This window comes from Eschrichtius robustus, chromosome 7, assembly GCF_028021215.1.
Source record: "Eschrichtius robustus isolate mEscRob2 chromosome 7, mEscRob2.pri, whole genome shotgun sequence".
Classification (NCBI taxonomy): domain Eukaryota; kingdom Metazoa; phylum Chordata; class Mammalia; order Artiodactyla; family Eschrichtiidae; genus Eschrichtius; species Eschrichtius robustus.
Window position 1 is genome coordinate 122,909,191 of NC_090830.1, and position 144,179 is coordinate 123,053,369.

At 38.1% G+C, this 144,179-nt stretch overlaps 2 protein-coding genes across 2 annotated transcripts; one reads left to right on the forward strand and one right to left on the reverse strand.

The window, feature by feature from the left end:
* Nucleotides 1-13,247: 13,247 nt before the first annotated feature.
* On the reverse strand, nt 13,248-34,075 carry DCLRE1A (DNA cross-link repair 1A). The gene is made up of 10 exons (XM_068548605.1): nt 33,435-34,075; nt 31,794-32,913; nt 28,153-29,853; nt 26,566-26,699; nt 25,358-25,476; nt 22,349-22,489; nt 20,703-20,848; nt 19,765-19,919; nt 14,853-14,994; nt 13,248-13,842 (listed from the first exon to the last, which is right to left on the reverse strand). The coding sequence occupies exons 2-10, from the start codon at nt 32,257-32,259 to the stop codon at nt 13,682-13,684; spliced, it is 3,165 nt and encodes a 1,054-aa protein (XP_068404706.1). The 5' UTR covers nt 32,260-32,913; nt 33,435-34,075; the 3' UTR covers nt 13,248-13,681.
* NHLRC2 (NHL repeat containing 2) lies at nt 33,682-84,173 on the forward strand. The gene is made up of 11 exons (XM_068548606.1): nt 33,682-34,108; nt 37,046-37,198; nt 49,620-50,075; nt 52,549-52,670; nt 58,710-58,839; nt 71,408-71,507; nt 74,664-74,895; nt 75,465-75,587; nt 76,503-76,712; nt 77,926-78,145; nt 82,528-84,173. The coding sequence occupies exons 1-11, from the start codon at nt 33,931-33,933 to the stop codon at nt 82,782-82,784; spliced, it is 2,181 nt and encodes a 726-aa protein (XP_068404707.1). The 5' UTR covers nt 33,682-33,930; the 3' UTR covers nt 82,785-84,173.
* Nucleotides 84,174-144,179: the final 60,006 nt, after the last annotated feature.

The following is a 144,179-nucleotide window of genomic DNA, read 5'->3' on the forward strand; positions in this document are numbered from 1 at the left end:
GTTCGGAGAACTGAGATCCCATATGCTGCCTGGTGAGGCCAAAAAAAAGAGAAAAATATTCATGTGCTGAGAATATCCTTAGTCAAGAAAATTTGGAAAAATACACAATCCAATTGTCAAACAATAATCAAAAATATGACAGCAGCATAATTTGTACAGTTACAAAATCTATTATCTTTTTCTGGATATTGAGTGTGTGTGTGCGTGCATGTGTGTGTGTGTATCGTTATTCTAGGAAAGGTGAAAAAGACACATAGGAACTGTGGATGTAATCATAGAGCGGGAAAAGCCAAGCGTTTGGAGGACTGGTTTTGTAGGGCCACATTCTGAAACAGCACAAACAAAGTGCTGTCAGCTCACTGATAGTGCACTGATTACAAATGTGACCAAGTGGAAAAACCTTCCTGCTGCCAAATTAGTCACTGGAAACTTGATAAGAAAGCGACAATGTAGCAGTGGTTACAAGTTCAGAGAAGCATTAAAATTAAAAGGGGAAAACCCTAAAAAGGAGGAAAAGGTGGTAGCTCACTCAGTCAGTCTCCTTAATACAATAAAATGGTCCCCAGTCCCTATATCCTCATATATTCTAAGCTCCCCAAGTGATCATCACTTACGACCTCTTTGTTCTAAATACTACGGGCATTTTTCAGAACTGATCTTAATGTTCTATTGGCAGCATTCCTCATTGAATGCTGGTGACTCTCAAACCTATTTCTAGCCAAGATCTTCTAGCCCTGGAGATCCAAATGTTCCCCGACTGCCTTTGTGTCAACAGGTACCAGGAATCTGTAAGCCAACAAGTTCAAGCTACTCGCTGGTCTCCCTCTCTCCATGCTGCCCCTCATGTCACTGCTGAGCGAACAGCCCAACAGTCACCCAGGTAACCTAGTCAGACTTCTGAGCTCACCCTTGGTTCTTTCCTCTTCTTTAGATCACAAATATTCACTGAGTGTCCACATGTACCAGCCACCGTTCTAGGTTGGCCCCGGGATGGAGTAGTAAAAACGGTCCTTGACCTCACGGAGCTTATAGTTGAGAACATGCCTCACTCTCACCAATCCTGCTAACACTGTCCTGTTGTTCTTGAGGCAGCCCTCCTCTCTCTAACCCAGCCGCTGCTTTCCCACTTGAGGAATCCATCATTTCTGGCCTTGATTACGTCAACTGCTTCCTAAATCGTTTCTCTGATTCTAGGCTTGGCTTTCCAAACCGTTGCCACAATACAGGGAGAGAAAACTGCCTGAAACCAATCTTATCACGCCATCTCTGCTTAACACACTTCAGTGGCTCTTAGATTAGGGTAAAACTCCTCAAGAAATGGCTCATTAAGTGGCCTGTAGGACACCTAGGAAGGAAGATAACATGGTGTCTCTTCAAACCTAAAGTCTTTAAATATTCATTCAACATTGTTAATCAGGAACAAGCTGATTCTATTAATAAAACCTGAATATCCATTTATATCTAAAGTTAGGAATTTGCCATATGCATTGACTATAACATAGCATCTTTTTTATGCATATATCCTTCATATATATACAAAAATGGATCCTGCTCTACATACTGACGTGTTATGTAACCTACTCTTTTTATTTTCATATTTCCATGTCATTAAACATTTTTCCACCACTGTGATGACCGCACAGTGTTTTATTGATTTGTTTATTTTTAAATTTGATCTTTCCCAAAGTGATAAATGCACGTTAAAAAAAATCAAATAGTATTAAAGGATTTATAATAAAAAAACAATAGCACCCTGTGCCAACGGTCTCCCCTCCAGCCCTGGTCCCCAGAAGCAGCCACTTAAGAATATTTTAGCTGTTGTTTTTACTAACTGATCTCTGTATTTCCAAATAATATGGGTATGCCACTTTGTATTGATTGATCTATTTTATCTATTGACTTGCAGTGTGATGGAGTCAATAATTCAACTAATACCTTTTACTCACTACTATGTGCCAGACACCGTTCCAGGCAATGAGCAAAACAGACAAGATTATTACATTGTGAAACTTAATTCTAGGAGAAAGGCAATTAAAAAGCAAATAACTAAATACGACAATTTAATATACTATTATGTGCTATAAAGAAAGTAAAACAGAGTAAGAATGACTTCAGGTAAGGTGGTCAAGAAATGTTCCTCTGAAATGACATTTGAGTTGAGCCTGTATTGTGAAGATCTAGAACAAGAACGGTATTAATTAGGATATGGGTCGGGTGCATGTAACGGACCCTATAACAATAGCCTAAACAAGTGACTTTGTTTTCTTTTTCTTTCTTTTTTTTTTTCCTTATGTAATAGCCTGAGGGTAGGCCAGCCAGGGGTCCAGGCTCCTTCTATTTTCTTGCTCCTCATCTGTAAGGTCCTAGATATCTTCACTACGTTCATGTTTCACAGAACAAGATGGAAGAAAGAGAAGGTTACATCTCTTCTTTATAAGGGCACAACTCAGAAATTTCCCATCTCTTATGCTCACATACTTTTGGCCAGAACTTAGTCACATAGTCACAGCTAGCTGCAAGAGAAACTTGAAATGTGGTTTCTATTCTGGGCAGCCATGTGCTGAGCTAAAATTCTATTCCTGTGGGAGAAGAGAATGGGTAACAGGGACCAACTTATTCTCTGACAAAAGAACATTTTACACACAGGAAAAATCAAGGGCAAAGGCTCTGAGGAGAGCAAGATCTTGACTTGTTTAAAGAAGAGAAAGAAGGCCGGTGTCACTGAATGATGGTTCAAGAGGGGAGGGTGGGAGGCTATGGGTTCAGGGAAGCAGACAGGGACCAGACCATGTGGCAATTTTAAACCATGGTAAGGAATTTCACTTTTACTCTAATTGCATTTGGAACCCACGGGAGACTTTTCAGCAGGGAACTGATTTAACCATTCTCTCTCACATCTTCCCCTTTTCCATTCCTTATTAGCATTACATCACTGACTTTGATTAAATCATTATCACTGTTAACATCAGTGTTAATATTGCTCATTGCAGAACCAAGTAGTTTAACTGAGGTTTATTTTCCTTTCTTGTGTAGCTTTTGGTTTGCCTCATGTTAATAGTATCATTTGTTTTTCACTTACATAATTATATACATATGCACACAAATACACAGCTTCAATTCATTCCAGAGTCTCTATCATACCCTCTGTCGTCCAGTCTGCCCAGCTGACCTTTTTCTGTCTTCCAGAAATTTCTTGTTGAATCTCTCAACCACTGATGGAATTATTCTTGTGAATCTATTTCTTTTTAATACCTTTACTACCATGTTAATGAATTTTGGGAAGGAGAGGAGAAAAATAAGCATGGTCTATCCACCAATTTAATTGAAATTCCATTAATATTAATTCCATTAATATTTTAGCTTAAGAATTCTCTCCTTTTACAATAACTTTTAACAAATATACATTGAAAAGAAGACTCCCCTTTTGATACTTTTGTGAGATGTGGAAGATTCAAAAGGCTTCCAGTATGTCTCTGTCAAGTTGTTGCTTTGAATGTGTCTGAATGCCAGGAGGGGATGGTCAGGCCACACTCATCTTTCAACTCCCAACTTGGATGCTATCTCTGCCCACGCCATCCTATTTCCCCGATAATGTGTTCAATATTATGACTCCTCATTTACTTTGTGTATTCCACAAGCCCTGTAAACGCAGGTATCTCTGTATTTTTGCTTGTTTTAGAACTGTTCTGTTTATTGCCTGAACTCCTTTTGTGGACACTTAAATGTTTCTTGGTTGTATGGATGCTACCCACCTAGTTCTTCAGTGGAACCTTTCTCACAACCATCTTTGGTATTTTTTAGATACAATTGCCACTCTGAGCTTTTATCTTTTATGAGTATCCCAATTATACTCATGTTTAAAATTCACTTTAAAGGCTACCTGGTCCCCCTAAGGACTCAAGCCCCTTCCTCTGCCCAGCAGAGTGTCTTACAGATAATTAGCACCCAGTAAATGTTTCCTGAATTAATAAACTAAGTCATTCAATGAGGATTTAAATGAACTTTTTCATGCTATCTATTAAAAAATTTTCAAGCTTCTACCATTAAATATTGAGCAGCTGGAAAGGCCAGCACTGTTAACGTTAAGCACAATTCCTAGCCTAGACACAGATGTGCAGCAAAAGGATATTTAACATTTTCCTTAATTGTTTATTTGGCACAGCAAGGGTAATGTAACCAAACCCATCTGTTTCCTTTTGTCCAGGGATTTCAAATGGTGACAAAAATAACTTTATGCTGACCTTCTCATGACTCCTGACTTAACTCACCTGTTCTTCGTCAGAAACTTGTTAAAAATTTTAATACATATGAATAAATTACTAGAACACAACCTGGGATAAGTAAAGAGTTCTTATATAAACGTCAACAGCTTAGAAACAAAAAGATACGTTTCTTGGCTGATTATTCTCATGACGTGAATAGCTGAACTGTTTAAAACACTGTGCTTTATTATGTACTTAAAAGAACCTGGATGTTAACCAGGAATTATATAATTAGAGGATTTAAGACTAAACAGGACCCAAATAAGTTCTTTATTTCATTATTGAGCCTTCACAAAAGATCTTAAATAGCATGCTGCAATTTTATTTTATTTTATTTATTTTTTTTAACATCCTTATTGGAGTATAATTGCTTTACAATGGTGTGTTAGTTTCTGCTTTATAACAGAGTGAATCAGCTATACATATACATATATCCCCATATCTCCTCCCTCTTGCATCTCCCTCCCACCCTCCCTGTCCCACCCCTCTAGGTGGTCACAAAGCACTGAGCTGATCTCCCTGTGCTATGCAGCCGCTTCCCACTAGCTATTTTACATTTGGTAGCGTATATATGTCCATGCCACTCTCTCACTTCGTCCCAGCTTACCTTTCCCCCTCCCCATGTCCTCAAGTTCATTCTCTATGTCTGCGTCTTTATTCCTGTCCTGCCCCTAGGTTCTTCAGAACCATTTTTGTTTTTGTTTTTGTTTTTTTAGATTCCATATATATGTGTTAGCATACGGTATTTGTTTTTCTCTTTCTGACTTACTTCACTCTGTATGACAGACTCTAGCTCCATCCACCTCACTACAAATAACTCCATTTCGTTTCTTTTTATGGCTGAGTAATATTCCATTGTACATATGTGCCACATCTTCTTTATCCATTCATCTGTTGATGGACACTTAGGTTGCTTCCATGTCCTGGCTATTGTAAATAGAGCTGCAATGAACATTTTGGTACATGACTCTTTTTGAATTATGGTTTTCTCAGGGTATATGCCCAGTAGTGGGATTGCTGGGTCGTATGGTAGCTCTATTTTTAGCTTTTTAAGGAAACTCCACACTGTTCTCCATAGTGGCTGTATCAATTTACATTCCCACCAACAGTGCAAGAGGGTTCCCTTTTCTCCACACCCTCTCCAGCATTGTTTGTAGATTTTCTGATGATGGCCATTCTGACTGGTGTGAGGTGATACTTCATTGTAGTTTTGATTTGCATTTTTCTAATGATTAGTGATGTTGAGCATCCTTTCATGTGTTTGTTGGCAATCTGTATATTTTCTTTGGAGAAATGTCTATTTAGGTCTTCTGCCCATTTTTGGATTGGTCTGTTTGTTTTTTTAATATTGAGCTGCATGAGCTGCTTGTAAATTTTGGAGGTTAATCCTTTGTCAGTTGCTTCATTTTCAAATATTTTCTCCCATTCTGAGGGTTGTCTTTTCATCTTGTTTATGGTTTCCTTTGCTGTTCAAAAGCTTTGAAGTTTCATTAGGTCCCATTTGTTTATTTTTGTTTTTATTTCCATTTCTCTCTGAGGTGTATCAAAAACGATCTTGCTGTGATTTATGTCATAGAATGTTCTGCCTATGTTTTCCTCTGAGTTTTACAGTGTCTGGCCTTACATATAGGTCTTTAATCCATTTTGAGTTTATTTTTGTGTATGGTGTTAGGGAGTGTTCTAATTTCATTCTTTTCCATGTAGCTATCCAGTTTTCCCAGCACCACTTATTGAAGAGGCTGTCTTTTCTCCATTGCATACTCTTGCCTCCTTTATCAAAGGTAAGGTGACCATATATGTGTGGGTTTATCTCTGGGCTTTCTATCCTGTTCCATTGATCTATATTTCTGTTTTTATGCCAGTACCATACTGTCTTGATTACTGCAGCTTTGTAGGATAGTCTGAAGTCCTGGAGCTTGATTCCTCCAGCTCCATTTTTCTTTCTCAAGATTGCTTTGGCTATTCGGGGTCTTTTGTGTTTCCATACAAATTTTGAAATTTTTTGTTCTAGTTTTGTGAAAAATGCCATTGGTAATTTGATAGGGATTGCACTGAATCTGTAGATTGCTTTGGGTAGTATAGTCATTTTCACAATGTTGATTCTTCCAATCCAAGAACATGGTATATCTCTCCATCTGTTTGTATCATCTTTAATTTCTTTCATCAGTGTCTTACAGTTTTCTGCATACAGGTCTTTTGTCTCCTTAGGTAGGTTTATTCCTAAGTATTTTATTCTTTTTGTTGCAATGGTAAATGGGATTGTTTCCTTAATTTCTCTTTCAGATTTTTCATCATTAGTGTATAGGAATGCAAGAGATTTCTGTGCATTAATTTTGTATCCTGCTACTTTACCAAATTCCTTGATTAACTCTACTAGTTTTCTGGTAGCATCTTTAGGATTCTCTACGTATAGTATCATGTCATCTGCAAACGGTGACAGCTTTACTTCTTTTCCGATTTGGATTCCTTTTCTTTTTATTCTCTGATTGCTGTGGCTAAAACTTCCAAAACTATGTTGAATAGTATTGGTGAGAGTGGACAACCTTGTCTTGTTCCTGATCTTAGAGGAAATGGTTTCAGTTTTTCACCATTGAGAATGATGTTGGCTGTGGGTTTGTCATATATGGCCTTTATTATGTTGAGGTAAGTTCCCTCTATGCTTACTTTCTGGAGGGTTTTTATCATAAATGGATGTTGAATTTTGTCGAAAGCTTTTTCTGCATCTATTGAGATGATCATATGGTTTTTCTCCTTCAATTTGTTAATATGGTGTATCACACTGATTGACTTGCATATATTGAAGAATCCTTGCATTCCTGGGGTAAACCCCACTTGATCATGGTGTGTGATCCTTTTAATGTGCTGCTGGATTCTGTTTGCTAGTATTTTGTTGAGGATTTTTGCATCTATGTTCATCAGTGATATTGGCCTGTAGTTTTCTTTGTTTGTGACATCTTTGTCTGGTTTTTGTATCAGGGTGATGGTGGCCTCATAGAATGAGTTTGGGAGTGTTCCTCCCTCTGCTATATTTTGCAAGAGTTTGAGAAGGATAAGTGTTAGCTCTTCTCTAAATGTTTGACAGAATTCGCCTGTGAAGCCATCTGGTCCTGGGCTTTTGTTTGTTGGAAGATTTTTAATCACAGTCTCGATTTCAGTGCTTGTGATTGGTCTGTTTATATTTTCTATTTCTTCCTGGTTCAGTCTCAGAAGGTTATGCTTTTCTAAGAATTTGTCCATTTCTTCCAGGTTGTCCATTTTATTGGCATATAGTTGCTTGTAGTAATCTCTCATGATCCTTTGTATTTCCGCAGTGTCAGTTGTTCATGCTGCAATTTTAAAGTTTAAAAACTCGATAAAGATTTACATTTATATATTCACATCAACATTGTTGACCATTTTTTTAAATTGCATTGCTTATTCAAGGTCAGCTGCTGTTATCAACCATAATATTTTAAAACTTCCTATCTCAAGTCTTCCTTTCCAACTTATAATTATGAAGATCATTTTGCTTCCTTTCTGCAATCTGAGGCACTAAATCTGTGTTACCTGCATTGCATATAACCACTTCATGATATCTGCAATGCTGTTATGCATTTAAATTTATCTTGTTATTATTGATAATTCAAATAATTCTCATCGGACCAAAATTATACACATGTCATTATTAATCATCATCTTCTAGCAAATCAAGGCCACAATCTATAAAAACTGACTATTTTGCTTAGGCTTAAATAATACATTTTAGAACAATCATTTAATTGAGCTTTCTGTACAGTGCAATCTTTCAAGACAGAGTTAGTGAAAAGATGCTCGACATCATTAGTCATTAGGGAAATGCAAATAAAAACCACAACCAGATACCACTTCATATCCACCAGGATGGCTGTAATCAAAAAGGCAGATAATAACAAGTGTTGGTGAGGATGTGGATAGGTTGGAATCCTCATACATTGCTGGTGAAAATGTAAAATGGTGAAGCACTTTGGAAAACAATTTGGAGTTCCTCAAAAAGTTTAAACAGAGTTGCCATATGACCCAGCAATTCCACTTCTAGGTACATACCCAAGAGAAATGAATATATATGTTCACACAAAAATTTGTACAAAATGTTAACAGCAGTATTATTCACAAGAGCCAAAAAGTGGATAACCCACATATCCACTAGCTGATGAATGGACAAAATGTGGTATTTTCAAACACTGGAATATTATTTAGCCATAAAAAGGAATGGAATACTTACATTGATACATGCTACAGTATGGATGAACCTTGAAAACATTGTCAAAAAAGCCAATAACAAAAGACCATGTACTATATTCCATTTATATGAAATATCCAGAATAGGTAAATCTATAGAGACAGGAAGATTTGTTGTTGCCCAGGATGGGGGTGGGGGGTGGGGGGGGTGGATGGTAGTCAGTTGGGTGGTGGGGAGGAGAGGAGATGCCTGGGGAGTAACTACTATTGAGCATAGGATTTCTTTGGGGGTGATAAAAATAATCTATAACTGATTGTGGTGATGGTTGCACAACTCTGTAAGTATACCAAAACCCACTGAATTGTACACTTTAAATGGGTAAGTGATGTGGTGGTATGTGAATTATAACTCAATAAAGCTATTTAAAAAAAAAAAAAGAAAACCAAAACATAACAAAACAGAGTTTAGCACTCTTTCCATGGATAAAAGACACTAATTAAAAAAACTGACTGATTTAGCAAAACAAGGGTATTTGGCCTTTATTCCCCTTCCAGACACTGTTGCTTTTAGTTCATTTACAATTTTATCTGCTTATCCCACGTGATACCTAATCAGAGCTCAGAGCCTCAGCAGGAAGTCCACAACAGTTCTTTCAAACAAACTTAAAAAAAAAAAAGTTTAATAACATTATCTAATAGTGTATTAAAGCATTGCTTTGAGCATTGCTTTATGATCTTAAGCTCCTTGCTTTGCTCCGTTTTGAAATAGCAGAAGGGCTTATACAGGTAATGTAATTTGACTTTACGAAATTTCCTCTTTCATTAAAAAAAAGTCTATCATATTTAGGACAAACAAATAGTGTTCTTAGCTGTTTTAAATCCCTATGTAATCTACAATAGCTTTATAGGGATTTAAACCACAAAATGTAGTCCCAAACAGAAGAGCAGCACTTATATAAACCAAGTTTGATTTAAATTAAATGAACTTCTTAAAGACCAGTTCAATTGATCACTCATTAATTGTTTACATGCTGTTTTGTTTCTTAATTAGTTTCACGTGTATCCTATTTCATCAACTAGTTCATACAACTCCAACCTACCCCAAACTTTCCTTTCTCAAGATCTAAAACCACACTAATTTATCTCTTAACTATTTTACATATATTAGCTTTTTATCCAGCCCCCTATGGAAATGCTAAGCTCCTCAAAGGCAAGGATTTTGTGTTAAATGTCAACACCTCAGATATTCCATAATTATCGTGTTTCTCAAGGTTCAAGGCCTAGCCCAGTTCTCCTGTCAAGCTGTGTATATTCATATATGTATAAGTGTGTGTGCATATATCAATATCTCACTTTTACTTCATTTCCAACACATAGGTATATGTTGACTGCCCCCAAATCTCCAAAAACTCTCAATATTCTTCGGAATAACCTCTAAACTCCTTAGTAGGGTTATCAGAATTGTATGCCATCTTCCTCAACCTATTCTTTCTAGTCTGAGCTTCACATGCCAACACACCAATTGCTCAAAGCTCCTCTTGCACAACTTACACTGTCACACCTCCAGGACTCGGCTGTCTCTTAGATTTCTCTCCAGTCTATGAAAGGTCTGTTAATCTTTTAAGGACTGTGTAAAAAGGCATCTTCTCTATGGACTCTTCCTTATCAGAATTAATTTCTCCCTTTGAAGTGTTTGGTATTATACCACTTGTCACGGTGCCTAGGGACATGTCTTTCTCTCCTAATACTACTTTTCTGACATTTGAGACTATTTTATTTCTGTGTGAATCCCTGAACAAAGAACATGTTTGTACCCCCTTCACCTTATACAGAATAATCACTCAATAAATCCTTGTTAGACTGAATTATTCTTAATTTCCACACAACACCAAGAATAGTGTGGGGCACATAGCAGTTACTCAACAAATAGAATAAGTTCTAAGAGAGAGGATTCAAATACTCAGTGACTGATTTTAGTGACAATTAAACTAAAGTGATAGATCTTGACAAAAAAAAAACAACTTTATTCTCTAAATTGTTCCTACACTGAAGTAATGGACATTTTAATATACCCAAACAATCAACTGAGTAGTTTCAATATATTTTTATTTTTAGTGGTTCTTCTGGAATCACACTATTTTCACCTGAGGAAAACATGTAAAAGAATTTTGGAAGTCAGATTCTTAGAACATAGATGGATTTTTCACTGTTTATTCAAGATTCATTCAAGCATTTACCATCTGTTAGAACTGTCTCTGAACCAGACCACATACCGAAAAAGGTACTAGATCATAAGATGAGTAAGATATGAGCCCTGCCCTGAAAGTGTTTACAATACCCCAGGGGAAGGATCTCAAAGGAATCTGGGTTTTGGTGCTGGTATAATTAGCTCTATATCGATGAATCTGGAAATTCTTGAAAATGTACTCTCCTAAATTCAGATTACAATATTTATGTTTCAATGTATATTAAAAACAAAGCTATAATGATATTCTATTTAGAAAACCACTTTGGAGTTACCAAAATAGCAAAAAAACATAATTAGGTGCTACGAATCAAGACCTGGAACTAAGTTGAGGCATGAGAGATTTCCTACAGTAGCGTTTAAGGAGACACTCACTCTCAGGGTCATGCAAGTGCAGGGTCAGCCTTAAAAAGGATTTTTACCTTTTGCCTCTTTAAATTTTACATTCTAGGCATCTCTCCTGCCTCACCCTAGTTCTGGCCCAGCTATGATTGTTTAAGAAAAGAATAATTTTGTGTTATACTTGGCGTTGTATAATTGGTCCACTCCATAACAAGTGTTTTATAAATTATTTCTGGTTTACCAAAAATAGAACAGTGAAATCATGGGGGATTGAGTTCCTAAGCAAAGAGAGTATGGCTACTTTCTGGAGAAGGGGTAGATACTAAGGGAAAGATGAAATATAATTAGCATACAAAATGATTACCAAGTTAAAAGCTTCCAACTATTCAGGTTAGAAGTAATTCTCATATCTAAACCATTCTATTATCTATAACCATTAGCTTATGATTTTGCTGATTTCAGATAACTTCTTATTTGGAATTTTTCTAAGATCAATACCAAATGAACTGAATGAACAGCAATAAAACAACCAGAAAAGTTACATGGCAATATCAATAGTCTTTCAAGACAGATAATTTTGGGTATTAGTACTTGGAGTTCCCTAGTCTAGTATAGATGGTTATTCAGGACCAAATAAGGAAATTCTAAATGCATTTGGTTCACAAGAATATAACTCAATAACTGAAGAAAGCAATAATTTAGTTTTTCTGAAAACCAGTTTCATATTTAGGAACATTAATAAATACAGGGTACATGATAAATAACTTAGAAATAAAAGGCATTGACATCAAGTGGAAAAGGTTTTCCTATTAAATCAAAGTCATGAGAACTTGAAAACATCCTGTCAAGTGTCGGTGCATCTGGTAATTCAATGTTTAGATAAGAGTGTAAAGGAGCTTTCTGAAAAGTTCCGAATACATGTAATGTATAGTAAAGCATTTTCCCCTTTGTTGGCTTAATTCTATTTCTTCTTCTCTACACATGGTAAGGATGTTCAAGAGCTGCCATCCATTTATTTTGGGTTGATGGTAGATTTTTTTCTTCTTTTGTTTTGCTTTAAAATTGAAAATTTTTACCTACCAAAGTGTTAGGTTATTGGAACTAAGAATTTCACATACAGTTCTCAACAGAGCCTTGAAAAGTTCGGTTGTTGTGACTTATTAGTAAAATAAATCCCATATTTGGGATGGTCCCTAAATGAGGTTTTGCATATTCTGCAATAATAATAGCAAAACAAATCATTCCAAGCTGCCATAATGGTGCTAATTGTGTAGAAAGATGTTTTTGTGTTCGAAAATAAGATGGCTGAGGCTGCTTTTAAATAACATGCCTGGATTTCCAAAGTAAAACATTCAAAATCATGAAAAATCTTTTTACCAATGAAAAATGACAATTCTAGGGAAAAACTATTACTCAAAAAAAAAGACCTTAAATGACTTGGCCATCTCCCCTATGTTAAAAATACCTATACTTGTAGACTACATGCAATTTTTCTAGTTATAACTCTTAATTAATGATTTATAAAAAGTTTAAAACACCAAGCCCAAAGAAGTCAAAATATTTTAAATATGTAATTGAAATCAACTCAGAACATAGTTACACTGGATTTATTACTACTGGGCCCCAAACGCTTTTCCTTCCCTAAACATGATTCCCTACTAACACCGCCATAACAAAGTAAAATCCAAGTTTATGAAATTAAAGTTCATGGAGAGTACTATTCTTCTGGTGACTGAAATCATCACAGAAAATAATTTTCCATTAAAACATTAAGGAATCCCTAAATTAATTTCATTAGAGGCAATGGAAGAATACACATATATACACATGCATACTTTCATTATGCTAGCCATTTTCTTATTTAAACCCCATAAAAACATTTTTAACATGTATTGCCCCAAATTTTCATTTTGGATCAGTTACTTAATCTCTGTTGGAGAGATCAAGACTCATAAATAAATTGTATAATCTCACTTTAAAAAAAAAATTGCAATCTAAACTTTTAGTTATCTGATGTCTTGAGTAAACAATTCAGATAAACATTATTCACGCAAACTTTTCTCCATCATTTACTGGGTAATTGTTTAGTCTCTCTGAGTCATCTTTTTCAGAGTCAAATGTTGAATTACTGTCAGTGAAATTTTATAAGATTGCATAAATGTCAGTTATAAATCCTAAAAACCAAACGACACGATGGCAAATTTAAGATCAATTTTTTATTTAAGTATACATATCATAGAAAAGCTTTATCTCATAAAAATATGCCCTATATTAAATAATTTTAAAGATACGTAATTACTTACATATAATGCTTTCAATCTAGTTTATTATCATGAATCCTTTGGTCCCCAAACCTGCCTATGTTTATGCTCCTACTGTTGGATGCAGAATACAACAGCCCCACAGGGAGGGGCAAGAAACAAGGGTACTAGGCAGACCAGTCTCAATTATCATTGACGATGCTGAGAGGCCCTGCATTGTGAACATGTTATTCAAACGTAAACGAGAAAATAAGCTGTATGAGTGACCTTCATGAGGTTTTTCCCATAAAGTGAAATATCATATCACTGAAGATTTAACTACTAACAAGCTAGGCCTAAGTTACTTAACTACTTCTGAGTCCTTTGAGGTAACATCAATATCCAGCTTCCAACTTCCACTCTTTAAAATATTTCTCCATTGTGCGCCTGGATCTCAAGGTGCCAACATTCACGGTAGGTATGATTTTCTGCGGCTTCAGCCATTGAACAAAACGTTTCATCTCTGGGTAGCTGCTGTGTTCACTATAGGGAATCCCTGCAACACAAAAGACAGTGCCTACTAAAAAATCAAACTAATAAAGAAAACTGCACAAGCCCAAAATAAAATAAAAGAGAAAAGGAAAGCAATCCAGAGTATTTTTGCCAAAAATTCCTTGGTGCTTTTTTTCTGATAACAAAATTTGCTAGTATCTTTTACAAATAATAAATATTAAAATGATACAAAAACTTTTCAACATTAAAAAATTCTATTACTTTGCTATGTAGACACTTAATAATATGCATTTCTATAGATTCTTATTTATAAGTAGGCTTTTCTTTTTAAACAATTCTTCCCTTTAAGCACTTTGCCCAGCTATTGATTTCAGGAAAATTCTGGAAGAAATATGAGTAAAATTTAAAGAGTAACAAGCAGAAGACTCTTGATTTCCACGGCAAGTAAGCAGATTCCATCCCCAAGCTTTGTACACATAAAAAGGAAAAAAAAAATTAAGTACTAAAAATCTCTTTATCTTCTTTACTGAAGATCAAATACCACAGAGAAAGAGGGAGAAAGGGTCCTGTTTTGAGTAAACTAGGATCCAAAAATGTTTCCATCAGCCATTATTGTAATAAGCCAATCTCTGAGGACAATGGTAAATGTCCTTCAAAGATGAAAAAATTAAAGTCAAGTCTGTATCTCTTGTTGTCATCACATCTAATCGACTGTCTTCCTGCTCTTGGTGTTGCAGCGTCATTTAAACTTCCAGGACAAAATGGCACTACCCACCCCTCCTTTCAAGTAGTTCTACAATCTCCCCTACATGTCACTGATCACACATATGGACTGATCTGTATTAGTCTATGTCTATTTACTGAAGTAATACTCCTTTATATGCATTTACAACATACTAAAGATACAGGTGTACAGCATGAGGAATGATTTGAACCTGTTAAATTATTAAAGATTCTTTGGTGTCTCTTTTTCCTTGGATCTTAATTTTACTGCTTTTAAAAAAATGTAAGGTAATTACAAACATTAAGAGTAAAAAAATTGAATAATTATACCATATATTGAAATGTTTCCTTTGGTCTGGGGAATAATATCCGCCATACTAGTTAACTTGTTAGAATGCGTCCATCCTGTAGGTCGAAAAGCCAAAATCTGATCATATTTCCCACCACACTTCTTCAAATGATTCTGTAAACCCTGTTAAATAAAAACAGGATATTTATTTAATGGTCAGAGAAGATGGGTTATATGGAATAAAACAGAATGATTAAAATGTTACATTGGCACAGTCACGGAGTTTTCACTTGGTGAACATTAACTTGGAAAACCTAGTGCTGTGCTCCCCCCAAAAATAAAATCACCTAAAAAAAAATCTTTTCCCCTTTACTTATCTAAAGTTAAACAAGCTTAAGCACATTCTGGGAAAAATAAGATGAGGCAACTTTAAAGATAAGTAATCATGTGTTTTAAAATTACAATTCAGATAGCTACCAAAAACAAACAAAACAAACACCTCTCCAAATCCTACAATTATTAGGATATTAGAGATACTAGCATCTAATACTATCCTTATGAGAGATACTGATATTAACACTGGTAAACATCAATCCAAATATATCCTCATACATATACACCAGTAGAGGACTGACAGATGGATAAAAAGATGGAAATAACTTTATAATGGCATTATACTCAACTCAGACATACATTTTAAGATGCATAGTATCTAGTAGTTCCCTTTTCAAGTGTTTACTCCTTTTCACCCTTTATGCATGAACTAGAATAATTTCAAAACTTTTCACGGTGCTATGATCAGAAGTAATATGCTAATAAATCTTGAGGTCGTCATTAGTGAGGTCATCATTAGTGAGGACATTAGGTAAGATTCTCAGAAAATCAATGACAAAGGTTCAACCTTTGAAAGTTAAGAGAAATCCAGATAAAGATAATAATGGCATGAGGGATACAAAAAAACTCTAATACTTTTGGGCTAAAGATTCAACTCAGAGTGTCAAAGGCTTAGTGTAAATTTATAATAAAATTTTAATTTTATTTAAAATAATAAAAAACCTAAACTGTATATAGTGTCATCTTGGATTTCCAGAAGTCTTCTTTTTCTTCTTTAACCATACATACTCTACTGAATTTTTAAAAGATGCTGGTAGGAAGTTCTGAAGAAATCATAAAGACAAATTCACTCACCCATTCATTCAATAAATATCTGTTCCAGTATTAACACCAGGTGCTGATGTCAGAGTGGTCAGTGAGACACAGCCTTCACCTTTTGAAAGCTTACAGCTTAAGGGGAAGACATCAATAAACACCACCTTCTGAGTCTTTTTTTTTTTTTTTTTAATGGAAACCATCTGCCCTTTCCTAACTTTTTAAGACTCTCATCATTTATTATACCATCAGCACCTAGGAACTTACAGATTGATCTCTTCAGAAAGGACTCATTTTTTAGTATAAATTTCTAGAAATGGAAATAGTTGAGGATTTACCCTCTTTTCCATTATTATCCAAGTGGATGAAGAGTGCCAATTTCTCTGAATCTCAGCATAGGAATATTACCTTTTTTAAAAGTACACCAATTTGGTAGAAGACAAACACATCATTTTTTTTTTTAATCTTTCTTTTTGATTACTATTTAAAGGTTGAACAGTTTATTGAGTTCATCAGACATTAAGATTTCACTTGATGAATTAATAATAACTCTTTGATTTCTCTTTTGCATCAAATAATGATCTTTTATTAATTTGTATACCTACCATTAAACAGTCATATTTCTTACCAACTACTGCCCCCCCAAAAAAGTTTAAGTTATAGCTATATAACTAAGTTTTCATTACCATATCCCTGGCCCTGCAAATTTTCAGATTTTTGTCTTACTTAGTCTAGGATCTATTGTAATACTATTTGCTTAATTACTAATCCCTCTCTCTTCCTGTCCTCACAAAGAAAAGGAAATAATAGGAAACAGGTTTGGAGCAATTATACACGTAATATCATAAACTGAGAGTCCAGCTATCAATGCAGGTCATCAAACTTATCCATTCCTATTTGTCTCTGTAAAAACACTCGGGAGAACCCAATCAGAAGTAATTTCATGCTTTTCATGAGACAAATTAGAGTTACCATGAAAACATCATTAATCTGTGCCACAAACAAAAACATAGGATATTATAAGTCAAACACACAGAGAAGACTGCCGACAGCCACTAGTCTTTCATTAACCACAACTGCAGAACTACTATCATGAGGAATTTTATTATGATTTAGTCAACATAAAGTCCCTGATCTATGACTTGTCTCTCTGTTTACTGGTAACCAGTTTGTGATTAAAATGCATTCAGTAGATGTCCCTAAAGTTATTTTTTCAGTATGCAAATAATCATCTATAACATTACTGTTATAATGTTTTACAACATCCCATGAATCAGGTTTAAATCAGAGGTGACAGTAAACTACATACTTAACGTATATGAACTTGGGATGTTGAACTAGGTAGCACGAATGGTTTTATTTATAGGGTTTCTAAGTCTTTCAAGCCTGCCTTAGAAACCCTGACAATTGTATCAGGTTTACATTTTCACAAAAAAGTCATTAGCTCTGATACAATAAAACTATTTTTGGCTGGTAAAAAAAATTGGCTTTAAGTACCAACTAAAATATAGTCTTATGGTAACTGTCAGTTTCTACTCCATCTGTGTTCTGAAGATATGAAATTGTAAAAAATGTCATCAATATCTGGTCACTTTCATGGAGGAAGGGGAAGGGCTACTGAACAATACCAACAACCTATGACAAATAGTGGAAATAATACAGGCAATGATTTCAGATATCCCTTTTTTGTTTTTTGTCTTCAAAGCAGGTAACTGCCAGTTTTTTGGGGTTTTTTTAAGCATACAGTTCAGTGGTTGTTGGTTGTTATGACCATCATCACTATCTAATTCTAGAACATGTCATCAGCCCTCCATAAAACACTGTACTCATTAGCAGTCACTCCCCATTCCCTCTCCCTCAAGCCCTGGAAACCACTAATCTACTTACTTCCTCAGATTTACCTATTCTGGATATTTCATATAAATGGAATCACACAATATGCGGCCTTTTGTGTCTGGCTTCTTTCACTTGGCATGTTCTCAGTGCTCATTTCATATAGTAGCATGTAGCAGTAATTCATTCCTTTTTACAGCTGAAGAATATGTCTATTTCATGTATATATCACATTTTGCTTATCCATCCATCATTTGATGGACATCTGAGTTGTTTCCAATTTTTTGCTATTATGAATAACGCTGCTGTGAACATTTGTGTAGAAGTGGACATATGTTTTCAATTCTCCTAGGCACATACCTAGGACTGGAATTGCTGGTCATATAGTCACTGCATGTTTAACTTTGAAAGAAATTAGAAAACTGCTTTCTAAAGCAGCTGCACTACTTAACAATCTCATTAGCAACGCATGAGGGTTCCAGTTTCTCCATATCCTCACCAACAACTGGCACTGTCTATCTTTCTTACTATAGCTATCCTTGTGAGTGTAAAGTGGTATCTCACTGTGGTTTTGATTTGCAGTTCCCTGATGGCTAACAGTGTTGATCCTCTTTTTATGTGCTTCTTGGCCATTTGTATACCTTCTCATTCATTCCTTAGCCCTCTGCTGTCACTGGCTTTCTCCAACATCACTTCACTGAAACAGTTCTTGTGCAGGTCATTTTTTCCTTACATGACCTCTCCACAGCATATGGCTCTTTTAAACACTATTCTTGAAAAGGTCTAGTCCCTTCATTTCCATAATATTCTGACTTCCCCACCCCTGTTGTCCCCCTAAATGGATAATTTGTCCAAATGAAACTAAGTTAGCAGGAAATAAGACTGTATTGCATGAAGTAATCTTTATAAAAATTATAAAAATATGCTATACCCTCCGCAGGATATCAGTGTTCATTTTATAATTAACCAACATCCTCATTAGCCTCCATGCAAACTGGATGCCTCTCAAATTTAATATATGTTTGCAAAGCTGGCTTAAACACCAATGGACAACACTATGACTTGATTATCCTTGACATTTTTATGAATTACATACTCATGAAAATAGGCCATAAAATTTTTACCATAATCTCATGAAAAGAGTAGTTACACCAGTGAGAATTTTCTTACTCAAGGGATAGAACTAAAATACTAATTTTCTTTACACAATGTGTTATTATTTATAAGACAGATACAGTAATCAACACCTAAGCTATTTCAAAAAGCTCCATAAAAGTTATTTCATAAACATTATAGCAAAATTAAAAACACATTTTTTGGTGTACATTATGTTCTGAATTACTTTTAATACATAGGTCTGATGTATTCCATTGCAAGATGTCAAAACGTTAGTAAATGGAATGAATCTTAGTATCTGAATAAATCTGACAAATGAGCCCCCATAAATCACAGGGAGGTCATGTCATATGTATCTTAATTTATATCTCAGAACTAGCACTAGAACTTTCTCTTTCACTTCTACTATTTCATTTAATCCTCACAAGTATATTTTCAACATATATCAATGTTATAGTGGCTTAATATTATACAGAATAGACCTGAAGAAAAGTAAGAACTCCCTAGAATTCTCCACTCATTTCCCTACTCATCCAGGAAGAATGGAGAACAATCTCAAAATGTTTGAATGACCAGAGAGCTGCACACTTTTCTATTTTTGTTTCTTCCTTTATGACAGTTCTCTAGTTCCTAAACTCCTGGTGGGCATATGAATTACTCTATACAGCTGCACACACACAAAAACTTAAAACATTTAAAATTCCACTTAAAAGATTTTCTAGGGCAAAGTTTACTTTGACTCCACTGTAACTGAATTCCTCTAAGTTAAATGCAAGTAAAATGGGATTCTAGTTTACAGTCATCAGATTGCCTTTTCTAGTTCATCCTAAAAAGACATATCTCTTGAATGCTTACCTTAAAATTAATTTGCATCATTGGGAGAAGGTGAACCAGTGAATTGCACATGTCTGTAGTGATGAGGGAATTAATTTCTGGTATATTGAAGCACTGTAATGTGTTATATTTTTCTTTGGACATGCCCACTTTTGAACCTAAAACATCAGCAATGGCTACAGGCAAAGGAAAAGTTTAAAAATAGTAAAATTACAGCTTATGAAAAAAAATAAAATTACAACTTAACTTTAAAATAAGAATTTACCAAATTAAAAGAAATTCAAAACATTCACACTTTTGCCATAATATCTCAAAAAGGCTGAACAGGTTTGTCAGTTAACTATGTGGAATAAATTGTGAGAAAGCCAAGAATTTATTTTTAAAGACCTAGTATTTAAAAATTGCATAAGATGTATGGAAAGAGTTAGAGGGAGGGAAAAAACAAAATTTGGAGGAGTTAAAACCTTAGCTTTATCATTTCACATCTTAATGTTTGACATTATGGGACCACAGTTAAGAAGAAATGGAAGTACTTCGCAAAATGGTACAATACTATGTAGACAAACTGCAGTTACATATCCAAAAATCATTTAGGAACAAAAACTAAAACTGGTCTCAATAATTAATTGATGGTTATCATCAAAGAATGCAGTGAAAGAACTATGCACTAGTCATCTTTAAAAGTTTACTAAAATACTAATGTAGCATGGACTTTTGCTCTATAAACATTTTGTAGATATAAAGGCTACTGTAAACATACTTATCAAATGTTTCCATTAAGTTAAGCCTTTCAAAATTTAAATGAATCAAACTCTATCAAATTTTTCTTTCAACTTCAAAGGTAATACTGAACTGTTTCAGGAAATAAATATCAAGTGAAAGAAGAGAGCCTGAACGGGCTTTATGCAAAAAGAATCTGATCTTTATAATACAGTAAATTAGCTACAGCTACCACCCACCTAGGAAGACTTTCTCTTTTCCAATAGAATAAGTGCCACAGACAACAAGAGCACGTGGGTTTAGAGTTACAGTCTCAAAGGCAGTGTTGACGGCAAACTGGATAACCTCTTGCTGAGACGGAAAAGAGTATTCTGGGCTGCAATATCTGTGATATGGAAATATGGTACTTATTAAAAGAACAAGAAGAAAGTCATAGCATTAAGTTGGATGCTACTTTAGAAAACAAGCTTTAGCAAAATTACATACAACAGCAGTATAGTACATTAACACCACTGCAGTTATCTCACCAGTGCCTGTGGTTAAAATATTTGTTACCAGCTATTGATTATTTATGATGGAACTATACATTTCAATATACCTTTTTAATTATATTTCCTTTATAACCCTCAAATAAAGAAATTGCATTTTTTTCCTTCAAGAATATTTCTAGGTAGCTATTTTAGCTATGAATTATAAGCCTTAATATCTTCTTTTTTTTTTTTAACCCTAATCCCTATCAAAGGAAATACGATTTATAGGGATTATCTTTTTGGACCAAAGAACTCTGATTTAGTAAAAATATATATATTTTTAAGATAATGAAACTGAACATGAATTTAATGAAGTAGCATTAAATCAAATAGTTAATATTCATCTGGTTGTTATTTTCTTTTAGGAGATATAGAAATATATATAGTATTATGGGACTACAGCAGATCCAGTTGGGTCTACTTCAATACAATAACACCCAATGAAAAATTAACACTAAGACTACTAGTTATAGATATTTGAGATGAAAATTAAGCACTTTTTCACTAAAAATCTCATAAAGTACACACATCAAAGAAATATTTTTCCAATTTTCAAAATTGTTTTTGCTGGTCAGCCATAATTCTTATTATGTCTTAAGAAAAGACTTAGTCATATCCCCTATATTCACAAAGAAATCAGAATTGTATGTAGAATAGAATAAAGTAACAAAAAAAAGTTTAAAAATAATTATTTTCTTAGTTCACCTAGTATTTAGGTGAATGGAAGAATTAACTATAGTATTAGAAAACCAGTTGTGGAAAGACCATCTCTTACTAAGATATGCCATCCAAACTCACTTCTTCTTGAAACAGGTTGAAATGGTTAACATAATTTCTGACCAACTGATGAGGTATTTTAATATATAAAAGAAGATAATAGTTTATACCATTATGTTTATAGCACTTAGGAATTCAAGGTTGCCACTTATAGATTACCTTTTGGAGAAAGGAACAAAGTAAGTTTGAATATTCAGACAGAATCTCATTCTGTTTTTTTCTTCACAATCATGCTTAATAGTTACACAGACACTTTGAAAGGATAACTTTAAAAGGCGTTTTCCTAAAGTTTGCTCCCAAATTTTTCATCCTTGTTTCAGTAACAAGATTTTTACATAAACCATATTTTCAAAAGGATATTACATAAAAATTGAGCTGGAGTCAGTTAAGCCATGCAATCCAAAATTTGTTCTTAAGTATATATTTTTTCAAAGAGCATCCACCTGATAAATACTTAAAATGATAATTGACAATAAGCCATCATTTTGATTAACTAAGCAAAAGTTCAAATTATTCATAACATGCAGGGCAAATGCTGTTGGTGGAAAAAAGAAGTACACAAACAAAGTTTCTCTTACGTTGTATCTAAGTAAAGTGTGTGGACTTTCTGGCCTGCAAGAAGAGAACGTTCCATGGTGGGATCTGCTCTGAAGTCTCCAGTGTGTAGTATGACATAACCGTTAGGAAGATAAAAAAGGATCATGACAGCACCTGGACAGCTGAACACAAACATGTCAAAGGAATATTCTTAACACAGGCAAAGCATCTAAAGAAAGAGTGTTCATTTCAACATCAACAAGTTAATATACTTTATTAGCTGACCACAATGACATAGCATTGTACTACAAAGGTATGTAGCATTTTAACTTAAGGAAATTTATGTCACACACACACAAAAAATGGTGTGCAGGAAAGGGTTAATTCAGCAGGCCAGTGTTGTGCAAACTCCACAGGTCCCCAAGAAAGGCCTGTCCTTAGGAATAGTCATTGGCTGGCCCTTGGGAGATAAGTTTTGAGTCCTTGAAATACGCTGCCTGCTAAGAGTGTTTTGTATGCCTGACACATTGGGCCATGTGTTACTAGTTTGATAAGTTAGTTTATGTTAACAGTGTGATCTATGGTGAATATCTGTCTTTGCTCTAGGGGACTGGCGTCTGAGTAGCCCAGGTCAATCAGCATGGGTGTGGCATGTGTACATGATTGACCCTCAATAAAAAACCCTGGATACCAAGGCTCAGCTGAGCTTCCCTGGTTGGCCACACCTCCTATGTGTTGTTACACACTGTTGCTGGGAGAATTAAGCACATCTGTGCCACTCCACTAGAAGAGGACACCTCGAAACTTGCACCTGGTTTCTCCTGGATTTGCCTCCATTTGCCTTTTTCCCTTTGCTGATTTTAATCTGTACCCATTCACTGTGATAAGCTGTAACCACAAATAAAACAGCTTTTCTGTGTCCTGTGAGTCCTTCTGGTGAACCATTGAGCCTCAAGGTGGTCTTGGGGACCCCTGACACAATGGGGTTTGGAAATTACTGCCGAAACACAGAGAATTTTCATTTTAAATTCTAGGAAAACACAGGTAATAATTACAATTGTAATTAAAAACTTCCCCTTATCTCCCTGACCCCAAAATTCAGGCCCCGATGACTTCACTAGAGATTTTCCACCAAACACTTAGGGAAGAAATAAAAATAATTACTACATGACACCTTTTAGAAAATAGAGGAAGGAATATTTCATGAGACCAGTATTACTCTGATATCAAAATAAGACAAAAGTGTAGTTAAAAAAAACCCTATAGACCAATATACTTTTTAAAACAGACACAAAATTCCTTAACAAAATATTAGCATATCAAATCCAGCTATATATTTTGAAAAAGGGTAATACATGAAGACCAAGTGGGGTTTATCTCAGTAATGCAAGGCTGGTTTAAGTCCATCTTTGTCATTTACCACATTAACATTATAGAGGACAAAAGTTGTATTATCACCTCATTAGATGCCAAAGAAACATTTGACAAAATTCAATACCCATTCATGATTACAAACTCCCAGCAGAATAGGAATAGAAGGGATTTTTCTCAACCTAATAAAAGGCATCTGTGAAAAACCTATTGCTAACATCATACTTAACGGAGAAAGACTGAAAGCGTTCCCCTTAAGATCAAGAACATGGCAATATGTCTGCTCACATCACTCCTATTCAACACTGTATTGAAAGCATAATCCTGTACAATAAATAAGAGAAAAAATATTCTAAATGGAAAGAAAGAAGTAAAATGAAAGCATCTTTATTTGTGGATGACATATGTAGAAAATTTTCAAGAATCTACAAAAAACCTACAACTAATGAGCAAGCTTAGCAAGGTCTCAGGATACAAGATCAATAAACAAAAATCGGTTGTCCAACAAGAAGTGAATGGAAAAAATAATTGTATTGTGTCCATACAATAGGTAGTACTCAGTAATTAAAAGGAACACACAACAGCATGAATGAATCTCAAAAACATGAGGAGTGACAGAAGCCAGATACAAAACAGAAGATAGTATATGATTTCATTTAGATGAATCCCTAGTAAAGACAAATCTAATCCATAGTCATAGAAAACAAATCAATGGTTTCCTGGGTCAGAGTCGGGGCTGGGGATTGACTGGGAAGGAGCACAAGGAAAACTTCTGTGGTGGGGAATATTTTCCACATTTTATTGTGGTGGGAATTACATGGGTGTTTACTTTTGTCAAAATTCAGCAAAGATTTAAAGTGGGTCCATTTTATTTATGTAAATTGTACCTCAATAAAGTTGACCAAAAAAAAAAAAAAATCAGAACCTGAGTTATCATAATTGGTGATTAAAAAAATAAACAGCAGCAAAGTTAGCAGACAAAAACTTATAGGCAACCTGAAAAAAATAACAGGCCTGGATTTTAGGAAACCTAGGTTTAGTCTTAAATTTAATTCTCTAGGCATCTATGATCTCTAAGGTACATAAGGCTAACACTCTATGGAAATTATAAAGATGCATAGCTGACTGACAGTTACATTTTGGCAATGTGAATCTTGGCAGTACTTTACATTAAAAAAAATGAGGGAAGAAGAAAAACAATTTCCAAGAAAAAAATCTTCCAAGACTTTAGTATCAAAAACCTAAAGGATTTCTTAAAGGAAAAAAAAAAAAAACCCTCTAGAATCTGAATGGAGTACCAGCTGTTAATTTATATAAGTGATATTAAAGAAAATGGCAAAAGGTTATCTCTTAAAGCACAGCAGCAATATGTTAAAAGATTTAAAAAAAAATAAGATGGAGTCTCATGTAAAGCATAGTAATTTAAACTGCATTAAAAAATGGGTTAGAGAACACTTAGAGAATCTCTCTACATTTAATCTTTGATCCTGTAATTGGGTATATTATTTTTCAAAAGGAGAAACACATTTTACTTAAGTGTTTCTTATCTTACTTAAATAAGACATTTATGAAATATCAAGCATAATAGTTCCAATAAAAAGTTCTTAAATAGCCATGCAATGTGTTTTCCTTTTGAATATTTAAAAATAGGGTATTACTAAGGTAACTTTAATACTTACTGATTGGCATCTAGCAAAACAACCTTGACACCATTCACTATACATTCAGTGTCTGTTGGCAATGGATGGATATATCGTTCTTGCACGTGAAGTTTGCTCTTCAACAAATTGCCAGTTATCTGCAAAACAGGATGTGCTTATTGCTGATACATTAAAACATTAAATATGTCTTTTATTTCATATCTAGTTTAGAACCCAAACATCTTAATAATCTCCTGGTCCTCCCACTTATATTCATGTAAACCCTCCAGAATGCCCGGAAGAACTTTCTAAAATGACTGTGTCACAACTCTGCTTAAACAGTGTCACTGATTCTCCCTCACCTGTAAAAAGTCCATTATCTCCATCATGTCGTACAAAACCCTTCATGATCTGCCCCCTACCCATTTCTGTGGATTTATCTCCTGTTATTTCCTATCTTGTCTTTAGTGATTGTGAATTATCTGAAGTTCCTGGAATGGGCATACTTCTTAGGTGTCTGTGCCTTTACACAAACTCTTCTCTACCCGGAAGGCTCTCTCCTCTTTCCTCTGCCTTGTTCTGAAATGAGACAGACCTGCGTTCAAATTCTGACTCTGCCATTACTAGCTCTGTGACTTGGGGCATGCCACTTAACCTCTCCAAGCCTCAGCTGCTTCATTAATAAAAAGAAGATAATTCAAGAATGCTTGAGGATAAAATCAAATTCTAGCCAAAGTCCTTAGTAGTACACATTAAATTGCTCACCTTTTAATAATTAGTTCAAGGTATCTCTTTCACCGTGAAACTTTTTCTAACCTTAGCCTAGGACACAGTAAAGCCCCGCTTCTCCCTCCTTTTAGGCATTCTGTTCACTTTTCTATTACGATACAGATCCCATTGCGGTACTATTTGTGAATGTGTAGCCTGAAAGCTCCTTGAAGTTAGGTATTTTGCCTTGAGTATCTTTTTAGGCACTCAGTAAATATTTACTGAATGAAACTTACGTGTTTCAGTACATCATGAGGTATCAATATTTATTGTTTCCACATAATAAAGCATAATTTAAAAAATCTATTGTAACTATTGACAATAACTCATTTAATTTTAGAATCTCAATGTGGAGTGTTTTTTCATATATTTTCTAGAAGAAGGATAGATCTTACAATCTTAATTACCTTTTTTTTAACCAGGCTGGTTAGAAATTCACTGCATTCTACAAATTCAGGATTTAGAATACTAAAACTTACCTCACTACAATAAACAGGAAACGTGAAGTTTTTAGACAATCCAGCATAATGATCAGAATGAAAATGTGTGAGAAAATAGGCCGTGCAACCTTCAACCAATCCATACTGAAAGGCATCGACTGTAAAGCCAGTTCCTACAATGAAAACACCAACACAGCTGCTTGAGCAATAGCTAACGAAGTAAAAGCAACCTAATTTGCTTATATAGCAAACCCTCTGACACCTTTACATCTCATTTCCAACTTAACTTTACATTTTAATTTAAAAATCTACACCACATAAATTCAGCAAAAGGTGATACTAGAGACGAAAATGAGTCTTATAATAAGCTTCCATTAAATATCCCAGTATAGGCTTTTTAATGAATAACTGTACAAAAAAAATTAAAAATACTAAGCTACAAATGAGTTACTTTTGTGTTTTGCTGAATGTTTTCACAATACTTACTGGGCACCTAAAATCCTTTACTTCTGCAAAACAGCAAAAGGAGAATGCTAACTTTCTTTTAAAACATGAATTCTCAATGGGGGTGATAGTGGTATGCTTCTAAAGGGCAAAAATGGTTAATGACCCAAATAATCTAATGGCCCTCCAAAGGGCCACCGTACAATAACAGATAAACAGGGTATCTGTAGTATTTGAATTTCACTGTGGGAGGTGGGGAGGAGGAAGGGAAACAAACAAACAAAAAGCCTAAAAAGGCTCCCTAGAGGAGCAATAATGAAAAAAACAAAAGATTGAGCTGTTCTGAAATTTGTTCATGAGAAAAAACAAGTGCGCTGACTGTGATATGCAGGTAAATAAACATACCTCCACAGTTCTACGGAGGCCTATCCACACATGGCCCACTAATTCTGGGCTCACTTAAAATACAGAAAATTAATCAAAATAATTATTAAAAACAGAACTGGTACTATGATGTACATAAATGCTTTTCTTTACATAAATATTTTGAACAAATTATATTGAATAGATTTAGAATATCAAAAAAGCATATTAAAAAATCTTTCTGAAACCAAGTATATTTGGGCAGTTTTATATTCTTTTCAGAAGAAGGGTACCTGTTTTCTTCAATAATAAAATTCATTTTACTACACATTTTTCTACTAACTCATCTATGAAGACATGAGAAATTATAAGAACATGAAAAGACTGAGAAACTAAGTTATGATATGGTTTAAAAATGTTTAGCATTTATTATGACCTGTATAACCTGTGACATTTTCCTTCTTTGAAGCTATTTAGTACTTGCATTTTTCTTAAGTGCTTAGAGACTGTTATTATGGTTACTTACAGAGAGCCTTTCCTCCTTCTGTATTAAGCTGATCTATATGAATCTTTGTCAGATCTGTAATATCTATCTAAATAGTATAGTACCTTATATATAGAATATGTTTAATAAAAGTTTGCTGAATTGAATGGAGTAAAAAAGATTAAATAGGAAAAAAAATCTTACAGGCCGATGAGGTATAAAAAGTAAACACACACAAAAAAATTGTTTCACACACACATAACACGGGCAATGAACATGTAATTCAAAAAAGTTGCATCTTCGTAGATATAGTAAGCCTTGATATTTCAACTTACCAGGTATTTTCTTATAGAATGGACATGTCCTTTTCCTTAATTCTCCTGCATTCGATGACTCTGGGATTTTCGTGTTCCCTCTCTGCAGCCTGCCATGAGCTGATTTTATGAAGACTCTGTCTTTCCTTAACTTGACTGTTCCAGGTTCTGTCTTGTTACGGTGACCTGAACTCTTCTGATGTACTCCTTCCTGCAGCGAATCTGACTTTTTAAGTCTCTTTCTTTGATGCTGTGACCTCTTACGAGAAAGTTCCACAGAGGGCTGACTCTCACTTAAATTATTTGCCTCTAATTCTAAATCACTTAAAGATTTTTCTCTTTTCCTCTTGCACTGCCGGGACCTCTTTTCATTAGGACTTACAACTGTATTTAAGTTCATCCCTTCTAATGCACTTTCCACCAGCAATTTCTCTTCTTTTCTTTTGGGTGGTAGTCCAAAATACACACCTATATCCATTTGCTTCATTACCTTAGTAGAAGGTTGTGATGCATTACACTTAGGGCCAGATGGCAATATTTTCAAAGACTTAGCAGCAGTAGGTGTACTAGAAAATATCGTTGTATTTAAAGCTGTAACTTTACTGTGTAGCATACCATCTAATGCCTTTCTACAGAAACATGCTGAGTTTGTATTGTGCTTAGCATTGAAATTCTTACTTGAGAATTCTCTAGTTTTACTTTGGGTTGGTTGGAAAGAATGACACCCTCCTCGCTGGCTTTCAAAAGGTTTTGACATTTTACTCTTAAGTAACGGAAGAGAAAGTTGATTGTAAACAGCTGATTCTTCAATTACCTGTTTCTCTTTACTTGATTGAGATGAGTGAAATTCTGGCTCATCAGGTTTTGCTTTAGTGGCTTGGTAACTAGGAGAAGTAAACCTCTCTGCTAATGCAGGTGGAAACAATATAAAATCATCATCAGTATATGCTGGATCATCACGTAAAATAATACTCTTACTTTGGAAAGTAAGTTGAGATGAATGATTTAGAGTGTTGCATTGATACAATTCTTCATCGTATTTCTCCTGAGTTAAGAAGCTATCCACTTCGGGGCAGCTCTCCTCCTGGTCCTTCAGTAAAGGGCCGTGGAGTTGTTTAGACAAAGTGGAGCTATTTACGTCTCCTTCTAGGCTGCCATCTTTAGAGCTTTCCGTAAAGAATAGTTCCTGTTGTGAATCATCCAGCTTTTCACCTGTATCATAAGTTTCTTCATCACTTTGAAGTGGAGAATAGGAGATTTCACAGTTGCTAAAGTCATTTTCTGGCAACGTCAAATTTATGTGTTCTGGGCTGTTTTGACTGTCTAATTCTTCAGCAAGAGGCAAACCAAATCCTACCAGTTTGTCATCATTAACAAGTTCTGTAAATTGTGGGACTTGTTGGGAAGTTTGGATATTTGTTGAAGAAGAAACCTTTTTATCAGTTTCAGTTGGAGACTGAGATTTTCCTAGACATTGTGTCACTAACAAGGGATCAGTTGAAACATTTTTTTTTAAGTTATCTGTTTGTTTCTGACATGGAGACCATCTTTCCTTAAGGCTACAAAGAAAGCCTGAATTAGTCTCACTGAAACTCCCACCTGACTCATGGGATGGATCGCTGAAAGGACAATTACTAGCCCTGCTTTGAGCTAGCAGGAGATGAGTGTATCTCTTGTAATGAGAAGGAATTGTTGAGGAACACTGAAGAGCATCAGGACACTCTGAAAATTTTAATAAAGAAAAAAGTATTACCGGATCAAAGCACAGACTAAGCTTTGACAGTATTAGCACTATAAATTAACATGTAAGTGGAAAGTCATCAGTCCAACTTTGAGGCTTTAGGACAATAGCTATCTTTATACAAACAAAAAATTAGCACACAATAACAGTAATCCAGTATGGTTTTGCAAGGTGCTAGTTCTTATTTTTAAATCAATATATTCTTTTAAATTTCTTTCCAAATACTCTTTTCCCCCCCAAAAATTTAAGACTAACACCTATTTCTCCCCACTAAAAACTTTCACAAATATGAGCTCCTCTAAAATGCACGTCATGTTTGCACTAGTTATTTCTTAAACAGGTGCTACAAATTGATCCCATCAGTTTCACTACGTCACTATTGCTCAAGCAATAAAGAGTAGAGAAGGCTGGTATGTCTCTCACAGACTAAAGTTCTATCTCAATTTTTATCTTATCAGGCAACGCATACGTATGACAGTTGCAGTACCAAATTAGGTTCCATTATTTAATATTCACACTGTATATGAAACAGTAATAGCAATCTTAATTAGAGCTGTTCATACCCTAAACATTTTAGGTTCTGTTCTAAGATTTGAAATTCAATTTGATAAACTGGTTAATAATAAGGCTTTAATAATCTGGAAACTATTCCCTGTCATACCATTATGACTGAGAAACAGTCTGTAAAGAATCTTGGCATACCCCACCCCTTGTATGTTCATTTCCAGGCCTGTCAAAAAATGATCCCCCCCCCCCAAAAAAAGATGTCACATTAAACTGGAGACTTCATTGCTTAAAAATTAACTTAAAACCACCTCATAAAAGTATATGTTATAGAATAAAATTCAATTCAAGAAGAATCCACCTGAGATTATCCATTCAAAGGAGTTTAATCAGTGAAAAAACCAAGAGAAAAACTCTTTGAGGTGGTTTCATCTATAAGACATTTCACCCTGAGAGCTCACCATGGGATTCCAACTGCCATTTCTGACTTTCAAGCCACTGAAAAACAAATTACTAGCATTTGAGGAGGTCTTCTCTGCTGTATAAGGCTAGTGCCAATATTTTTTAAGTTATTTTGCATCTTCATGCAGTACTTTAAAATGAGAACTAGAAGTTGATAATAAAACGTCTTCTGAATCATAGTTAACACGAAAGCCATACTGAATATTATTTTTATTTTACTGAATTTTGATTCTTTGAGATTTAAAAATTTATGTCTGGTATATATAACTTTTAAATAATCAAATCATCAATAACAACCCATTCTCCATATACTACAAGTAGGATTTTCTACATATTAAACACGATATTTATTATATAGTTTAAATGATAACAGAAACATAGTATTACTTCAGTTCTCATTTGGCACAATTTTATTTATTAGAATCTTAATAACCAAAGACTCCTTCCTAGTTCTTCTTTCTGTCTATTAGCATGATGACCCCAACACAGCCATACTTAGAAGGCTGGACTACGTTCATGATTCTCTAAAAGTCTGTTTCATAAAAGATGATAAAATGGGCAAGCTGTTTAGCTTTTAAGAACCCTCATCTATCAGATGTCAATACCACCTACCTTATGCAGGTGAAAATATCTAGCATAATATGTGCTCAATTAACATTTATGAAAAATCACAGATTTTTAGGGACTCTTGTGAAACAGTAAAATGCATTTAAACTGTTTTCAAGTTGGCAACATTCTTTACAACTATACTATTGACTGTTATCTTTTTACCCTTCACAAGAAGCGTAACAATGCATTACCTTGTTTCCTTCTACAGTTAAGTCATTTATACTTTGAGTATCTCATCTCACTTTTGGTTTACGGCTTACCTGGCTTGTTTCACCGGACTGATATGTCTGGCCTAATGCAGGTCTTTTTGACTATTTAGAGTCCACTATCTTTTTTGGAATCTTACCTGTTTCGGAGACTGGTACGGAATCCAAACACTCAAAAACATGCCATCGAGGTGTTTGACCTAGCAAGGAGGAAAAAGGCATCTGGCAGTTTGGACAGTACCCATCATAAACTGGTCGTATCTTCGGAGACACGTGTTTGTTTTTGTGAGTCCTACAGTGCTTTCCTGGAGTGGCCTCCCTGTCTTGGCACTGCTGAACACCATCTCCACAACTAGAGTTCTGACTGGAAACGACAGAAGTCTGACTGTCTGTTTCTCCAAGGCACGTTTCGGGGGCCTTAACCTTCTTTTTACCTTCTACAGTTCTTTTTTTATTTCTGTTTCGTTTTGACTGGTATTGTCCATCTGTTGCTTTTTCAACAGATTTTGGAATATTCTCAGAGCAATTATTTGCATGTACTGGTTTGGGTTTTCTTTTGGATTTGTATTCCCAGATGTCTTGTTCCAGAAAAGCATCCTCTAACATGGCAAAATGATTTTGATCATTAAAGAAGCACTAATCTTAAGTAAATTGAGGGTCTATGTCTTGTTACAAAATTTTTAAATGGAATTATTTTGCTCAGGAAAAAAAAGGTAACAAAAAACCCACCAACTTGATGGGAATCTAAAGCTCTGATAATGAATATATTGGCAAACTACAAACCTTATACCTGAGAACACTTGCTGTTTCATTTACAGCACAATAAAATTAACATCTGAGTTTTAAATTGTGTGTATTTCATTCAGGTATCTTGGCTTTTTCCAGGACTTGATTCATAAAAAGTAGTATCAGTAATACTTTGAACACTAAACCCCAATGGGAAGTATAGGTTTAACAGTTTAATCTTAGAAGGAGCTTCGTAAAATTGTTATAAAGCTCCTGTCAGTTCTCTTTCAACTGGACAATTGTCCAAATAATTCACAAATCCAACCACAGTCCCTGGGCAACTGGCTCAGCAGGTGTTCCAAACACTTAATGGCTACTAGTTTGCTAGTAACACTAGTCACACCATAATCAAATGTGTGTGATTGGTAAAAAAACAAAACAAAACACGCGCCCTTATCCGTGACTGGTGGATATTCGACAACTTCAGTTTCCTGGGTCAATCCAGTATCTTCCTCCAGTGGCAATGAACAAACACTGCACAATGAACAAACAAAATTCAAGTACGTGAAGTTGTCCTTGCACTGAGGCCACCCACACTCCTAACTCCAGACCGCAGAGGTGGTCTGCCTGAAGGCGATCAGCTCTCTCTCCAGCAGCCTCAAAACCAAGCTTCATCTGCCTGATGCCTCCCACCGGCTCGACCCCCTCTTTGGGCATTAGAGGCTGCAAGGCCAGCGGAGTGGGCCCTCACCCCCTCCAGGGAAGAGAGCGAGGGAGCTGCCAGCACAGCTCGCTCCACAAAAGCCATCAGTGCTCTCCACTTCTGAAGACAGAGGCCAGGCCCTCAGGGATCCCCGCGGCCGCCCACCTGCCACCCTCGCCCCTCGGGAGTAGCTGCAGCTGCGTCCGCTCCCATCGTGCCCCCTCCCCCTGCTTGGCTGACAATCTATTCGCACCTGCACTTCCATCACTGCGGGGTAACAAAATGCTGCGTTTGCGTATAAGCCAAGGCCATTGGCTAGTCACTCCCAACTTTAAAAAGCCTACTCCTTTACCTTTCGTGCCGTGGCGGGAACAGCTTCGCTTTCCCAATACTGTGTCGAATCGGCTGATCCTGGCCTAAACGTGAGACTTTAAAAAGAAAAAAAGTTAGGGCCCTTTTAAATCCTACGGATTTATTTTGGTTTGTTTTAGTTCTAAAACCTGCTCATTTCCAAAGTGAAGGGTGGGGAATTGTTCTCTTGGAGCTTCTCGAACGCTGGCCCAGAAGCCTTTTCCATGTTGAATCTGGCGCTCTGAATGTCCAGGCTCAGCTGCGGCGAGAAGATTTAGAAGGGGCGGGGTAGGTTGGGACGGTAGTTTAATTACGTGCCTGGGAATTGCGTCAATTTGTACTTTAGCATTTGAAAAAAGTGCTGTGAGCGTGGCGTGGGGCTGGTGGAGAGTGAGGCGAATGTGCGGTTTTGAAACCAAAGGACCGTAAGTCCCTCTCCCTCCAAACGAGACCGTCCCGCGGGCTCTGCGGCCGCCTCTGGACCGTCCGGAGAGAACATGGCGGCGCCCGGAGCCCGGAGCTGCAGCCTCTCGGGCCTGCTCCCGGCTCAGACCTCGCTGGAGTACGCTCTGCTCGACGCCGTCACCCAGGAGGAGAAGAACAGCCTGGTCTACCAGTATCTGCAGAAGGTGGACGGCTGGGAGCAGGACTTGTCAGTGCCCGAGTTTCCGGAAGGTGAGGGGCTGGCTTCGGGGTGGGGACCCCTCCCGGAACCTCCCCTTCCTTGGGGACGGCGCCCTCCCCTGAAGCGGTGGGCGAGGCGTGGTTCCGCCGCCGCGCCGGGCAGAGGCGCTTCGCCCAACCGAGTCTCTGTCCCCAGGCGGCGGCGGCGGCGGCGGCGGCGGCGGACCGGGGGTTTGTGCAGGGCGGGCACAAGCATCTTCGTCTCTGTTTCCTCGCTCTCTGCCCGGGCCGTGTGTTAACTCAATAGACTTTCCCTGACTGTTTCGTGGCCCCTGTTGGCAGTGATTCCAGTGTCCATGCCCTTTCAGGCTGGTTGCCCAGCATCGTCATCATCTTTGTGCATCATCCTAGCTTCCATTTATTGATCACTTCTTATGGGCCACACACAGCCCTAAACACAAGCGTATTATCTTATTTAATCCTCTCTGCAAACCATGTGTGGTGCTCTTCTTAGCCCTATTTTATAGTTGGGAAACTGAGGCCCGGGGGCAGGGAGGTTAAGTTGTCTGCCGAGGGCCTCACAACTGAGAACGGCTAGAGTTGGATTATACAGACACCCCCCCCCCCTCCCCCCCACTGCATCGGCCGGTTTCTTAACTGTGCCACACTCTTCCGTTCAAAGTCGTGAACCTTGTAATTTTAAAAATCTGAATCAATTATGGCCTGTCTCCATTTTTGGCCTGTTTGAATCCTGGCTCTGTGAATGTTTGGAGCACGAGGGAACTGATATTCCCAGCAGTGCTATTTGTGAAGCTCATCTTGCTATGATAAATGAAACCGAACTTTACCTTCTTTGGTTGGGACTGGCATTGTTTTGCCTGGTGGTGTTGGCGTGTCTCCTGGCATGACACTGAAACCACATGTATAGTTAATTGGTTGGATGTGGCAGGGTTCAGTATCTCATGGGAGGTCTATTGGAACCTTGCCTCTGACGACAGCCTCGTGTCTTTCGAAGACTTTTGCTCTCGCCTTCATACGTGCTTATTTTATGTTATTAATCCTATACTGGACTTGAATTATTGTGGCATTCTATCAAAAGAATTGGGTGCATTAGTGCTTATCCCATTAAAGAAACTTTAAAAGTTTATATACATGAATGTGTATTTTTTTTTTAAGTCTCTAAGAAGTTAGTTATATATCGTACCCTGTCGTAAAACGGGCATGCCAGCAGCTAGGATTTGGGCCAGTGTTTTTATTTTCTTGTTTGTATCTACGATGAGTGTATTTTATTACTATGAGATTTGATCTTTGTGACTCATACGTAATACAACAAAATATTCAGGCTTCATATTTGACACAGTCAAATTTTCTGCTGGACCTGATTATTGAGAACAGAATACTAGATGTGAGTTTTTTCTTGGTTTCTTTATCAGTTACTGTAATCAGGAAGTCATAAACATAACTCAAAAACACTGTGCTTTGTTAATTTCTTCAAAGAAACATGTTTTATGGGAAGCAGTGTGGTATAATAGATGTATTCAGACAGACCTGGAATTAAATCCCAGTTATTCCATTTGTCAGTTGCATGATTTTGAGCAAGTTACGTTGACTTTGCCAAGCCTTACTTTCCTCACTTATAAAATGGAAGCAATTATTTACCTTTCAGGTTTATTATGCAGACTATATAATATATCTAAAGTTCTTACTTCATAGGAGAGCTCAGTAAATGTTATTGTTAGCAGCTTTTAAAGTTATACTCATTGTTATTGTTATTATAAAGTGAATTGTTAAGTCTGGTAAGCACCTAGCACAAAAACTGACATGTAATTATACTTTCCCTGCCTCCCCAATCTAAGCCACTTGACTATTTACAGAAGGTAAATTTGAGACAAATTCATAAATATTTCAATATTAGGATTTGAAATATACATAATTAGTTTGAAGTTTTATAGGGTCACTTGATCTGGCATACAATTAAAACTTTATCAAAATGGATAATTAAGACCTCACTGTACCCTAAACCTCACTAGGTGTGACTAATTGGCAGAAATATTAGTTTGATTTGCAGATTTTTTTTTTTTTAGAATTTTGTTTTAATTGAGTAACTTCAGTTGCTGTTATTAGTTGTTAGCTGTTATTCATTTGTTCCACCCAGCTTTGGCTTTCAGTTTCTATAAAATATTTCCAAATACCTGCTTCAAGTTATAATTAATACTTTTAGTAGCTGCATTTATTTACTTATAAGCAACAAACTCATTATCTTTGTTTTCTTAAATTGGTTAAACAGAGATGCTGTACTTTTAATCTACTTTTGTTTAACAAAATTTTTCTTCATAGTGTGTAGTTAAAATTGTAAATCATGGTCAAGTAATTATAAATTCTAATTTACAAAAGCACAGATTAATGAGATTCTGTTTTTCTTTTCTTTGGAGGGAAGGGAACATGCTCTTCTTCAATATTAATGTTGCTTCCATGAAATCTGTAATAATAGCAGTGTGTTTTGCTTAACTTTGCATTTAAAATATTTTGTATTTAAGGTCTCACTCAAATCCAGAGCATTTCAGCTCTTCTCTTATGAAATTGGCTTAGGTATTTTGTATGTTTATCCTTATATTTTAACACTGTTTTTTGATATTTAGTTTATTATTAAGGTTGACCTTCATTCTTAGTAGCCCATTTGTACCTAATCATGTACTTAAGTCCTTTTAATATTTGATATTTCCTCTTATTTTTACCTAAATGTGTTAATCTTACTTCCTTTCACACACAGACTAATATACCCTTTCTGAAAGAATTTAGTAGCTTTTTCTTACTATATTTGCAGACTGTCTCATAATAGTAGCTTTCCCATCTCCTACCTCCCCACTCCCTTCCTGCCCTGCCAATCCCTTCCTTAGAAATAATAATTGTTCACATTTTAATAGAAAATTTTAAGTAAATTATCTTTATCATTTCCTTTAATCATTTTTTATTTTGTGTAAATTTCAGGATTAGAATGGCTGAACACAGAAGAATCTATTTCTGTCTACAAGGATCTATGTGGAAAAGTGGTCGTCCTTGATTTCTTCACCTACTGCTGCATAAACTGTATTCACCTTTTGCCTGATCTTCATGCATTAGAACACACATACTCTGATAAAGGTATCTACCCTTTAATTGGTTTCTAACAGTCTGTCCTGGCATAGTCACTGAAAGAGTAGCTGACTCATTTTGCTCATAGGAGAATGAAACATTTGGCAAGACTTCAATGATTCTAAAGTAATTTCTAATCTATGAATTAAGGACTCCATGTACCTTTTCATGAAGAATTAAGCTTAGTGATAATGGTTTGCCTTCCTAAAGAACCAGCATTTAGTCTATGGTTTTTCTTTAAAGATAGGACATAGTTTACTTTTTTCATGATCAATTATTTTAAAAAGGTCATTTTGTATATCTGGACTTACCTAAATTTGTTCTATGAAAAAAAGAAAAAATGAAATGTGTGACTAATTTTATATTCTTCTTGTTGCGATAAAAAGGTTTAAAGTTCTTATTAGGAAATATGATTACGCTTCCTTTAATTTCCAGTGACATAAACTACTACCTGTACTAATACTTTAGAAGGCAAAATATTATAACAGATACTTTTTCTTTGACCCTGCTTTATTTAAAAATTATTTATAAAGGTTAATGTTTTCCAAAGCACACTAGGAAATCCTTTTTTATGGTATTACAAATTCTGAAAATGTAAGAGATTATACTTAATATTTTCTTTAGAACTTTGGCATTTTTTCAGATTTTTTTTCTTGTTTACTTCTTTCTAAAAAGAGCATATGGGATAAATGAAACGAATTAAAGGTTCCATTTAATTAGGCTTAAATTAATTGAAGCTGTCCTCTTTGCAGTGACTAAGAAGAAGAGGGGGGGTCACTGATCTTGTGAGAGTAAAGATGAGAATAGAGTATACATGTACAAAAATGAAGGATTTCTTGAAACTTAGTTTAAAAAAAGGAGTGTTGGGTAAAATCTTCAGTGCAAGTGAAACTTCAGATGCTTTTAAATTGTAACGGGCTGTATATTGGAATTGCCTATTGATGAGGGCTACCAAGAACTCAAATATTCCCAATAGCTAAACCATGTTTTCAAAAATTCATCTATATTTAAGAAAGATGAGTATTTCATTATCTCCTAGGTTTTGGATACTTGTGTGTCTTGTTCAAGTCCATGTAATAAATACATTTATTGAGTATGTATTATGTGCAGGGTACTCTAACTGCTGGGGAAACATGTAACAAAGTTGAATTAAAGCATTATGGAACATGGGGAAAGAAGTAACTTGCTTTGCCTAGAAGCTTTGGAAAATATTTCTCAAGAGAAGGAGACAATTAAGCTGGAACTTGAAAAATGAGCAAGAGTGCAGCTGAAAATGAAAATGGGGCAGGAGGGACACTCCCGGCTGAGGAAGTGACAGGTAAACAAGGAGGGAAGCACAGAAGAGTAGGTTTGGAGAGTGGTAAATAGTTTAGTGTCACAAGATTGTAGGGGCCCCTGGGAAAAGTTAAAGGAGAGGAAGGTAGATTAGGTTCAGACAGCGTTATGAAGGGCTTTGTATAATGTTCTTTTTTTTTTTTTTAATTAATTAATTAATTTTTAAATTTATTTTTGGCTGTGTTGGGTCTTCATTTCTGTGCGAGGGCTTTCTCTAGTTGCGGCAAGCGGGGGCCACTCTTCATCACGGTGCGTGGGCCTCTCACTGTCGCGGCCTACTTGTTGTGGAGCACAGCTCCAGACGCGCAGGCTCAGTAGTTGTGGTGCACGGGCTTAGTTGCTCCGCGGCATGTGGGTTCCTGCCGGACCAGGGCTCGAACCCGTGTGCCCTGCATCAGCAGGCAGACTCTCAACCACTGCGCCACCAGGGAAGCCCTGTATAACGTTCTTAATAGTCAAGTTAATGGACTTTTTCATCCATTGAAATTACAGAGATGTTTAAGGTTGTTTTTGATTTACTTGTTTAAGAGGAGGATGACAGTACGATTTGTGTTTCAGAATGGCACTTACAGACTCGGTTAAAAATCCTAAAGTTAACCATTTCCTACTTAAGATCATCCCTAATGGACTGTTTAACTTAATTGGTTAACCCCATACCTGAAGCAAATTCAGTGGCTTCTTAGAATGGATCCTTAACAATCTCTTTACCAGTTTACTGAAAATATTTTTATAACACGTTGTGACAAAAAATAATAACTTTTTTATATATAAATACACTTCTGAAAAGTAAAATACTTTGTAAGTGGTTTCAACATTGTAATTTCAAAGAAACATTACTTCATTATTCTGCTGTATGAAGATGCTGGTAACTTAGAAATAAAAGATTTTTGTATCGCTTAGAAGATAAGTTCAGTTCATATTCACAAAAACAGGCATACCTAGAGATTATCATATGAAAGTTCAGTAGGCTGTCACTAAATTTGCTTTCTTGCTGCTGTCTTTTTTTTTTTTAATTTTTATTGGAGTATAGTTGATTTACAATGTTATGCTAGTTTCAGGTGTACAGTAAAGTGAATGAGTTATATATATGTATATATCCATTCTTTTTCAGATTCTTTTCTCATATAGGTTATTACAGAATATTGAGTAGAGTTCCCTGTGCTATACAGTAGGTCCTTGTTAGTTATCTATTTTACGTATAGTAGTATATGTATGTTAATTCCAATCTCCTAATTTATCATGATGCTGTGTCTTATTTCATTACTATCTGATATGTTTCTGAATTTATCTTCAGCAATGCTATGTATGTTCTTGAAGAGACATTCAGCAGCCTGTTTTTTTTGCATGAAATATTCAGTTCATTTTATCAGTAAGCTGGAAATGCTCAGCTGAGTGAGGAAGTGCATTTTAATTCAAAAACACTCTGAAAGAAGCCCACTTTAATACTCAGTCTCCTTCCTCTGTAAACAGCTTTTAAAGTCAGGTTTGTAATGGTGACCAGTATCACTTTCACAGTAGCATAAAAGAAATTATAAATGCCAAAGATCTAAAGCAAAAGTAAAAAGATACTTAATAGTAATGAATGGTTCTGGTTTCTCCTTGAGGGTTTCTAATTTCTTTTACCTGTTTATGCTGGATACATTAATGATATATAATACCCAAATTTAGCACAATGGCTATCATCTAAGGAAAAGCACTTGTTTTATAAGAAAACATCTAGTAGGAAAACTTGGCATATTTTAAAATGTGTTTGCTAGGTGAGTGTTAATATATAATTAAATCAGACTTTAAAAACCTAAATGCCATAACACTGCTGAATAAATGCTGGTATTCTCGTTATGTGGTATATGCTATTTTTCACTTTATTAAAAATTAGAAGAATGTATTTCTAATTTATAGGGAATCTAAACCATTTAATGAGTCAATATACAATTTTACTCTGTGTCAGGGTTCCCAAAACCACCCCCAGGTCAATAATTCTTTAGGAGGACTCACAAGATTCAGCATGTAGCTGTACTCATGGCTATAATTTATTACAACAAAAGGACACAAAGCAGAATCAGCCAAGGGAAAAAACGCATGGGGCTGAATCCAGGGGAGACCAGGAGCAAGCCGAGTCCTCTCGGTGGAGTCGTGTAAGAGGTGCTTAATTCCCCCAGCAAGGAGTTGTTATAGTGAGTTTGGATGTTGTTGCCAACCAGGGAAGCTCACTAGAGACAACACCCAGCACTTTAGACCTTGTGAGCTACTCTCATCAGTTCTGGGAATGATGGCAATGCTTCCGAAATACAGGCAAGGGCCAGCCTGTAAGCAGGTCTTTGAAAGAATAGCAGTGGGGCCTGCTATGTTAACTTTTTTTTGTACACACTTCACACTTCCTTTTTGCAGCACCCCATATACTGATTATTCTTTGTTCTTAAATAGTTAAAGTATGACGAAAATATTGGCTGATATATGGCAAACTTTCAGAGTGTTTAATGTAGACACAGGGAAATGTCAGTTTTTGAAATTAAAAAAAAAATCATATTTGCTTCTGGTCTCTGCTTTTATTTAGTGTTCGGGTGATTTTGATTTTTTTACTTCATGTTTCCATCTCTCCACATCCTTCTTCCCTTCCCTCGGGGTGTTCTAGCCTCCGTGACCTGCCTTCATCCTTTCTTTCCTAGTAAAGTCATGCTCGTCTTTTAGATCTCAAAATGCCTCAACTTACAGGTTTTGTAACATCTAAAACTCCTTAAATATTTTTAGTTTTTGCATTGAACTAAGTTATTATACTGCCTGTGATTAAACTATACTGTCTGCTATATACTATATATAAATATGTACTACTGTGCATAATTGTATCTATATGTCTATACGTTTCTGAAAAATAAGACCTTTGTAGTTAGTTCCCTGACCAGGGATCGAACCCATGCCCCCTGCAGTGGAAGCACGGAGTCCTAAACCCTGGACTGCCAGGGAATTCCCTGAAGTTTCTTAAATGATTTTAAAAAGTTATTTTATTACTAATATTTTAGAAGCAGTTATTCTTTTTATTTGGTTTCACCTTTTCTCTTTCCCTTTCTTTTTCCTCTCCCTCTCGTCTCTCTTTCTTCCTTTTCTTCTTTCCATGTTTTATTTTAAAGGTAGTAGTTTTGATCCATGTGTTGGCAAAAGATCCATAAAGGGAAGAATCTTTTACATCCTATTTTTTATTGTGTATGATTAACAGAACAAGCAAAATATTTTAAGAAAAATTTCTGTATACTTTAAGGTTGTTGACACTGAAAAAAGGAGATGCATAGCTATTTGGCAGTTGTCCTTGTATGTAGATCAATATAGATATTCTATTTAGACAATATGATGTGGTTTATATATCGTACAAATATGTTTCTTCAGTATTTATGTCCTGTCCATTCTTTTCCTATTATGTATGAGGCACTACGCTGGTAAATGATAAAACAGTGTATGGTCCCTAAATAATTAATAGGAATTACAGTCTAACAAGGGGAAAACTTACAATCAAATAACCACACAAATATTTTTATAATTTCTGATTAGTGCTAAGAAGGAAAATTACAGACTGCTATGAAAACAAATAGTGAGGTTTAATCTGGAAGAATTAAAGAAAGCTTTTTTAAGAGTAAAAATTGAGCTGAGATCTAAAAAACAGGTATGACTTTACTAGGTGAGAACGTTCCAGGCAGAGAGACACTATGTGTCAAGGCTTTAAAGCAAGAGGAATAATGATATTCTGGACGAACTGAAGAAAGTCCTGGTTGCTACAGTACCCTGAGGGAGGGGAAGAAGAGTGGAAAAAGATGCTGGAGAGGTGAGATGTGGTTTTTGCATGTGGTTTTCCATCGGGAAAGCCTAGGATGGATTTTCTGCCAGAGGGTGATGTGATCAGATTTGTGGTTTTTAAAGATCAGTTCATCTCCTGGGTGGGCAGCTAATTAGTGGACAAGAAATGGATCAGTGACAAGGCTATCGTGCTCCCTGTGAGATATGATAATAAGCCCGTTATAGATGATAAGATCAATAGGACTCCGTCATGGATTAACTATGGGTTATGAGAGAGGGCTGGTTGGTTATTACAGAGATATCCTAGGTAGGTTTCTGGCTTGTATAATTGGAAAGACGGTGGTGCCATTTGGTGACGGGAAACGCTGTAGAAAGGACATTTGGAGGGGAAGTTCATGAGTTTAGTTTGAAGTATCTTTGAGACTTGCACTTCATTCTCCATCTGACTTCCATTGCTTTTAAGGAAAAGATCTCAGTTCTTATTATGACTTACAAGACTGACCCTATCTGCATGCTTATTCTTGTTTTGTCCCATGTTCCCCTTTGTTCTCTGTGTTTAGTCACTTACCTTCTTCAGTCTCTGTCTTGTCCCACTTTTCAATGTGTTGTTTTCTCTCCCTGAAATCTCCTCTCTTGCTCTCTTCACACAATTAACATCTTCTCATCATTTAGATCTCACCTCAGTCATCACTTTTTCAAAGAAGTGTTGGGATATATTGACCAAAGGAAAAAAATACATTTTTTGAAGTAATATATTAAGATATATATTGTGTATATATATTATATATATAAAATGTATTTGGACTCAACTCATGGTTTCTTTTTTAATTTGTTATTATAAGTCATCAATCATTTGTTTTGATTTTCAAATTTTCCGTATTTGACTAATGGGATCCCCTTCAAGCTATCACCTGTGTCCTTCTGACATGTCCTTATCATTCTCTGAGCACTTCTTTACTTGTCACAACAAAATACTTACGGGTTCATCTTGTACTTTCCCAGCCCCATCTCTGAATCAGCCACTTCTCCAAGGAGCTCTCATTCCTTTTAGTATTGAACATTGGGAATGGTTTTGAGAAACCAAGATCTGGACGCTAGACGTGCTTGTTGCTAGTGGGGTGTCTTTGCTTCCAGTCTCTCTCAACTAATTTAAAAACTATTTAAACTAGTCCCTCTCACCCCCCATGAGGTTATGTTATTCATTGGAAATATAGCTAGATTCATTTGTTTCTGTTTGTATTTTTAGGCCCCCTTTCTCCATTTCTGTTGATTTTGTTTTCAAGTATGCAAAATTATAACATGGTCTGAAAGTCAGAACTATACAGAAAGTATAGATCCATCCACCCATCTCTTCTGCCTGTTCCTACCTTCTCATTCTTTCTGTCCCATTCTTTTTCTTTTTTTAAATTTCTTCTTTTTAACATAAAAACTGACATACTATTGACATTTTTGTGCACTTCACTTTTATCATGTGACAGTCTTCCTGGTAGTCACTCCATATCAGTTTATAAAGAACTTCCTGGTTATTTTTAGTAGCTGCATAGTACTTTGTGTGTGTGTGTGTATGTGTGTACCATAATTTATTCAGCCACTCTCCTATCCTATGTATTGGCCCTTACTTTGTTTCTAATATTTAACAGTTACAAACACTGAATAATCTTGCGGATACATTTTTGTACTGCTGGTAGTATATCTTAAGGGTAAATTCCTAGAAGTGGGATTGCTGGGTCAAAGTTAAATGTATATACAATTTTGTTAGATATTGCCGTGTTCTGTACCAGGAGGACTGTACCAGTTTGCATTCTTTTTTTCTTTTTTTGGCCGCACCACGCAGCTTTCGGGATCGTAGTTCCCTGACCAGGGATCAAACCTGGGCCCCCTGCAGTGGAAGCGCGGAGTCCTAACCACTGGACTGCCAGGGAATTCCCTCAGTTTGCATTCTTACTTACAGTGTATTGTGTCTCTTTCCCCGTTGCCGCTCCAGTAAAATGTGTTGACATATTTTTACATTTTTACTGGTTTAGTATATGAGAAATGGTATCTCGGTGTAGTTTTAAATTGCATTTTAGAGTGGAGTTGAACAAGTCTTTTCATATGTTTATGACTATTTATTGTAAATGGGGTTTTGTTTACCATTATATCCTCCAAAACTGGGTATTATATAGGTATATAAAGTCTATTGATTTCTGTGTGTTAATTTTATATTCCACAACTTCCTGAATCTTTTATTATTTGGGTTAGTTTTGTAATTGATTCTCTGGAGTTTCCCTAACATACTATCATATTATCTGCAAAGAAAATTTCCAGTTCTTAACACTTGTAACTGATTTCTCTTGTCTGATTTTGTTGTCTACTACCACCCTTCCTACTTATTGTTAAATAGTAGTGGAAACAGTGGACATCTCTGCCTTGTTCCTTATCTTACTGGAAAACTTCTAGTTCTTCTCCATTAAGTTAGAGGCTGGTTTTAGGACTCAGTTATATTTATTTACTCAACTAACAAATTATCAAAGTACAAAATTACTTTAAATTATATCTCAATAAACCTGATGTTAAAAACAAAAACCTATCTCTGCTGCTTCTGGGTTTGGAGGAGAATGGTGGCTCCCTAATTTTGAATCTCCCCACGTCCCTTTCCCCCGCTCCCCAAACATAAAAACAACAGGGAGAGTAAATAGAACCACACTTGATCCTACGTTCAGCAATACGAGGAGACAGAGAATATCATGGCCTTCAAATTACCTGTAAGTTGTGAAATAAACTTAATTCCATTAAAGATCCTGCTGCTACTAGCCAGCAGGTGCTGAGAACAGAAATGGGGGAGGCTTAAAAGACTCCATGAAAAAAATAAAGTGGTTCAGAGGACTTAGGCAAAGCACAAACAGAGTAATACCCTTACCTGCAGAAAGAGAAACTCCAACACTAACTGCAAAATACTGAACACAGGTTTGGATATACTAGAACATAGTACTTGCTCTTGAAAGAGTGTGGGACTGGGAACAGAAGCCTCAGAGAAGCATTGCTTCTGGAAGAGAATCAGATATGTAGAGGTGTGTGTAGTTTCCCTTGGAGACAGTCTACTGAAGGGAACGAAGAAGATACGAGGGAAAAGTTAAGGATGCTGCAGAAACAAAAGAATATACACATCAACTCCTTCTTCCAGCAGCGCTGTCTGAAAAGAGACTGCACAGAAAAGGGGGACTGTCAGAAGAGGGCACTCTCAAACTAGGAGCTCTGTCCAAAAAATGATTAGGATTATTAAAAAGCAGATCACATCCATATAAAACTAAAAAGCTAAAAATGTGATTGAAAGTTGAAATGCTGATGAAAATTCTCACTTAATCAAAAAGTTGACAGAAACTATAACACAGTCCTCCATATTGAATGACATATCCTCTAAAAGTATTTAGGAGTAATGAAAAAGCTTGAATCAGAAATTTAAAAACTAAAAACAAATGGACACGCCCCCCCCCCCAAAACAAGGGAAGAAATGAGTGTTGATTGAACCAGAAAAGAAATAGAAGAAAAAAGTCCGAATAATATTAGAGATGAAGACTAAATTACAGGGTGTCCAAGGGATAATAAATTCATGTCAAAATGTTATAAGGGGCATTGAGCTAAAGCAGGGTTATAAAAACAGACTTAGAGACTGAAAACGAGCTTAAAAAAAAAAAAAGTATAAAGGGTTAGAGAGGAAATGATTGAATTGGAAGACTAGGAGAAGAGGTCCAACATAAGACTACTTTGGAGACTGAAGAAGAAAATCAAAACAACTGACCAGATCTAATATCTAAAATTAGAATCCAAGAAGACATTCCAGAAATAAAAGGAACCTTAAATCTACATATTGAAAGGGCCTACTAGATACCAGGGAAAATACCCAGAACAGCCTAAGAAGTATCCTAGTAAAACTATTACACTTTAAAGATGTTTTAAAAAAAAGTCCTCAGGACCTCTAGGAAAAGATGACTTTGAAAGACATGTAAATTAGACTGGACAGACTTTTCACAAATAACATACAAAGCAATGTAACAGTGAAGCAACATTTCTAAGAATCTTAAGGAAGTACAAACCAAGGATTTTATATCTAAGCAGCTGCCTTTCAAGAATCAAACAGGGTTATAGAAAGGTTTTTTAATTTGTTTTTATAAATTTATTTATTTATTTTTGGCTGCGTTGGGTCTTCGTTGCTGTGAGCGGGCTTTCTCTAGTTGCTGCAAGCGGGGGCTACTCTTTGTTGCGGAGCACGGGCTGTAGGCGCTCAGGCTTCAGTAGTTGTGGCTCGCAGGCTGTAGAGCGCAGGCTCAGTAGTTGTGGCACACAGGCTTAGTTGCTTTGCGGCATGTGGGATCCTCCCGGACCACGGCTCGAACCCGTGTCCCCTGCATTGGCAGGCAGATTCTTAACCATTGTGCCACCAGGGAAGTCCTAGAAAGACAGTTTTGAATGCCCAAGAACTCAGAGAATACTATGCCCATGTGCCCTTTCTGGTGAATCTACTTGAAGGAGATTCTAACCAGGTGTGACTAAGGAAACTCCAAACGGATGAATGAAGACTACATACATGTATTTGTAGAGCTGTGACCAACGAGGATGAGGCGTTTTGGTGAATCAGTCAGAGTTTGATCAGAGGAGAAGGACCACTAGGAGTCAGGAGAAATAATAAGGATTTGTTAAAGGCACTTGACCTTATGTAATTGTGGGAGCTGGTTAACTAGTCTACATGTATACAGCTGTTGCTTCTGTGTCTGATGCCTCAATTTGAAGTCAGAAGTTCAGGCAGTTGAAAAGGAAAGATGGATAAGAAGTAGGGGAGATCAAGGGTAAACTGCAGTCTGCACGCATGAACTGGAACCTATGTAAGCTTCCAATTTAAATAATGAGGTGACCAGAAAAATAAGTTTGTTCCCTTCATCAGGAGCTAAAAACTTGCCTGGCCCAGGAGTTGCAAAAGCTGAGGGAGGAGATCTGGCAGGAGGTGGTGCAGCTGCCGGGGCCCAGCTGCTACGCCACAACCACTGAGGTGAGCCAGTAGATGAGCTACAGAGTGTGTCAACTGCAGTAGCACCTGGTGCCCTGCACCAATCTTCCAACAAGAGAGGATATGGCTGCTGCTGCCTTTAACACCTTCCAGTTCTCTCACATAATATCTTGTGGTCCAGGATAACCCAGAGCTAGGCAGGGAATAGAATACTGGAAAACAATTCCAACTTAGCTAAGTCGATAAATCCATCACCCAAGAGTAGAAGAATAACATAAAATCATATATTCTGACAAAATTAGAAAGAATGCAACTAAAGAGAGATGGAAAGAAAAAGGAGAGAGGGGAAACAGAAGACTATTGATTATTGTATAGGTAATAAGTGGTAAAGGATGCCATTTAAAAATGATAGGCCAGATAGTAAAAGGTTATAAAAAATGGGGATTAATACTTTTATAATATGATTAAAAAGTATTAATAGAAAATAACCACCGGAACAGAAATAGAAAACTTTTTAAATAGAAGCAATAAGTTGCTTCCTTTATTGCTTGGTACATGGATATTCCTAATTGTTTTATCTTTGTTGTGAATGCTTTTCACATTAAAACGTTTCTTCCTTTGTCCTGCTTAATGCTTTGGGGCTTGAAATCTACCTTGTCGGGTAGATCCTACCTACCAGGATCACACCCTTGTGTTCCTGTCGCTTTCATTTGCCCACGTATCTTTGTGCATATCTTTATTTTTAGCTTTTCTGATCCAAATCTTTTTAGTAGATGAGTTAAACCCATTCACATTTATTTATAAGTATTATTATGTATAGTTATTGTGTTATTTTGTGTATTAGGTTTTATTTGCTGTTTCTCAACATGATGTGCTTTTTTGCTATTTTACTTTACTGATTTCTTTTGATATATAGAAAATGTTGTATTTCTCTTTGATTGATTATCTTTGTACTTATAACTTTAAAAAATAATAATAATGAACATTTGTTGAAGTTTTACAGTAAACTAGGTACTATGCTAAATGCCTTATACAGATTATCTTTTTAAATCCTCAAAACTGACCTATGAGGCAATTCCTATTATTTTCCCATTTTACAAATAAGAAAACTGATGCACAGAGAGATTAAGTAACATACCCGAGGTAACTTGTTACTTGGTAATCAATGCTGAGTCTTTCTCTGAATCCAGCCTAACACTTCATACTTTTTTTTTCTATATTATTTTCTTGATATACTGTATTGATTAGGTAGAAGAAATATGTTGTTTTTAGTTTTTAGTTTTCAGCAGGTCTGCTGTCTACAATAAGGTTTGTTCTAAGAACTATACAATAGGAATTTTAAATAAATCAAAGACCTTATGGAAACATCTTGTTCATATTCATTATGTTAATCTATAATAGAATTAGGTCAGAAAAATTTAAGAGGATAATGTGATAATAAATACCAACAAAAAGCAATCATAGTCACTGTGAATTTCAAAGGGGCTTAAAACAGGTGGAAAAAAGTTATAAAATTTCAACATCTTCTAAGAAAATAGAGAATATTATTTTAAAGCTTTATCTAGATAAAGGACACAGGGTTGTTTTTTTTTTTTTTTTTTTTTTTTAACTTTTATTGTATTTTATTTTTGCCACGCCATGCAGCTTGCGGGATCTCAGTTCCCCGACCAGAGATTGGACCCCAGTCATGGCAGTGAAAGCCTGGAATCCTAACCACTAGGCCACCAGGGAACTCCCATAGCTTAACTTCTTTTTTTTTTTTTTTAATAGCTACTTTATTTATTTATTTTTTTGGCTGTGTTGGGTCTTCGTTTCGTGCGAGGGCTTTCTCTAGGTCTTCGTTTCGTGCGAGGGCTTTCTCTAGCTGCGGCAAGCGGGGGCCACTCTTCATCGCGGTGCGCGGGCCTCTCACTATCGCGGCCCCTCCCACTACGGGGCACAGGCTCCAGACGCGCAGGCTCAGCAGTTGTGGCTCACGGGCCCAGCTGCTCCGTGGCATGTGGGATCCTCCCAGACCAGGGCTCGAACCCGTGTCCCCTGCATTAGCAGGCAGATTCTCAACCACTGCGCCACCAGGGAAGCCCCAGGACACAGGGTTTTAAACTTAAAATAGCTGCATGGTTTTGATCATATGTGTTTGAATTTATATTTAAATGTTAATTTTTTATTCATGAGTGTAAATGCAGTTGAAGATACTAATTTAGTTCTATGTTTCCTCTTTTTTAATGTCTGACTGTTTATACTTATTTATGACCCAAAACCTAATATGTGGATGGTGATATTCAAACTTTAATACTTCATAATGTTCAACATATAATTTTTCCCGTTTAGATGGTCTTCTGATTGTTGGTGTTCACTCGGCTAAGTTTCCAAATGAAAAAGTCCTGGATAACGTTAAGAGTGCTATTCTTCGATACAACATCACCCACCCTGTGGTTAATGATGCAGATGCCAGCCTTTGGCAAGAACTAGAAGTTTCCTGCTGGCCAACTCTGATCATACTTGGACCCCGTGGAAACATGTTGTTTTCTTTGATTGGAGAAGGACATAGAGAGAAATTACTTTTATATACTTCAATAGCTTTAAAATATTACAAAGACAGGGGACAGATCAGAGATAATAAAATTGGAATAAAACTCTATAAAGATTCTTTGCCACCTTCACCATTGCTGTTTCCTGGCAAAGTAACAGTAGACCATGTTTCTAATAGATTGGTAATAGCAGACACTGGACATCATAGAATTTTGGTCGTCTGGAGGAATGGACAAATTCAGTACAGCATTGGAGGTAAAGTTTGCTAATTATGTTATATAATGTATTTTACGTTATACATGTAAAAAAATTGTTCAAGGAAATGTATTAAAATTGAAACTTATAAATAAGAACTAATTGTAGAAGGGCAATATACACTGATTTTAACTTCATCAGAAATTATTTTGTTAATTGTGTCTGAATTAATCTCTTCTCACTCCCTCAAAAACAAACAAAACTACCCAAAAAACTCCATTAAGATCAAAAGGAGGAAATCTTTTGTGTAATTTTCAAGTATATTCATATATCCCACCTTGTTTTTTCAAAAAACTGCCACACTATTGTATCTTATGAAAGTATTATATACATTTTAGATGTCGGGCATTTTAAATGGAAGTATTTCACTTTCCATCAAAATATAGCCATATATATGTGTGTATATATATATATATATTTATTTGTTTGTTTGTTTATGGCTGCGTTGGGTCTTTGTTGCTGCGTGCGGGCTTTCTCTAGTTGCAGCGAGTGGGGGCTACTCTTCGTTGTGGTGCACGGGCTTCTCATTGTGGTGGCTTCTATTGTTGCGGAGCACAGGCTCTAGGCAAGCGGGCTTCAGTAGTTGTGGCACGCAGGCTGAGTAGTTGTGGCTCGCGGGCTCTAGAGCGCAGGCTCAGTAGTTGTGGCGCACGGGCTTAGTTGCTCTGCGGCATGTGGGAGCTTCCCGGACCAGGGCTCGAACCCATGTCCCCTGCGTTGGCAGGCGGATTCTTAACCACTGCGCCACCAAGGAAGTCCCTAGCCATATGTTTTTTAAGACCACAACAATACCCTAGGAAGTTGAGTCTTAGATTATGAAATAACCTAGGATTTGTATATTATTATACTTTTCTCTCCTTCCATTAAGAACTTAAGCATACTTCTGAATCCATTCCATTTGGTTGTAGTGAAATAAAAGTATCATACAGGCATAGATCATTTTCTTCCATATCTCCCTGGTCTTGATCTAAAAAGGGCTCTTATTGACATATAATTAATAAAATCTGTTAAGTACATTATTAATCCTGCTCACCAGGCTGAACTGACATCTGACAACATAATTAGTCAAAGAGAAAAGTAATTCATCTCTTTGCAATCCTACTTTAGTCACACATGCAGTGTTAGTACATAAAGTAGGGATATCAACATTCCTGATGCAAATAAACTAATAAATAAACTAAAAAATAAACTGATTGTTTCCTAAGCCCTGGGGCTATTCTTAGTATGCCAAGGTATCATTCCCTTAGCTCTTGAATTCATTGGTTTCTTGTTTGTTGTTTCTGTTAGAGTTTGTGTGTGTTCTGTGTTGTTTATTTTGCTTGGGCAACTTGGTATTTTGGTTAATAACAGGAAGTTATGACAGTTGTTACTCAAAAAGCATCTGTTATAGCAAGTTACATTTAAATGGTTAAAAGTTTTTAATAGATTCTAAAATTTTCTAAATAGTTTAGATGGATATTCTCCTTTGTTAAACAGAGGAACCAGCAGCAAGCTACCTTTTCCAAACGTGTTTCTAGGAATATTGTCATCTTGTGATAAACTTATAGTTATTCTACAATTTTTAAAAAAGAATTCTGTGGTCAGATACACTCAGGAAATACTGGTCAGATGTGCTTTAAAAGATTTTTGGTGGTGGTGGTGTCACTGTACTCAGATCTTTTACTCTGCCTAATGTATCTCATGAATATATGAGAGGAGGTTACAGTATACAGTATTTTCCAATCTGAAGTGATCACAGTACTCTCCCTTTTTTTTCCCCAGGGAACTCTCATCACCAACAATAATAAATAGTATTATTAATAATAGCAAACAAAAATATCCCTGGCATTATTCTAAGCACTTTACCTGTATTAATTTATTTAGTCCTCAGAGTGCTATGAGTTAGGTATATTATTAATTCCATTTTACAAAAGAGAAACTGAGACACACAGAACTTGCCCAGATCATCAGCTAGGAAGAGCTAGGGTTTAAACGAAGTGTGTTAACTTGGGATTCATGGGCTATTAAGAAATGCTTAAATGATCCTCATGATTTAGGAACCCCTTGAAATTCCTGTGACATTTTATGGGCATGTGTATTTTTGTAAGGAAAGGGTTTGTAATTTTCAGTTATAATCAAAGGAGTTTATCTTCCAAAATTGTTAAAAATCATTCATCTAGATAGTAAAAGATTTAAGTTATTTTTTTAATTCTTTCTAGTCTAGATAATAGGTAATTCAGATGCTTTTTGAAGTAATTTCTTCTGATATATACTACTAAAGTGTACTAGTAACCATTATCTAGTAAGCCCTGTCATTAGCAAAACTTACTCTTGAGAAAAATAGGTATCTTGAGATACAGTTTAGTTTTTAGGTAGAAGTATCAAGTTATTTATATTAAAATCCCAGCTTTAAATACAAATTTTATTTTTTTGGTGTTACTTTGAGATAACTTTAAGTGGAAAATTTTTGTCTTACGGCTATCTTGTCTTGTAGGACCCAACCCTGGAAGAAAAGATGGAATGTTTTCAGAGTCAACTTTTAACTCACCACAAGGTGTAGCCATAATGGATAATATCATATATGTGGCAGATACAGAAAACCACCTTATAAGAAAGGTAATTTTCCATTTTAAATTAAGTTTTAATCCTTCTAATCAGAAAAACTTATATTTACTTGCTACGTAAATATTTGAAGTGAGAGGGTGTTGCTTAAATACTTCAGATCATCCTCATTCAGCTTTTTTCAGAGGTTACTTGCTTTAACTTTGTTCTTAGACAAACCCATCAAATCGTTTTTTTAATCCTTTATTTTAAAGTCATGTGCCTAATCACCCAAAAGCTCCTCATTTTGAGGTATTTTCCTAACTACTATTTATAAAGTGATGCTTTGTCCTTTTTCAGTTAAATTTTCTCAAACTTAGGAAAAAAAAAAAAAATACCACTCCTGCATCCCTTCAGCTCTTATGCTTTGTCTGGGAATACTTATCTATCAATTAGTCTTAAAATTTCTTTTATCTCATTATAAAAGTAATATATGATCTTATTTTTTAAAAAATGAATTAATACATAAAGGTAAAAAAGGTCTCCTAATTATCTATTCAGGCTCTCCAGGGGTAACCAACCATTGTTAAAATTTGTGTCTTCAGAAATTTTCTACTCATGTACAAATAATTTTATATTGAAAGGACTGTCTCTAGAGAATCTTCTTTTTTAAACAAATGGAATCATAATGTACATACATAATTTCTACATTCTTTTTTTTAACTTTTTTTTTTCATGTTAGTCATATGACTATGACTGCATAGTATTATCTAGTTATTTTAAACATTTCTTATTGATGAGTATTCTGACTGTAATCTGTTGGTCTTTAAGTTGTTATTTCTATTTGGAAAATAAGTAAGTTCATCTAACCCATTCTGTCTGAACATGTATGTACTACATATTGTACCTAAGTACATTTAGGTACTTCCTTGCTTTTCTCGCTATTTCTCTCTCTTGATATTTTTGCCCATTTATATTACAAAATCATCAACTAATATATATATATAATAGGAAAAAACATATGTAGAACATTTAATAGTAACCACTGTAATGTAAATCTCCATGAGGGCATGACATTTGTTTTCTTTACTACTGAAATCCTAAGCACCTAAAACAGTGCCTAGCCCACAGTAGGTGTTTATTAGATATTTGTTGAATGAATTTATGAGCAAATAACATCTGTTGAACGAAGCATTTTCTAAAGCGTAAATTCCTCTTAATATGAAAAGATGTTACATGAAAAAAGGATTTTGTGGATTTATAAATTAAAGCAGACTTATTTTTTGAAAGTCTTGCTAATATATTTTAATATGCTAATATTATTGTGAATACACTAGTGGGGGGGATGTGTGTGCCGTATTTCTAAACTTATTTGACCAAGGAGCCCTTTTTAGGCAGAACTTTTCATAGGACTAATAGCTTAATGTTGTATACTCCGGGAAAAGTGCTTTATGTTACTAACTCCTTAGAGGTCAGTATTTCTTTATCATTATCTTTTTGGGGTTCTATGCTTCTAAAATTCATCATAGTGTCATAGATATCTAACAGGATATTGAAGTAGTAAGATACGTAGCCCACAACATACAGGGAGTACTTGTACTTTTTTGATTTTATGTTATTTCTCTTGCCTTAGGACTTAGTGGGTTTTGGAGTATTGACTGCATTTCAAATACTTTTTAAGTAGCATAATCATCATAACAAATATAGGTTACTCGAAGTCATTTTTATGACTTAGTTTAGTGTCTGCAAAAATGGAAATGAGAGAATTATGATTTCTTCCTTTTGTTTTAAAAGTATAAAATATTTATTGTATTTTACATTTGTTTAAAATCTCCTTTGCAGAGGGTTGATCATACTCCTACATTCACAGCTCATGAACATCATTGTTCCATGCCGACCTGTCTCTTGTTAGATTAACTTATTTATTAATTTGTAAATTCCTCTTCATCTCCATTCCCATTTCCCCTGCCATTCCCTGTACATAAGTACTCCTATAGGCAGCCTTTCTGATATGTTTAATTCACATCTTCTTATTTATCTGTGACCTTGTAAAACATGTAGTATTTTTTGTGTGTGTGTTTTTAACAACTTTATTGTGATATATTTTACATAGTACGAAGGTCACCCATTTCATGAATACAATTCAGGAATTTTTAGTAAATTTAACAAGTTGTGTAACCATCACCATAAATCATTTTTAGAACATTTTCATCCTCCTAGGAAGAACCCTCATGCCTGATTACAGTTAATCCCCGTTCCCACCCCCAGCCCTAATCTACTTTTTGTCTCTGTAAATTTGCCTCTTTGAACATTTCATATACACAGAATCATACAATATATGGTCTTATGTGTCTGGCTTCTTTCATTCTGTGTAATGTTTTTGAGGTTCATTGATGATGTAACATGTCAGTAATTAATTCCTTTGTATTGCTGGATAGCATTCTATTGCATGTATAAACGACATGTTATCCGTTTACCAGTTGGTGGACATTTAAGGTGTTTTCCAATTTTTGGCTATTTATAAATAATTCACATATTAGTTTTGTGTGGACATACATTTTTATTTCTCTTGGGTAGGTGTTGTAAATACTGGAAGTGTTGATTCGTATGTTTTATATTTTGTGTTTAACTTTTTGAGAACGTGCTAAACCACAGTGGTTGCATCATTTTACATTTCTATCTGCAATATATGTGGGTTCCAATTTCTCCATATCTTCACCATTACTTATCATTTTCCATTTTCTTTTTTTTTTTTTTTTTTCATTTTCCATTTTTAAATTTCTAGGCATTCTACTAGGTGTGAAGTGGCCTATCATTGTGGTTTGGAATATGCATTTCTCTAATGAGGAATGATGTTGAGCATCTTTTCCTACGTATATGGACCATTTGTTTATCTTCTTTTGAGAAGTGTCTATTCAGATTCTTTGACAATTTTTTATTGGGTTTTTTGTGTTTTTTATTATTGAGTTGTAAGAGTTCTTTATATATTCTAGATGCAAATTCCTTATCAGATATATGATTTTCAGTACTTTCCCACATTCTGTGAGTTGTCTTTTCACCTTTTTTTTTTTTCTGTATACACACACTGTATTTTATTTTTACAAGAGATAAATAAACTGACACCAAGCATTGTAAATGGATGACCACAACAAAAGCAACAATGATTGCAATTACCAAACACGAAACACACTCATACTATGTCATAATATTGACATTCAGTCTAGTAATCCTCCACTGTAACAGCTCCTTTACTTTGCAGTGAAAATTGATTTGTATATTTTTTGCCTCTGAGTCCTTGTGGGATTTTTTTTCTTTTATTCAAAGAGAAAGTCACAAAAATTATAATCATCCTCCTCAGTTCACTCAGTCCCATGTAATTAATTTTTTTCTTCTTCTTGATCTTTTGTTAGCACTTTTATGAATTCATCAGTTTTCCATTAGAGTTCTGAAAATGCTTATTCATTCAGTTCAGCAGTATAGTCAGTTACCAGAAACCTGTACTTGTCAGAGTCTTTTCCATGAATTCCTTGAAGATGAAACCCTTTTATAGGAACATTTTTGCAAAAGCATCAGAGTACACCCAGAACTGTCTGTAAATGACAAAAGACTTAAAAATGACCACGGTTAAAGATTTGATGAAAGTTCATAATAATGCAATTGACAAGGAAATTTAGTTATTTCTGAGATATACATTTTAAAGTAATAACTAGAATTATGACTTATAACATTATACCAGAACATAATAAGATTTTTAGAAATTTCATGTAATGTCTGAAACATTTATATTAACATATTTCCATACAAATAACCCAAAGAAAGTTTAGTATTAGTTGTTTTTTTTGTTTGTTTGTTTTGTACTGCAGGTTCTTATCAGTCATCAATTTTATACACATCAGTGTTTACATGTCACTTGATTTTCTAAAAAGCATCAAATCAATCAGGGGAGAAAGGAAAGTCATTTCTGCACATTGTGCTTGAACAACTAAATACCAACATGGGGAAAAAATAAACATGACCCCTACTTCACACACCATATACAAACATCAATTCAAGATGCATCACAGACCTAAATGTAAATACTATGAAGCTTTTACAAGAAAACATGAGAATATCCTTGTGACTTGCATGTAGGCAAAGGTTTCTCAAAGACAGGACACAGAAACGATAATCATAAAAGAAAAAAACTATAAATTCAGATTTATCTAAATATAAAACTTCTATTAAACTTCACTGTTAAAGTGAAAAACCACAGGCTGTCAGAAAATAGTCACAAAAATTCACAAAAACACATCTATGAAGGGGGTTAGTATCCATGAAATATAAAGGCTTCTACAACTGAAAAATGAGAAGGGAAACCAATGAAAAATGAGCCAAAGATTTGAATATTTTTCAAAAGAAGATATAAGAATGACCACAAGCACATAGAAAAGTGATCAACATCATGAGCTGAGAAGGAAATGTACGTTCAAACCACAATGAAATACCACTGTATATCCAGTATAATGGTTAAAATTAAAAAGACTGACAATACCATAGGTTGGCAAGGATGTGGAGCAGTTTGAACTCTCATACATCATTGGTGGGAATAGAAAATGATAGAGCACTGGAGAAAACCTTTTGGGAGTTTTTTTAATCAAACTAATCATATACTTGCCCTATAACATAGCAGCTACAGTCCTCTGTGTGTACCCAAGAGAAGTGAAAGCATGTCCACAAAAAGGCTTACACAAGAATATTAATAGCAACTCTATTTGAAGGCCCCCAAACTGGAAATTAGCCCAGCTGTCTGTCAGTAAGAAAATAAATAAATGAACTGTGATGTATTCCTTATATGGAATACTGCTCAGCGATAAAAAGGAACATGAATAAATCTCAAACATGTTAAATGAAAGAAGCTTCACACAAAAGAGTTCATTACTGTATGATTCCATTTATCTGAAATCCTAGAAGAGTTACAACTAATCTGTGATGGAAAAAAAAAATTAACACTGTTTGCCACTGGGGTCAAGAAGGACTGTAAAGAGGTATGAGGGAACTTTCTGGAGTGAAGGTAACATTCTGTATCTTTATATAAGTTGGGGCCACACAGGTTTATGCATTTTTGAGAATTTATCAGGTGATACACTTAAGATTTGTGCATTTCATTGTAAGTTTTGCCTCAAAAAAGGAAAAAGATCTGAAAAAATATGGAACTCTAGTTAATGACAAGCCTACTGAAATATTTAGGGACAGTGTACTAATGTTTATGATTTACTTTGAAATGCATCAAAAAATGTAAATGAATTGAAGGATTGATAGCTGGATGAGATATGTGATAAAGCAAGTCAGTGAACTGTTGATATATGGATGTTTGGTGCAGTATTCTTTCAGCTTTCTCTGTGTTTGAAAATTCTCATGATAAAATGTTGAAAGTGTCTCAGGAGATGAAACCAGAGCATCTTTTTTCAGTAGAATGCATTGATTTTTTGGTTTATGAAGCAGAGGCAATATAACGTAGTAAAGCTAGAACTGGTTCAAATCCAAGATCCTTGACTTACTAGCTGTGGGATCTTGGGATCTTACTTAATGATCTGTGCCTCAGTTTCCTCTAAAGTAATCAAAATCACAGCCATAGGGTTATTAAGATGGATGGATGGATGATACTTGGATTAGTTCTTACCACATATTAAGCTCCATATGTGTCAATTACTAGCCAAGCATAATTGAAATACATTTAATTTTAAGAAGCAAGTGTTTTCCTTGATTCTGCTTTAAATTTTCAAATTTCACCTGCTTTTAAAATATTTTATAGTTGAGATGAGATCAACAGCAGTTCTGGTAGAGGCATGATGAGGGAGGGGAGTAAGAGGAAAGTGGGGGAATGGACGGATGGAGAAATGAAAAGGACTGAGTTTTATGCATTTCTATAACAAGGTCACCATGTACTTGATTAGCCTTTTTTTTAAGCTTTTTTTTTTTAAGTATGTTGCACATTTTTTTTTAACACACTAAAAACCACTCAGTTTTATTAATTAACATATAATAAGTTCATATATACTGTAAATAAAGTACATGTTTTCTGTATGTTCTACTGGAAATAGATGCATTGCATAAAACCTGTATTAATGTCTATAGATTGACCTAGAAGCTGAGACGGTGAGCACTGTAGCTGGCATTGGAATTCAAGGTACAGATAAAGAAGGTGGAGCTAAAGGAGAAGAACAGCCCATTAGTTCTCCTTGGGATGTAGTTTTTGGAAGGTCAGGTATGTAAACTTTTGATATTAAATATAAGTAAATTTTGCTAAGTAAAAGTAAGATTTTTAAGATATTATGGGAACATTCATTTGGATTAATTCTTTTACTAGTTATTTTATGCTTTTATACCAATGACTTGGGATTTGTTACTTGCATAAAAACAAAGCCAGCAGTAATATATAGAAGATAGAGTAAATATATCATTATATATAACATGTAACATTACATACATATTATATTTTATACACAAGATAGGGTATGTATTTCTCTAATGTTAAAGAATTTCATCTTAGTTGCAGCTTCCAATTAAGATAGTTCTGAATATTCTGAAATTGGAAGGATTATAGTTTCAGAATTTCAAAAGATTATTCACGCACTATACTGTTTAACAATGTCCTTTTTATTTACTGTCATGTGAAAAATCAAGAAATGACAGCGGGTTTTTTTTTAGATTATCAATAAAATTTTTATTTAATTATTATAGCTTCTTTTGAGTAGTTAAAAAAAAAACTTTACCTATATACAATGGAATATTACTCAGCCATAAAAAAGAATGAAATCTTGCCATTTGTGACAACATGAATGGACCTAGAGGGTGAGAAAGACAAATACTGTATAATTTCACCTATATGTGGAATCGAAAAACAAATGAGCAAACATAACAAAACAGAAACAGAGTCATAGATACAGACAACAAACAGGGAAGGGGATGGTGGGGATGAGTGAAATAAGTGAGGAAAACTGAGGTACAAATTTCCAGTTACAAAAGAAATGAGTCACAGGGATGCAATGTACAACATGAGGAATATAGTCAATAATAATACAATATCTTTGGTAACTAGACTTACGGTGATCATTTTGCAGTGTATAGAAATATCAAATCACTACGTTGTGTACCAGGAGCTATCATAGAGTTGTAGTCGATTATACTTCAAAAAACAAACAAACGTATAGAAAAAGAGATCAGATCTGTGGTCACCAGAGGCAGGGGTGGGGGATTTGGATGAAGGTGGTCAAAAGGTACAAAATTCCAGTTATGAGATACTTAAGTAGGGCTATAATGTACAACATGATTAATATAACTAACAATGCTGTATGTGTGTATGAAAGTTAAGATGAGTAAATCCTAAGAGTTCTCATCACAAGGAAAAAAATTGTTTTTTCTTTTCTTTTTTAATCTATATGAGGTGATGGATATTCACTAAACTTAATGTAATTATTTCATGATGTATGTGAGTCAAATCATTATGTTGTACATCTTAAACTTATACAGTGCTATATATGTCAATTATATAAATAAAACTGGAAGAAAAAGATAAAATTAAAAAATAAAACTTAATTTAAAAAGTAAAAACTTTATCCTACTGAATTACTCAGATAATTGAAATGAGATTTGCCTTATTTTTACAATCTTTATTACCTATATATTACTTGACTAAAAGATAATTCAGGAGCGCTAGTACTCTTATTTTTCACTGGCCCTCTGCGTTGCTGACATGGTTATCTACGTGTTTAAAACCAGAGTAACGAAGAAAGAAATTTAGTAGAATATATTGAAAGTGGAACTTGGAGCTAAATGGTTTGTATGATTTTAATATATTTATAGTGACTTAAGCACCATCTTAGTTGGATGATTTTACATTTGAGATAATTTTTTAATGATGCCAATTTGGTTATAATTCAAAGACCTTAATTTTTTCATTGTGATTAACTTTTTTTTTTCTTTTTTAATTTATTTTTGGCTGTGTTGGGTCTTCGTTTCTGTGCGAGGGCTTTCTCTAGTTGCGGCGAGCGGGGGCCTCTCTTCATCGCGGTGCGCAGGCCTCTCACTATCGCGGCCTCTCTTGTTGCGGAGCACAGGCTCCAGACGCGCAGGCTCAGTAGTTGTGGTTCACGCGCCCAGTTGCTCCGTGGCATGTGGGATCCCCCCAGACCAGGGCTCGAACCCGTGTTCCCTGCATTGGCAGGCAGATTCTCAACCACTGTGCCACCAGGGAAGCCCTGTGATTAACTTTTTATAAACCTTTTAATATTTATAAAGTAACTGAATGAACTTCTGGTACTACCTGCACTTAATATATGTAACTTAGGTATTTTGTGTAAGTTAGTTTTGAAAATTCCATTTTTGGAATTTGGTGCCCTGACAATGAAGAGTTGTGTTAGTGGCTCACAGTGGGGAGGGGTTGAGAAGGTAGAGGGAGCAGTGTGTCTCAAAAGCAATCAGTAAGGGGACATATTATATGTAGAGATTTTAAAAACAATAAGAAAACCAATTACACCTCGATCTTCTTTTTATCACCATGCGCCAGCAATTCTAAATAATTTCAGGGTTAAAAATACTCATCCCCATCAGGACTTAACTGGTCTTGCCTCCCTGCTTTTGGTACACACCTGAGCTATTTGAACATAATCTTATAGATGGAAAAACAGTCTGAAATATATCTGTTAGTAAAATAGTCAAAGTGGATGAGAACTGTTATTTTGGTATGTTATTACCTTCCCTCAAGGAAAAAACAATTCTCTTAATATGTAAGCCCCCAGTGATTTATAGTTAATAGTCCATATAGCAATTCAGTTATTGATATTTATATTTTACATCTTACAGCCTGTATTTACTGTCAGTAATTGCCACAGTAAAGCTTCATAAGAAATCATCCCCAAACTCATAGAAACCTAAACCTTTATTTCTCACTTACATACAGGGTTGCGGTTCAGTTGATCAAGGCTGAGCCTGGGCTTGGTTCCAGACTGTTTTTTGGGTCCAGATCTGCTCCATTTGTTTCTCCTTTTCCTTGAGCCAGTAGCTGACTGAGGTATATTCTTTTGGCAAAAGGCAGGAGCACAGGAGAGTAAGCCCAGTTACACACATGTAAAGCCTTTGCTCATGTCATATCTGCTTACCTACTGTCATTAAAGCAAGTCACATAGCTAAGCTCAAAGTTATGGGGCAGGGATATGTACTTTGCCTACAATGAGGCAATGGCAAGGGTGTGGTTGTATTATTACCACAGAGGAATAAAGACTTGAGACCAGTAATTCAGTCTGTTACATATTTCAGAATTTACATTGCTTAGAAACAGGGTGTACTTTACCGGATGCTTTACTAAGTTGGATTTATTTAATAGAGTACTTACATATTTTTATAGGCTAAAAATTTTTCAGTCATACTTTATGGCATGGAATTTCTGGTTGTTTATCTCGTATTGAGAGTGTACCCAAATTGCTTTCCAAGGAAAATATTGGCTCTGTTGACAAGTACTCCCTCAGCTTCCAACTGGAGTGATGTGCTGAGGCTTGTGTCTTTATTAAGCTCAGCTTTTAGAAAAGGAAGTGAATCCTACCTTAGCTCAATAGATCATTAAAAGCGTATGGTTCCACATTTAACTTACAGTTTAAACTAGCTTCACTCCAGGTACTTGGCAAGAGGAGTAGTCTTGAATGCACTTAAATAAGCTCAACACCTTTCAAAATGCTAAGAGAAAATGGTTTTCAAATACTGTATGAAGGACCTATAATCACAATGACTACAAAAGTTTTTAACCTTGAGTTATATACCCAAGGCATTCATGGTTAGATTTTGCGAAGTACTTAAATTTCCCAGAAATTCTATTTGAGGTTTGGGGGAATTGGTCAGATTCTCATCAGAGTTTCAAAGTGGTGTGTTACCCCAAAATGTTTTAAGAGCCACTGCTTTAAATCACTCTGAAGTCTAATCCTGGATTAATGCATATTGTCAGAGTATGGGGAAATTTGATTATAGAATAATTGCTCTCCTTACAATTGTTTTTACTAAACTATATTTTGATATCATGTCATTCATTTAAAAATATATTAACACATCAACATATCTTACATTCATTTATATGTGTATATGTTTCATATTGTATATTTCATCAAAACACAGTCCTATGGGACTTCTGAACTGTTTTTACTATAAGGGTTTGCTGCTAATTTCAGTTATTATCTTATAAATAACCTCTGATTATCTACCAGAGAATTTTTCTGTGTTATAGATAATTATGTTTTTTTCTAAGTATCAAGTTTGTTTTTAAGCTCCTGGATAATTTGAATATCATAACTGATTATGTTTGCATTGTTATATTGATTCCTAGGAAACTTGGAGACAGATTTGTCTCTAGCAAAGTGTAATGGAAACATGACATTCATTTTTTAATATTACTTGGCTGCATCTTTCCTTTCTACTCTATTTACCTATTGCTTCAATTTTCTTATTTTAAATTTATTTATCTTACTAGGGTTTATTTCCTTGTAACTACCTGAATACTTTGTGAAATAAAAGTAGAAGTACATAAATCCAGTAGAATAATTTACTGAACTGATTGGGTATGATAATTGATCCATGTGGAAAAAAGAATCTGTTAATCATAAAACTAAAAATGCGTTAAGAACTATAAATGTACATTTATAAAATGTACATTTTTAAACCAGTCTTTTGACGTTTAAGTGTGTCTTTTCTGACAGTCTTATACCAATCACAATGTTTTGTTTTGGTTTCCTTAAACTGTGATGAGTTTTTAAAACACCTGCAAAGAACACAGGGCTGAAATTTTTAAAACCTGTTCTTTCCAATTGTCTTTCCACATCTTATTCACTAATAATTTGACTTTGCTACTTGCCTTTATTGTCTTTCCAAAGTATTAACTTTGTTTTCAGAGGAAAAACTTCCTTCCAATTCATTCATATTGAATTGGTTTGAATATATTTAAATTATGTAATTGTACAACTGGTTTAAGCAGATGTGGGATTAAATGCAACTTCAAGGGGACTATGGTTAAGAAAAATTGTTCTTGTAAGCACTTAAATTCTTTAATACTTTAAGAATTATATAGAATATTTCTGAAATTCTGCCATAGTTAGGAATATGAGAAAGGATGGAATTATCAGAAGGAAAACATGAAAAATAGATAAGGTATTGTGGTATCTTCATATATTAAGCTGTTCTGCAGTGCAAACAATGGACCACAGCTACACCTGACAGCATGGAGAAGTATCAGGAAATCTGTTGAGTGGAAAAGCACCTTTTATAGAATGTTCAGTAGCAAACAAGACTAACTATACATTGAGAGATCCATTCAGACATGGTAAAATTTTTAAATCAAAGAAGATAATGAAAAACAAATTTTTAGACTGGTAGTTCCTTCTGGGAAGAGGAGGAGGATATGCTCACAGAGGGATGCAGAAGTTTTCAAATAATCTTCCCTTTTCTTGAGTTGGTGTTGTGCACATGGATGTTTAGTTATTATTTAAACTTTATGTAGAACAGTTATCCATTCATATGCATATTTAAGTAAAAATTAAACCTTAAAAGGAAAGAAAATAGATCAGATAAAGAGAGTGAAAGATAACGAAGACAATATACAGTTGAATATATACCCCACCAAGAGACTCAGATAATGAACAGCGTACTTCAAAAAGAGATTAGGGAAAGGGACTTGAAATATCTCTGATTATTTTAAATATATATGTGATATGTAAACGTGTGTGTGTTTGTATTTTAAATAGTACCTGAATATTTAACCTAATTATGCCATTACAGTGATAAAAGCATGGAAATAATTCACATAAATTGATTTTTACAAAAAATCACTTTACAAAAGTTATTTTCATCTCTGTCCATTTTTGATTATCACTCTCAATATGGTCAAAACTTTATAATGCACTAAAAATAATTTAAAATAACTCCAATAAATTCATTTTTTCACTAGAAACATTGCCATGTTTCTAAAATGCATATCAAGTCTGTGCTGTCTCCACTCATGCCAGACAATAACCGGAGAATTTTTTTTATCGTAAAGGTCAGAACCCCTGCTAGTCTCTAAGTGCTTCAGACTTCACCTGATTTAAAATCATTTACAGAAAGGATAGTGTGCCCAAATCCCAGTAACCTTCCTTGCCCCTTTAATCAACATTTCCCTAGATAGAAATTTAGTTGTACTTATTTGACCTTTAATGATTGAAATCCAACTATTTAGTATGCTTGTCTGGTAATCTACAGCTTAGATAATATGCTTCTCTGACTTCCATTAATATGCTCTAAATAAAATACATTTATCCTCTTATCAGGTGATACAAAATTTTTTGAGGAATAAATTTTATATAATGTGACTAGTGTGTTTTTATTTTAACAAAATAAAAACAGTTGTAGTATTTTTATGTCTGAATAATTATTATCACACTGACTTGGTGTTTATAAGGTTTTTTTTCAGTCCAAATGATGAGGTAATAATTTACAGAAAGTAACATTTACCCTTAATAGGTGTAAGTTCTATTATGAAGAATCTTTATAACCATTGCTACAGTCAAGATATAGAATATTTCCATCACCCCAAAAAGTTCTCTTATGACTCTGTTCAGTCTCCCTCCCTCCCCCTCTACCACCCACTCTACCCACTCCATCCACTGGCAACAATGATTTCTTGTTCCTCAGTATAGTTTTGTATGTCTGGTTTCTTTCAGTTACCATCATCTTTTGCAATTCATCCATGTTCTTGCATGTATCAGTAGTTCTTTTTTATTGTTGAGTAGTATTCCATTGTACAGCTGTACCACAATTTGTTTATTAATTCACCAGTTGGTAAGCATTTCAGCTGTCTCTAGTTTATGGCAATTATGATTAAAGCCTCTATAAACGTTTGTGTACAGGTTTTTATGTGGACATATATTTTCTCTTGGGCAAATGCTTAGGAATGAAATTGCTAGATCATGTGATAAGTGTATGTGTAATTTTATAAGAAACTGCCAAACTGTTTCCCAAAGTTGCTGTTTTCTTAAAAATCCCGTGTCTGGCTGGAATAATTTTGCTTTTGTGTGAAGAACTAACTTTAACATTTCTTGTAGCACATGTCTGCTAACAATGATTTCTCTTGGCCCTTTCTTTGGAGGGGGAGGGTCTGAAAAAGTAGCATTCATTTTTGAAAGCTATTCTTACTCCATAAATAAGTCTGGATTGGCTTTTTTTTTTTCTTTGATATTTTAAAGATGTCATTCCACTGTGTTATAGCTTACATAGTATAAACAAGCAGTCTGATTTAATTCTTTTCCTAGTTCCTTAGTATAAAAAATGTGTTTTTTCCTCTGGCTGCCTTCAAGATTTTCTCTTTGGTTTTCAGCAGTTTGATTGATACGTCTAGGAGTTATCCTGCTTAGGATTCTTGATGTCCTTCGTTATTTGGAAAAATTCTCAACCATTATCTTCTGAAATAGTTTTTCTGCTCCTTTCTCTTCTTTCTGGGATTTCAGTTACTCATATGTTAGATTCTAATATTATATTCAACAACTTTTACATATTATGGTTTTGGGTCTTTTTAAATTTTCACCCTTTTTTCTCTTTGTGTTTCAGTGTGCATAATTTCTGTTGATTTATCTTTAGAGTCATTGATTGTTTCCTCAGCTGTGTCTAGTCAACTGATGAGCTTGTTGAAGGAATTTTTCATTTCTGATATTATTCTTTTTCTAATAGTATTTCCATTTTATTATTTCTTAGAGATTTCATCTATCTGCTCAAATTCCCCATCTATTTAGGTACGTTGGCCATCTTTTTCTCTAGATTCTTTACCATAGTAAGCATAGTGATTTCAAAGTCTTATGTCATAGATCTAAATTTCAGGTCATCTCTGAGTCTGTTTCTGTTGATTGCTTTGTCTCTTGAAAATGTTTTTTTGTTTGTTTTTAAATTTTGTTTTGCTTACATTTATGTGCGTCTTCTCATTTTTTGTTAAATTCCAGTCATGCGTGGAACTATAGAGGCTGAGATCAATAGTATTTGTCATTAATATGGGAGGTCGAGTCAATTTAGTCAGAAGCTGGCCTGGATCTGGATTTTATTATTGCTGTGAGTTCTGTCAAATCACCATAGCTTTCACAGCCCTCTAGCAGTGGGCTGTTGCCTAAGCCTGGGGGGCTAGATGCTAGAGACTTTTTCTTAGTGTTAGTACTCCACCGTCAGCTTTCAGTCAGCCAGCACAGATCCCCGAGGGATAGACTGCTGCTGTCTTTCCGTACTAGGTTGCACTGGGGCTAAGGGAGAGTTCTCTGTTGTTCTGGTGAGCCTCAGTCTTAGGGAGGCACTGTGTGCCTGGGCCTCCATGAAACGAGGTGGAGAGCTTAGAGCTTTTTCAGTGATTCTGTTCCTTCTCTCTCTGGCAGCTAAACTCTGTCTTATATCTGTGAGTGGTTTTGAAGCGTTTCCTGCTTCTCTCCCAGCAGTGGGAAATCTCTACTTGGTGTCTGGGGTCTTTGGCCAAAGACATTTCCTTGCCCCTCCCCCAGAGGTAGAGAGTTTTTTTTTTTTTTCCTCTCCCCCTCCTCCAGTTATAATTAGTCTTTTCCTGTGCCCTGGCAGTGGCAGACTTTGTTGCTTTTTCCTGGTGGATTAAGGCTTTGCTTTACAGGGGAGATTTAGAAGCTGTGCAGAAAAAACCATTTATACTAATGGATGATTTCACAGATGCCATTAAGAGGGTTCCAGTCAGTGGGATCTATTTTGGTCATAGTTGCTTAAAATAACACAGAATTTTTAAAAGCTGGACTGCAGGTAATTTTTATATTCATATTTCATTTGCTGATTTTGTTCCTGTTTTCTGAAACTATTTCACTAATCCTTCTTGATAATGGATAATTATGAGAGATTTTGCCTTTAAAAATACTTAACTCCCAAAACCTTTTTAGCTATTGGCATTGTCCTTTTTTTATTTTTAATTTGTGACTGCTGTAAGTCAGTGATTCTAAGGACACTTTTTTTTTTTTAATAAATTTATTTTATTTATTTATTTTGGCTGCGTTGGGTCCTCTGCTGCATGCAGGCTTTCTCTAGTTGGCGGCGAGCGGGGGCTACTCTTTGTTGCAGTACAGGGGCTTCTCATTGTGGTGGCTTCTCTTGTTGCAGAGAACGGGCTCTAGGCACATGGGCTTCATTAGTTGTGGCTCACGGGCTTAGTTGCTCCACAGCATGTGGGATCTTCCTGAACCTGGGATCGAACCCGTGTCCCCTGCACTGGCAGGCGGATTCTTAACCACTGCGCCACGAGGGAAGTCCCAAGTGCACTCTTAATTTAAGGTTGAAATGTTCATGATTGCCACATTCTTGTTAGAAGGAACTAATACCCATACTTGGTGATACAACTATATACTTTTTTTTTTCTTTAAGCTGAGGGGAAAGTCAAGAGACTTCTTCCCAACAGGATGGAAATTTTATTTTTTATTTTATTTTATTTTACTTATTTATTTTTGGTTGCGTTGGGTCTTCGTTGCTGTGCGCAGGCTTTCTCTAGTTGCGGCGAGCGGGGGCTACTCTTTGTTGTGGTGTGCGGGCTTCTCATTGTGGTGGCTTCTCTTGTTGCAGAGCACAGGCTCTAGGCACACAGGCTTCCGTAGTTGTGGCACGCGGGTTCTAGAGCGCAGGCTCAGTAGTTGTGGTGCACAGGCTTAGTTGCTCCATGGCATGTGGGATCTTCCCAGACTAGGGATCGAACCCATGTCCCCTGCATTGGCAGGAGGATTCTTAACCACTGCACCACCAGAGAAGTCCCACAACTATATACTTTAGATTTAAAAATCCAGGATGAACAGTATAAACATGATTCTTATTAGTTTGAAAGACATTATAAATGCCAGACTACACCCCCCCCATTTTTTTTAACTCCCATTTTATTTGCAAGAACAAACTCTTCAGCCCTCAGTGAAATGGTTAGGCAGGGTAAAAACTTCTTGAGTGGCAGTTTAGCAAGGAAGTGATGAGCCTGGACTCTGGGGCCAGACCACTTGGGTTCTAATTAGTTTCACATCTTAGTAGTTGTGTGACTTTGGACAAGTTACTCAGCCTCTTGATGCCTCAGTTTCCTCATCTAAATGGGAGATACTAATAATATCTACCTCAAATGCTTATTGTGAGAATTATGAGAATTAATATATGGAAAGCACCCAGAACAGTGCCTGGCACATAGAAAGTACTATATAAGTGTCTGTTGTTATTGTTGTTTGCTATAAGATTCTCATTATAAAAATCTCAAGGAGATGTTGATAAGCTGAACCAAACCGGAAATGGAAAGGCAAGGGACTGGAAAAAATACTTGAGATTATTTGGCCACAGGCTATTCCAGAGGCTACAAGAAGAGAAGGGCAGAAGGAGTGACCTAGCCACAAATACTGGAGTATAAAGCCTTGGTTACATTTGATCAGATCTCAATTTCTGATCACACATTAAAATGCACTTGGGTAATTGAATCCAAAGCTAAGTCCATGGGGCAGGGGTGGAAGGGAGGGAAAAGAGAATGGGCCAAGCAGAGTATTGGCCAGAAGAGCACAGGCTCACTTCTGTTGTTCCTTCATTCTGATCAGAACACTAATAATCTGGAATTGGACTCACTAATGGATTATTCTTCCAGGTTTAGCTGTGTGAATACCAACAAATTATTTAACCCCTTTGAATTTCAATTTCTTTATAAAATGGAGATGATAATAATTAGACTTGCTAATGTTGTTAAAGGAAATAATCCATATAAAGTGATTATTAGCTCAGTGCCTTAAACAGGAAATGTTCTGAATGGTTTTCATTTTCACCACCATGTCCCCTGTCATCATTATCATCCTCATCAACTGGTATGTAGAATCATAAACTCCTGAATCCCGACCTGACACAGCCTCTGCTTCTACACTATTTCTCATACCTCCAGCTTCTAAAGGAAATAAGTACACAGAGGCCAAGACCAAACAGATGCTCACACTAATATTACGATGAATCTTTGGCCTCATAGGTAGACCGTAGTTGAACTAGCCTGGCCTGTTTGGAGAAGTAGATAATGGAGACCTGATTTGGTCTTTCACTCCTGTATATACCAACACAGCTCTTCCTTGGCAAAGTAGAGAGGCTTTAAACCCATGTCATCTTCTAATGATTATAGTTTTATTTCCAATCTTTATGCTTTTTGCTTCTTTTTCTTGTATGAATTAGGACCTTCATATGATGCTAAATAAGTGTTGATAGCAGATCTCCTTGTCTCATTTCTATTCTCAGGGGGAATGTCTTAGTTCGGGCTGCCATAACAAAATGCCACAGACTGGGTGGCTTAAACAACAGAATTTTATTTTCTCACAGTTCTGGAGGCTAGAAGTCCAAGGTCAAGGTGCCAGCATGATTGGTTTCTGGTGAGAGCTCTCTTCTGGCTTACAGACGGTCACCTTCAACCTTTGTCTTCACATGGCAGGGGCAAAACAAAATAAAAGAATATAATAATGAAAAGCTTTTGATCTAGTTCTAAAGTGATTAAGCAGAGACTGAGTCCCCAGAATATATGGATGCCACTGTCACTTATAATATAATTTATGTTTATTAAAAATATTTGACTATGAAAAATTAAATGGAAATAAACTACTTTCCTTTAGATTTCATGTGATAGCAGTTAACACAGCGAAAGAGGCAGCATGTTAAAGTCTTGTTGGACTTTCTGGGTTCAGATTCCAGTTCCTTCATTTACTAGCTCTGTGATCCTGGCAAGTTAGCTAACCTGTCTTAAGCCTCAGTTTCTTTTGTAAAGGGCCTGTAAGAAGGGCCTTTTGAGAAGATTTAAGTGATAATCTCTGTAAAGTGCTTGGCACATAGCAACCACAGTTTATTGACCATCAACATTATTTTTGTTAAACAAAATTTAAATTAACAAAATTTAATTTTGTTAAATTAAAAGACATTTGAAAGCAATTCAAGTTAAGGAAGAAAAATTCCTTCTGGACACAACTACTTGAAGTTAAAGAAAGTACAAATAAAATAGCATTTCCAAGATATTTATTTTAGCATATGTCTGACCAAATTATTTTAGTGAAAATGTCTCAACTACATGTAAAAGTAGCTTCAGAATACAGCTTAATATTTTAAAAATAGAATTAATTTAAGAAACAGAGCCTTGTCACATTGTAATAAGTTGTAATATCAGTCTTAAAAAACAGAAAATTATTTATTAATTTTAGAAAACAGCTATATTGTAATATATTATACTCTTAGGTTTATTACATGTCAACCATATCTTTTTGAAAAAGGTTCACAACAATTAAACAGTAGATTTTTAAAGAGCAGCAGTGATGTGAGTCTAAGTCTAAAAGCTAATACTGGGGTAGAAATATACATTTCTTAAACTATTACAAGATACAGTCCTTGCATGAGAAATTGTTCAAAGAACTATTCCTATATTCCTAAAGCATGTAATTTAGGTACTTGAGTGCCAGAGTTTCTTTGGAGAGTGTGTGTCAACCCATTTCTTCTGTCACATAAAATAAGAAATCAGATGTTTAAAAACATTGTGCCCAGAGATGCAGAGGGACACTTTGCTATTAAGAATACTTTGGATTTCTATGAATGTAAATTTATAAGTCTAAAGAAGTAAACTTTTCATGAGGAAAATGGAAAAATTTCCAAAACGACTTAAAACATGGCAAATATTTTTACTTTCGTCTATCATGATTTATAAACATACTACTGTCTTCCCTTAATTTAAATTTCTGAAAGATTGGGAATATTTGTATTAACCAGATATATATATATAGTAATTACTGTTTATTTTCATAAAGGTTCAGAGGTCCAAAGAGATGACATTCTGTGGATAGCCATGGCAGGGACTCATCAGATATGGGCATTCCTGTTGGACTGTGGCAGATTACCAAAGAAAAAGTAAGTGGTAACATCTCTCTTTGGGTACACGTGGCGTTCACACAATTCCTCTTCCCGAAGTCTCCATCCTCGTCGCTCTCACTGTACTAGTCAGGATGTGCTGGGCTGCGCTACCATAAGCAGCGGCCCAGGTCCTGGGTGGCTTAGGACGAGGATTATTTGCTGGGGGAGCAGTACCCTGCCCGCCAGGCTGATGCAGCAGCCACCGTCCGGAGCTCTGCCAGCTGTCCTGGCAGAGAGAGACGGAGGTGGTGAGTTGCTCAATGGCTCTGAAAACTTCTCCTCAGAAGTGACACACATCACTTCTACTCACCTTTCATCAGCCCAAGTAAGGCTCGTGACCACACCCAACTTTGGGGAGCTTGGGAAGAGCGGTCCCACCGAGCATCTACAAGGAGAACTGGAAACATCTTTTATTTTAACGCATATTTCTAATATCCCTGATCATTCATTCAGATATTTGAAGACTGCATAGCAGGGTAGTTAATAGCTCAGGTTTTGTAGTCAGGCCTGAGATTGAGTCCTGGCTTTGCCACTTAGTATCTACATGAGCTTAGGAGAGTCACTTTAACTTTCTAAGCCTCAGTTTCCTTATTTATATCTACCTCAATAGGCTTGTGTTGAGAATTAATGTGTGTGAAGAGCTCAGCCTAGTGCCTGGCATGTACGGTAAATGTTGGTAGCGTTGCTGCCGCTGTTAGGGATATAAAGATGGAAAAGTAGTGTCTCTACAGATTTTCTTGTATTTTTTCTATAGAGCCTTTCCTGTTCTCCCTAACACCCCAGCCTTTCTCTTTCCCTCCCTTCCCCGCCCTCCCCTCCCATCTCTCCCTTCCTCTCTTCTCCCTCCCTCTCACCCCTCTCTCTCTCACCTTCTGTTTTTGGTTGCACTTGTTTACATAACTGTTTTCTCCTAGTAGACTGCTGCTTAAAGGAAAGGACTCTTTCTCATTCACTTTTGTGTCCCCTGTACCTAGCACAGTATCTGACACGATAGGAGCTCAGTAAGGGTCTGCAGAAGAAATAAATGAATGAAAGTCATAGACCATAAAGACTGTCAAACCACCCTAGAAAGTAAGTGCCAGTCACCTCAGTTACTTTTATCAGTAGAAAGGGGCAGTTATATAGATAATCCAAAATATCAGATATTCTAAAGAGTGTATATGTGTGTGTTGCTTTGTATGATGTTTTGCAACATTTAATCATTCATCTAACAAATATTAAGCAAACTGGGCACTATGCTTGGCAGTAGGGATGAAATGATATGTTTACTATATTAAGAATAAAATGAAAAGATGTGGTTACTGTCTCCTCAGTGGGTTTTCAGAGGAAGAATCAGATCAGCAAACAAACAAAAAATAGTTGGGAAGTACAGGTGCTGTGTGCAAAAGGAATCACTGCAGTAGTCCTTTAAATTGAAGTTGTCCCTTACATAAATAAGAGGAACACCTGATATAAATAAGATCTGAGGTATCAAGGAAGGCTTCCTGGAAGATGGTACTAAACTAAAACCTGATAGAGAGTAGGAAGGAGTTCGGAAGAGTAGAGGTTCTCCAGGCAAGAAATGACCCTAGTGATGTCAGTAGCAGCCAGATCATGAAGTGCCTTGTGAGTCTTTTTTAGAGATTTGAAAGTTATTCCGCATACCTTTATAGAAAGTTTTAAGCTGGGAAGTGACATAAGATTTGTGTTTTTGAAAGAACACTGGCAGCATTTGGCGTGTGACAGTACTAGAGACAGAGACACAGTGAGGGGGCTATTGCTGTTATCCAGGCCAGAGATGATAGTCGCCCAAACAGTGACGGGACCAATAACATATAAGATGAGGAAAAAAGGAGTAGCAGAGATGACCAGAATATGCTCTTGTAAGCGATGGCTGTTTTGGACCTAGATGGTCAAGAGTGGACTAAATTTCCACATAAGTAGAGTTGTCACTTGTTCGCAATAGTAAAGTGTCCATTTGGATCACATTGACCTGTATTATAATTTTAAGGACGCTTTATCTTTGTTACTGATCTTCAAGTGGTAATAACTCCTGAGCTTTTAGAAGTTACCGTTTCTCCCCACTCTTTCTACCTTTAATTAAGGGAACTCCTTTTTAAAATTGTTGTAACTCCTTTATTTGTTCGGCATATTCGTTATTACATGTATTTCTCTGAGTAGGTTATCTTTACGAGTTCCTTGAATAATTGGCTGTATTTATACATTTTGTATCCCTTTGCCTCCACTCCCAGCTCCCTACCTAAGTTAGCATTGGGATCATATCAACCAGTAAATGATATGATGGTCATTTTAGACTTTTGCATGTTGTGCCCTATTAGGAAATGATATACATATAGTCTCTCATTATTTTGCATCTGAAGTCAGCTTCTTCCCTTCCCTCAACCCAGGACATTACCATGTCTTCCTTACAGTTCCTCTGACATAAACTTAGAAACCAAGGTATAAAACTTTCTCTGCATTACAAAAGGAATCATTACGATAGTCCTTTAAATGGAAATTTCCCTAGTGTATATAAGAAATGGATTTGTACAATTGATTAGTTAAAGCAGTGTAATCATCTTATATTATTTTCTTAAAATGAGTACCTGGCTATCTTTCACTAATTATTCTTTTAATTCTTTTTCCTAGCCTCCACTTATATACAAGAAAAATAAAACGTTTTTAATGAAAATTTAAGCTTTGAACTATCAAGAGCTAGAAAAGATTACCTAGATCTTTTTAATTCCCTTTCAGAACCTAATGTTGCATGAAGCTAAGAGGTCAGGAAGTAAAGGTGGGATCTAGCTGTACCTATCTCTGATCACTTGGAGGAAGAAAAAAAAAACTATCCCATCAATGATATGATCTTTATTCTTATATTTCTAAATTTGGCAGTGATTTCCTGTCTTGCCATTGAGAATGGTTTCACTTTTGTGTATGTCAAAAATTAAAAAAGGTAGAAAGGTAGGTCCCTACACAGTGGATCAATACGTTAATGATTAGAAACGACAGTGAAAGGTGATTTGCACAATTTAGGCCAAGATCACTGGATTTTTTTTTTTTTTTTTGTATATAATGCTGTCACCATTGATTTCATCATTTACATTCATTTGTTTAATGAAATTGGACACAGTATAACAATGTTGACTTCACCTATGAATTTGTCTTTTTTAGTGAGTTAAAAAAAGGAACCTGCCTTCGGTTTGCTGGAAGTGGAAATGAAGAGAATCGAAATAACTCATATCCTCACAAAGCAGGTTTTTCCCAGCCTTCAGGTCTTTCTCTGGCCTCAGAGGATCCCTGGAGCTGCCTGTTTGTAGCAGATAGTGAGAGCAGTACAGTGAGAACCGTCTCGCTGAAAGATGGAGCAGTGAAGCACCTTGTGGGAGGAGAGAGAGATCCCATGGTAATGAAAAGCACTCTCACGTGGTGTGCCTGCTTTAACAAGCTTGTGATTTTCTGAATTGTGAAGAATTAATAAAATTTAGGAAGGAGAAAGTTCTTGGCTTATCCATGTTAAAATGGAAGTCAAACCAAAGGAAATGTGAGTACGAAGAAATACAAGTAACAAAACCACCTAAGAAAATAAAATGACTCGACTTGATTATATGTAAATGTCAAAGTTTCAGGGAAAAAGGAAGGATAAAATATTGATGACCAAGCAAGGGGAAAATATAGATTAGGTATTTAGCAGTAGGGTGGAAAGAGCACCAGATTAGTAGACTTGACCTATTCCTGATCCAGATATGTGATTTTTGTGAATAAAATTCCTAAGCACCACAAATTAATTCAAGTTAGAATTAGATCATTTTTTTCTAATTTCATTCAAATGCCCAACCCTATTTATATGAAATCAGACTTTTTCCCCTTTAAGTAGCATGTACAGCTATCTTAATTTTCACTTTATACCTTAACAAAGCACTGTAAAAAATTTTAATACATGCTGTTTCTTTCTTTTTTTTAAAAAAAAAAAAGAATTTATTTGCTTTTGGTGATGTTGATGGATTAGGAATCAATGCAAAGCTTCAACACCCACTTGGAGTAACTTGGGACAAGAAAAGGAATTTACTTTATGTGGCAGACTCTTACAATCACAAGGTGAGTCTTGAAAGAATTATATAATACCCTGCTTTTCACTTGTGGTATTTAAAATGCTGAAAGATCTGTGAGCCTTCTACAATTGCCACTAAAATATAGCGAGGAATGACAGTTTTGGACAACTGTACATAAGCCTTTCTGTTCTTTTCTTGGTCCTTTCTTGCAGAGAGGATGTGATGGTACTCTGAGCTGGGGGGAGAGGACTGAACAAACTCCCAATGACTGTAGCCAAAAATTGTGAATTGCAAGCCATTAAAGCTGCTTAGTAACATGTTGAGTAAATGAGGAGAAGGCAGGTAGCAGGGAAATTAACATGTCAACTAACAAATGAACATTTTTGAGCCTTTGCATAGTTGCCACGCCTGTTAGCAAATAATTCCGTTTTCATCAGCATTTCCATTTTTTTTGTCTCTACTGCATTTTTACTGTGCATTTTTCCTTTTTATAAAATCAGTGGATCCCAAATGTTAATATTTTTGTGATGAGAGACTGAATTTAATGTAATTGAAACACAGTGAGGAATCATTAAGTTTAACGTAAGTAGCCAAATCCTCAGCCAATGTTAGATATTCATGAGAAGAAAGTCAGTTCAACTCTGTCCCATTGTGAGGGAAAAGAACATTAAAAATTTTTTTTTAATTCCATAAATAATTTTATCAAAGATTGCTTCTAGAAGACAGGATGTAACTGGGGATTTTATAGTGTTTAGCTCTCAGAATGAAATATCTCCCCTTAGACTGTAATTTGAATGTTTGGCTTTTCAAGAAAATATGGAAATGTCTCTTCTTTTTCTGAGATTTATTAAGAATACTGATGTCAATCAGCAATTCTCTGGCTTGCTTAATATGATACTTTTCCATACCACAAATGTGCATTTGAGCTTCAGATATATAAATTTTTGTTCTGTCTTCTTAGATTAAAGTTGTGGATCCAAAAACAAAAAACTGTACAACATTAGCGGGAACTGGAGATGCAAGTAATGTTATCGGTTCCAGTTTTACCAACTCAACTTTTAATGAACCAGGAGGCTTGTGTATTGGAGGGAATGGTCAGTTATTATATGTGGCAGACACCAATAACCATCAAATTAAAGTGATGGATTTAGAAACAAAAACAGTTTCTGTGGTAAGTAATCTTTAAGTTAAAGGGCATCATTTTAAGAAAGATTCTGAGATCCTTAGCAACAACAGAGGCACTTTTGGTTAGGCCATCTCTAGTGGTGAAAGTGAAACATGTGGGTAGAGTAGTGAGTGGGTGCCTATTCCAAGGATATCCTGTTATTTTTAAAATAAAAATTCCATTTGTGCCAAGAGTGTTTGAGAAAGATTCTAGAAGTTGGAATTTTTTTTTTAGCATCTTTATTGGAGTATAATTGCTTTACAGTGGTGTGTTAGTTTCTACTTTATAACAAAGTGAATCAGTTATACATATACATTTGTTCCCATATCTCTTCCCTCTTGCATCTCCCTCCCTCCCGTCCTCCCTATCCCACACCTCTAGGTGGTCACAAAGCACAGAGCTGATCAGTTGGAGAGAATTTGATGAACTTTCAGAAAAGGAAAAAAAAAAAAAAAAAAAAGGACTCAGATCTGTTTTTAAATGTATGGACATACTGACACACTACACATACAAACTATGTGGGTTGGGTTGTTTAATCTTGGGTGTTTTTTTTTTTAATGATCCTCTGACTAATGGGTAATCTTTGTTTCCTATGGTGAATCCATTACCAAATAATCTTTAAAGGAAGCTCTAGGAGCCACATTTCTCAAGACTTAAAAATAAGATTGGAAGAAACTTAAGTAAGTTCTAATTTTAAAGATATGGACATGGACTCTAATACAAGTTACCCCTTTATATTATCACATTTGCCTGGAAAAATGCAAGAGTTCTTTTTCTAAAATTCTAGGAATTTCCAAGATGTGTTTTAAAATAAAAACACAGATTCCCATCATAAGTGTCATTTCTCTTGACATAGATCTCTGATATAAGATGAATGACATCTTATAGTTGGCAATGAAAATTATAAGAGGGCGTATATTATATCCACTACATTTAAATTGATAATTTCCTGCTATCTATAAACATATTGGACAGTTAATTTAATTCAGTTTCATTCATAAATGTTGGCAATTTTTTGGCCAGGATGAAATATTTTTCTGAACCTACAAAATAATCATGAGGAAATTTAAGTAAACACATTCTGATTCAGAAGAGAAAGGCAATTAAGTTTCCTTGACACAGAATCTCATGTTTGTACTGAAGTCTGAAAATAAGCTCTGTCAGTCTATAATACTATAAAGTACTTGTGCTTTAAAAAACAGATTTTCTTGTTTTCTAGCTCCCAGTCTTCAGATCTGAAAGTGCTACGGTGGACGGCCCATTCCTAGCAGAAAAACAGAAGACCTTACCCAGACTACCTAAATCTGCTCCGGGCATTAGACTTTCCCCAGTGGCTGCATCTCCAGGGCAAACTCTTCAGTTCAAGCTAAGATTAGACCTCCCATCAGGAACAAAGCTAACTGAAGGAGCACCCAGTTGCTGGTTTCTATCAGCTGAAGGTATGACAATAATCTTGCAAATGCAAATATTTCATAAATTCTTGACATTTGATCTAGTAATTTTTCTCATTTGTGATATGTTTTCTCTACAGTTGGGCAGGATTTGAGGAAGGCCTTGTAGAACAGAAAGATCCAGATCGAACCCCACTTTAGCAGTTTTCTTTAGCCTTTGAGATTCTTTCTCTTTTATTAAATAACAGTGTAACTCACCTGAAGTTAATCATAATTGCCGCCATTTGCTATCAAGCAGATTCATTACAGGAGGCAGACTGGTGTGGTCTTAGAATGTTAGGCCTTTGAATATTAGGGCTGAAAGGCACCAAAGGACGCCATCTGTTTTAAGCCTCTTATTTTATAAGTGAGGAGACTATGGGCTCAAAGAGATAAAGTGATTTGCTCAAGGGCATATATTGAATTAGGTCAAAAGATGGAATTTGAACCCAGCTCTGCTGGTTCTTAGCATAGTGTCTTTTCCATTGTGCTACTCCATCTCAAACTAGCTCTAGGGTTATTAGTCCTAAAAACGAAATTAGTTTTTTAAAGACATATAAAATTCAAAGCCACCAGTTACACATTTGGATGTTACAGAAGTTTTCAAACCTCACTCTTGGTTTCTGTACTTAACTCACCGTGGTTTGTGGACCAGCACCGGTCCACAGACTGTACTTTGGTGACCCTGTTCTAGAGCACTGCAGCATAAAGAGATCAAGGAGGGAGGTAGGGACCCACACAGAAGACTGAAGAGTGAATAAGCAAGTAGAAGCAAAACCACGAGAGAGGGTAGTTTCCTGGAGCAGGTGTTTTAAGGAGAGAGTGATCAGTTGTGTTGAGTGCGATTGATAGATCAGGTGAAATAAGGACTAAGAATTGATCGTTAATTCAATGTTATAGTTAATTGATGTCCTCGACCAGGGCCGTTTCAGAGTGATGGAGGAGGTGCCTGATTAGAGCAGGTTAAAAAAGAATTGAAGGAGAGGAACTGGAGATAGCAAATATAGATAGCTCTTTGAGGAGCTTAGCTAAAAAGATAAGGGAAAAGAGAGCAGTTGCCCGAGGGGGAAAACGGGGTTGAGAGAGCAGCGGGTTTGTCAGATTGATGGCAAAGATCAGTGGAGGAAAGGAATGAGGATATGGTTGCGGGGTATCCTTTAGGAGGATAGGAGAGGTGGCAGGCTGGCCTTTGCCAGGGACGTGGACCTCATTTCCACGGTAAGGAGGGAGGGCCCAGTGGGCGACCCGGAGATCTAGATGGGTAACTGTGGAGTGGATGCTTGTGGAAGCGCTTTTCTGCATGCTTCTGTTTTCTTAATTATTGGGAAGCACAGCCATCAGCTGAGAGTGGGAGTGAGAGGTGGTGGGGGAGAAGGTTTTGGCGGTTTGAAAAAAGAAGAGGGTCAGGAGGGTGGGAGGGTGGTGACTACATGAGGGGAATACAGTGTGTACTGAACGGCCGGAAGGCTGTGTTTGAGGCTGGCTGTCATGAACTGAAAGTCAGGCTAGTCCACGTGGAGGCTGTTTGTCTCCAGCCAGGATGAGGCACAAGGGAGCAGAAGTGTAGGTATTGACTAAGCAGTTTAATCAGCAGGTCTCTGGGGTCCTGATCCAGTATTAATTGTGATTACCACTATACCACTAAATCTCACAGATTCTATTCTAAAGAATTAAATTGACTTTTCCCTTGAGTTTGATTTTTTTAAAAAATATATTCTTGCTTTTAACTGAATTAACTTGACACAAACTCTTTCTAATTCAGTTCTTTGGTTGTTTTATTATTATCTTTCGCTTTTCCAGATAGCATCTGTCAGATGCTTTAGCGCTTTCAATTGTTGTTCATTTTATTTCAATAGTATCATTAGGACTTGACTTACCAGTTATTAAGCCTGAAGCTGTGTTTTCTTCTCTAGGGATTCCAGAGGTAGAATTTGAGCCCCATTAACTTTCTTGCTACAAGAAATTGGATGCCAAAGCCATTGCTTAAAAGTATGCCATTCAAGTAGAAGAAAAAACATTGTTGGAGGAGGATGTGTAATTAAATACAGATGAATTACTATGATTAGAGTCCAGGCAGAGCCTTTGTCCTCAGTCACTAATTTGTGATCTTTTAATCTCAGAACATTTCCTGTTTGAGTCTATTCTCGAAAGTATTCAGTTACTGTAAATTATGTAAAGATTTGGGTGTGTGTTTGAATCACAGTGTGAACTTATTTCATGAATTTATAAGTAATCAGTATACTGCTTGTCTTATAGCAGTGCTTTCCAACATCTCTAACAGAGTAGACAACAATTTTAAAGTGAAACAGTAGGAGTCCAGAACTAAATTCTGACTTCTTGTCTCTAGTGATCTTGTTCTGTCCTAGTCTCCCACGCTCTTTCAAAGGTTCTCACTCAGTTTTGAATTTGCTGCCTGACTCCTCCTCTCTCATGCCCTCTCACACACTTTTCTTTTGTACATTACCCAGATCCAGGCTTTATGCCTTCTTACCTTGGTACCTTCTCAGAGCAGCAGCTACTGTCCTGCAACTGCCCGCTTGGTATCCACACCAAGAGAACAGAGAGATCTTGGTAGGCTAGCCAGAAGGAACTGCTGGGTTAGAGTTTGCTGTCTCCGGAGTGACTGACTGAGCCTGTGGGGCAATCACCCCCATCTACTCCCCACAAAGGAGAGGGCTGAGCCGTGCAGTACTAGAGGATGTTTGGGCAGAAGCGAACTCAAACCCTGGCCATTCATTCCGCAGTCCTCTGTAGGTTCAGAGCAAGCCCTCAACTGCCACTTTAACTGTTCTGCCTGTGTCCATTAGTCTGAAAGCATTGCATCATGTGGAGATAACTGCTCTTTAATTGCACACAGAAAAATTAAATTAACAGTATTTTTTAATAGGATACTGGTAAATTAACATGTTTATTTTAACTCTGTCAAATACACAAGTTAATTAGTATCAAGTTATTGGAGTACAAAACATGGATAGTATTAAAGGAAAGTGAAGTAATCCAAAGAGAAAATTCTTAGCTATTTTTAGCTGTCTATTTTAGATACATGTGATGTATCTAAAAATTATCTAGAGAAACACTATGTTTTATTTCTAGAATTGGACATTAAAATATCATAATTTACTATTTTCCTGTTTTTCATTTAACGTATAAGAAGTTCCCCGACTAACCTGCTATCTAACAAAGTCAAACATATTCCTCAGTCCAGAAGTAAGCAAAAAGGCCAGAGAATTTTAAAAGAATTGTTTAAAAGCTCTGCACTTAACTCTCTAGATTCTCAGCCTTTCACATTCTCCTTACTCTTATTTGATATATTTATCTCAAATTTAATTTTTCAATCAATCAACAGAGTATTAGAAGCAGTGAACTAAAGGAGAGATGAAGAGGACCAGTAGAGGCAGGTGCTCTAGTCTGTTGACTCATCCTGAGGTCAAAAGAGAGAAAAGCTAAAAAGTAGACATAGAATTTCATCACTACTCAGTAGATGGTCCAGTTTTTGTACAGATGGCCCTGAGTCATTGTTAGGTCGTTAGATTACGTTCAGTGTATTCTATTTAAGATGGCAGGAAAGCAGGTCCTGCATTTCCCAAATGATGGCTCTTAATAGCTAATGCTGAATGTCAGCCTAAGTATGCACTTCCTCAATATGACGCATATGTTCCTTCTGAGAGAAGGCACTGAGTGAATAAAAACATTTTAAAAACTTTAATACTAGAAGACTCAATGATTTTTAGTGGTTTTTTAGACTTTTGTTACATAGATAATCTATGTATTTAAGTCTCAGAGGAGTTTTATGTGTTAAAATGAGGTAGACAAAATCTATTCGCTTTTTACATTGAGTCCATTGGAATAATGTATTCAGTGTTACTTGTTTCTAAAAAAATCAGTGGCTTTTTTTTATTACCACCTTTGGATATTCAATAATTCATCATTGTCTTAACTTGACAGTCACTGCAGAGTTGTACATACATTTGTATTCCCCAGATTATTTTGTAGTTTGCATATTATATTTCTAGACACTTATCTGGTAAAAAATGATCTATTTTCTGAAGTGTCCTATGTTTATTTCTAGAACTTATTAATAGTTTTCACTTTTAATTCTATAATCACATTTTAAATCTATAACCATATTGGCAATATTCATCTTGATTTCAGTAGAAATAACTTTATAGTTTATTTTACAGTGTTCAAAGGAAGAATTTTAATTTGACATCAAGATGATTAGACTAGGAACTTCTTATATCTTATTTTGTATCCTTCACACAGAGCACAATGCCTGGCACTTAGAGGCTTTCAGTAAATATTTGTTGAATGAATCTAGTGTTCGTAAGGTTTGTCCAATTTCCTACTTGACTTCTTATACAGTCTTAATAATTTACCTTTTTATTTTCTAGGCAATGAATGGCTTCTTCAAGGACAGGTACCATCTGGAGAGATAGAGAGCATTTCCAGTCAGCCAACAATCTCACTGCAGATTCCTGGGGATTGTTTATCACTTGAAGCCGTTCTGTCTATCAGCGTATTTCTTTATTACTGTAGTGCAGACAGCAGTGCCTGTATGATGAAGGGAGTTTTGTTCAGTCAGCCTTTACAAATAACCGATACACAACAAGACTACATACCTCCAGTAGAACTCAAGTATATATTTTAGCAAGCTGGCCAGCATGCCAGTGCCTCCTCTTCTCCATCCCCACCATCACTGTGTAATTTATGAAAAGAAGCTTTATTTCTGCCTCTGGGTACCCAGAAACCCATTGAGTTCTCGCAACTGATACTAAAATAAAGCTATGCTCCTTATTTATTTATTATAGACAAATTCCTTCATTCTCACTGTGTACCAGCTAAGTCATTGACCGTGATTTGAACCATGATCCTGTAATCTGTGCTGCTATTTGGCACAAGACTTAAGTCCACATTATAGGACAGAATATTATCATGAGATAATTTGCAGTGAATACTGATAACAATAATGACACCAAATATTTTAACTAACTTTTTTACATTTTTCAAGCAGCACTTCTGAATGTGTAAATTTCACAATAACTTTAAACAGAAGTTAAGATCCAGTCCACATATTATAAGGACACCTGCCATTCAAGGTGTAAGGTCTGTTTTAGGCCCCCAAAAACATCTTTTCATCACAGTAGCAGCTTAAAGAGTACTTAGGTGGTAAAAATGTTCTTTCTTCTCTTCTGGGATTTTCTCATTTGAGATATATTTATTCAGTCTATTTTATTATAAATTATTTGCTATTTCAACATACCATTATTAATGGTATGTTAAATATTCTGTATATTTCTATATACAGAAAATATATTTCTATATTTCTAAAAGTTAGAGTCTCTAAGGACATACAGGCTCACTCCTTTAACTTTTTTCTGAATTGAACAGTCTTACCAAGTAACGGATGAATCCACAGAAATGTTATGACTTTCAAGGAGAAAGGGACTTTGGGACACATTACTGTCTGTGATACCACTTAAAGAACTGTGACACTGAATCTGATGTAAATGGGTATGTATGTTGTCTTAGAAGTTTACATTTCAGTTGAAGCATTAAATGCAGATTTGTTGGGTTTGGGGGGTTTTTTGGTTCCCATATTCAGAATTTAAATTATGATCATTTATTGTGATGTTTTTAAAAATTACTGTCAAGCCTTCAAAGTGAAAATTTCAATGTGAAGCACTTTCATGCTATTAATATGTATAGTATATCTTAATATATTACTTTAAAATTTTAAGGCGGAAACATACAGTGATTTGATGACACTGTTTTTGGTGGGGTTTTTTTTAACCTTAAAAGAAATAGTCACCAGAAGATATTGAAAGGTTTTTTTAATCATAATTTCTCTTTATAACTATTCTAAAAGCCCCTGCGCTTCTTTTTACTAAAACTGATTCAACATGTTTGTGGTTTAATCAGCTTACAAGATGTTTAAAACAGGTGAATCACATTTATTCAGTGAATATTTATAGACAATATAGCATAATATGCCTTCTCCCTTCAAAACCAGTGCTCAATTTGAAGTGTAATTTTTTAAGCATGATCATCTTTATATTTTTTTGAACTATAGTTTTGAACATCCTATACACTTCTTTTATTCAGGTTACCTAAATCTGAAGTAAGGAAATGCATAGATCATGACTTTCATTTAATTTGTAGCCTGCTAAAGATATTTTTAAAGAGAAGTAGTATAAATGTAAAGTTAAAAGGAATTCTGTTTAAAATTATATATACGTACCGCATAAACCTTTTCTCTCCATAAAAAAAATATGTTCTGTAATAAAGGGATATACAACATTAATTTTCTCTTTTATGGAGAATAGGCCATAGTAATTTTTTAATCTCATTTTATTATTATAGTTCTCATTTCCAGTTGGACAGGATAGTTTGGCTTAATTTTTTCCTATTTAAGGACAATAATTTCACTCTGAAAGAAGTATATACAGTTTTAAATTGCTATTTCAGGAATGCCTGATAACTATTTTTTCAGTGTTATACACAAATCTACACACAGTATGTATTTTCATGTACACTAAAATCCAAAAATTTCTTAGAATATATTAATGTTCACTTCGTCTAGACAGAGTTTTCTGTTAGTATTAAGCTTATGCTCTTCTTGACTTTCAAAGTACAGTTTTACTGAACATTCTTATTCTTAGCCAGCCACTAGTCTGCATTGTTTTTTACGTTCAAAATATTATTTATATGGATTGGTATGATTTTTTTGTAAATCATATTAAGCAGTATAAATGGGTTCCTAGAATTTATGACTAACATAAATCTCTTACATAAGAGGAAGCACTAGAAAGTTTATTTTTAAAAACTTTGTGATTCCTGACTTCTGTTTTCTATAAGGATTTCTGCATATTTTTAAATTTATGCATGAGGAAAAGCAAAAGTTATGTTCAGTGATAGTTTAAAAAAAGATTTTAGTGTTAGTCACTGTAATCAAAGTGCCAGTAATGTGGCATTACATACACTTAGACATAATACCTGGGATCTTTGCCCTAAATTATTATGCTGCTTTGTCACCATTTTTTCTGCCACTCGTTATGATATCATTTCACAAATGGTAGAATTTTCTTTTCTGAATTTGTACTCAGGATTGATATCTCTGAAAAGAATTTTGCTTATCTTGAAAATGCTGTCTGAAGCAAATATTTAACCTTTTCACAAGGGGAAACTTTACAGTTTAATCACCCATAAGTGTAACTTTGGTAAAGTTCAATGCCTAAATAATTGTCTCCTTAACTGTTCTAATAATATATTTAGCTATAGTGTTATCAGGCCTGCAGAAAGCTATAAATCTTAAAACAGCCAAAAAAAGCTTAGTATATGTAGATGAGTGTATGTATATATGTATGTGTATGTATACTTATGCAGATACAAAGATCAACTCAATTTCTCACATGGCCAATATACTTTGGAGCTAGTACCACTGAAATAAGTTATTCTCTGCTTGTTTTTCCATAGTTGGAAAATTTGCTAGGACATTAATAATACATACCTCTGTAATATAATTTTCTGCTTGCCCAACATTTAGCATTAGTTTATATCTGCCAATTAAAAACAGTCTAGCCATTATATTTGGCATCATGTTTAAGAACAATCATCAAAAACTAAATTTCATAGCTCAAGAATTGCATAAAAATATACGCAGAGGGACTGTGTCAGTGGTGGACTCTGAATGGTGGACTTGTGAATATTTTTGTTTTCTACTTTTCCGTAATTTTTTTTTCATTGAGCAATGGGTTATTTAAATAAAAAAAAAAAACCCAACTGGGAATGTGCTTTAAAGATTTAAAATGAAGTGAACAGTAAGGACTTGTTCTATAATAGCTTTTCTAAAGTCACTTTTATTACCAAAGATCAGAACACAGTTTAGAGCTCTTTGATCTACCACTTCTCTTAAGTATGTGATTTGGTGGAGACAGAAATGATTATGGCTTTTTCTGCTGGAGTTTTTATTGTGTGATGTAGCGTAGCGTTTATGAGCACAGACTTTGCAGTCGCTTGGATTCTGCCCTATAAACTGGGGTTGCTATACCTGCCTTACGGAGTTGCTGTAAGGACTCAATGAAATAGTGTTTGTAGAGCAGTTAGTAAAAATGAAACTGCTAGTTATTGGCTTAGTTAATAATAATGATAATAACTTATGTCTATAAACACATGGTTTCACATTTTCTTTGCAACCACAGTTTCTAAAGGAAACTATTTCTCTCTCAACTGTTTGGTATTTACTACTCTCCATAGAGTTGGAATTCAAGAAGAGAAAGTTTTATAATAAACATATTACTATTTTATAAACATTGTTATAAAGAAACATACCTACAGTTTTGTTTTTTAAAGTTTTTTTTAAGACCTGGAACTATGAGAGTAATTAACTTCCTTAGAGGGTCCAGACATACCCTAAACCACATTCCTGGAACATACTCTGACGGTGCTTTCCCAAATCTTCCAAGTGCCTTCATGCGTTTTGCCTCATTTGAGCTTCAGAATAACCTTATGAATCAGACAGGTAGATCTTATGTCCATTTTACAGATGAGGAAGCAGCTTTAGAATGTTGGCAACGTGTCTCAAGGTCAGCACCCCCCGAATAATGGCTGATGCTGGAGTGGTGCCTGGTGCAGGCAGTTGCTCAGCCAGTTTTGTTGAATGACTAAGGGTGACTAGTGAGTGATGGATCTTTTATTTGAACACAGATCTCCTGATTCCTAGCTGTACTCCTAGATGTAGAGTGAAAACAGACTGGGATTAAGAGTACTTACTTTTGTGAATGCTTTCTTAAGCCTTTGGCAATACTGAAATAAAGTAATAATAGCTAAATTTATTCAGTGCTTACTATGTGCCTGACACTTTTCTAAGTGCTTTCTGTGTATTAACTAATTTAATCCTCACAACCACCTTATGAGGGAGGTACTATTTTTCCTTATTTCCCTGATGAAGAAACTGAGGCATAAAGAAGTTATAAGCAGTTACACCAGTATAATGGAGATCACACATTTAGGACTGGCCGAGCCTTGGTGCGTCTGTCTACTCAACTACCATGCTGTGATGCCTGCCTTTTTTTTTTTTTTTTTTTTTTAAGCATAAATCTTCATAGTTATATATAGTAACTAATCAACACAAAGAACCCAAAAAATCCTAGTGGTGATTGTTTTTGAAATGTAAAGTAAATCCATTTAATTATATTAGCTTTGGGGACTTTTCATTATACATAGTTATCCTTCAGGGTTTGGAACAGTCTGTATAATTGTTTTTCCCAGAAGATTTTATGTACCATTCTTTCTTAAATTCAGATATTATCCAGTTTTTCTTGGCAGATGGATGTATTAAAGAATTAAATAGATTTTCAGTTCTAGTTCCAACAGTGCTATTTTAATTGGTCTTCAGAAGGTAATTGTAAGACCTTCTCACAGAATTCTTAGCACAGGACTCTCTCAAACTCTTAAAAGCTTATTCATATTTAAGAAAATACCGTTTTAATAACCAAAGTGAGCTCTAGAAACATAATATTTGGCCAGTCTGTTAACACAAAGTCATCTGCCTACTTGATTCATAAATAGCACTGAAGTATGTAGGCCTCACCCCACCCCCCCCAAGACTCAAATATTTGCAATTCTATTACAGTAAAGTTTTCAGCAGGTCAACCTATGATTCCAGCTTTAGGTACTGTTAAAAGGTATGAAGTAAAATGCTACATACCACTGATTATGATTCATGATCATCCAAATACAAGAATGCAGATTTTTTCATTTAAATTGTTTGCTAATTTAAATATTATAATTTGTTAACATTGTTAATAAAATTCCACTTCTGAAACCCATAAAGAAATGTACATCAACTTGAAAAGGTAATGATAGCGTCATACTTTAGAATTCACTGTTAATCACCAAGGTTTCCTCGTCTTCCTCCTCCTGTGGCACATGTTTTTTTTTTTTTTTTTTAATGAATTCACACTAACCGCAAATCATGATTTTGTCCTGAATAATTAAAAGTTTGCTTTCTTTCCCCCCATTTCCTTGCAGTAGGGTAATAGAAAGCATGGCGTTAAGAGTTAGAGGCTGGACTGATCTCCTGTATGTATTCTGTGACCAGCAGACCTTGGCCCTTTCACATATTATTAGACTGCAGGTCAGCCTGGCTGCTTCGGGCCTGGGAAAAGCGGAACAGGAGGCAGCGTGGTCAGCTTCTCTGACTGCATCCCCTCCATTTCTTAGTGTGCTGATTTGGTTTAGTTTTTTTCAAAGGTTGGAGTTGGAAAATGAGAACCCTAGATACTTGTGGAATGTTTGTCCGGCTATAGTTATTCCTTGTTTGGTGTGTCCCTCTTCCTCACTGGCATGTCGCTCTCAAGTGGACCGAAGGACATTTCGTTCTGTTGAAAGCCCCACGACCAAAAGGAAAGAATCGCAAGTATTTCCCAATCTACTTCCCGGCCTATACCAACAACCATGTACTAAGAAGCACTAAACAAGCACAGTGGAGCGCCTAACAGCCATATAGTCAAAAGTATTTTTGTAACATGTCAGGGCACGGTATGAATTCCTTCCTCTTTAAGCAGCAACTTGCAGACCTGGTGTTTTTCAGTAATACAGAATTAAGCAAAAGTGTCAGATTTTTTTATGAGTTAGATGGACAAGCAGAATTTATTACCTTTTGCTTTTAATATACTTGGTTACATATTTACATTTGAAATAAAATGAAATGAGACTTCATAATACTGAGAGGGGGAAAAAAAAATCAGCCCTCAGATTTGAATAGAACCAGTTTAAACAGTATTTTTGATTCTTTATCTAGTGTGCTATGCTCATGAAAAGTATGTGTTAAGGTATATAGGGCAAAACAGTTGATAAATTATGGTAATGAAGGGTAAAAATAGACACGTTCCTTTCTGAAAATGAAGAAGGGCTCAGCCTTGGAACTATCTTCCATTTTTAGATGTTGTAGTCATTATTATTAATCCCACCAGAAATATATTCATTCTGTGAGCATGTGCAGGATGGCTACCTGTTGTGTTCATTACACTGTTCAAACACTAACAAGTGTGTGTTTGTATGGAGTTGGAATGTGTTTTCCCCGAGTGCCCCTGATGTTCATCATCCAAATTTACCTGTAAAAACACACGACCGCTTCCTCTCCACACCTTAGGCTTCCTGCTCTTGGAAAACAATAGTATAGTAGTTTCTATAGAAGTTTCACTGAGGAACTATATGGTTCCAGGATAACGGATACAGTAGATTGGTTTTGCTGTGGTAAATTTTTCTTCTAAAATTCCTAATACATCAGTTTCCAAAGGAGGAGAACAGTACCCGACATGACTTTAGAAGTAATTTCTCTCTACTTGGAGGTATGTGTTTCTAATTATACATAGGTTAATATTTTTTAAAAGTTTGAAATGTTCACTGTTAGGGTACATCGAGAGCCAGTTTAGAAATGTTTTAATTGCTGTCATTACTTCATGTGTGGATTATGGACAAATCAAAGTTTGCTTGTGATACATGTATATCACACACATATATACACACAATCACTCAAATTGTAACACTGCATAAATTTGTCAAATTTTAAAAACTCAGACTCTTGCCTTCTTTTGTGTGTATAAACTTGTGATTTTATTTTTGAGAATAGAGTTGGTCTGCTGTGCTAACTTCATCTCTGTCATTCCAAGGGTTTGATTATTTCTATTTTTTCTTCAAAAATAAAAAAAAATGAAAATCCAATTTACAGGGTCATATATTGATATTTCTAGACATGGTCAAGTTCTAAAAGAATTTACTTCATCTGCATTTTTAAGCATTTCATGTAGATAGAGTAATATATTTTTATACAACACTGTTTCTACATTTATTTCAAGTCTATTTTCAGTGACTTTCAAGTGCGTGTGTTAACAGAAGATGGTTTGGAATGAGTACACAGTGGCCTTCGTTACCAACTCAAAAGAAGTGTATAATATGTGTGATTATAGAAAACAAGAATCTGTTTATACTGTACACTGAAACCTAATGCCGCTCTTCTAAAGCTTTGTACATTATTTTCATGAAATAGATTAAATATTTTCCCTCTAAAGCCATGTTTCTCTCTTTTGTGCTGTTTTAAGTATATCATGAGATAATTTTACTGCTTAGAATCCTATAAGTCATGATACTCTTTCTATAGCATTTTAAACAACTGAAAATATTTTAGGAATACATATAGATAAAATTCTGTCAGAAAGGAGAAACAAGGAAATGATAACTACCAGATTAAGACTGGTAGGTAGTTTGGGTGGGAGGAGGCAGGGAGATGAGGGTGACCATTAGATGTGAGTTGTATCAACAGCCTAGCTTGTGTGTTAAGTGATTCAGGAGTTTTTACTGAGAGTGATAAAACCAAGGGTTATGGATAATACAATTTTGTGCACCTGCATTCCATTAAGAAACAAAAGGCAATGAGGCTGGCACAAACTTGCTGAACTGGGTGGGGGTCAGGAGGATGGGGACAATGTCAGAGGGTAGGCAGCAGCCAAATTTTGAGTGATTTGCATTCTGAGTTTTCAAAGTTCAGCTAGAAGCCATTAAGGAATGTTAAACAGGGAGTCATGTGATCTAGTTTATGTTTTTGAAGATCACTATGGCTGCTATGTGAAAAATGGATTATGAGGAATGGGGCCAGGAGAGAGGAAGCAGTTACGAAGCTATTAGCCCAAGCAATAAAGAGTGGATTATGAATTGGATTAGTATGGGAGAAGTGGATAGAACTGACACACTGTGGAGGTAAACCCAATAGGATTTCTGATAGATCTTTTTGCCCATGAAATTGCCAAAATTTAAGAAGTCTTGGTGAGGGCACATGGAAATGTGCACTTTTGTAATGGTTTAAAGGAATATAAATTATACATCTTTTTCAAGGGCTGTTTGGCAATATCTATCAAAATTATAAATGCATAAATGTCTTGACCCAGTAGTTGTACTTAACAGAAATCGATTTGTTCAAGTACTTGCATATGTGCACAAAAGTGTGTCAGCAGTTGTAATAGTGAAAAACTGGAAACAACCTAAATGTCCATCAACAGAATTAATGTAAATATCCTATTTTATTTTTTTAACTATATATATTATCAAAAAAGACAAAAAAAAAAACAATGTTGGTAAGGATGTGGAGAAAAGGGAACCCTTGTGCACTGTTAGTGGGAATGCATTAAAATTGGTGCAGCCATTATGTAAAACAGTATGGAGGTTCCTTAAAAAATTAAAAATAGACCTACCATATGACCTAGTAATTCCACTTCTCGGTATTTATCTGAAGTAAATGAAAACACTAACTTGATAAGATATATACACCCCCATGTTCATTGCAGCATGATTTACAAGAGCCAAGATATGGAAAAAACCTGTGTCCATTTATGGATGAATGGATAAAGAAGATGTGACACATGTATGTGCGTGTATATACGTGTGTGTATATACACACACGTATATACACAAATAAAATATTATTCAGCCATAAAAAAAGAAGGAAATCTTGCCATTTGCACCAACATGGATGGACCCTGAGGACATTATGATAAGCAAAATAAGTCAGACAGACAAATACCGTATTATCTCACTTTCATGTGCATCTAAGAACAAACAAAAACGCAAACAAACAAACCAAAAAACTGAGCTCATAGATAACAGAGAACAGATTGGTGGCTGGGAAGTGAGGGATAGGCGAAATGGGTGAAGGGGGTCAAAAGGTACCAACTTCTAGTTAAAAAAAAAAAAAAAAAAACTAGTTCTATACAGGTGCATATTTGTTTACACGCACACACACACAAATGACATTGACAATCTTTGTACAGTAATGCAAGATTATAAAAATGACCATGCAGGGACTTCCCTGGTGGCACAGCAGATAAGACTGTGTTCCCAATGCAGGGGGCCCGGGTTCGATCCCTGGTCAGGGAACTAGATCCCACATGCATGCCACAACTAAGAGTTTGCATGCCACAACTAAGAGTTTGCATACCACAACCAAGGAGCCCGTGTGCCGCAACTAAGACCCCACACAACCAAATATTTTTTTAAAAAAGACCATGCATGTAAGCTGAAACTGCAAAGCAATCTTAATCATCAATGGGAGAAAGTATTATTTTCCATGACCTTTAAAAATATTAAAATATTAAAAACTCTTAGTTATAAATGTATGGGAAAATTTTAAAAATAAAGCTAATATTTAGCACACTGTAATTTAAAACATTACAAATATCGAGAGTTATAAAGTTTTCATTTCTCTGTTAAGGAAACTTATCAAGAGTATTTGAACATTGTTTGCTTTCTTCCCATCATAAATTTATGAGATAGAGCAAGTACCTTTTCTCTGCCCTGGCAAATTGTCACGCTCCTTTCTAAGTCTGGACGAGCTACCAACATTTTAATCTTTGTGCTTTCAGTACTGTGCTATGTTCTCCAAGAGTTCCTTTCATGTGAAGTTTTTTTTTTTTTTTTGCCAGTGTCACTTCCTCTGAGACATCATCATTCTTTTCATCACAGCCACTTTCCTCATTTATGTTAATAAGCTCACTCCGTTTCTCTGGTTGTGTACCTAGAGTCCATCAAACATTCTCATGGGCAGCTATTTCCTCTGTAACTCTATTTACGTTCCATTCAAATTTCACTTCCAGTGTTTTCACTTTTCATTTCTTTGCTGTACCTCTTGTCTTTTAGGCCAATTCCCTCTTTCGATTTTCCACTTTTGTAAAATGTCACATGGCTCTATCACTAGAAAACAATAAGGCAACACAACTGCATGATTTGCTATCTGTGCATGAACTAAATAACATGAAGAGTGACTAGTCACTAACAGACTTTGAAAGCGACATTGTTAGTCATGGTCATGGGACACATCTGTTACTACAGAGTGATGTGTGGACTGAAGAGCTGGCAGTGAGGTTTGTACATAGGTAATTACAGTGAATATACTGTGATAACTGAAACTGGAGTTGTGTTGTTGGGGAACTGGTGTTAAACTATAGTCACTGAAACTGCACATCAGAATTGTTCAGAGCAAGGGCTGCCTGCATATACAGAGAGAAACAAGAAACAGCTAATTGGAAGGACACAACAAATTCCTAATAACTATATAGAGTTAAATATAGAGGATAGGGAAAGACTAGTATTTATTGACCTGATACATTTTTGTATTGTTTGAACTTTTGCAAATTAATATTTCTAACTTTTTAGAGCAAATTAAAGTGGGAAAAAGATTACTTCTGTTTCCCACAATTGCACTGCTAGCTTTGTGGGTGTCCTGGTAAGGGTAACCAGAGGGTAATGAGAAGTAATATGAGAAAGAGTGTTGAATAAGAAATTGTTTGTTTGGGGGTAGGAGTGAGGAAAGCCTGTGATGGTTATCTTAGAATATGCAAAGAGAATTCACGTAAAATGAGAGTGAATTTGTCACACAGCATAGTGTCATGTCTAAAACACCAATTTGTGCCAGCTGACCTGACACTGTCACTTAATAACAGAATGGCCTTGAGCAAGTTACTTCACCTCTGACATTGTTTCCTCATCTGTCAAACTGGATATTAATACCTCACAGAATTATTTTTTGATAATATTAGAAAAGCACTTAGCCCAGTGACTAACAACTAGTCCTTGCTCCAAACATTGAGTCATTCATGTCACGGAGAGCACTGAGTTCTCTGCCCATGAATGTCTTCAAATAGAGGCTGTAAGATAGTTGGATCAAGTATTTATCACAGTGGGTGGGAAATGAAACCAGATGACCTCAAGTTTTGAATCATTCTAAGATTCTGTGATTTGGAATATATATGGAAAAATCTGTTTGTTTAGTTTTACTTCAAAATAATAATAATTTGTTATTTATGCCTTAGGACTTTATAACATTTTTTAGAATGAAACACACACTATAAACCAATTCAAATATCGATACGTTCACAAAGATACACAGGGCTTCCCTGGTGGCGCAGTGGTTGAGGAGCTGCCTGCCAGTGCAGGGGACACGGGTTGGAGCCCTGGTCTGGGAAGATTCCACATGCCGCGGAGCAACTGGGCCCGTGAGCCACAACTACTGAGCCTGCGCATCTGGAGCCTGTGCTCTGCAACAAGAGAGGCCGCGATAGTGAGGGACCCGCGCACCGCGATGAAGAGTGGCCCCCACTTGCCGCAACTAGAGAAAGCCCTTGCACAGAAACGAAGACCCAACACAGCCAAAAATAAATTAATTAATTAATTAAATTTAAAAAAAAAAGATACACAGATTTTTTAATAGGGCGCAGAAAATTATTTAAAACACTTTTAGGTAACCAAATGTAACTTTGTTATTATAATTTTGTGCAAATCCAATCTCTACCTAACCCAATTGCGGTTTTGAACTCCTAACGAGGTAAGAAACTTCTTACTAAGAAAAGGAGCTTGAGTTAAAAAAAAAAAATTGGATATTCATCCCCTCCCTTTTTTGCTTTATGAATATGCAACAATAAATATTTTAAATATCCTTTATGTATATAAAACCTTACTTAGGATATTTTTAAACTCCATTAAAATGAAGGTTTACAGAAAATCATGGGCTATCCAACATACAGTAATTGTGCTATTTTACAGATTTGTGACCTTGATCTTCAGAGCTTTCCAAAGAATATATTGCTCTTTATTATGTGATTTTTTTCATGACACGTGGAATACATCGACATTGATGAGATTTTGTGCTCAGTTCTTATCTTGTCAACTGTCTAGGCACAGATATAATCAAGGAACTTGGATAACTGAAATGACAGGCAAATGTATTTCCAAACTCCTGCAGTCTGAAGTTTGCCTTTCAGTACGTGAAACAACCCTTTGTCAGCATCCACGAATGTGTCAGTGCAGCTAGTTATTTTCCAAGAGGGGGATAACCCCTCAAAATAAACAAACTGGATTGCTTCAAATCAGCTTTTAAATCACTAGGTTTTAGTGAAACTAAGATGAGAATTTTTTTCACATTAGTGAGTACTGTACTTTTGCTGTTCATCAAAGCACTTTGACTTTTAGCTCAGAGAGAATTTAGCTTTTTAGTTTAAAGACATCTCTATAAACTTTAAACCACTTTTATGCCTTAGGACTCTATAGTACTCAATATATATTAATATATATATTGATCACTATCTAAATCTATATATCTATATGTATATAATCATGACATATAATTTAGTATGTATAATTTGTGTATATATTTCACCAGCTGTAGTTACTAGTTTTCCCTTTTTGACCCCAAATTCTAGGATCTTAGAGCACAACTTTAATAAGTAGTAATTTTAACCAAACTTTGCAAATTACCATTTAAATATATGTTCCATATATTTTCTGTTGCTAAGAGAAGCTGTCAGATAGTATCACTGTATCTGCTACTTCTTCCTCTTATTGAAGAAATTACTAAACTGCCATTGGAAGAGTGGGAGGGTCCCAAAGAAAGGCCAAGTTCTATAATCTTGCCAACGAATGAGAGCATGCATTTCCCCTAATATTTTTGAGATTTTAATTTGCAAAGAGGCATCTCGTTAAATAATATCTATCTTTTTAAATTGAAATTGTTCTATATTTGGCATTTCATTTGAAATGACACCACAACCAAGTCCCTTGCTAGAGTAAGCAAGATAAGGAGGATAAATATTTGAAGTAGGGTTTATCTCCTCATCCTGGAAAGGGAAAAACAATAGCTTACCCATGTTCAGGAAGCTGACATGCCCTAAGAATCCAAGCATTGCCAGGGATCTAACGAGGCTGTTTACCCTGTGCCCCAGTCTGGGGAGCAACAAGCCCAACTCAGCCTTATTGCGGAAAGTCAAGTAGGAAAGACAGCTGCTTTTATTTGTTTAGCTTTCTGGAGGAAGAACAAAATAATCACCCGCGTGGCCCAGAACCTCATTTGGTTTAATTGCACTTTGCTATTAAAAACTTTAAAATATTCGTGGGTGTTTCACTCTGGCTCAGTGTTGTAGGTAAAAGGTACAACACTGCTGTTATTTTAATCATTTATGTTAATAAAGTACCTCTGTCAAATTCTACCATAATGCATGTGGTGACGGGGAAGCTGCATTTTAGTCACTCAGGAGATCAGCCATCTAAAGTTAAGGATCCAGTCTGTTTTAAAATGCTATTCTGCAACCTTTATGGGCAATATGTTCTATTATATAACAACCTTGCAAAGAGATTATGTGTGTCTAACTTGTGTGTCTTGCTCTGCATTATAAGCATTCCGCTTTGTACTAAGCTCTTCATAACCTTAACCTTCTCTTTTCAAAGTTAATCATATCATATTTTAACATTTTCTTCAATTCAGTATTCATTCCCCACATATATGCCTCCTATGTTGTCTTTCTTAGTCTCCTGTTTTTCACCTCCCTGAACTGTCCACAGCCACCTAAAGTTATAAAGCCAAAACTTAAAGCGCATTCTGTGGAAAGGCAAACTAATGCTGGAGATTAGGCATACTTCTGGAATGTCACATGAGGAGTTCTGAGGACCCTCTCTCCAGTGAATCATAACTGGTGAAAATTATCTATAAATAACTATCTCTGTAAATTGCCCCAATTGCATACAGCAAAGGAAGAAACATTTATTCAAGAAAATCTACTAAAACCTCAAGAATCCATGAGGATATGGGGAGGGGGAAGGGTAAGCTGTGACAAAGTGAGAGAGTGGCATGGACACATATACACTACCAAACGTAAAATAGATAGCTACTGGGAAGCAACCGCATAGCACAGGGAGATCAGCTCGGTGCTTTGTGACCACCTAGAGGGGTGGGGTAGGGAGGGGGGGAGGGAGGGAGATGCAAGAGGGAAGAGATATGGGAATATATGTATAACTGATTCACTTTGTTATAAAGCAGAAACTAACACACCATTGTAAAGCAATTATACTCCAATGAAGATGTTAAAAAAAAAAAGAAAATCTACTAAAACCTCAAGAATCCATGACACTAGAGCCATGACCCATTCCCTTGCTCCCTTTGCCCCAGATCAGTATAACAGAAGCCCCACTCTGGGTGGGTGTGGCCTCTCTCCAGTTCCCAGGTAAGGGCTGCAGTAGTTCCCCAGGAGGGCAGGCTGCCTGCATTCTTATCCCCCTCCCCCCCGCCCACCTCCTCTTATCCCTGCCTCTCTGCTAAATTCCAGGTGAGTGCAGCCAAGAGTCATGGGCTGCCTTCCTTCACCCAGCCTCACTCATACAGTAGAGGCTCTACCCCAGGCACAGCAAGCCAAGAACACTGGGGCCCTGAACACCTCACCCCACCTCACTCATTCGACAGAGGTTCCACAGCATAAGACGCAAGCCAAGAAGATAAGAGGCTACCACCCCCACTCAGTGCCATGCTCACAAAGCATGAGTGTCGCTCCAAAAACGTAGGGCACTATCCCCACTACCATCTCCAGAACAGTGATACAAAGAAGCAGAAATGAAAGAGGGGACATTACTACTGAACTTACAGAAATAAAAACGATCATGAATGAATAAAATGAATATTTTAACAGATAAAATGGACACATTTCTGTAAAGACAAAAATGACTGAAACTGACTCAAGAAGAAATTGAAAGCCTTAAAAGACTTATAAAAATAAATAGATTGAATTATTAATTGCAAAACTTCCCACAAAAAAATCCCAACAATAGATGGCTTCACTGGTAAATTCTACCAAATGTTCAAAGAGGAATTGACACCAATTCTTCACAAAACTCTTCCAAAAAATAGCAGAATACTTCCCAATTCATCAGGGAATATCAGGCTGATACCAAAAACAAGACAAAGACATCACAAGAAAACTATAAACCAATATCTCTTATGAATATAGAAGTAAAAATCCTCAATAAAAAATACCAACAAACTCAATCTAGCAACATATAAAAAGAATGACGCACCATGACTGTTGTATAATAAATATTATATTTATCTGGTCTTTGCCCACGGTTCCTGGCATGGAGCTTCTAAAACGTTTATAATTTCCTGAGTGATGAAGTATCTTTGTTATTTATGAGCCCCTTGGATTACAACTAAATTTATGCCAATGAGTTGACTCACAGTGATCCCCTAGGTATCAATAGCTTCAGGATGGGGGCTGGTCATGCTGGAAAGATCAACCATGTGATTAGAGGGATGGAACTTTGAGTCACATGACTCATTCATTTTTCTTCATTCTTTTTGCTCTCTATTCTTCAGCTGGCATATTTTCTATTTATTTATCTTCAGGTTCACTAATTTTTCTTCTGCTAGTTCAAATCTACATTTGAGCTTCTTTAGTGAATTTTTAATAGACTTTATTTTTTAGAGCAGTTTTAGGTTCACAGCAAAATTGAGCAGGAAATACAGAGTTCCCATATGTGCCCTGACCCAACACAGGAACAGCCTCCCCACTATCAACATCCTGCACCAGAGGGGTACATTTGTTACAACTGATAAACCTACCGATAAACCTAAATGACACATCATTATCACCCAAAGTCCCTAACATATATCAAGGTTCGCTCTTGGTGTTGTACATTCTATGGTTGGCAAATGTATAATGATATGTATCCACCATCACAGTATCATACCAAATAGTTTCCTGTCCTAAAAACCCTCTGTGCTCTTACTGTTAATCCTTCCCTCCCACCTAACCCTGGGCAACTGGTGACCTTTTCACTCTCACTATGGTTTTCCCTTTTCCAGAACGTCACATGGTTGGAATCATGCAATATGTAGCCTTTTCAGATTGGTTTATTTCATTTAATAGTATGCATTTAAGATTCCTCCATGCATTTTCATGGCTTGATACCTCATTTATTTTAGAGCCAAATAACATTCCATTGTTTGGATGTATCACAACTTATTTACTCATTCACCTACTGAAGGACATCTTGGTTGCTTCCAAGTTTTGGCAATTCTGAATAAAGTTGCTCTAAACGTCTGTGTGCAAGTCTTTGTGTAGACATAAGGTTTCAACTCATTTGGGTAAATACCAAGGCGTGCAATTGCTGGATTGTATGGTAACAGTATGTTTAGTTTTGTAAGAAAACTGCCAAACTGTCCTCCAACGTGGCTGTACTGTTTTTGTATTCCCACCAGTAATGAATGAGAGTTCCTGTTGCTCCACATCTTTATCAGATTTTGGTCTTGTTGGTGTTCTAGATTTTGGCCATTCTAATAGGTGTGTAGTAATATTTCATTGTTGTTTTAATTCACATTTCCCTGATTACATGTAATGATGAGCATCTTTTACATGTAACGATGAGCATCTTATTTGCCATCTGTATATTTTCTTTGGAGACGTGTCTATTCAGGTCTTTTGCCCTTTTTAAATCAGTTTGCTCTTTTTCTTATTATTGACTTTTTAGTCCTTTATCAGATAAGTCTTTTACAAATATTTTCTCCCAATCTGTCACTTGTCTTCTCATTCTCTTGATCTAGTGATTTTTAAATTCCAATTATTTATATTTTTAAACTCAAGAACTTCCATTTGATTCTTTCATTTTATAATTTTTATCTCTTCATTGCCATTCTCTATTTAATGCAACATACCTTCCTTTACTTCTTTAATCATGCTTTCCTTTAGTTCTGTGACCATATTCATTGTGGCTATTTTGAAATCTTTTTCTGTTAAATCCAACATCTGGTGCTGTCACAGGCAGTTACTGTTGGCTGTTTTGTTTTGTTTTGTTTTTTCCTGGTGTATGGGTCATACTTTCCTGTTTCATTGCATACCTCATAATTTTTTTTGTTGGAAACTGAACATATTAAATGACATATTGTAGCAACTCTGGATACTGACATCCACTTCTTATTGTTGTTTTGCTTGTTTAATTTTAGTAACTGACTGGATTATTTTACTATAGTCTCTCCACTCCTTCCCCAACCCAATACATACACACATTGATAAGCCTCTGATTTTGCTCCTTAGGAAGCTGCAGCTCTGGGTGTACCTGCAGTAACCCTGGAGTGACTGTGGTATCGAGAGGGGTTTCTCCCCCTCTGTCACTGACCACACCCAGCTGTTAAACTCCACTAATTTCCAGCAGATTGCTCTATTGTTTTCAACAGTGTACTCAATTGCTCTACAAATGAGTCCAATCAAATTGTGGCTCCTTTAAAGGAACAGTTTCTGAAGTCAGCATTTGTTATTTGTTCTGACCTCAGGAGGGCTCCTCCTCAGCTGTCTTATTTCTCAGTTCTCTCCTCCAAACTGGCCACCCCACGGTCTAAGCCAAATCTTTTCAATCTAGGCTGTCCTTTAAATCCATGAATCACCTCTGTATTGCCTTTAACCACAACCTCCGTTGTTCTTCAGAGTGCCTTTATACTTGCGTTTTTTCACCCTGTTATAAATAAAATCAGTTCCTTTGGAAAGAGATTAGGAGCTAACTGTTTTACAGCCTGCTCTCCCTCTCCCCCGGGGCAAAATCTCTGAGCCAGGGCTCTGGAACTGGGAATGACACAACAGCTTCTCCCTGAGTGACATTCCTGTTTTGGGGTTGAGTGCTCAGTGCACGTTGGGGTGGCCGCAGCCTGAGGTCCTCTTGGCTTGCCTCTACCGATACCTCATGAGCCAGGCAAGGGCAATAGGGGCCCCAATGCTCCTGGTGCACTTTACCCAAGGTAGAGCCTTCATTCCAGGAGCGAGGGCTGGATAGAAGCAGGGAGCACCCACCTCCTGACAACACTCGCCTGGGACTAAGCCTCAGCAGCAGGAAGCTGGGAGTTGGAAACACTCAAGTCCTGCTTTTCACAGGAAGCGGGAAGCCCCTCCCCCCCCATTTTGGAGCTGGGGTGTCAGGCAGCCTTGTGTTCTTGGCTACAGCAGTCTGGAGCGGAGTCCTCACCTCACTGAGCTGGAGAGATGAGGGAGGAAGCAGTCTTGTTTCAAATACCACAGACTCAACTCTTCACCACATTCTTGTAGATTTTTCTTCAATAGACGTCTCTTCATTTATTGTTTGTCCTTAGAACCATTTCCAGAGGTTTTAATGGTTCCTTTGTTATAATTTTAACCAGTTTCACCGGGAAGTGAGTCAGCCAAGCTCTGCACACTGTCATTCCACAAGGCGACCTCCTCTCCCCCATCCTCTTGGGTTGTACTCCAGGCAAGGACCATCATTCCCTGTCTTGTGCTCATGAGATTGTTTTTTCTTTTATGACTGGCAACTCTAGCCATCTCCAAAGTCATCATAAATCTTTTAAAGTTGTCAAAGAAAGAAGGCCTTTATCCAAGAGCTAATGAAAATGTTAAGCAGCACTTGTAGAATCTCCAAACAGTCTCCCGAAGCCAAAAACTCATGCGGCATTCAGTGGTTCAAAGTGTTTGTGTGTGTGTAAAGGATTAGGACTTGAAGATAAGAATATTACTTACTCTCTTAGTCTGTTCAGTCTGCTTATAGCAGAATATCATATACTGGGTAGCTTGTAAACAATATAAATTTCCCAGAGTTCTGGAGGCTGGAAGTCCAAGATCAGGGTGCCAACACGGTTGGGTTCCAGTGAAAGCCCTCTCCTGGGTTGTAGACTGTCAATCTCTCATGTGTCCTCACATGGTGGAAGGGAGGAGCTAGCTCTCTGGGGCCTTCTTTATAAGAGCTTAGTCCCATTCACCAGGGCTCCACCATCAGGACCTAAGCACCTCTCAAAGGCCCCACCTCCTAATGCCATTGCCTTGGGGGTTAGGATTGCAACATATGAACTGGTGGGGGGTGGTGAGAAGGACACAAGCATTCAGACCACATACCTAACGTCTCTAGTTTTATTATTTTTACTGGATACATAGGGCAAATTCTTAAACTGATCTTCCCCAAGGTATGTTCTAGGAAATGCAAGTCTGAAAAGCTTATGTGAAAAAAGATTCCGTGCTTAGTAATTTTCATGTTACATGAAACTAATTCCACAGGAAGTTTGGCTTCCCATCTTACTAGATCTCAGGAGTAAGACTCAAAGAATAGATCTTATTGGAGAACAATTAATAATACATCCATTACACTAAAACCAGACAGGAACAAGAAATGTGATTCCCATTATACGGATGGAAACGCAGAGCCAGTGAAATGGTAACGGTCAGAATGTGACCTTATTTGGAAATATTTGCTGATGTGGTTAGTTAAGATGAGGTCATAATGTATTAGGGTGGTCCTAATCCAGTGATCGGTGTCCTCATAGAAAGAGGGAAATTTGGACACAGACACATGAGAGAGAAGACCATGTGAAGACACAGAGATAAGCTCCGTAAAGGCAGAGGCAGAGGCAGAGGCTGGAATGACGCATCTACAATCTAAAGAGCGACAAGGGTGGCCAGAAGCCCTCAGAAGCTAGGGAAAGAGGAATGAAACAGATCCTTCTCTGGACTCAGAGGAAGCATGGCCCTGTCAACATCTTGAGTTTGGACTTTACAGCCTCCACACCTGGGAGAGAAAATTTTCTATTGTTTTAAGCCACCAAGTTTGTAGTTCTCTGCTACAGCAGCCTTAGGAAAACAATACAGCAACTATGTAAATTACCTCTATGCAAATGTTTACTATTGTATAAAAAAATAACAAGCAGGCAATATTGAATTCTTCTAACTGAGTAGTGTTTGCTTACTGGTTTAAATTTTACCTCAGAAATACAGTTGATTTAGAGGCGTCTCTACCCCATAGGTACTGTCATTACTATTATCTGTGGACCTTTAATTGTGTTCTCTAGAAGAATTGTGGGCATTTGTTTCTTGTGGGTTAAAAGCTCGTGAATTTGGAGTAAAATCTATATTCTCTTTCCAGTCCAGCTTAAGTTTTAAAATTTTTATTAATAAATTATTAAGCATTTTTGCAGACATTTCTGCAATTAGTTTCCCATTTTTCTGGCATATTGCCAATGTTAGTCCAGCTCGTCCTCAAAATAAGGTCTTTTAATTAACTAATCCTTCAGAAACAACAATATTGTGACCAGATTAAAGATTAAAACAAGGGCGTGAAATTGGTCTTTGTCAAAGGACTATTAGCTTGCCTCTTCCTAGCCTCAAAATTTATTACAAATGAACATAATCTTCCAACCCACAGCAGGCTGCTGGCCCTCAAAAAGAAGTGAGAATAGCCCAGAAGTTTCATGGACATTTATCCAACCTACCTCCTCCTCTTTTAAAATGGTTTTTTTTTTTTTTTTTTTTTTTGGAGATTTTGATTCTGTGGGGGGAGGAGGGGCGGGAAGGGAAAGAATCTTTTAAAAACAATTTTAGGTCCCCAAAAGAAAATATTTTCCTTAAAAATGTGTATTGTCCCAAAGGCATTAGAATATATCTGTTGCTTTTGCTTTTGGTGGTAGTGGCAGCCCTTTGCTTTCTAAGGGGAAACTCAGCAACGGTCTTTGCTTAAGAAAAACATCCTAAGTTTATTTACCATAGGGTAAGGAACAGGTGCAGACAATGGTAAGTATGGGTTGGGTCAAAATAAATGCACTCGCTTGGTGAAAACTCCCTTTATCCTTGCTTCAAAAGCACTCTGGGATTTTTTGTATCTTATGCTGCAGACAAGGTTCCCCTTCCTAAACTCTTATCTGAGAGACTCGTCTACCTGTGAAGAATAAGGGCTAAACTCAACAGCAAATCTTTTCCTTTTGTCTCCGGCTGCCTTCAGATTTGTAAAATATGCTGGATAATTCTTTATATATTTTTATACACTTGTCTCTGTCACGGGCCCTGAGTTCATGTTTTGGTAAAATGCACAGCGGGCTGCATGGTTTTGCAAGAAAGAATCCAGAATGATAGGTTTGGTCCGAATCCATTCCAGAAGCTCTGGACTCCTAGCTGACTCCAAGAGCTAGAGCAGCGTGCTGAGAATCATTGGCGTGTGGAATCACTGCCCTACCCCATCCCCACACCCTCGCTCAGAGCACTCAGTGGTTCTGCATGCATGGAAGGCAGAATAAGGGCTCCCTGACGATGACCACATCCCGGCCCTTGGAACCTCTGAATATGTCACCCAGGAATGTGGGCAGCTTCCAGAGGCTGGCAAAGGCAAGGAAACAGATTCTTTCCCAGAGCGTCCAGAAGGAACGCAGTCCTGATACCTTGATTTCAGCCCAGTGAGACATTTTGGATTTCTCACCTCCAGAACTGTTAGAGAGTAAATTTGTGCTGTTTTAAGCCACTAAGTTTGTGGTCATTTGTTACAGCAGCAACAGGAAACTAAGACAAGTAGGAAGTTCTGGTTTAAAGAAAAAAGAAGAAGGAAAGGAGAGAGGGGAAAAAAAGGAAAGCAGGACTTGGAGCCTCTCTCGTCTTAGCCCAGCAAAGGTGTTGCCATCTTGTATCAACCTATTTTATAAAGCTGCTCTCCTTGAAAAGGCTGGTGAGTCTGAAGCCCAGGCTGTGTGCTCTATATACAGGCACCAGGCCTGGGTGGAAGGCATTCATTCACTGATTCGTGGACTGTTTGTCATAGTCTCACAAGTTCATTGCTTCTGGGGTTTGTTTTTGTTTTTAGCACCATCCTGCACTTAGCTTCACCAGTATATAGGTGTGCCCCTCATAACCACATATTCAACCCCGAGTCTCAATACCAGCCTTTGCTTTTAAAAAACGATCGATTAAATAAGGCCTTCCGTCTTTAAACTGGAGTCATTTCTGTCAAGAATCAAAATAAAAATAATTAAGAGAACAGCAAGAGTGTCACTCACTCTGTGGGAAGCAAGCCCATCACGGCAGCAAAACCGAGGGACTTCTCGTGACATCCTTACTACAGATGTCACAGTAGCTGGCAAGCGGATGGAAGGTAAACAGCTTACTCGGGGAGTGAATTATGGGAAATGAGGCATTCTTTGGGTTAATTCTGCTTCCATTCTGCTTACGTAGCAGTTTAAAAGGATAGCTCTACCTTGACAAATCATGAGCAATTAAACCAGACACACGACCGCACTGGTGGCCCGTTTTCCTGCAAAAGGCTGCTTCCTCATATGAGAGCCACAGAGATCTGCATCTGATTCTCCAGTTCCTCTGGTTAGGGCGAGTGGACCCTGCTTTCAGACGGAGCAAAGGCACGACAGTGTCAAGTAAACCCACGTCAGGAAGAAACAGTAGCACGCACTCCCACTGAGAGACAGCTGGCCGGTTTGCAAAAGAGTGACTCGTATGTGCAGTTTGGAACTAAATATGGAAGTTTCTAAAACTCTCTGTGAAGACCTTCCATCACGCTGATGGAGACTGGGGAGGTTTTTTTGGCCATCTGGATAATCACCGCAGGCTTCAGTTAAAGGTGTTTCTCCTCCAAATGGAGAAGACTCCATTTGACCATAGGTCCCATCAACCTCATATCCCCCAGGTGGATCCCGATGAAGGGTGGTGGCGGGGCTGTCTTGTGTCACCCCAGAGCATAGCCAGTGGAGTCTTTTTCCCTAGACACAGATATCTGGGAAGAAAAACACTTCTTGCCTCGAGCCTTTTTCTAAGGTAGGTTTTATTAGATGAGTCTGCTGCTGTCATAAACGCTGTTATTAACCCCCCGAGTGGGAAATGACAGCCGGTGACAGCCGATTTGAGGACTCAGAGGTTCACTGGACCATGGGGACCGACGAGGCGAGCCATCATATTCTCAGGGGGAATCAGACCCATGGAGCTTGTGACTTATCCCAGCCCCACTGTTGGTGGCAGAACTGGGCTTAGAACCCAGGCGTCTAGAAAGGCCCATCCAGGACTCTTATTTTGCACTCAACACCATCGTGGTCCTATTTACTGTACCCCAGGTGCCCCTAAAGCTGCTGAGATGCTCACACTGCTATTTTCTCGCTGTACACGTCAGAAAAATTGGAAAAAAAAAACGTCCTTTCATCTACTGTTTACTTTGTCTGAAGACTGATAAAATATTTCCGTACCCATAACAAAATGCACTTGCTCCCCATGAAATTATATCTGTTATTTACTTAGGGCTTAAACCTGGGCACAGCCGGGGTGTTCTTGTTGTCTGGTTTGGTCCTAGGAAGCGTGATAGAGAGCAGAGACCTTTACAGACGCAGGCGTTTGCCTGATGAATCGGAAACTCTCAGTGCCATTTTCCTCGGAAATCCCTGGGTACGAGCTAATGTTCTTTGCATCATGTGCCCAGCCCTGGTATAAGTGGCTGTGTGCGTTATGTCATCCTACTCTTCACAGCACCAAAGGAAGTGAGGGTGTTACTATCCCCCATTTATCAGCGAGGAGACGGCGCTTAGGAGTCACGCCCCCAATGTCACCCAGAGAGTGCCGCCAGGACTAAAACCCAGGTCCCTGCGACTCTACAGCCACCAATACTGCTTCATAGTGGGCAAACTCTTTCTGTTAAGATGTTGTCACTTTAGAACCTGATACATTTAGATAAATCAAAGGGTAAAAAGATCTTAAGAGGCAGCGTTAAAATTACATACAAGAATTCAAAAACTCAAAGCCCATAAAAAAGACAAATGACATATTAATTACAAACAGTTGTTATTCTTCCACTTGAGCAATTCCCCCAAAGACCTCCCTCTCCCAAGCAATTTTCTAGTCCCCTAGGTTGAGAGTAAGGAAGCTGCATTTCCTTGATAATAACCTAATCCTGACTTTGTATGCATTCATTGGATCAACCTTGACTTCTCACCTGAAAGATTACTTTCCTTTGTTAAAATACAAGAATAGGCTTTAAAGGGTAACAATTAAGACAACTGATACATCCTTGGTGCCTGGAAATAAGAAGCCTTCAGAGACTCGCAGCAAAGTAAGAGGGCGTAACAAAGCCACACCCAGCTCTCACGAAAGTCCCTAACTGTCCTCGCCTAAGAAACAAACATCAGGCTCCAGAAAAGCCAGATGTCTTCAATGTCTGTGCCCGGCATTTATTTCTGTTTGCCATCCAAATCCATTTTTTCTTTGATGTCCCTTTCCTTTGCACGTGCAGGTATAATATAACTTAATTTGAGGCATCATCAACCTGGCTTTTAAAACCATCATACTGCTGTAGTCTACAATTAGGGTTAGGGCACTTGAAAGGGTTCTTACATTTGAAAATTGATATCTGTGGTGCTTGTTCATAATCCTCATTACAATTGCTCCTGGGAGTTTAAAAGGGTGGGATTGCTTTCTCATTTGGAGGAAACAGTAAGCTGATTTTCATGATGCTGTTTTTGGGGCAGGGCATTCTAGCCACGTCTGAATGAAATGCCCTCTTTAGCCTGGCTGCGTGAAGAAGGATGGGGAAGTTCACTGGAGAACTAAATAGAAATATGCCACTGGGGCAATTTAAGGACCAGTGAGTCTTCCTGCTGATGTACTCATTCAGGGCAAGGCGTGGTCAGAGAAGTGGGGTGGTGAGAAAGTGGAAAGCACATTCTAAACCAGGCAGAGTTCTGAAATCTTATTTCTGTTGAGTCATTGCCAAATCACTAGAGCACTAGGGAGATTCAGCTTTGGACAACAAGGAGGGAAGGATGCAGGAGAGCCCATGGAAAAGCCCAACAGATGCAGAGGCGCCACTGCACCAGGTCAATCACACATCCCACATGAAATTGCTTCTGCAAATGCTGTGCAAGGTGGGGCTGTGTCTACACTGGCCCTTGAAGCAACCGGATGCATGGGCCAGAGAGGAATCCATTCAGGGTTTGGAGGCCTGGGCTGCTGCCCATAGTACCTCAAAGAGGCGGCCCCAAGAAATGAAGAAAATTAGAACACCCTCCGCTGATCCCATTTACGGAACCCAGAAGGATCTGAATTCTTCTCCTTCGTGTTGTGATGCAAATCCAAATGGCTTTAAAGAGAAATTTTAAAATCTTTTTCAAGAAATCCTTAAGAGCCCATCACCCTCCGGCATCATGATGTGAAACGCAACTAATAACAGGAATCATTTGAGCAGGGCATCATTTAAAGAAACCCGAGTGTGTATTCAGTGGCTGCTACTCACAGTTTGCATCTGGATGAATGAAAATGAACATTTTTGGTTCTTTCACCTCACCTGCTTCCTCACTGGGTTAAAAGAATAAAAACTTCAGAGAAGAGAGATGTCAAGACCAATTAAGTGTACAGCACAGAACTTCATTTTTCTCCCTTCCAGGAATCCTCTGCATTATCATGGATCCAGGCAAAGCTTGCCACGTTGCAGTTATGCAAAACTGTCATAAAATCATTTGGTCCTTGATTTGTTCCTCTTTGTTCCTTTTCAGTTAACTTAAAAAAAATTTTCCCCCAACCTCTCCCACTTCGGGAAAGACTTTGACAACCCGTCATAAGCCCGCACATTTTGTGACAGGTCTATAATTATATTTAAGCAGGCGTGTCAGGGGAGGCACACGCAAGCTTTTTGTTGTTGTTGCCTGATTTTAAACAGTGCAGTGAACTAACTGAGGCTCTAATGAGAGCCTTTCTCATTAGAGAAAGTGGGTGGGACTTTCGGAAGGTGATGGTTATCATTAATATATAAAAGCAAAATAGGGGGGAGACCTTCAAGACGGCAGAGGAGTAAGATGTGAAGATCACCTTTCTCCCCACAAATACATCAGAAATACAACTACATGTGGAACAACTCCTACAGAACACCTACTGAACGCTGGCAGAAGACCTCAGACTTCCCAAAAGAGCCGAATGGCAGACAGGGTCTTGGTGCTCCGGCCGGGTGTCAGGCCTGTGCCTCTGAGGTGGGAGAGCCGAGTTCAGGACATTGGTCCACCAGAGACCTCCCAGCTCCATGTAATACCAAACGGCGAAAGCTCTCTCAAAGATCTCTGTATCAACACTAAAACCCAGCTCCACTCAACGACCTGCAAGCTACAGTGCTGGACACCCTATGCCGAACAACTAGCAAGATAGGAACACAACCCCACCCATTAGCAGAGAGGCTGCCTAAAATCATAATAAGCTCACAGACAGCCCAAAACACACCACCGGATGCAGTCCTGCCTACCAGAAAGACAAGATCCAGCCTCATCCACCAGAACACAGGCACTAGTCCCCTCTACCAGGAAGCCTACACAACCCGCTGAAACCAACCTTAGCCACTGGAGGCAGACACCAAAAACAATGGGAACTACGCACCTGCAACCTGTGAAAAGGAGACCCCAAACACAGTAAGTTAAGCAAAATGAGAAGAGAGAGAAACAGCAGATGAAGGAGCAAGGTAAAAACCCACCAGACCAAACAAACGAAGAGGAAATAGGCAGTCTACCTGAAAAAGAATTCAGAGTAATGATAGGAAAGATGATCCAAAATCTTGTAAATAAAATGGAGAAAATACAAGAAACGTTTAAGAAGGACCTAGAAGAGCTAAAGAGCAAACAAACAATGATGAACAACACAATAAATGAAATTAAAAATTCTCTAGAAGCAATCAATAGAATAACTGAAGCAGAAGGACGGATAAGTGACCTGGAAGATAAAATAGTGGAAATAACGACTGCAGAGCAGAATAAAGTAAAAAGAATGAAAAGAATTGAGGACACTCTCAGAGACCTCTGGGACAAAATTAGATGCACCAACATTCAAATTATAGGGGTCCCAGAAGAAGAAGAGAAAAAGAAAGGGACTGAGAAAATATTTGAATAGAATATAGTTGAAAACTTCCCTAATATGGGAAAGGAAATAGTCAAGTCCAGGAAGCACAGAGAGTCCCATACAGGATAAATCCAAGGAGAAACACACCAAGACACATATTAATCAAACTATCAAAAATTAAATACAAAGAAAAAATATTAAAAGCAGCAAGGGAAGAACAACAAATAACATACAAGGGAATCCCCACAAGGTTAACAGCTGATCTTTCAGCAGAAACTGCAAGCCAGAAGGGAGTGGCAGGACATATTTAAAGTGATGAAAGGGAAAAACCTACAACCAAGATTACTCTACCCAGCAAGGATCTCATTCAGATTTGATGGAGAAATTAAAACCTTTACAGACAAGCAAAAGCTAAGAGAATTCAGCACCACCAAACCAGCTCTACAACAAATGCTAAAGGAACTTCTCTAGGTAGGAAACACAAGAGAAGGAAGAGACCTACAATAACAAACCCAAAACAATCAAGAAAAGGGTAATAGGAACATACATATTGATAATCACCTTAAATGTAAATGGATTAAATGCTCCAACCAAAAGACATAGACTGACTGGATGGATACAAAAACAAGACCCGTATACATGCTGTCTACAAGAGACCCATTTCAGACCTAGGGACACATACAGACTGAAAGTGAGGGGATGGAAAAAGCTATTCCATGCAAATGGAAATCAAAAGAAAGTTGGAGTAGCAATTCTCACATCAGACAAAATAGACTTTAAAATAAACACTATTACAAGAGACAAAGGACGACACTACATAATGATCAAGGGATCAATCCAAGAAGAAGATATAACAATTGTAAATATTTATGTACCCAACATAGAAGCACCTCAATATATAAGGTACATGCTAACAGCCAAAATAGGGGAAATTGACAGTAACACAATCATAGTAGTGGACTTTAACACCCCACTTTCACCAATGGACCGATCATCCAAAATGAAAATGAATAAGAAAACACAAGCTTTAAATGATACATTAAACAAGATGGACTTAATTGATATTTATGGGATATTCCATCCAAAAACAACAGAATATACTTTCTTCTCAACTGCCCATGGAACATTCTCCAGGATAGATCATATCTTGGGTCACAAATCAAGCCTTGGTAAATTTAAGAAAATTGAAATCATATCAAGTATCTTTTCAGACCACAATGCTATGAGACTAGATATCAATTACAGGAAAAAAATCTGTAAAAAATACAAACACATGGAGGCTAAACAATACAGTACTTAATAACCAAGAGATCACTGAAGAAATCAAAGAGGAAATCAAAAAATACCTAGAAACAAATGACAATGAAAACACGATGACCCAAAACCTATGGGATGCAGCAAAAGCAGTTCTAAGAGGGAAGTTTATAGCAATACAATCCTACCTCAAGAAACATCTCGAATAAACAACCTAACCTCACACCTAAAGCAATTAGAGAAAGAAGAACAAAAAAACCCCAAAGTTAGCAGAAGGAAAGAAGTCATAAAGATCAGATCAGAAATAAACGAAAAAGAAATGAAGGAAACGAGAGCAAAGATCAATAAAACTAAAAGCTGGTTCTTTGAGAAGAAAAACAAAATTGATAAACCATTAGCCAGACTCATCAAGAAAAAAAGGGAGAAGACTCAAATCAACAGAATTAGAAATGAAAAAGAAATAACAACTGACACTGCAAAAATACAAAGGATCATGAGAGATTACTACAAGCAACTATATGCCAATAAAATGGACAACCTGGAAGATATGGACAAATTCTTAGAAAAGCACAACCTTCCGAGACTGAACCAGGAAAAAATAGAAAATATAAACAGACCAATCACAAGCACTGAAATTGAGACTGTGATTAAAAATCTTCCAACAAACAGAAGCCCAGGACCAGATGGCTTTACAGGAGAATTCTATCAAACACTTAGAGAAGAGCTAACACCTATCCTTCTCAAACTCTTCCAAAATATAGCAGAGGGAGGAACACTCCCAAACTCATTGTACGAGGCCACCATCACCCTGATACCAAAACCAGACAAAGATGTCACAAAGAAAGAAAACTACAGGCCAATATCACTGATGAACATAGATGCAAAAATCCTCAACAAAATATTGACAAACAGAATACAACAGCACATTAAAAGGATCATACAACATGGTCAAGTGGGGTTTATTCCAGGAATGCAAGGATTCTTCAATATACGCAAATCAATGTGATAAACCATATTAAAAAATTGAAGGAGAAAAACCATATGATCATCTCAATAGATGCAGAAAAAGCTTTCAGCAAAATTCAACACCCATTTATGATAAAAACCCTACAGAAAGTAGGCATAGAGGGAACTTACCTCAACATAATAAAGGCCATATATGACAAACCCACAGCCAACATCATTCTCAATGGTGAAAAACTGAAACCATTTCCTCTAAGATCAGGAACAAGACAAGGTTGTCCACTCTCACCACAACTGTTCAACATAGTTTTGGAAGTTTTAGCCACAGCAATCAGAGAAGAAAAAGAAAAGAATCCTAATCGGAAAAGAAGAAGTAATGCTGTCACTGTTTGCAGATGACATGATACTATACATAGAGAATCCTAAAGATGCCACCAGAAAACTACTAGAGCTAATCAACAAATTTGGTAAAGTAGCAGGATACAAAATTAAAGCACAGAAATCCCTTGCATTCCTATACACTAATGATGAAAAATCTGAAAGAGAAATTAAGGAAACACTCCCATTTATCATTGCAACAAAAAGAATAAAATACTTAGGAATAAACCTACCTAAGGAGACAAAAGACCTGTATGCAGAAAACTATAAGACACTGATGAAAGAAATTAAAGATGATATCAACAGATGGAGAGATATGCCATGTTCTTGGATTGGAAGAATTAACATTGTGAAAATGACTATACTACCCAAAGCAATCTACAGATTCAATGCAATCCCTATCAAACTACCAATGGCATTTTTCACAGAACTAGAACAAAAAATTTCACAATTTGTATGGAAACACAAAAGACCCCGAATAGCCAAAGCAATCTTGAGAAAGAAAAACGGAGCTGAAGGAATCAGGCTCCCGGATTTCAGACTATACTGCAGTAATCAAGACAGTATGGTACTGGCATAAAAACAGAAATATAGATCAATGGAACAGGCTAGAAAGCCCAGAGATAAACCCACGCATATATGGTCACCTTATTTTTGATAAAGGAGGCAAGAATATACAATGGAGAAAAGACAGCCTCTTCAATAAGTCATGCTGGGAAAACTGGATAGCTACATGGAAAAGAATGAAATCAGAACACTCCCTAACACCATACACAAAAATAAACTCAAAATGGATTAAAGACCTAAATGTAAGGCCAGACACTATAAAACTCTTAGAGGAAAACATAGGCAGAACACTCTATGACATAAATCACAGCAAGATCGTTTTTGACCCACCTCCTAGAGAAATGGAAATAAAAACAAAAATAAACAAATGGGACCTAAGGAAACTTAAAAGCTTTTGCACAGCAAAGGAAACCATAAACAAGACGAGAAGACGACCCTCAGAATGGGAGAAAATATTTGCAAATGAAGCGACTGACAAAGGATTAACTTCCAAAATTTACAAGCAGCTCATGCAGCTCAATATCAAAAAAACAAACAACCAAAAAATGGGCAGAAGACCTAAAGAGACATTTCTCCAAAGAAGATATACAGATTGCCAACAAATATATGAAAGAATGCTCAACATCACTAATCATTAGAGAAATGCAAATCAAAACTGCAATGTGGTATCACCTCACACCGGTCAGAATGGCCATCATCAAAAAATTTAGAAACAATAAATGCTAGAGAGGGTGTGGAGAAAAGGGAACCCTCTTGCACTGTTGGTGGGCATGTAAATTGATACAGCCACTATGGAGAACAGCATGGAGGTTCCTTAAAAAACTGAAAATAGAACTACCATACGACCCAGCAATCCCACTACTGGGCATATACCCTGAGAAAACCATAATTCAAAAAGAGTCATGTACCACAATATTCACTGCAGCTCTATTTACAATAGCCAGGACATGGAAGCAACCTAAGTGTCCATCGACAGATGAATGGATATAGACGATGTGGCACATATATACAATGGAATATTACTCAGCCATAAAAAGAACTGAGTTATTTGTAGTGCGGTGGATGGAGCTAGAGTCTGTCATACAGAGTGAAGTACGTCAGAACGAGAAAAACAAATACCGTATGCTAACACATCTATGTGGAATCTTAAAAAAAAAAAAAGGTTCCGAAGAACCTAGGGGCAGGACAGGAATAAAGACACAGATGCAGAGAATGTACTTGAGGATACAGGGAGGGGGAAGGTAAGCTGGGACGAAGTGAGAGAGTGGCATGGACATATATACACTACCAAATGTAAAATAGATAGCTAGTGGGAAGCAGCCACATAGTACAGGGAGATGAGCTTGGTGCTTCGTGACCACCTAGAGGGGTGGGATAGGGAGGGTGGTAGGGATATGCAACAGGGAGGAGATATGGGGATATATGTATATGTATAGCTGATTCACTTTGTTATAAAGCAGAAACTAACACACCATTGTAAAGCAATTATACTCCAATAAAGATGTTTAAAAAAATAAAAATAAATAAATAAAAGCAAAATAAACAAACATACTAAGCTACACTAAATAAAGTCCATCTGGACCTAACCCTCACTGGAAACTAAGGCAAGGCAAGCTTAGCAATCAAGTCAGTAAAGGGATCCATGGGGGGAGTAACTCCCCTGGGACACAGAAGTCTCCAGGTTTTGTTCTGGTAGCTTTGGAAGCAGCTATCCGTGGATGCAGCAGGAAAGCAGATGCCCTCTTATTATAGAGAAGGTCAAGACAACAATTAGACACATCTGTGAATGGAATGGGCAGGAAAAACCATGTCGTCCCCACCAGAGGTGTTCAAGCAGGGGCTGGGTGATCACCTGGTGAAGAGCATGTGAAAAGTGATTCTCCTTTGGGTTAGAGATGAAACTAGATCATAAAAGACCAAAGGTGATTTCCTTCTCTAAAAACATATACTTCCATGGCTTTGGACAGTCAGTAGCCCACTCTGGTCTCAGTTGTTTCAGTTTTCTTATCTGGAAAGTGAGGGCTTTGATACACAATAGACCTCTAAGGTTCTTCCCAGCCAGAGGTGAGATAAACGTATCGTCTGGTAAATTTGGCGTATGTGGGAGGCCATGCCTGGCATCCTCACTCGCTATCCAACCTGGAAGAGGTCACTGACCTTCTCTGGACCTTGCTCCGAGGTCTTTTCTGACCTCGGTCTTCCTGACAAGATTGCTGACTGGGAGGACACAGCCCACCGAGTGCTTGAAGCACCACTGCGGAAAGCAACAGGTCATTTGACTGAAGTCGAAACATTGATAAAAGAGAGGTTTTCTGAACTTTGTTTCAGACAATATCAATGGAGAGGAACATTGGTACAACACTTTAGATTCCTTGTTGTGGCATTTAAGAGAGCCCATCAGGAGCCTTGAGTTGATGGTGTAGCTTATAGAGCAGTTTTAGATCTAAAGAGGAAACGCCTCACGTCGGTGACTCTTGGCTTTTCAGCCCCATTAGTGTTTGGTAAACAGTTGGTGCTCCAAATATGTTTAGATGAACAGAATATGTTTTTTTTTTAAATTAATTTATTTATTTTTGGCTGCATTGGGTCTTCGTTGCTGTGCGCGGGCTTTCTCTAGTTGTGGCGAGCAGGGGCTACTCTTCGTTATGGTGCGCGGGCTTCTCATTGTGGTGGCTTCTCTTGTTGAGGAGCACGGGTTCTAGGGTGTGCAGGCTTCATAGTTGTGGCACGCGGGCTCAGTAGTTGTGGCACATGGGCTCAGCTGCTCCGCGGCATGTGGGATCTTCCCGGACCAGGGATCGAATCCGTGCCCCCTGCATTGGCAGGCAGATTCTTAACCACTGCGCCACCAGGGAAGTCCAGAGTATGTTTTCTTGAGGGAAAATGTCTGTTTATAACAAATCTATGTTAAACTTGTACATCCACTTAGATATGCACATTATAGAACATATTTATTTTTAAATTACCTTGACAATTGGAGTTGAAACAGCAGTAAGGCAAAGTCTTTGGTGGGATGAGGACCTCTGTGACAGCACAGGGACATGTGTCAGGGCTACCAGGCTGGATAAAGCTCTGATGCCTTGTGGCCACTCCCTGGCATGCTCCCTGATTTCTGGTTAAATGTTTCCATGATTGTGTGAATATTTGTCTCTCAGGGAACCATTTGTCCCTACACATAGAGAAAAGGTATTTGCACTAACCTAAAAAGCAATGTTGACTTGTTTTCTCTCTAAGCTGTTGGGGAAAGAGAGAGCAGAGCTCCCTTTATCTATAAAACTGAAACACAGAGACTTGAAAGATGCTGCCTTGTAATGGTTTGTCTCCAGGCCACCATCTGGTAAGCTCCTGTCCAACAGAGCTGACGCTGGGCAAAGTGATGAAATGGCCAAAAGAATCTCTCTGATTCTCTCCCACTTCCCATCATCTTCTCTCAGTTTCTTCCCAGTCATCCCCAATACTTGTTCCAAGTCCCAGTGGTAATATTCCCTAAGCATTCAGTTGGTGCCTCTTTCATGATATTTATAAGATTCCATCCCCTATTCAGCCCAGTAGCCCAGGGCTCCTGGACATACTTAAGCACCTTTGTATCACCTGTGCAGTACCCCATCCAAAGCCCATCCAGAGCAGGGCTTCAGGTGATGGATGAAAATGGACCTGATATATGGCTTAGGGCATTACCCTTCCAAGGACAGATACACTGTAACGAGATTGAAGTCCAAAGAATGAATCTGTCTGAGTCAGAGAAGGAACGCAGCAGAGAAGATAGACTGGGTAGAGAAAACCCTTGACTGCCTGACATCCAGCTTTTCCTGACCAACATTCAGGACGCATGAACTGAAAAGAATATTTAAAATCAGAGCTATTTTGAAAAATTCAAATATATATTCCACTAATTTTTCAAATGATATAGGTCAATAGAGGACCATGTCCTCTAGTCACAATTTCTTCTCCACTTCTTCAAATGGTTTGATAGGTGGGGAGCTAGTCTGTACTCCATTGAAGGAGTCTTGTTGGAGGTCCAGCTACTTGCAGACAAGTTTCCTCTCTCTGATTAGACTATAAGCTCGTTGAGCAAGGATCTTGTCCTAATAATCTCCATATCCATGGTTCATAGTGGAAGACTCATAGCAGTTTGCTCAATAACTATGTGATGGGTGGATGAATGGATGCTGGATGGATGGTTACACCCCACTGGAGCTCACAACTTAAACTATAGGTGCTGTAGGAATGGAGATTGAATTTAAGAAGAAGACAGCAGAGAGGCAAGTAGGGAGAGAAACAGAGCAGAGCCCTTGGCCCATCTGACTCGGGGGTAGGACAAGGAAGGTTCTGAGTAGACAGGAGCGGGTTTCTGTGCCTTTGCTACTCTGTCTGCCAAATGAGTAGGCAGATCACTCTAAGGTCCCTTGCAGCCCGAGAGCCTTTTGGGCCATGGATTGTGAATTACTAGTCACTGGGAGCTGGTGGACACAAGTGGCCCAACTACTTTCACCAGGAGATGAGCTGGAGAGTAGCAGTCATTTTTAAGCACTATTTTAAAGATAATCCTTAAATCTTAATCATAATTCACATGATGAGCTATTTGTCCTCCTCTGAAATTCTTGCAGTTCAAAGACTCTGCAAGTAGGAACACAAGCCCCTTGCCGTGGCACTGAATCTAGAGAACATCCTTCTAGCCTCCCTCTCCATTGCACAACGCTGCTGACTCCTCTGTGTGAACCTGCCAACTTGAATGCACAGAACGATGTGTCCCCCAGCCACTCCCCACACCGACCTCTATTCCCTCTGAACCCTGACCCCTGCTTCTTATTATAAACCAGCACAATTACGAGGAAGCTGAGATGACCAAAAACTTTACACACACATACACAGAGCTGCTGTGAACAAACTGCCCCGAGTGCATTCAAGTTCAAGAACGTGAGGGGGAGAAGGGAGGAGGCATTCTAATCTTTGGTCTGTCACATGGAAGAAGAAAGAAAATCTCACGTACCCATGCTTCTGTCCTGTGATGTTTACCATCTGAGATCACAGGCAATGAATCTACTCGCTGTGTCCCTTCTCCTCCTCCAGCCCTGGGTTAGGGCTCTGGCCTGGGATTAGAGAAGACAGGATGTCCCTCCCCAGGAGGGGAACTGGAGACTGAATTCTAGATGGAGCCTCCGGGGGGCTGGTAGATGGGGCCTAAACCAGGATAGGTGTGCATCTTGACTCACTATCAGAAGCCCCTTCAACACACTGTAGACACGGGGGAAGTTTGGCTGGAATCTTTCCAGGGAGATAATACATGTCCTGTTTCTAGGGCTGCCGTAACAAATAACCACAAACTGGGGAGCTTAAAACAACACAGATCTATTGTCCCATGATTCTGGTGGCTAGAAGTCTGAAATCAAGGTGATGGCAGGGCCGTGTTCCCTCTGGCGGCTCCAAGAAAGGGTCCTACCTTGCCTCTTCCTAGCTGCTGGCACTGCTGGCATTCCTTGGGTTGTAGCAGCATCACTCCAATTTCTGTCTCCACTTTCACATGGCTATCTTCCCTGTGTGTCTTCACAGGGTCCTCTTATAAGGACACTAGTCATTAGATTTAGGGCCCACTCTAATCCACTATGACTTCACCTTAAATACATCTGCAAAGACCCTGGTTCCAAATAAGGTCATATCGGAGGTTCTGGGTAGACGTGAATTTGGGGGGGACATAGTCAACCGAGTACAATACAGTAAATTGCAAAGGCCATAGCCTAGAAGTCAGAAGACCTGGGTGCAAGGTCTGGCTTGACCCCACTTACTAATTTTGAGGAGTTAAACAAGTCATTTAACTCTCAATGCTTTTGCTATAAAATGGAAATAATAACAACAGTGATAATAATACCTACACTCAAGGCTGTTGTGAGACTAGAGTGGGAACGACTGCAGGGTCTGTGGTGTGGGAATGACCTCGACGCAACAGCAGCCTCCAAATCTACCACCAGGCTGGCTAAGCCAGAAGTCCCAGAACGTTAGGTGGCAGGCAGCTTCTAAGACGACCCCCAGGAATCCCCACCTCCTGGTATTCACATCCTTGTGTAATCCCCTCCCCTTGAGTACTGACTGGACCTCATGACTTACTTCTAATGAATCTGGCAAAAGTGATGGGATGTGAATCCTGAGATTAGGTTATGAAGAGACTCTTGCTTTCTCACTCCCTCCCTGTGATGGAAGTCAGGTTCATGTTGTAAGCAGCCCTATGGAGAGGCCCACATGGCAAGAAACTGAGGGGGGTCTCTCTCCAGCCTGTGAGAAACTGGAGGATCCTGCCAATACCACTTACGCGGGCTTAGAAGTAAATCCTCCCCAGTTAGCCTTGGGAGGACTGCAGTCCCTGCCAACACCTGATTACAGCCTGTGAGAGACCCTGAGCAGAGGACTGTATCCTAACTCACAGAAATTATGAAATCTTACATATTTATTTAAAGTCACTAATTTGGGGGTAATTTGTTACACAACCATAGATAATGAACTGCTATGGACTGAATGTTTCTGTCTCTCCCAAAATTCATATGTTGAACCCTAATCCCAAGTGTGATGGAATTGGGAAGTGGAGCCTTTCGGAGGTGATGAGGTCATGAGGGTGGAGCCCTCAAGAATGGGATTAGTGCCCTTATAAAAGAGACCCCAGCTTGCTCCCTCATCCTTTCCACCACATGAGGACACACCAAGAAGATAGTCATCTATGAATCAGGCCTTCACCAGACACTGAATCTGCCAACACTCTTATCTTGGAATTCCCAGTCTCCAGAGCTATGAGAAATTTCTGTTGTTTATAAGCCACCCAGCCTATCGTATTATGTTACAGCAGCCAGAATGGACGGAGCCGTTAATATAGTTTATTAAAGCAATTTAAAAATTAAGAAACAAGAGGAAGGAGGATGGGCTAGGTCCGAGTGGAATGAAAGACCACATTACCTGAGCCTTGGATTATGCAATATTCACATATCCAGCCTCTGTCAGCCGTATCAGGCTTCCTCACTGATGGTTTGATTATGAGGACCAAAGTTGAGGTTTTGAGCAAAGGGACCCATAGACAGAAGGTACCTGGGCCAATAATGCACGCTTGCTCCACGGGGAGATGCACGGGCAAGCACTCAGGGCCACAGCTGTACCTTCTCAGTTAGCCTGTTGAGCAGCTATGAATTTTATCTGGCAGAGGACATATGGGACCAGAATATGTGGCCATTTTAAGACCTCATGAATATTGAGTGTCTCATATGTATGTACTTATGTATGTTTAGTGTATCATGAATATTTTGTGCCATGTATGCTTTATGTGTATTACGAATACTTAATCCTACTTGGTCTTTCCATCCCTTCTGGGGTTTTTTCTGGTTAAAAAAGTACTTTCTGGGACTTCCCTGGTGGCACAGTGGATGAGACTCCACACTCATAGTGCAGGGGGCCTGGGTTCGATCCCTTGTCAGGGAACTAGATCCCAAATGCATGCCACAACTAAGAGTTTGCATGCCACAATTAAGGAGCCTGCTTGCCACAACTAAGACCCGCTGCAACCAAATAAATAAATTTTTTTTAAAAAAGTACTTTCTTAACCTTAAAATACAGAAGTAGGAGAAACCCTCATTATTGTTTCTCATGTCATCTACTTTACTGACCACCCTTTGCCACATCTTTTACCTTGCCTTGAATACTCTTTGCCATGACCGTCAAACTCCTATCCATCCTCCAAAGCCCAGCTTAAGTCTCACCTTCTCCAGAATGCCTGCCCTGACACTGTAGCCAGTTTATGCTGAATTTGGTTCATACCAGCTCAAAAGAGCCAGTTGGTAATTTTTTCAGGAATTTTGCAAGCTGATTATTGAACACAGGCATAATTAAAAATTAAATATATGTAAACTTACAATGAAATAAATTATATTTCTTAAGAAGGTAGTAAATGTTCAGAACTCATCACTTCTGAATTATTATAATACATTTGACTGTAATCTGTGCTCGCATTTATTTACATTCATTGTGCCTTTGTGGTGGAACTACTTTATCATGGTATGCCCTTGTGTGTCTCTTCCCAACTCCACATTCCATGAAGTCATCCTGGTGACTTGAAGTTGACCATGGTGGAAGTATGGTATTTACACCATGGAAATTGGCAAATGTAACACAAGAAAACTTTTCTTTTCCTCCCAGAGAGCCAGTTGTTAAACATTTACCAGCACGACCACTGACCCCAACCAAAGTAATCTCTCTGAATTCTAAACTCGTATAGCACTTCCTGTCTTTTCTATTCAATAAATGGGTATTTAGCTTTTGCTCCCTTAGTTATCAGGAATATTTCCTGTGTGTGCGCATGTGTGTGCACCTTCTCCTCCTAACTTGGGTTGTTGCCAGTTTTAGGAGCAGGGCTGGTGTCCCCCTTTAGCCTTCCTGAGCCCCCCTTTTCTTAAATAACTTAGCAAAATGCAACTCCCTTCCCAGTGTGAGACCCAGCACCATCTCCAGACTTCCTGGGTCTCCAAGGGGCTCACGTTCTCACCATCTTCCCTACTCCTGTTCTGACTCCTGGCCTCCCCCTGCTGCCGCTGTCCTCTTTCTGTCCCACATCAGCTCCCACTGCTCCTCCTTTGTTCCCCCACAGAACCATGGACACAGCAATATATCTTTACCAAGGGTTTGGAGCAAATGGGTGGGAGAACAGCACAGGAATCAGTAATAATTCAACATCAGGCACCACTTCCGTGATATATGAATTCCCATCACTGGGGATCTCTCCCTGCTCCTTTTCTCCATGGGCTTCTCTCCACCAGGAACGTTATCTCCATGTTTGATGGTCCCCAAACTCCAGTTTCCTTACCCACCAAGGGAAAACCACAATTCATCTAACTTTATGATATCAAGAAATTTGCTCTGAATCCCTCCCCAACTAAAGACCCATCTTTGCACATTAATTTTAAAAAGTTACAATAAAAACTCTTTTAAAAAGTGGGTATAGAGGGAACATACCTCAACATAATAAAGACCAGATATGACAAGCCCACAGCTAACATCATACTCAACAATAAAAAGCTGACCGTATGCTAACGCACATATATGGAATCTAAAAAAAAAAAAAAAAATGGTACTGATGAACCTAGTGGCAGGGCAGGAATAAAGACGTAGACATAGAGAATGGACTTGAGGATATGCCGGGGGTAGGGGGAAGCTGCAGTGAAGTGAGAGTAGCATAGACATATGTACACTACCAAATGTAAAATAGATAGCTAGTGGGAAGCAGCAGCATAGCACAGGGAGATCAGCTTGGTGCTTTGTGACGACCTAGAGGGGTGGGATAGGGAGGGCGGGAGGGAGGATCAAGAGGGAGGGGATATGGGGATATATATATATGCATATGGCTGATTCACTTTGTTGTACAACAGAAACTAACACAGCACTGTGAAGCAATTATACTCCAATAAAGATGTATTTTAAAAAAACAATAAAAAGCTGAAAGCTTTTCTTCTAAGATCAGGAACAAGACAAGGATGCCCATGCTTGCCTTTTATTCAACATAGTATTGAAGTCCTAGCCAGAGCAATTCGGCACGAAAAAGAAATAAAAGGCATCCAAATTGAAAAGGAAGAAGTAAAACTGTCTCTATTTTCAGATGACCTGATGTTATATACAGAAAACCCTAAAGACTCCACCAAAAAACTGTTAGAATAAACAAATTCGGTAAAGTTACAGGATGAAAAATCGATTTTACAAAACTATAATCAATATAAAAAAATCAGTTGCATTTCTATACACTAATAATGGACTATCAGAAAGAGAAATTAAGAAAACAATCCCATTTACAACTGCATCAAAAGAATAAAATTCCCAAGAATAAATTTAACTATGGAGGTGAAGCTATAAGACATTAATGAACAAAACTGAAGAAGACACAGATAAACAAAGATATTCCATGCTCATAGATAAGAATATTGTTAAAATATCCATACTACAGATTCAATGCAATGCCTACCAAAATTTCCATGGCATTTTTCACAGAAATAGAACAAACAACCTCAAAATTTGTATGGAACCACAAAAGACCCCAAATAACCAAAGCAATCTTGAGAAAAAAGAACAAAGGTAGAGATATCATGCTTCCTGATTTCAAACTATATTACAAAGCTATAATAATCAAAACAGCACGGTATTGGCATAAAAAGACACATAGACCAAAGGAACAGAATAGAGAGAAGTAAATATAAATATATATATATGTGTGTGTGTGTGTATATATATATATATGTGTGTATATATAATATATATATTTAATTTATGACAAAAAAAACCCCAAGAATACACAATGGGGAAAGAACAGTCCCTTCAATAAAAAATGTTAGGAAAACTGGACAGCCACATGTAAAAGGATGAAATTGGACCACTATCTTACACCATACACAAAAATTAACTTGAAATGGATTAAAGACTTTAATATAAGACCTGAAACCATAAAACACCTAGAAGAAAACATAGGTGGTAAACTCTTTGGCATTGGTCTTGGCGAGGATTTTTTTTGGATTTGACACCAAAAGCAAAGGTAACAAAAGCAAAAGTAAACAAGTGGGACTACATCAAACTAAAAAGCTTCTGCACAAAGAAAACCATCAACAGAATGAAAAAGCAACCTACAGAATGGGAGAAAATATTTGCAAATCATGTATCTAACAAGGGTTTAATACCCCAAATATATAAAGAACTAGTGCAACTCAGTAGCAAAAAAATAAAGAATCTGATTTTTAAAATGGACAGAGGATCTAAATAAACATTTTTCCAAAGAAAACATACAGATGGCCAACAGGAACGTGAAAAGATGCCCAACATCACTAATCATCAGGGAAATGCAAATCAAACCCACAATGAGATATCACCTCACATCTGACAGAATGGCTATTATTAAAAATACAAGAAATAAAGAAAGTCAGTGAGAATGTGGAGAAAAGGGAACCCTGTGTACTGCTGGTGAGAATGTAAATTGGTGCTATGGAAAGCACTATGGAGTTTCCTCAAAATATTAAAAATAGAATTACAATATGATCCAACAATTCCATTTCTGGGTATTTATCCAAAATAATTGAAAACAGGATTTTGAAGAGATATTTGCACATCCATGTTCACTGCCACACTGCTTACAATAGCCAGGAGGTAGAAGCAACTTAAATGTCCATCAACAGATAAATGGATAAACAAAATGTGGTATATACATACAATGGACTATTATTCAGCCTTAAAAAAGAAGGAAATCCTGTCTCATGTTACAACATGGATGAGCATTGAGGATATTATGCTAAATGAAATAAACCAGTCACAAAAGACAAACACTGCATGCTTCCATTTATATGAGGTATCTAAAGTCGTCAACCTCTTAGACACAGGAATTAGAATGGTGGTTGCCAGGGGCTAGGGAGAGGCGGGAAAGGTGGAACTATTCAATGGGTACAGAGTTTCAATTTTGCAAGATGAAAAAGTTCTAGAGATCTGTTATACAACAAGATGCATATAGTTAACAATACTGTAATGTACACTTTAAAATTGTTAGAAGGTAAATTTATGCCATGTGTTTATTAACCACATTTTTTTTTTAAGTAAAGGAACTAACTGATCTTCCCATCCTAAAAATATGTGATTTCATAACAGGACTCAAGAAACAATACAAGACAATCACATGTGTGCCTGATATAAATTATTTTTGGACTATCTGTGGTTTTGAAATATCCAGGTCACTCTTTACTACCATATAAGTAAGAGGTATGTTTAATGAGGTGTCCCAGAGTTTCAGCGAGCCCACTTTTAGTCCTGGGACATTCTCTGCACTGTATAACCTTTTTATAACTGGAAAAAAGTCTTCTCCCATGTCAGAAATGCATACACACGTGGCAGACACGGTAAGGGGATGGCCTCACATAGGGAGTATTGGAGAGAGCTGGTCACCTGTTACCATCACCAAGGCTGGGCTGGTGCCTGGCCCAGCATCTGATGCTGCCGAACCCCCCGCTGTGCATCCAGATCCCAGACAACCTCTGCTCGCCACACCCTGGGAGATGGGCTTCCTTTCTACCTGTAAGCAGCCTGTTGGGAAACCCCATCCTACTCAAATGAACTTACAGTAAGTCCTTTAGAGAAGTGAAAAATCCCTTTACGCTTCACTCTTTACTTTGTGAATTAAAATTTTTGTGAACAGCGTTTTCTTTGAGCAAAGTTCCCTCTACAGTCACACTAGATGGTTTGTCTAAAGCTCATGCAAAAGGGTGGCCACCCATGGTCATGCCTGCTTTGCTCTTCCCCTACAAGGAAAACATTTTACAGCTCTGTGTCAAAAAAAAAACCCCAAACAACCCAATCAAAAAAAGGGCAGAAGATCTAAATAGACATTTCTCCAAAGAAGACATACAGATGGCCAAGAGGCACATGAAAAGATGCTAAACATAGCTAATTATTAGAGAAATGCACATCAAAACTACAATGAGATATCACCTCACACCAGTCAGAATGGCCGTCATCAAAAAAATCTACAAACAACAAATGCTGGAGAGGGTGTGGAGAAAAGGGAACCCTCCTACACTATTGGTGGGAATGTAAATGGTTGGTGGGTAAAACCATTATGGAGAACAGTATGTAGGTTCCTTAAAAAACTAAAAATAGAACTGCCATATGATCCAGCAATCCCACTCCTGGGCACATATCTGGAGAAAACTCTAATTAGAAAATATACTTGCACCCCAATGTTCATAGCAGCACTATTTGCAATAGCCAAGACATGGAATCAGCCTAAATGTCCATCAACAGATGAATGGATGAAGAAGATGTGGTACTTACATACAATGGAATATTACTCAGCCATTAAAAAGAATGAAATAATGCCATTTGCAGCAACATGGATGGACCTAGAGATTGTCATACTAAGTGACGTAGAGAAAGACAAGTATCATATGATATTGCTTGTATGTGGAATCTAAAATAAGGGTACAAACGACCTTATCTACAAAATACAGTTATAGATGTAGAAAACAAACTTATGGTTACCAGGGCGTAAGTTGGGGGTGGGATAAATTGGGAGATTTGGGATTGACATATACACACTACTATATATAAAATAGATAACTAATAAGGACCTACTGTATAGCACAGGGAACTCTACTCAATACTCTGTAATGACCTATATAGGAAAAGAATCTAAAAAAGAGTGGGTATATGTATACGTGTAACTAATTCACTTTGCTGTACACCTGAAACTAACATGACATTGTAAGTCAACTATACTCTAATAAAAAATTTTTTTTAAACTTTTTTTCACTTTATTCCCCCCCCCCCCTTTTTTTTTTTAAAGGAGAGCAGCAGATGTTTGATGTGGGGTCAGATGCTGTTAGAGACCAGTTTTTCCGCAAGACAGTTCCCACGTGGGAGTTGTCCTGTTTCTCCCCAGTGTCTCCAAAGCAAGGTTTCAGAGACTGTTCTGACAGCCTGGACTCAGGCCGATGCCAGTGTAGTTCCAGGTCTGCAGTATCCCTTGGAGGCGTTTTAATGTTCTTGACAGACTATCTATTAAAATATTGCATCCTCATTTGGAGTTTCCAGCTCTGTGTTTGCACTGAGCCCCATCCAGCTTAAAAGGGAAAGAAAATACTTGATGTGTTCTTTACGGCAGGGTCCAGGCAGATACAGACCAAACTTTATTGTCAGTGGCACCAAATTCTGCACCATCTGCCCAGCCTGGAGACTCCAAATAGCTCCCCAAGGCCACGAACCTCATGTAGACTTGGGGTTTGGAACAGGTCAATTTGGTTCTGGCAAGTGCACTGCAGGCCACCTCCCAAGCCTGAAAACATTCATCAGAATGATTTGAAGCCCAAATTAACATCAGATGGTTTTTGCCACAGTTGCCCCCATTTATGTTACAAAATCATGCATTTTTAGAGCTAGAAAGAATCCCGGAGATCTTCAAAGTCAACACCCTCATCCTACAACAGTGAATTGAAAAGGGTCATCGAAGGACACCTTCTGGTTGGTAACAGAGACAGGGACAGAACCCAGCCAGGCCTCCTGACTCCCCACAATTGGATCTTCCCACCATAGCCCAGCAGAGTTTCCAGAGAACCAAAACATTGACAAGACCCTGACAGAGGTCCACAAATTTCAGTCAATATTTGCTACGACAGAATTCCGTTAGAACCTAGAGATTTTGAAATTTGCATTCATGTGGTTGGATGTGTCCAACTGGGAAAAGATGCTTTTTGACTTTTCTATAAGTGATCTGTTTACTTAGTTCACCCCAGTTGAGTGTTTTGTACTCCGTTACCAGCCTCATACCCAGTAAATGTTCTACAAACATCTAGCCCATTTCTCCTGCTTCTGCAGCCCCCAGAAAGGACCCAGATGTCAAACGCCTTCTGGTCCCCTGAGGCAGGCTGACATGAGTAGCAGATTAGAACTAGAGTTTTCGGGTATTTTGTCCTGGGGGCTTCAGTTAATGGAACCATTGAACCAGAAGTCAGGGGGACCTGGGTCTGAGTGTGGATCTGGTCCATCCCTGCCTCGCTCCTTTGGAAAGCCTCAGTCCTGGCCTGGCTTGCAGAAGCCAGGAGGGATTTAAGTACATTTGCCCTTGGCTCTCAGCTTCAACTTGTGCCAACTGCCCATTTCCAAGGTTGGCATCCGTGCTCTGCTCTTCTGTGCCCAAGGGGTAACCTCCAAGGCATCATCTACCAGGCTCCCTGCTTTGCTCTCCTCTGCACACTCATTCTCTCCCACAACCCTGTGACAGACGTCCCTAGTGCTGGGTTCTGGATTCCCTGTCCTTGGGTCCTGCCCACCTCTCAGAACATGGGACAATCTTGGGCTAGACCTCTCCAGTGCCAAAGGCTAACCTGGCTGGGTTGAAGTGAAGTGCCTGGTGGTTTGGATTCTATACATCTGTGCACATGCAGGTTCCCAATCTGATGTCCCATCAGGACCGGGGACCACTAGGCTCAATAGCTCTCTGGCTTCCCTCCTGGTCTCAGCTAGGTTTGCCTGCCCCCCTCTGCCCCTCCCATTCCTCCTTCAGCCCTTGGGTGGGTCCAGTTCTAGATTAAGCCCACCCTGTCTTATGGAAGCCAAGGAGGCTAGGCTGGACACACCTGATTTAAAGAAGTGCTGTCATACACTAATATGCAAGCACACGAATGATTTCTCTGGTTGTTGGTATGACAGGCGTAAAGGACAGGGTGAGAAGAATTTGGCCATTAGAAAAAACAAGGCTATTGGGTCTCCTAAGGTAAGTTTGATTATTTATTGATGTCTTTAGAGTGATCTGGGTTTATATGGGAGTTGAAATGTACCCACTAAATGAAGAAGATGAAAACTGAGGCTCTGACAATGGTGATGGGTCTGTCCTGTCCCCAGGCGCACATGGATGTCACTGACATGTGGAAACTCATCAACCGTAGGAAAGATTTCAAAACAAGACTTTGAACTTTGAGGACCTGTTTTTAAAGCATGTGTGTATGTGTTCGTTGTGAAAAGTACTAAATCTGGTGATATAATAAAATGGCCTCCGTGTCTATTTAAGTTTTGTTGATAAAAATCTGGGTTCACGATTTGCCCCCTTGACAATTTCCAAAAGTACGTGACTTCTTTACACAGCTCTCAAAAGTGAATCTAGTCTGGGCCCTTGTCCTCAGGACTTTGCCTTTCTTCTGGAGCCCTGATAAAGGTCACACAGGGAATGGAGTGGAAATAAGCTGATGACCCCTGGGTGGAAAACAGTGCCGGCTTAGCAGACAGAGCCGTGGTGGAGGTCCCCCGAGACCCAAGAAGTTGAAAGCTCCTAGTTGATGGGACGGCACACAGAGGCTGATTGTGCTGAGTACATTACGGAAAAATTAGATTCAGGTCATCTTTTGAACTCTTGTTCTGTCCTGACCCCAATAATTCAGAGATGGAAGATTTGTACCGTCAGTTCTGCAGTTATTTCAAGTACAGTCAGATCTGCAGTTATTTCAAATGGTAATTCCTTACATTATATGTTTCACTTGTAAATTTTCAAAATGCTTTCATAAACTATCTTCGGTTGGGTCCCCAGATACAGACTCAGGAGAAGAGTCACGTGCAGGTATCAATAATTTACAATGGAGATGCTCCCAGGAGAAACCAGCCAGTGGGTGGGAGCGGCTCCAGCAGCCCAAGGACCATCCTCCAAAGGAGGTCTCAGGTTGGAGCTTTCGGAAGCAAAGCACTCAGAAACTGGGGGACAGGCACACGGAACCAGTCAGAGGGCTCTAAGGAGGTCTGGATTCAGCACCCATAGTGTCTGCTACACCTGGGCTAGCTCACTTGGTCCCTAAACAACAGGAGGGAATGCATCCTTCATTTACAGAACACAGGAGCTAAGATAAAGAGAAGCTATGCCCAAGGTCACACACTCGGGTGTAAATAACAAGGCGTACAGGACTCACCTGGACGTGCCCCGCCCTCAAGGCTCTTCCTTCTCTACCGCGGGAATGGCTTGCAGTTCATGATAGTTTCCCACCTGGCTAAGGTGATGTGCGTCCGATGTAATTAGGAAGTCAAATCAGCTGCGTTCCAAACCAACTGGAAACTACTTTTGGACTTGTTGATGTTGATTATCTAGCTTTCTAGTCCCTAAGGTCAGAAGAGATAATCAGGATTTGGAGAAGTTTTGCACTTATTAATCTCAATGCCTCTGGGAAACAGACATCAGAATAGTGTTGTTTTAGGTAAACCAACTCTCCACTCTCCTAGCGTGCCTTGCCGCATCTCACCTTGTACCTATGCTGTTCTCACCTGTGAGATGTACCACCCCCCACTACTACTTAAGACGCCCCACCTAAGCCTCTGAGCAAGTCTTACTGGATCCCCCCGCGCCACCCCAAGGTCTGACCTCCCCTTGGACCTCGGCTGTGTAGCCTTTTGGTGGCATCTCGTCCTGCCTACCTTTTTCACGGGTTTGCTTCTTTTTGCCTAAAGCGAAGATCTGTTTCTTAGGACTGGGCTCGCATCCGATGCCACCCTGAACCCTCTGCCAAGTCCAGCAGGATGCTTGAGAAACAGATGTTTGAAGAACTTTTAGTCACTCAATTTTCAGACAGAAAAATGGAAGCAGCAAGAGCAACCTGCCCAGATAAATCACAAGCCACGGGCAACGCTCAGCTTGCAGACGCTTCCTCTCGGTTTTCCTCGGTGAAACTGAAAAGGGCTTAAGAGACCACCCCTATTAGGGCTGGTAAGAAAGGGGCGGGCTCTGGAGGCCACCTGCCTGCCTGAGTGATTAACTGTGTGACCTCAGGCAAACCTGCTTCACTTTTCTCTGCCTGTTTTCTACTCTGTAAAATGGGGTTAACAATAGCACCTGTCTCACAGGATTATGAGGATTAAGCGAGCTTCATGCATATAAAGAACTTTAAAAGGTACAGAGTAAGCACTTTAAATAGATTTATCTATTATTATTACTATTACTACTGTTCTGAGTCCAGAAGGATAAGGAATTTGCCTAAACATTCCATATCTAGGAAGATCATGCTCAAACGTCACCTCCTCAGTGAAGCCTTCCCTGACCACCCTACGTAAATGGCAACCTTTCTTCTCTGTATTCTTTGCCCCCTTCCCTGCTTGTCGTCTTTTAACCGACTGTGTAATTTACTCGTTTTGTTCATTATTTGTTCCCCTCACTAGGGGGAAGGCAAGGGCACAGTTTTCTGTCCATTTTGTTCACTGCTGTATCCCCCAAGGTCTGGAACAGTGCCTAGCACACAGTAGGGCACAATAAATATTTATTAAATGATGAAGTGGCAAATCTGGGATTCAGCATCACCTTGGTGGCTGTGAGTACCACCACATACTGGCCTGGGTGATGACCTGGGGTGTGGCCTCCGGTGGACAGCCCTCCCTCTCTAAGCTCCCACTCCCAACACCCACAAATACGCAGTGACACTTCAGAGGCAAATCACAGAAAAGATTCCACTTCTGCCCGCAGTCGCTAGTTGGGCTACCAGTGAGAGCCACATTCAAGGCCCAGCTTGGCCTCTATCTAAGGTGTGGGCCTTGGGCAAGGCCCTCTGCCTCTTGGGACCCTCCTTTTGGGCATGGTGGTCTCCAGGCCTCTCCTAGCCTCCTCTGTCGCGGCTTCAAGCTTTGCTTACTTGCAGAACCCAAGAACACCGAGGTCTCCCTGGCCTTCCCCGTTACACCTGATTTAAATCAGCAAGGGCAGCTCTGCATACAGCTGCTCTCAATGCAGCCCTAGCCCCATGGAGAGGAAGGGAAATGAACGGGCCTCTCTGGCCGCCCTGGCCAGCTCTCTCAGGACTGGCCCTCGTGCAACCCCAAGCAGCAGAGCCTGGACACTTGCTGAATCCTTTGAAGCTGCGATAGTTGCTTGGGTGGGGCAAGTGTCTGCATGGGCAGGTTTTTTTTTCTTATTTCCGAGAATTTCCATTTCTAATGGCATTCATCTTTCCCAGGAACTCCCTTCAGCTAAAAAAGAAAAAGCAAACAAAAGAAACCCTCCCTGAACAAGGAGACTTTCTTTCTCTGACTGTGAGTCCCTGATAAGAAAAACCCTCTGCCAGTTGTGGCATCCTGTCCTGGACCTGCCTGCTACCCCTCTCCTTGGCAAGGCCACTGTGTCTCTCTCCCATAACCACTTTTTTTTTTTTTAATTAATTTATTTATTTATTTTTTGGCTATATTGGGTCTTCGTTGCTACGTGCAGGCTTTCTCTAGTTGCGGTGAGCAGGGGCTACTCTTCGTTGCGGTGCACGGGCTTCTCATTGCGGTGGCTTCCCTTGTTGCGGAGCAAGGGCTCTAGGCACACAGGCTTCAGTAGTTGTGGCTTGTGGGCTCTAGAGCACAGGCTCAGTAGTTGTGGTGCACGGGCTCAGTTGCTCCACAGCATGTGGGATCTTCCCGGACCAGGGCTCGAACCTGTGTCCCCTGCATTGGCAGGAGGATTCTTAACCACTGCACCACCAGGGAAGCCCCATAACCACTTTTAATAACAACTTATACACATTGCCTACTAGGCATTTTTAAAAGATAAAAATGATTATATTATCTTTTCTATTCTAAGATACCTCTTTCACTTTGGTAATAAAACCGACAGGCCTGGACCCACCAGAGGCTGAATTCTGCTGTATAGGACAGAATTGCCATCCAGGATGGAAGCCACCTGCCACATGTGGCTTCCTGAACACTGGAAATGTGGTTAGTCCAAGCTAAGATGGGCTGTAAGTGTAAATATACACCAGATTCCAAAAGCTTAATACGACCAATATGTAAAATAGCTCAGTAGTAAGTTTTATATTGACTACACGTGGACATGATAATGCTCGGGATATATTGGGTTAAATAAAATATATTACGGCAATTAATTTTTACTTATTTAAATGTGACTACTAGGAAATTTAAAATTTTGTATATGGCTCAGATTACACTCTATTGGATTGTGCTGGTATAGAATTATTTCTTGTTTTCTTAGAATTATTTCTAGTCTCTAAATTCAAACAAGGAAGACCAACATTTTGCCTTGCTTCCTTGGATATTCAATCCATATTTCCCAGGTTGTATGATGAGAAAGAGCAGTCCTTTATTTCTTGCTATTTACTCCAAAAGTCCCGAGAAGGGAGGTGAGCACAGGACTTTCATCAATTAGTCAAGTTCCAAGAGGAATTAAGTTCGCATTTTCCTCCGCAGGGAAGCTATGGTAGTTTCTGTCATGGGCGACCTTCATTTCCAGCTGTACCTCTTACTTAGAAATACTCATTATTTCAGAATCTTCTTTGTAAAAACACTGTTCTACTAATTAACCAATTAGTAGAAAGTGCTTGGAAAGCCATTTATGAGCAGCTGAGTTAGGGATATCTCTGCTGGAAATGTTTAAGAATAAGTCATATCCTTATTGCTACGTGCTGCCTTAATTTGAACCTCCTAAGAGCAGTTTCTAAGACTGGGATTCGGGAGACACAAATGTCAGCACCAGCTCTTTGACTTATAACTGCACGACCTTAAGAAATCCACTTCCCTGGGCTGCAATTTTGTCATCGATAAAGTTGGCAGGTGGCTTCTAAAAATCGTTCTACCCTTCTTACTGGATTTAACATTCTAAGACTTGAAAATAAAACACTCAAGATGCAATAACAAAAAATTGAATTTTTGTAGTCAGCTTTTTGATATTATGCAGGTGTTTCTGATTATCTTATAAAGATCTTTCCTCTTTTAAGTTTGGGGTTATCAAATCTAAGCAGTAGAAGGACCTATAGCATGTTCCTGATTATTTTATAGTAAAAACCACATCCAGTTTGTGCAATCACCCCAGGGTAGCAGTTTGGTAATAAATATCAAGAACGGCAAAGCTCTTCTCCTGTGATCCCTTCTTGGAATCTATCATAAGGAAGTTATAGAAATTTGAAGAAAGATTTGCATGGAGACACAATATTATAAATCAACTATACTCCAATATAAAATAAAAATTAAATTTAAAAATGATTTGTATGGAGAGTTAATAAGCCAGGCTACTTAACATATAATAATCATAATAACAATAAAAATAAGAAAGATCAGATGTCCAGTAGCAGGTAAACAGTAAAAATAGATGGATAAAGTAAACCCATACAGTAGGATATTGTTGCAGCATTAAAAATTGCTTTAGAAAGCTATTTCACAACATAGGAAAGTGTTTCTTCTATTTTTTAAATTGGAAGAAAATTCTTCAATCCTAACAGTAATTTTCCCCAAGTAGTGGCATTTATGAGTGATTTTTATTTTCATGGTCATACTCTTCTATATATTTTCCAAATTCTTTAATAATTCCAATTACCATGATAATCAGAAAAAATGACTTTAAAAAAGAAAGCCATCGAATTTTCTAAGCCCTACAGTGTTCAAGGCTTTATTTGGTTCTGTGATGGATTCATGGCTGAAGTGGAGAACACGGCAACCTACGTGCTTTAGAACAGGACATAGAAGTGCTCAGTAAAGGTGTGGTTAATGATTGAATGAAGAATTGGAGAAAAAAATAAAATCATGAAGAGTTAAATTTTAAAAACTTTTAATTTTTCAGGATTAATTTTCAAATGAATGGTACAGACAATGATGAATTGAGAGGAAGAATAATTACAATGAACTTCCGCTGAAAAATAAGTCTTTATGGAGGACACCTGTGTTGGTTTGTCAGGGCTGCCATACAAATACCACAGACCAGGTGGCTTAAGCAATAGAAGTGTATTTCTCACAGTTCTGGAGGCTGGAAGTCCGAGGTCAAGTTGTCGGCAGGTTTGGTTTCTCCAGATGCCTCTCTCCTCGGCTTTCACATGGCTACCTTCTCGCTGTGTCCTCACACGGCCTTTCCTGTGTGTGTGCATCCCTCGTGTCTCTTTGTGTGTCTAAATCTCCTCTTCTTATAAGGACCCCATTCATATTGGAATAAGTCCCACTCTAAGAGACTCATTTTAACTTAATCACCTCTTTAAAGACCCTATCTCCAAATACAGTCACTTTCTGGGGTACTGGGGTTTAGGGTTTTGACATGTGAATTTTGGGGGGACACAATTCAGCCCATAACAATACTGATCCCAAGTGATTCCATGGACCTAAAATCTCCGAGTGATCCTAATTGATCCCAGTGGAGGAGCAGGGAGTGGCGTTAATTGTCCGGCACTTCCTGCCAACACCGCCCCCCTCCCCACCTGCCAGAGGGGATGTGTCAGAATCTGAATCCGAGACACCAATCAAAGACTTTCAAATGGTGCCAAAGGTCCCTTTAGGGATGTTTAGGGAGGAAAAGTGAGGTACCACATTAGAAGAGTTAGAATCCAGCAAATCCTTTCATCCTTGACTAAGAAATTGGACATAACTCTGTAGATAATAGAGAATCATTAGACAATGTTAATAAAACACTCGTGTAACTTCCCTGTTTTTTAATTCTGGAGGCTAAAAATGACTATATTACGTGAGACTTCAGAGATGTCACTTATTAATACGGAGCATTTAAATTATCTTGGCAAACAAGTCTTGCGGTTGAAAGAAAAGATAGCCTTTGTTGCATCAAATAAAAACATCACAGAATTGAACAAAGACAACTCTGTTTCACGGTGCCTACACAGCCAAAGCAAAAAGTCAAGTCAATTATCCAGATAATCCTTTTATTTATGAAGTTTTAAGCTCTCGTGAAGGATGCCTACCTAGTCCTATTCCCTTTTAGAAAATAATTAAATCCTGAGCCCTCGAAATGTTAGAGGTAAAATGGATGTTCCTTCCAGAATTTTTTTTTTTTTTGAGTTCTTGTATTGTACAGGCTGTCCGATTCTTCCTTAACCTTTGTCTTCCTCTGCTACCCTCACGAGTTGCCAAGTTCCCCACCAAAAGATCCCTAGAGGAAGGCAGTTACAAGAAAACTGTCAACTGGCTGTGATGGAGCCTGATTTTCTTATTGAAATGGAGATTTAAGGTCAGAGAACCAAACAAAAACCAAAACAGAACAAACTCATCAAAATGCAGGCCCCTAAATTGAGACTAACAGTGTTTAACTCTTAATTTAAAAGAGAGATGGAATAGAATGCCGCTAGCTTCCCAGAAAACAGGGCAGTTTTCCCTACTGAAGCAAAATAGATTTCTTTTGACTTCTATTTTAAGCTTTGATCCTGTATTTCGTCCCTACCCTTGTTGTCTTTTACCTTGTGTCTTTCACTGACTTCTAATTTTTTTTTTAAACATCTTTATTGAAGTATAATTGCTTTACAATGGTGTGTTAGTTTCTGCTTTATAACAAAGTGAATCAGTTATACATATACATATGTTCCCATATCTCTTCCCTCTTGCATCTCGCTCCCTCCCACCCTCCCTATCCCACCCCTCTAGGTGGTCACAAAGCACCGAGCTGATCGCCCTGTGCTATGCGGCTGCTTCCCATTAACCTTTGCAAGCCACCTTAAATTGTTTTTAGAACAAGACACACAGACAGGCATACATATCCCAACAAATAGTATTCGAAAACCCTCATTGATCATGCCGCTGCTCAGGCTTTTCTCTTCCCTCCACCTTGCCTCCTGAAAGCCTGGCGTGTGCGGAAGGAAACAGCTCGGGTCTTAACCATCTATTCAAGTCCCTCCATATCCACGTGGCATTGGTTCCAGGATCCTCGCCCCACCCCCACCCTCATGGGATACCAAATGCAAGGATACTCAAGCCCCTTCTATGGAATGGCGTAGTATTTGCATATAACTTCCGAACATCCGTCTGTATACTTTAAATCCTCTCTAGGTTACTTATAATACCTAACAATGTAAGTGTTATGTAAAGAAGTATAAATACGATGGAAATGCTATGTAAGTAGTTGCTGGTGCTTGGCAAATTCAAGTTTTGCTTTTTGGAACTCTCTGGAATTTTTTTTCTGAATATTTTCAATCCGAGGTTGGTTGAATCAGGATGCAGAACCCATGGATGTAGAACCCACAGATACCGAGGTGCGACTGTATTCCCAACTGGGGGTTGGCAGAAGTGAAGTACAGAGAACATCCAACAAGGGGTCTGTTATCTATGTCCCAAGATTGTTACCATGTATTATGGGCTGAATGTCTGTGTTCCCCCCAAATGTTGAAGCCCTGACCTCTAATGTAATGGTATTTGGAGGTGGGTCCAGCCAACTAAAGAATGTCCCTTGCCATCTGGTTCTACAAGAATTAAGTGATTAGCCACTGCAGTCGCTGACCTTTAACACACCTGAAAGGAACTGAGGGTGGAGATCAGAAATGAGACACTCCATGCTCTGGGAAAACAGGCCTTCAGATGGTGAGATATTTTCAGCAGGAAATTTTATGAACCCCAATTCTTAGAAAAGTATCTACCATACTGAGAAAAGCACTAAAACCATTAACTAAGATGTCTTTTCCTCATGACGAGCAGCAGCCTTCTACCGAGATGTGCGCTTGATTGCACGGGCCCCTTCTCCAAACTCACATATGTACTGACCCTCCACCCCACGTCTTTGGAGAAGTTCCTCAGAGCTATCTGAGAGGCTGTCTCCTGGGCTATAGTCCTCAGTAAGTCCCCACATAAAACTGAAACTCATACCTCTCACGTTGTGCATTTTTATTTCAGTCAATAGTCCTTTGGGAGGAAAATAGGTTTAGATGAGGTTCTGAAAGTGGAGTCCCCAAGGTGGATCAGTGCTCTTATAAGAAGAGAAAGAGAGGGACTTCCCTGGCGGTCCAGTGGTTAGGACTCCGTGCTTCCACTGCAGGGGGGCCCGAGTTCGATCCCTGGTCGGGTAACAAAGCCATGCAGCATGGCCAAAAAAAAAAGGAGAGATCCCACCATGGGAAGACACATCAAGAAGTGGGCAGTCTGCCAGCCAGGCAGAGGGCCCTCACTAAGAACTGAATCTGCCAGCACCTTGGACTTCCCAGCCTCCGGAACTGAGAAGTATAAATGTGTGTTGCTTAAGCCACCCATTCTGTGGTCTTCTGTTATAGCAGCCCGAGCGCTGGCCAGAAATTGAAGGTAAAGCAGCAAACCTCCCAGCAATCTTGCCGTCAAGCCACCTGGCAAATCATGTACATGGACCACAAACAGCTCTGATGGGTTTCCATTAGCTCCTTGCCGAGTGCCTAGGACTGGTGCAGCCTTTTTCTGCCCTGAGGATCTCAGAGCCTTCATGTCATTTCTTTCTCTCTTAGGCAAGCTGGAAGCACCAGTCCTTATACATCTAAAGCTCACACCAACATTTCTTACACTCATAGCATTTGGTGGAGCTTCACAGGAAGTAAAATTTTCCTCTTGTATGTTCTTGGGAGCTGGCCTTTTCCCTGATTGCTAGTGTTGCAGTTTCCATGGCGTTTCACCATGTACCATCTCCTAAATTTATGGCTAATTTACTTTTTTTCCGATCCCATTCAATGAAAACCAGTCACAATAAATTACACATTGCGTTTTTCAGTCCAGGCAGACCGTCCAGTTGATGACAATATGCTAATTTCAGAAGTTTGCACTGTTCATCTAAATGAAGACTGATATGGCCTAATTGCCTGAATTGGTCGGGGGGTGGGGGCAATTCTAAAACCTGTGCCATTGCCAAAATTTCTGCTGCCTATTAAGCAAGCTGATAGTGTTTCTCTGAAGCAGTTTTGCACAGAGACCTGTGGGGAGCCAGGGGGCCCCACTCCAGCACCTCTGACACACTTAGTCCTCTCTGGCCTTCAGATTTCCAGCAGCACTTAGACCCCAGCCCACGGAGTCACAGGCTAGTCCCCTGGGTCTCCCAACTACATCGACCCATTGCCAAAGCTCTCAGGGGCTCCTCTGGAAATCCCACGGGCTTGGGCTTGGGTGAGGGTAGGGGGGATTCACAGCACAACTCCTATTGCCCCTGAGCACTCATTCCACTGTATCTGATCTCCTCTTTCTCATTTTTGTTCTGGCCTTGGGGTCTAGAAGTTGTGAGCAGTTCCTACGGTCACATCCTTTGGAAAGCTACCTACGGGGAGGGATCTATACCCTTGGGTCCAGTGGTTCTCAGTCAGGCAACACCGCCCCCTAGGAAGCACAGGGAAATGCATGAGGACCTTTCCGAGGATTGCTGAAACAATGGGTTGGAAGATTCTCCTAGCATTTTAGTGCCTGGAAGAGGGTTGCTAAATATTCTGAAATGCATGGGCCTTCCCTACTCACTGCCCCAAATGTCAGTAGCGACCCTCCTCCTGGAGAAACACTGGTCATCAAAGCTAGGGCACAAGAGCCCCATTCTAACTAACTGATATATTCTACAGCCCCCTTTCTGCTTAAGTGAGAACTTCTACAGAGTCTGAGTGACTTGGGAAGAATCCTCCGTTTACATCTGTGTCCTTCTGCCCAGACCATAAGCATCTTGAGGGCTGATGCTATTTCTGACCCTTTGAATGGCATCTGGGACACAGTAGATTCCAGTCAGGTCTGCTGAATTTGATGAACTGAATTGCATTTCACTATTTCATGAGAAGATGAACAAGGACCCAAACACATAAAGTCTGAGGAGTAAAGGATAAAAACCCTGATTAGACAGGAAAAACATTCTTTCTAAGGGACAGTGAATAGGAAGTGTATTCACTATCCCTTCCCCCACGGCCTCTATTTCCACCCCATCCCTACACCCCACCCCGGCCTGGCCAAGAAGAATTCAGGAAACACCCCCAAATCAACCTCTGGGCTTTATACTGATCAAATAATGAATCAGAGCAATGAACAAGGTGACAAGGAAACAGATGAGCTTTGGAAAAGGCCAAAAGTTAATACCCTAGCAGGTAAAAGGGGATCTAAAAGGAAGGAAGGGACAGAAGAGACAGAATGTGGGCAGAGCCATGGTGGGAAGAGTCTGGAAAGGGGAGAAGTCAGGATGGGAACAGCCTCAACATGGAGAAATTGGCAGGTTCTGAGGGTCTTCAGGTCCGTCACACTGGTTTTGTTTAGTTGTTTATTGAGCTTTTCTCTTACATTTGAGAGATCACAAAGTCAACAAACATTTGACTACTGTATGAGGACCAACTATATGAAAAGCCCAAATGGTCTTTGAAGAGCATTTTTAATTGCAGTAAAATACACATAACATAAAATTTATCATCGTAACCATTTTTTAGTGTACAGTTCAGTAGTAATAAGTGCATTCACCTTGTTGTGTAACCAATCTCCAGAATTTTTTCATACTCATTAAACTCCCCAGTTCCCCCTCTCTCCAGCCCCGGGCAACTCCTACTCTACTTTTTGTTTCTATGAGTTTGACCTCATATAAGTGGGATCATACAGTATTTGCCTTTGTTGAAGAGCTTGCATTTTTAAGACCTGCTAATGTGCCCATTACTGTGTGTGACCGTGAAATACGGAGGGAGGGGAAGGTGAAAACCGGGAGTGTTTTCATCACCACCAATACCATTAGCAAATCTGGAAAGAAGCCGAACCTGGCTAGGCCCTCTCGTGTCACCCAGGCCCATGGCTGGCAGAGAGGCCTTCATCCAAGCTTCTGTTCTGGTCCTGACTCCCCCGCCTCCCCCTTCCAAAGATGCCTGGACCAACTGTCACACTGGACTCTGGAACAACCTAATTCACATAAAACTGCTAACAGCTGACAACATGATAAGTCACATTGTGTTTTCACATAGAGGACTAAATCTCTAAAAGGAGCATTTCAGATAACTGCCTGTATAGACAGAATGTTTGCGTGCCCCCAAAGTTCATATGTTGGAACCTAATCCCCAGTGGGGTCGTATTTGGAGGTGGGCTTTTGGGAGGTAACTGGGTTATGAGGGTGGAGGCTTACTGGTTGAGTTCAGGTCCTGGAAGCAGAGCTTGAGACAGGAATTTGAGACAAGTGACTTACGGCGGAGGTGCCTTTTAGGAAACCCTCCACGGGAGGGCAGGAAGGAGGGCGGGGCAGGAGCAGCTCTCAGGGAAGGGTGACCTGTGACTGAGGCACGAGGGCCACTGGAGCGTTTCCATACGGCAGTCACGGCGTCCAGTAAGGCAAGGGTGCTGGCCCTGTGCCCCCGCCCGGGGTGGGGCAGCCTCCCAGGCAAGGCAGCTTGGCAATGAGGGCCCTGGTCCGGTCAAAGGATACACGACTGGTTCTTTGGAGGGAATGTCACACCTGTGTGACTCACGTATGGAAAGCATTCCCAGGCCAGTAAGCTGAAGTGGTTGTTCCTGTTCTGGTTGTTTCTGTTCCTGGAAACAGAAATGAACTATGGTCCAGCGATGAAGCGATTTCTCTAGCTAAGGGACAGCTGCGGTAAAGAACTTTCCAGTGTGAGAACGGAGGCTAAGGGGGTGAAGGTAACTGATGATTGACATGGAGGGAACGGAGTAATTACCTGCTCCGTGGTAAAATATGGACACAGCACTTTTTAAGAGAGAGGAAAAAATAACTCAGTATACAAGCTTACTGCTTGTAAAACCCAACATCACAAAATTCCCTGATAAGAATCGGCACCAGACAGGCATTTAAAGAGTTAGCACCTTCTTCGGCAGTGGATGTAATTATCACTCTGCTTTGTACATCTGTGTTTGCCGTACCCTCCAAATGGAACAGGATGCCGTTTCACTGATTTTGCAGATTTATCCACCTGGCTTTTGAGCAGTTGGTCACTTTTCAGTCTGGTGGTGAATGCTTCCCCCACCTACCTCGGCACACAGGCTGGTCCCTCCCACCCCAAGCTCCCAGATCCTAGAGTAAAGTCAAGGAGAACTCAACACAGGATGGTTGGTTTTTCCATTGGCTCCCGGCTTTCTGATCCTTCCAGAAAATGCAACTGGCCAATTCAATGTGACATTGGGGGGCGGGGGCAGCTTAGGATCCCAGTGACACATGTGTCAGTGGCATGCGCTGAGGGATAATACCTGCTCACTGACAAAGAGGGAAGGTCTCGGTGAGGCGTGGAAGGACAGAGCTGGGCCCAACCAGCTGGGAGGCCTTGGCTCACACCCCAGAGCCAGCTGGCAGGAAGGCACAGCCACTGCCATCCAAGGGAGCTTGAACCTGACCTTCTAACCCAATGAGTCATCTCATGTGGGTTTCCCCCTGGTTTCTTGCACCATTTGTAATCATCAAGGCAGCACTGATTTCAAGGAAGAAATTTCTCTGTTCCTTTATGGCCGAGCACTGTGTAAACTAATGGTTTGTCCAGCTCAGAAATTCCAGAGTGATGAGACTGCGTCCTTCAGGGTGGGGCGCACCCTTCCGCCTCCTCCAGCCTGTGTACAGTTGTGCCTTGGTCCCCAAGGAATCAGCCTTTGTGGGTGAGTTTCCAGCGCTGGGGGCCAGCCAGGAAGAGTCCGGATCCCTCAATCGCGTGAAAAAACAAGCTTTCTCCTCTGCCAAGGTTCACTGCCAACTCTGTCCCAGGGTCCCAGTAGAGCTTCCCCCGCACCAGGCCACCCTCTGGAGTAGGAAGGTGAGTCATAAAGTGTTGGGGCTGGCAGGGATGCTGACATTGTCCAGCTCAGGGGGCTCCATGCTTGCTTTTGCTTAGCGGTCGTCAAACAAAAGTAAACCATGAATGTGGGGCGGCTCAGGTCAGAGCAGAGGGGAGACTGACTCCAGGCTCACTGGCCTACCCCCACCCACAAGCCCTGGAACCCCCTGAAATCCCCAGAGCCATCTGGAAACCACTGATCCAGTGCAACTCCTTTTTATGTGCATAAAGAAAACCCTGGATACAATGGAATATTACTCAGCCATAAAAAAGGAAAAGAAATGAAATTCTGCCATTTGCAACAACATGGATGGACCTGGAGGGTGTTATGCTTGGTGAAATAAGTCAGACAGAGAAAGACAAAGGCTGCATGTTATCACTTACGCGTGGAATCCAGAAACTAAAACAAACCAGTGAGGATAACAAAACAGAATCAGACTCACGGATAGAGAGAGCTAACTAGTGGCTCCCAGTGGGGAGAGGGAAGAGGGGAGGAGCAAGATGGGGCAGGGGATTAAGAGGCACAAACTACTATGCATAAAATAAATAAGCAACAAGGATATATTGTACAGCACAGGGAGTACTATCAATATTTTCTAATAACTTTAAATGGAGTATAATCTATAAAAAGTTTGAATTACTATGTTGTACACCTGAAACTAATACAATATTGCAAGTCAACTATACTTCAATAATAATTTTAAAAAGCTCATAGAATTTTACTCTTTGAAAAAAAAAAAAGAAAAAAGAAAAAAGGAAAGGAAAGAAAACCCCGGCCTAAAAGGGAAAGCTGTGTTTCCACGTCACAGTGGGTTTGTGAGGGAAATGGGCCTGAGGTTCTCCTGTGTCCCCAGGCAGGTGGCCTGTCCCACAGGCTTCACAAGGTTCCTGCTGGGGCTGTGTCTCTTCCTAGGTCAGCCCCTCTCCTTGGCCACGGCTCCACACTAAATGCCACACCTGGTGTTTGCTGTTCTCAGACTCAAGCCCCTGCCCCTTCAGCACCACAGCCCCAAGGCGCCACCTGTGTGTGTCCTGGGAGGGTGGCACCCAGGCTGGGGCAGCCACTGTTTGCCTTGCTGAGGCAGAAGATGAGCGTGACTTTCTTTGTCTGATGTTGCTAAGTTCTTAGAGAAATAAATAAATAAAACCACAGGCTCCACAGTGCGGTTTTAGATGTGACAGCACAGCACCGTCTCCCAAGGCCAGGGGGCTTGGAGCCGGGGCCGAGGCCGGGTGATGAGAACCACGGGGGGCTGAAGACAGTAGCCGTGTGATGAGGAGACAGAAAAGTGAGAAGGGAATGACACTACAATTTGGGCAGGCTACCTGGCCCACCCAAAGGGCATTTCTTACCCCCGGAAACAAGGCAGACCTGGCATCTCTGAATCTCTCCTTTTCTCTGTCTTGTGCTCTCTCTTCTTTTTCTGCTCTCTTGCTCCCTGCCTTTGCCCTCAGTCACTTGTTTCCCAACTCCCTGCTTTTTCCACTCACTTGTTCTCTCCGTATCTGTGCCTACGTATGCCCATTTCTCTGTGGTTCTCTCTCTCTCTCTCTTTTTTTTTTTTTTTTTGGCTGAGCTGCGCCGCATGTGGGATCTTAGTTCCCCCACCAGGGATCGAACCAGGGGCCCCCTGCAGTGCTGCAGTGAAAGCACCGAGTCCTAACCACTGGGCCACCAGGGAAGTCCCTGTGGTTATCTTTCCCTTCTGTGCTTCCATCTCTCCATCTCTCTGTTTTCCCTTTGGTCACTTGCACACATACATGCACACACAAGCACAACCCCACACAAGTTCACGCTCACAGCGCCACACACAGAGAAACATCCACACACATGCATGCACACATGACACATGCATGCACATACAAGACACACATGCACACATACACAATCCCACACAGCTCACACTCACCCAGACTCACACTCTCACACATCCACAGAAACATGCACACCCACACTCCCCCCCTTCTGTCGAGGCTAAGCTAATAAACTCAGCAGACCAGCTGGGTCCCCACAGGCTTGTTGACACCTCTTTGTATTAAGAGCGATTAGTAACCATAGGGGCGTCTTGGTCAGTCGGATAACTGAGGCTCAGGACCAATAAGCTGGCAAGCCTCGTATACGAAACTTGCTCCAGCCACATCATCTCCTGGAAAGGAACCTCCTGCCTCAGCCACTTGAGGAGGGGGCCACTCCAGCGGCCGCAATCAGACTGCTAAGAACTGGAGCCTCTCACATGCCTTTTGAAGATGGTTGTGGTTAGAGTTTGGAGGCCTGTGTTGGTTTAGATTTCCTGAGCCCGGGTTTAGAAAGGAAGCACTATTTTGAGGAGGGAGAGCATAATCACACTGGTTTGTTTGATTGGCGGCTCTAGTCCTGAGACGTAAGACTAGAGATGCAGGTTTTGCTATGTAAGTTGAAAGCAAGCTGGTAGCTTTACCAGGCCAAAGAAGAGAGACCTAAGGGATTCCAAGTTTTCAGCAGGGCCTTGCTATAGATCAACTGCT

Coding starts and splice junctions, on each gene's coding strand:
- DCLRE1A (XM_068548605.1), bottom strand. CDS start 32,259: ATGTTAGAGGATGCTTTTCTGGAACAAGACATCTGGGAATACAAATCC. Junction 26,700..28,152: donor ATTCTATAAGAAAATACCTG/GTAAGTTGAAAT, acceptor TTTTCATTGTAG/GAACTGGCTTTACAGTCGAT. Junction 13,843..14,852: donor AGGAAACATTTCAATATATG/GTATAATTATTC, acceptor TTTGTGTTGCAG/GGATTCCCTATAGTGAACAC.
- NHLRC2 (XM_068548606.1), top strand. CDS start 33,931: ATGGCGGCGCCCGGAGCCCGGAGCTGCAGCCTCTCGGGCCTGCTCCCG. Junction 52,671..58,709: donor AAAACCACCTTATAAGAAAG/GTAATTTTCCAT, acceptor TAATGTCTATAG/ATTGACCTAGAAGCTGAGAC. Junction 78,146..82,527: donor CTGGTTTCTATCAGCTGAAG/GTATGACAATAA, acceptor TTTATTTTCTAG/GCAATGAATGGCTTCTTCAA.